Source organism: Hyperolius riggenbachi, chromosome 6 (genome assembly GCF_040937935.1).
Source record: "Hyperolius riggenbachi isolate aHypRig1 chromosome 6, aHypRig1.pri, whole genome shotgun sequence".
NCBI lineage: Eukaryota > Metazoa > Chordata > Amphibia > Anura > Hyperoliidae > Hyperolius > Hyperolius riggenbachi.
The window spans coordinates 202,238,588-202,360,483 of NC_090651.1; the positions used below are offsets into that span (position 1 = coordinate 202,238,588).

At 44.5% G+C, this 121,896-nt stretch overlaps 1 protein-coding gene across 3 annotated transcripts; it reads left to right on the forward strand.

Annotated features, from left to right (window-relative positions):
- Positions 1 to 74,640: 74,640 nt before the first annotated feature.
- On the forward strand, positions 74,641 to 111,375 carry SC5D (sterol-C5-desaturase). 3 transcript variants are annotated; one of them, XM_068240303.1, is made up of 6 exons: positions 74,641 to 74,770; positions 81,330 to 81,588; positions 83,015 to 83,232; positions 93,060 to 93,192; positions 107,460 to 107,560; positions 110,534 to 111,375. In XM_068240303.1, exons 3-6 carry the CDS (start codon positions 83,023 to 83,025, stop codon positions 110,942 to 110,944), a joined length of 855 nt encoding a protein of 284 aa, XP_068096404.1. In that variant the 5' UTR covers positions 74,641 to 74,770; positions 81,330 to 81,588; positions 83,015 to 83,022; the 3' UTR covers positions 110,945 to 111,375. The 3 variants fall into 3 exon arrangements, with proteins under 3 accessions (XP_068096404.1, XP_068096406.1, XP_068096405.1); XM_068240305.1 differs by lacking the exon at positions 74,641 to 74,770 and adding an exon at positions 77,779 to 77,875; XM_068240304.1 differs by lacking the exon at positions 74,641 to 74,770 and adding an exon at positions 77,872 to 77,956.
- Positions 111,376 to 121,896: the final 10,521 nt, after the last annotated feature.

The window sequence follows — 121,896 nt, forward strand, 5'->3', positions numbered from 1 at the left end:
TTTCAGGAAAGGTTACAGAAGAAGATGAGCCAGACAACTGGAAAAAAAGAAGAAGATGGTGCTAGAAGACAGCACAGGTGAGTCCAAGATAAATAAAGTGTGCATTTCAGTCTTTTGTTTCAGGAAAGGTGACAGAAGATGAGGTGGAAGACTGGAAAAAAGAAGAAGATGGTGATAGAAGGCAGCACAGGTGAGTCCAAGATAAATAAAGTGTGCATTTCAGTGTTTCGTTTTAGGAAAGGTGAGAGAAGAAGATGAGGCGGACGACTGGAGAAAAAATTAAAATGGTGCTAGAAGGCAGCACAGGTGAGTCCGAGATAAATAAAGTGTGCATTTCAGTGTTTCGTTTCAGGAAAGGTGACAGAAGAAGATGAGGCGGACGACTGGAAAAAAATAAGAAGATGGTGATAGAAGGCAGCACAGGTGAGTCCGAGATAAATAAAGTGTGCATTTCAGTGTTTCGTTTCAGGAAAGGTTACAGAAGAAGATGAGCCAGACAACTGGAAAAAAAGAAGAAGATGGTGCTAGAACACAGCACAGGTGAGTCCAAGATAAATAAAATATGCATTTCAGTGTTTCATTTCAGGAAAGGTGACAGAAGAAGATGAGGCGGGCGACTGAAAATGAAGAAGAAGATGGTGCTAGAAGACAGCACAGGTGAGTCTGAGATAAATAAAGTGTGCATTTCAGTCTTTTGTTTCAGGAAAGGTGACAGAAGATGATGAGGCGGACGGCTGAAAAAAAAAGAAGAAGATGGTGATAGAAGGCAGCACAGGTGAGTCTAAGATGAATAAAGTCTGCATTTCAGTGTTTCGTTTCAGGAAAGGTGACAGAGGAAGATGAGGTGGACAACTGGAAAGAAAGAAGATGGTGCTAGAAGACAGCACAGGTGAGTCCAAGATAAATAAAGTGTGCATTTCAGTGTTTCGTTTTAGGAAAGGTGAGAGAAGAAGATGAGGCGGACGACTGGAGAAAAAATGAAAATGGTGCTAGAAGGCAGCACAGGTGAGTCCGAGATAAATAAAGTGTGCATTTCAGTGTTTCGTTTCAGGAAAGGTGACAGAAGAAGATGAGGCGGACGACTGGAAAAAAAGAAGAAGATGGTGATAGAAGGCAGCACAGGTGAGTACGAGATAAATAAAGTGTGCATTTCAGTGTTTCGTTTCAGAAAAGGTGACAGACGTTGAGGTAGAAGATTAAAAAAAAGAAGAAGATGGTGCTAGAAGGCAGCACAGGTGAGTCAGAGATAAATAAAGTGTGCATTTCAGTGTTTCGTTTCAGGAAAAGTTACAGAAGAAAATGAGCCAGACAACTGGAAAAAAAGAAGAAGATGGTGCTAGAAGACAGCACAGGTGAGTCCAAGATAAATAAAGTGTGCATTTCAGTCTTTTGTTTCAGGAAAGGTGACAGAAGATGAGGTGGAAGACTGGAAAAAAGAAGAAGATGGTGATAGAAGGCAGCACAGGTGAGTCCAAGATAAATAAAGTGTGCATTTCAGTGTTTCGTTTCAGGAAAGGTGACAGAAGATGAGGTGGAAGACTGGAAAAAAGAAGATGGTGATAGAAGGCAGCACAGGTGAGTCCGAGATAAATAAAGTGTGCATTTTAGTGTTTTGTTTCAGGAAAGGTGACAGAAGAAGAAGAGGCTGACGACTGGAAAAAAAAGATGAAGATAGTGCTAGAAGGCAGCACAGGTGAGTCCAAAATAAATAAGGTGTGCATTCCAGTGTTTAGTTTCAGGAAAGGTGACAGACGTTGAGGTAGAAGATTGAAAAAAAGAAGAAGATGGTGCTAGAAAGCAGCACAGGTGAGTCAGAGATAAATAAAGTGTGCATTTTAGTGTTTCGTTTCAGGAAAGGTTACAGAAGAAGATGAGCCAGACAACTGGAAAAAAAAGAAGAAGATAGTGCTAGAAGGCAGCACAGGTGAGTCCAAGATAAATAAAGTGTGCATTTCAGTCTTTTGTTTCAGGAAAGGTGAACGAAGATGAGGTGGAAGACTAGAAAAAAATAAGAAGATGGTGATAAAAGGCAGCACAGGTGAGTCCGAGATAAATAAAGTGTGCATTTCAGTGTTTCGTTTCAGGAAAGGTGACAGAAGATGAGGTGGAAGACTGGAAAAAAATAAGAAGATGGTGATAGAAGGCAGCACAGGTGAGTCCGAGATAAATAAAGTGTGCATTTCAGTGTTTCGTTTTAGGAAAGGTGACAGAAGATGAGGTGGAAGACTGGAAAAAAGAAGAAGATGAAGCTAGAAGGCAGCACAGGTGAGTCTGATATAAATAAAGTGTGCATTTCAGTGTTTCGCTTCAGGAAAGGTGACAGAAGATGAGGTGGAAGACCGGAAAAAAGAAGAAGATGGTGCTAGAAAACAGCACAGGTGAGTCCTGAGATAAATAAAGTGTGCATTTCAGTGTTTCGTTTCAGGAAAGGTGACAGAAGATGAGGTGGAAGACTGGAAAAAAGACGAAGATGAAGCTAGAAGGCAGCACAGGTGAGTCCGATATAAATAAAGTGTGCATTCCAGTGTTTCGTTTCAGGAAAGGTGACAGAAGAAGAGGAGGCGGACGACTGGAAAAAAGAAGATTGTGTTAGAAGACAGCACAGGTGAGTCCGAGATAAATAAAGTGTGCATTTCAGTGTTTCGTTTCAGGAAAGTTGACAGAAGAAGATGAGGCGGACGACTGGCAAAAAAAAGAAGAAGATGGTGCTAGAAGACAGCACAGGTGAGTCCGAGATAAATAAAGTGTGCATTTCAGTGTTTCGTTTCAGGAAAGGTGACAGAGGAAGATGAGGCGTACGACTGAAAAAAAAAAGAAGAAGAAGATGGAGCTTGAAGACAGCACAGGTGAGTCCAAGATAAATAAAATATGCATTTCAGTGTTTCATTTCAGGAAAGGTGACAGAAGAAGATGAGGCGGACGACTGAAAAAAATAGAAGAAGATGGTGCTAGAAGACAGCACAGGTGAGTCCGAGATAAATAAAGTGTGCATTTCAGTGTTTCGTTTCAGGAAAGGTGACAGAAGATGCGGTGGAAGACTGGAAAAAAGAAGAAGATGGTGATAGAAGGTAGCACAGGTGAGTGACATAAATAAAAGTGTGCATTTCAATGTTTCGTTTCAGTAAAGGTGACAGAAGATGAGGTGGAAGACTGGAAAAAAGAAGAAGATGGTGCTAGAAGGCAGCACAGGTGAGTCAGAGATAAATAAAGTGTGCATTTTAGTGTTTCGTTTCAGGAAAGGTTACAGAAGAAGATGAGCCAGACAACTGGAAAAAAAAGAAGAAGATAGTGCTAGAAGGCAGCACAGGTGAGTCCAAGATAAATAAAGTGTGCATTTCAGTCTTTTGTTTCAGGAAAGGTGAATGAAGATGAGGTGGAAGACTAGAAAAAAATAAGAAGATGGTGATAGAAGGCAGCACAGGTGAGTCCGAGATAAATAAAGTGTGCATTTCAGTGTTTCGTTTTAGGAAAGGTGACAGAAGATGAGGTGGAAGACTGGAAAAATGAAGAAGATGAAGCTAGAAGGCAGCACAGGTGAGTCCGATATAAATAAAGTGTGCATTTCAGTGTTTCGCTTCAGGAAAGGTGACAGAAGATGAGGTGGAAGACCGGAAAAAAGAAGAAGATGGTGCTAGAAAACAGCACAGGTGAGTCCTGAGATAAATAAAGTGTGCATTTCAGTGTTTCGTTTCAGGAAAGGTGACAGAAGATGAGGTGGAAGACTGGAAAAAAGACGAAGATGAAGCTAGAAGGCAGCACAGATGAGTCCGATATAAATAAAGTGTGCATTCCAGTGTTTCGTTTCAGGAAAGGTGACAGAAGAAGAGGAGGCGGACGACTGGAAAAAAGAAGATTGTGTTAGAAGACAGCACAGGTGAGTCCGAGATAAATAAAGTGTGCATTTCAGTGTTTTGTTTCAGGAAAGTTGACAGAAGAAGATGAGGCGGACGACTGGCAAAAAAAAGAAGAAGATGGTGCTAGAAGACAGCACAGGTGAGTCCGAGATAAATAAAGTGTGCATTTCAGTGTTTCGTTTCAGGAAAGGTGACAGAGGAAGATGAGGCGTACGACTGAAAAAAAAGAAGAAGAAGAAGATGGAGCTTGAAGACAGCACAGGTGAGTCCAAGATAAATAAAATATGCATTTCAGTGTTTCATTTCAGGAAAGGTGACAGAAGAAGATGAGGCGGACGACTGAAAAAAATAGAAGAAGATGGTGCTAGAAGACAGCACAGGTGAGTCCGAGATAAATAAAGTGTGCATTTCAGTGTTTCGTTTCAGGAAAGGTGACAGAAGATGCGGTGGAAGACTGGAAAAAAGAAGAAGATGGTGATAGAAGGTAGCACAGGTGAGTGACATAAATAAAGTGTGCATTTCAATGTTTCGTTTCAGTAAAGGTGACAGAAGATGAGGTGGAAGACTGGAAAAAAGAAGAAGATAGTGCTAGAACACAGCACAGATGAGTCCGAAATAAATAAAGTGTGCATTCCAGTGTTTCGTTTCAGGAAAGGTGACAGACGTTGAGGTAGAAGATTGAAAAAAAGAAGAAGATGGTGCTAGAAGGCAGCACAGGTGAGTCAGAGATAAATAAAGTGTGCATTTCAGTGTTTCGTTTCAGGAAAGGTTACAGAAGAAGATGAGCCGGACAACTGGAAAAAAAAGAAGAAGATGGTGCTAGAAGATAGCACATGTGAGTCCAAGATAAATAAAGTGTGCATTCCAGGGTTTCGTTTCAGGAAAGGTGACAGACGTTGAGGTAGAAGATTGAAAAAAAGTAGAAGATGGTGCTAGAAGGCAGCACAGGTGAGTCCGAGATAAATAAAGTGTGCATTTCAGTGTTTCGTTTCAGGAAAGGTGACAGAAGAAGATGAAGCGGACGACTGGAAAAAAATAAGAAGATGGTGATTGAAGGCAGCACAGGTAAGCCCGAGATAAATAAAGTGTGCATTTCAGTGTTTCGTTTCAGGTAAGGTGACAGAAGATGAGGTGGAAGACCGGAAAAAAGAAGATGGTGATAGAAGGCAGCACAGGTGAGTCCGAGATAAATAAAGTGTGCATTTCAATGTTTCGTTTCAGGAAAGGTGACAGAAGAAGAGGTGGAAGACTGGAAAAAAGAAGAAAATGGTGATAGAAGGCAGCACAGGAGAGTCCAAGATAAATAAAGTGTGCATGTCAGTGTTCTTTCAGGAAAGGTGACAGAAGATGAGGCGGAAGACTAGAAAAAAAGAAGAAGATGGTGCTAGAAGGCAGCACAGGTGAGTCCGGGATAAATAAAGTGTGCATTTCAGGGTTTCGTTTCAGGAAAGGTGAGAGAATAAGACGAGGCAAACGACTGGAAAAAAAGAAGATGGACTAGAACACAGCACAGGTGAGTCCAAGATAAATAAAATATGCATTTAAGTGTTTCGATTCAGGAAAGGTGACAGAAGAAGATGAGGCGGGCGACTGAAAAAGAAGAAGAAGATGGTGCTAGAAGACAGCACAGGTGAGTCTGAGATAAATAAAGTGTGCATTTAAGTGTTTCAATTCAGGAAAGGTGACAAAAGAAGATGAGGCGGACGGCTGAAAAAAAAAGAAGAAGCTGGTGATAGAAGGCAGCACAGGTGAGTCTGAGATGAATAAAGTCTGCATTTCAGTGTTTCGTTTCAGGAAAGGTGACAGAGGAAGATGAGGTGGACAACTGGAAAGAAAGAAGATGGTGCTAGAAGACAGCACAGGTGAGTCCGAGATAAATAAAGTGTGCATTTCAGTGTTTCGTTTCAGGAAAGGTGACAGAAGATGAGGTGGAAGACCGGAAAGAAGAAGTTGGTGATAGAAGGCAGCACAGGTGAGTCCGAGATAAATAAACTGTGCATTTCAGTGTTTCGTTTCAGGAAAGGTGACAGAAGATGAGGTGGAAGACCGGAAAGAAGAAGTTGGTGATAGAAGGCAGCACAGGTGAGTCCGAGATAAATAAAGTGTGCATTTCAGGGTTTCGTTTCAGGAAAGGTGACAGAAGAAGATGAGGCGGCCGACTGAAAAAAAAGAAGATGGTGCTAGAAGACAGCACAGGTGAGTCTGAGATAAATAAAGTGTGCATTTAAGTGTTTCGATTCAGGAAAGGTGACAGAAGAAGATAAGGCGGACAACTGGAAAAAAAGAAGAAGATGGTGCTAGAAGACATCACAGGTGAGTCCGATATAAATAAAGTGTGCATTTCGAGGGTTTCGTTTCAGGAAAGGTGAGAGAATAAGACGAGGCGGACGACTAGAAAAAAAGAAGATGGTGCTAGAACACAGCACAGGTGAGTCTGAGATAAATAAAGTGTGCATTTAAGTGTTTCGATTCTGGAAAGGTGACAGAAGAAGATAAGGCGGACGGCTGGAAAAAAAAAGAAGAAGATGGTGATAGAAGGCAGCACAGGTGAGTCTGAGATGAATAAAGTCTGCATTTCAGTGTTTTGTTTCAGCAAAGGTGACAGAAGATGAGGTGGAAGACCGGAAGAAAGAAGAAGATGGTGCTAGAAGACAGCACAGGTGAGTCCGAGATAAATAAAGTGTGCATTTCAGTGTTTCGTTTCAGGAAAGGTTACAGAAGAAGATGAGCCGGACAACTGGAAAAAAAAGAAGAAGATGGTGCTAGAAGACAGCACAGGTGAGTCCAAGATAAATAAAGTGTGCATTTCAGTCTTTTGTTTCAGGAAAGGTGACAGAAGATGAGGTGAAGGACTGGAAAAAAGAAGACGATGCTGATAGAAGGCAGCACAGGTGAGTCCGAGATAAATAAAGTGTGCATTTCAGTCTTTCGTTTCAGGAAAGGTGACAGAAGATGAGGTGGAAGACCAGAATAAAGAAGAAGATGGTGATAGAAGGCAGCACAGGTGAGTCCGAGATAAATAAAGTGTGCATTTCAGTGTTTCGTTTCAGGAAAGGTGACAGAAGAGGAGGTGGAAGACCGGAAAAAAGAAGAAGATGGTGATAGAAGGTAGCACAGGTGAGTGACATAAATAAAGTGTGAATTTCAATGTTTTGTTTCAGTAAGGGTGACAGAAGAGAAGGTGGAAGACTGGAAAAAAAGAAGATGCTGATAGAAGGCAGCACAGGTGAGTACGAGATAAATAAAGTGTGCATTTCAGTGTTTCGTTTCAGGAAAGGTGACAGACGTTGAGGTAGAAGATTGAAAAAAAGAAGAAGATGGTGCTAGAAGGCAGCACAGGTGAGTCAGAGATAAATAAAGTGTGCATTTCAGTGTTTCGTTTCAGGAAAGGTTACAGAAGAAGATGAGCCAGACAACTGGAAAAAAAGAAGAAGATGGTGCTAGAAGACAGCACAGGTGAGTCCAAGATAAATAAAGTGTGCATTTCAGTCTTTTGTTTCAGGAAAGGTGACAGAAGATGAGGTGGAAGACTGGAAAAAAGAAGAAGATGGTGATAGAAGGCAGCACAGGTGAGTCCAAGATAAATAAAGTGTGCATTTCAGTGTTTCGTTTTAGGAAAGGTGAGAGAAGAAGATGAGGCGGACGACTGGAGAAAAAATTAAAATGGTGCTAGAAGGCAGCACAGGTGAGTCCGAGATAAATAAAGTGTGCATTTCAGTGTTTCGTTTCAGGAAAGGTGACAGAAGAAGATGAGGCGGACGACTGGAAAAAAATAAGAAGATGGTGATAGAAGGAAGCACAGGTGAGTCCGAGATAAATAAAGTGTGCATTTCAGTGTTTCGTTTCAGGAAAGGTTACAGAAGAAGATGAGCCAGACAACTGGAAAAAAAGAAGAAGATGGTGCTAGAACACAGCACAGGTGAGTCCAAGATAAATAAAATATGCATTTCAGTGTTTCATTTCAGGAAAGGTGACAGAAGAAGATGAGGCGGGCGACTGAAAATGAAGAAGAAGATGGTGCTAGAAGACAGCACAGGTGAGTCTGAGATAAATAAAGTGTGCATTTCAGTCTTTTGTTTCAGGAAAGGTGACAGAAGATGATGAGGCGGACGGCTGAAAAAAAAAGAAGAAGATGGTGATAGAAGGCAGCACAGGTGAGTCTGAGATGAATAAAGTCTGCATTTCAGTGTTTCGTTTCAGGAAAGGTGACAGAGGAAGATGAGGTGGACAACTGGAAAGAAAGAAGATGGTGCTAGAAGACAGCACAGGTGAGTCCAAGATAAATAAAGTGTGCATTTCAGTGTTTCGTTTTAGGAAAGGTGAGAGAAGAAGATGAGGCGGACGACTGGAGAAAAAATGAAAATGGTGCTAGAAGGCAGCACAGGTGAGTCCGAGATAAATAAAGTGTGCATTTCAGTGTTTCGTTTCAGGAAAGGTGACAGAAGAAGATGAGGCGGACGACTGGAAAAAAAGAAGAAGATGGTGATAGAAGGCAGCACAGGTGAGTACGAGATAAATAAAGTGTGCATTTCAGTGTTTCGTTTCAGGAAAGGTGACAGACGTTGAGGTAGAAGATTGAAAAAAAGAAGAAGATGGTGCTAGAAGGCAGCACAGGTGAGTCAGAGATAAATAAAGTGTGCATTTCAGTGTTTCGTTTCAGGAAAGGTTATAGAAGAAGATGAGCCAGACAACTGGAAAAAAAGAAGAAGATGGTGCTAGAAGACAGCACAGGTGAGTCCAAGATAAATAAAGTGTGCATTTCAGTCTTTTGTTTCAGGAAAGGTGATAGAAGATGAGGTGGAAGACTGGAAAAAAGAAGAAGATGGTGATAGAAGGCAGCACAGGTGAGTCCAAGATAAATAAAGTGTGCATTTCAGTGTTTCGTTTCAGGAAAGGTGACAGAAGAAGATGAGGCGGACGACTGGAAAAAAATAAGAAGATGGTGCTAGAAGGCAGCACAGGTGAGTCCGAGATAAATAAAGTGTGCATTTCAGTGTTTCGTTTCAGGAAAGGTTACAGAAGAAGATGAGCCAGACAACTGGAAAAAAAGAAGAAGATGGTGCTAGAAGACAGCACAGGTGAGTCCAAGATAAATAAAGTGCGCATTTCAGTGTTTCGTTTCAGGAAAGGTGACAGAAGAAGAAGAGGCTGACGACTGGAAAAAAAAGATGAAGATAGTGCTAGAAGGCAGCACAGGTGAGTCCAAAATAAATAAGGTGTGCATTCCAGTGTTTAGTTTCAGGAAAGGTGACAGACGTTGAGGTAGAAGATTGAAAAAAAGAAGAAGATGGTGCTAGAAAGCAGCACAGGTGAGTCAGAGATAAATAAAGTGTGCATTTTAGTGTTTCGTTTCAGGAAAGGTTACAGAAGAAGATGAGCCAGACAACTGGAAAAAAAAGAAGAAGATAGTGCTAGAAGGCAGCACAGGTGAGTCCAAGATAAATAAAGTGTGCATTTCAGTCTTTTGTTTCAGGAAAGGTGAACGAAGATGAGGTGGAAGACTAGAAAAAAATAAGAAGATGGTGATAAAAGGCAGCACAGGTGAGTCCGAGATAAATAAAGTGTGCATTTCAGTGTTTCGTTTCAGGAAAGGTGACAGAAGATGAGGTGGAAGACTGGAAAAAAATAAGAAGATGGTGATAGAAGGCAGCACAGGTGAGTCTGATATAAATAAAGTGTGCATTTCAGTGTTTCGCTTCAGGAAAGGTGACAGAAGATGAGGTGGAAGACTGGAAAAAAGAAGAAGATGGTGCTAGGAAACAGCACAGGTGAGTCCTGAGATAAATAAAGTGTGCATTTCAGTGTTTCGTTTCAGGAAAGGTGACAGAAGATGAGGTGGAAGACTGGAAAAAAGACGAAGATGAAGCTAGAAGGCAGCACAGGTGAGTCCGATATAAATAAAGTGTGCATTCCAGTGTTTCGTTTCAGGAAAGGTGACAGAAGAAGAGGAGGCGGACGACTGGAAAAAAGAAGATTGTGTTAGAAGACAGCACAGGTGAGTCCGAGATAAATAAAGTGTGCATTTCAGTGTCTCGTTTCAGGAAAGTTGACAGAAGAAGATGAGGCGGACGACTGGCAAAAAAAAGAAGAAGATGGTGCTAGAAGACAGCACAGGTGAGTCCGAGATAAATAAAGTGTGCATTTCAGTGTTTCGTTTCAGGAAAGGTGACAGAGGAAGATGAGGCGTACGACTGAAAAAAAAAAGAAGAAGAAGATGGAGCTTGAAGACAGCACAGGTGAGTCCAAGATAAATAAAATATGCATTTCAGTGTTTCATTTCAGGAAAGGTGACAGAAGAAGATGAGGCGGACGACTGAAAAAAATAGAAGAAGATGGTGCTAGAAGACAGCACAGGTGAGTCCGAGATAAATAAAGTGTGCATTTCAGTGTTTCGTTTCAGGAAAGGTGACAGAAGATGCGGTGGAAGACTGGAAAAAAGAAGAAGATGGTGATAGAAGGTAGCACAGGTGAGTGACATAAATAAAAGTGTGCATTTCAATGTTTCGTTTCAGTAAAGGTGACAGAAGATGAGGTGGAAGACTGGAAAAAAGAAGAAGATGGTGCTAGAAGGCAGCACAGGTGAGTCAGAGATAAATAAAGTGTGCATTTTAGTGTTTCGTTTCAGGAAAGGTTACAGAAGAAGATGAGCCAGACAACTGGAAAAAAAAGAAGAAGATAGTGCTAGAAGGCAGCACAGGTGAGTCCAAGATAAATAAAGTGTGCATTTCAGTCTTTTGTTTCAGGAAAGGTGAATGAAGATGAGGTGGAAGACTAGAAAAAAATAAGAAGATGGTGATAGAAGGCAGCACAGGTGAGTCCGAGATAAATAAAGTGTGCATTTCAGTGTTTCGTTTTAGGAAAGGTGACAGAAGATGAGGTGGAAGACTGGAAAAATGAAGAAGATGAAGCTAGAAGGCAGCACAGGTGAGTCCGATATAAATAAAGTGTGCATTTCAGTGTTTCGCTTCAGGAAAGGTGACAGAAGATGAGGTGGAAGACCGGAAAAAAGAAGAAGATGGTGCTAGAAAACAGCACAGGTGAGTCCTGAGATAAATAAAGTGTGCATTTCAGTGTTTCGTTTCAGGAAAGGTGACAGAAGATGAGGTGGAAGACTGGAAAAAAGACGAAGATGAAGCTGGAAGGCAGCACAGATGAGTCCGATATAAATAAAGTGTGCATTCCAGTGTTTCGTTTCAGGAAAGGTGACAGAAGAAGAGGAGGCGGACGACTGGAAAAAAGAAGATTGTGTTAGAAGACAGCACAGGTGAGTCCGAGATAAATAAAGTGTGCATTTCAGTGTTTCGTTTCAGGAAAGTTGACAGAAGAAGATGAGGCGGACGACTGGCAAAAAAAAGAAGAAGATGGTGCTAGAAGACAGCACAGGTGAGTCCGAGATAAATAAAGTGTGCATTTCAGTGTTTCGTTTCAGGAAAGGTGACAGAGGAAGATGAGGCGTACGACTGAAAAAAAAAAGAAGAAGAAGATGGAGCTTGAAGACAGCACAGGTGAGTCCAAGATAAATAAAATATGCATTTCAGTGTTTCATTTCAGGAAAGGTGACAGAAGAAGATGAGGCGGACGACTGAAAAAAATAGAAGAAGATGGTGCTAGAAGACAGCACAGGTGAGTCCGAGATAAATAAAGTGTGCATTTCAGTGTTTCGTTTCAGGAAAGGTGACAGAAGATGCGGTGGAAGACTGGAAAAAAGAAGAAGATGGTGATAGAAGGTAGCACAGGTGAGTGACATAAATAAAGTGTGCATTTCAATGTTTCGTTTCAGTAAAGGTGACAGAAGATGAGGTGGAAGACTGGAAAAAAGAAGAAGATAGTGCTAGAACACAGCACAGATGAGTCCGAAATAAATAAAGTGTGCATTCCAGTGTTTCGTTTCAGGAAAGGTGACAGACGTTGAGGTAGAAGATTGAAAAAAAGAAGAAGATGGTGCTAGAAGGCAGCACAGGTGAGTCAGAGATAAATAAAGTGTGCATTTCAGTGTTTCGTTTCAGGAAAGGTTACAGAAGAAGATGAGCCGGACAACTGGAAAAAAAAGAAGAAGATGGTGCTAGAAGATAGCACACGTGAGTCCAAGATAAATAAAGTGTGCATTCCAGGGTTTCGTTTCAGGAAAGGTGACAGACGTTGAGGTAGAAGATTGAAAAAAAGTAGAAGATGGTGCTAGAAGGCAGCACAGGTGAGTCCGAGATAAATAAAGTGTGCATTTCAGTGTTTCGTTTCAGGAAAGGTGACAGAAGAAGATGAAGCGGACGACTGGAAAAAAATAAGAAGATGGTGATTGAAGGCAGCACAGGTAAGTCCGAGATAAATAAAGTGTGCATTTCAGTGTTTCGTTTCAGGTAAGGTGACAGAAGATGAGGTGGAAGACCGGAAAAAAGAAGATGGTGATAGAAGGCAGCACAGGTGAGTCCGAGATAAATAAAGTGTGCATTTCAATGTTTCGTTTCAGGAAAGGTGACAGAAGAAGAGGTGGAAGACTGGAAAAAGAAGAAAATGGTGATAGAAGGCAGCACAGGAGAGTCCAAGATAAATAAAGTGTGCATGTCAGTGTTCTTTCAGGAAAGGTGACAGAAGATGAGGCGGAAGACTAGAAAAAAAGAAGAAGATGGTGCTAGAAGGCAGCACAGGTGAGTCCGGGATAAATAAAGTGTGCATTTCAGGGTTTCGTTTCAGGAAAGGTGAGAGAATAAGACGAGGCAAACGACTGGAAAAAAAGAAGATGGACTAGAACACAGCACAGGTGAGTCCAAGATAAATAAAATATGCATTTAAGTGTTTCGATTCAGGAAAGGTGACAGAAGAAGATGAGGCGGGCGACTGAAAAAGAAGAAGAAGATGGTGCTAGAAGACAGCACAGGTGAGTCTGAGATAAATAAAGTGTGCATTTAAGTGTTTCAATTCAGGAAAGGTGACAAAAGAAGATGAGGCGGACGGCTGAAAAAAAAAAGAAGAAGCTGGTGATAGAAGGCAGCACAGGTGAGTCTGAGATGAATAAAGTCTGCATTTCAGTGTTTCGTTTCAGGAAAGGTGACAGAGGAAGATGAGGTGGACAACTGGAAAGAAAGAAGATGGTGCTAGAAGACAGCACAGGTGAGTCCGAGATAAATAAAGTGTGCATTTCAGTGTTTCGTTTCAGGAAAGGTGACAGAAGATGAGGTGGAAGACCGGAAAGAAGAAGTTGGTGATAGAAGGCAGCACAGGTGAGTCCGAGATAAATAAAGTGTGCATTTCAGTGTTTCGTTTCAGGAAAGGTGACAGAAGATGAGGTGGAAGACCGGAAAGAAGAAGTTGGTGATAGAAGGCAGCACAGGTGAGTCCGAGATAAATAAAGTGTGCATTTCAGTGTTTCGTTTCAGGAAAGGTGACAGAAGAAGATGAGGCGGACGACTGGAAAAAAATAAGAAGATGGTGATAGAAGGCAGCACAGGTAAGTCCGAGATAAATAAAGTGTGCATTTCAATGTTTTGTTTCAGTAAAGGTGACAGAAGAGGAGGTGGAAGACTGGAAAAAAGACGATGCTGATAGAAGGCAGCACAGGTGAGTCAGAGATAAATAAAGTGTGCATTTCAGTGTTTCGTTTCAGGAAAGGTGACAGACGTTGAGGTAGAAGATTGAAAAAAAAGAAGAAGATGGTGCTAGAAGACAGCACAGGTGAGTCCAAGATAAATAAAGTGTGCATTTCAGTCTTTTGTTTCAGGAAAGGTGACAGAAGATGAGGTGGACGACTGGAAAAAAGAAGAAGATGGTGATAGAAGGCAGCACAGGTGAGTCCGAGATAAATAAAGTGTGCATTTCAGTGTTTCGTTTCAGGAAAGGTGACAGAAGATGAGGTGGACTACTGGAAAAAAGAAGAAGATGGTGATAGAAGACAGCACAGGTGAGTCTGAGATAAATAAAGTGTGCATTTAAGTGTTTCGATTCAGGAAAGGTGACAGAAGAAGATGAGGCGGACGGCTGGAAGAAAAAGAAGAAGATGGTGCTAGAACACAGAACAGGTGAGTCTGAGATGAAAAAAGTCTGCATTTCAGTGTTTCGTTACAGGAAAGGTGACAGAGGAAGATGAGGTGGACAACTGGAAAGAAAGAAGATGGTGCTAGAACACAGAACAGGTGAGTCCGAGATAAATAAAGTGTGCATTTCAGTGTTTCGTTTCAGGAAAGGTGACAGAAGATGAGGTGGACGTCTGGAAAAAAGAAGTAGATGGTGATAGAAGGCAGCACAGGTGAGTCCGAGATAAATAAAGTGCATTTCAGTGTTTCGTTTCTGGAAAGGTGACAGAAGAAGAAGAGGCTGACGACTGGAAAAAAAAGAAGAAGATAGTGCTAGAAGGCAGCACAGGTGAGTCCAAGATAAATAAAGTGTGCATTTCAGCCTTTTGTTTCAGGAAAGGTGACAGAAGAAGATGAAGTGGACGACTGGAAAAAAAATAAGAAGATGATGATAGAAAGCAGCACAGGTAAGTCCGGGATAAATAAAGTGTGCATTTCATTGTTTCGTTTCAGGAAAGGTGACAGAAGAAGAGGTGGAAGACTGGAAAAAAGAAGAAGAAGGTGATAGAAGGCAGCACAGGTGAGTCCGAGATAAATAAAGTGTGCATTTCAGTGTTCTTTCAGGAAAGGTGACAGAAGATGAGGCGGAAGACTAGAAAAAAAGAAGAAGATGGTGCTAGAAGGCAGCACAGGTGAGTCCGAGATAAATAAAGTGTGCATTTCAGGGTTTCGTTTCAGGAAAGGTAAGAGAATAAGACGAGGCGGACGACTGGAAAAAAAAGAAGATGGTGCTAGAACACAGCACAGGTGAGTCCAAGATAAATAAAATATGCATTTCAGTGTTTCATTTCAGGAAAGGTGACAGAAGAAGATGGGGCGGCCGACTGAAAAAAAAGAAGATGGTGCTAGAAGACAGCACAGGTGAGTCTGAGATAAATAAAGTGTGCATTTAAGTGTTTCGATTCAGGAAAGGTGACAGAAGAAGATAAGGCGGACAACTGGAAAAAAAGAAGAAGATGGTGCTAGAAGACATCACAGGTGAGTCCGATATAAATAAAGTGTGCATTTCGAGGGTTTCGTTTCAGGAAAGGTGAGAGAATAAGACGAGGCGGACGACTAGAAAAAAAGAAGATGGTGCTAGAACACAGCACAGGTGAGTCTGAGATAAATAAAGTGTGCATTTAAGTGTTTCGATTCTGGAAAGGTGACAGAAGAAGATAAGGCGGACGGCTGGAAAAAAAAAGAAGAAGATGGTGATAGAAGGCAGCACAGGTGAGTCTGAGATGAATAAAGTCTGCATTTCAGTGTTTTGTTTCAGGAAAGGTGACAGAAGATGAGGTGGAAGACCGGAAGAAAGAAGAAGATGGTGCTAGAAGACAGCACAGGTGAGTCCGAGATAAATAAAGTGTGCATTTCAGTGTTTCGTTTCAGGAAAGGTTACAGAAGAAGATGAGCCGGACAACTGGAAAAAAAAGAAGAAGATGGTGCTAGAAGACAGCACAGGTGAGTCCAAGATAAATAAAGTGTGCATTTCAGTCTTTTGTTTCAGGAAAGGTGACAGAAGATGAGGTGAAGGACTGGAAAAAAGAAGAAGATGCTGATAGAAGGCAGCACAGGTGAGTCCGAGATAAATAAAGTGTGCATTTCAGTCTTTCGTTTCAGGAAAGGTGACAGAAGATGAGGTGGAAGACCGGAAAAAAGAAGAAGATGGTGATAGAAGGCAGCACAGGTGAGTCCAAGATAAATAAAGTGTGCATTTCAGTGTTTCGTTTCAGGAAAGGTGACAGAAGAGGAGGTGGAAGACCGGAAAAAAGAAGAAGATGGTGATAGAAGGTAGCACAGGTGAGTGACATAAATAAAGTGTGAATTTCAATGTTTTGTTTCAGTAAGGGTGACAGAAGAGAAGGTGGAAGACTGGAAAAAAAGAAGATGCTGATAGAAGGCAGCACAGGTGAGTCTGAGATAAATAAAGTGTGCATTTCAGTGTTTCGTTTCAGGAAAGGTGACAGACGTTGTGGTAGAAGATTGAAAAAAAGAAGAAGATGGTGCTAGAAGGCAGCACAGGTGAGTCGGAGATAAATAAAGTGTGCATTTCAGTGTTTCGTTTCAGGAAAGGTGACAGAAGAAGATGAGGCGGACGACTGGAAAAACAAGAAGAAGATGGTGCTAGAAGACCGCACAGGTGAGTCCAAGATAAATGAAGTGTGCATTTCAGTCTTTTGTTTCAGGAAAGGTGACAGAAGATGAGGTGAAGGACTGGAAAAAAGAAGAAGATGCTGATAGAAGGCAGCACAGGTGAGTCCGAGATAAATAAAATGTGCATTTCAGTGTTTCGTTTCAGAAAAGGTGGCAGAAGATAAGGCGGAAGACTAGAAAAAAATAAGAAGATGGTGATAGTGTAACGGTTGTGGAACTTTCTCCGTGATCAGCGCACAACGCGTGCGCTGACACGGCGGAAATCCTCCACAAGCGTATATTTGCAGGCACCCAGCAAAAGGTGCTACGCACCTGTAGAGGGAAATTCCTGTCGGCAGATGGCGCTGGGGAGTGCAGAGGAACCAATCCTCTGTACCTCCACAAGTGCCAGACAGGAATTGTACGAAGCGCAGAACGCAATCGCAAGAGAGGCGATTGCGAATGAGATTGAGCAAAGGGATAGGTTGTATGTGTGTGCGCCAATCCAGTCGCCACCCCGAGACCGCGCACACACAACAGCAGATACGAAATAGGAACGCGATCGCGAGAGGTGCGATCGCCAGACGTGACACAAGGCAGATCAGAATAGAATACGAGGGTAGCAAAGGCACAGCAAATACAATAAGGAGATACGGAAAATAACAAACGCTAGCTAACCGCGAACACCGCACTCATTCGCAACAGTGCACGCGGTTATGCGCGATCTCCACGTGATAAGCACAATAGAGACAAGCACGCCTAACTAACCATTAACAGACAAACATGAAACAGAGGACGCGAGCGCTTGCTTAACGGTTACCTCACCGAGCCTGCAGCAAGCGTAGCGGACAAGACAGACACACGAAAACAGGGACAAACGAGAGATAGGATCCACAGCACTAGCGAAAAGTGGCTAGCGTGATCCAGGTACAGAGTAGCAGAACAGAAGGATCCCCAGCGCTAGCAAAAAGTAGCTAGCGCGATCCCAGAAGACAGAACAGAAGGATCCCCAGCGCTAGCGAAAAGTAGCTAGCGCGATCCCAGGAGACAGAACAGAAGGATCCCCAGCGCTAGCGAAAAGTAGCTAGCGCGATCCCAGGAAACAGAACAGAAGAGATAGCTGGTAGCAACCGCTGCACCAGCTATACTCTAAGAACAGAGATCAGAACCATTTCCTGTCGACCACCATAGGGGCAGGACAATGGCAACAGGCAAGACAAGACAGAACAGGCAATACAGATAATACAACCTGACTGGGCTAGAAGGGGAGCCTAAAGCAACCCCCAGGAATTAACTATACTAGATAGCAATGGCTGACACTCCAGCAGTGTCCATCAGGAACAGACCATGGAAAGGAAATGTCCAGCAAAGCCTTCTGGGAAACATAAAGCTCTTATAGTGCCAGTCATCAAAGAAGGCAGGTAGGGGATTTGCATAACGAATGTATGCAAATTCCCCAGCAAGAGAACAGACCAGAACTTGCAATGGAAAGACAGGTCTCTGTTCCAGAGTCCTGCAGCATGCAAACCTACACAAAGGTCAAAGGGCTGCCTGCACAGGCAGCTGAGCAAATCATCACAGTACCCCCCCCCCTCCAGGGTCGAATTCCAGACGACCCTCAAAACTCCTATTAGCAACAGACTCAAACTAAAGACTCATGAAGGTCGGGGCAGCCCGACAAGGTCCAATTCCAGAGTCAGTCCACCCGAAACCGACCTAATCGGAAACAGAAGCAACCGAAACATGCCCATCAGTACTACCAGTCTCAGTATAACACCCATCAGGACTGTGAATGCCAGAGAAGAAGCCATCGACACCCTCCAGACAATACCCACCACCTTCCAAGGAACGTCCGAAAATACCAAACCTGCCACAATACCTGTTCGAAGTGTCCCTTACAACACAAAAGCCACCGTTGATCTTATCCAGTGTACCAAGCAAAATTTCTCCCGGAATCTCCCAGAACCTTTTGAAGCTCCACAGAGATCCCAAGAGGACAGAACAATCACCAGGCTCACATGGAGAATTACCAAGAACCCCCATGGAACCAATGACAATTCCGGATTCAGAATTACGAGGACACCCATCAAGATCAAGACTTTCAGGGACCACTTCTGGGCATGCAAGCAGGCAGGCCATATCAGAGCATGTCTCCACCGAGGAAGCATCTGAGTACGCTGGTAACCAAGGCACACTTGGGCTTTCTGGGTCACAGAGCACACTGAGGTACACCAGCACAGGAGAAACCTCAGGACATGTCGGGGAACTGCCAACCTCAGAGTCCAGCACGACAAGACCAAAACCAGTACCGGACAGAGAATCATCATGAGTGGAGGTCACAGGCACTGGACTTTCAAAAGAAGACTCGGATACAAATTCAGAAATTTCTGTGACAATAATGTCATCATTGACTACATATGAGTGAAGCTCCATCAGAGCTGAAAAGGTAGCCAGCAAGGCAGCAATGCCTACGGAAGAGGGTAACACCTCAGAAGGACTTGGGGGGCAGGAGACATCTCCTACAAGTTCTGCACCCTTTGGGAGGAACCCTGAGACCTCCAGAACATCAAACAAGACCTCAGGAATATCATTTTTCAAGTTTTCTAAAAAGGATTCTGTACTATCCATGTTACAGGGCACACTGGAACTTTATTTAGAGAACAGGGCAGATGTCCCAGGGAAGGTTCCACCATAAACTGAGACTGAATTTCATCATCATGAGTGGAACATACAGGAATATTCACTGAACCACACACTGACTCCCTAACTTTAATCTCGCTGCACCCAGAATTCTGCGTAGCAGTCAAACTAGCTTGCAACTCCAAAACTGCAGAAAGACAGGTAAAAATAGCAGCAATACCTAGACGAGCCTCTAGGGGCAGGGCAGGAGATATTGTACAAGACAATATTGACTCATCCAGAGTACAGGGTAGAGAGTCAGAACTTTCTTCAAAGCAAGAAAGGGACTCCCAAATGTCAGTGTGATTGGACATCATTTTGTTATTCATGGTACAGGGCAGGCTCAGAGAAACCCTCTCTGGACCCAGCAAAGACGCTTCAGAGTCAGATTCGCAAAACGAAAGTGCTGTCTCACTCTTAGACTCGGCTAACGATGTCGAATCCGAGGAGACAGAGCGCAAAATTTGCGAATCCAGGATCGCTTTAGGTTGTGAAACTGACGCTTCCCTAGCGCACATCTCTGCGATCTGCGGAGCAGACTGCAAAACGTTTAGGACAGAAACACTGGAGCAACTGTCATCAGGCCACAGGTCCTCACAGGTCTGAACAGGGCGAGACAAAGGCGCATTTGCAGTAGAAATAGCGACAACATCAGGAAAAACTCTATTAGACATATTAATTTTACTTTTGACGCTGCACAGTCGAGAAACTTTCCCCATAGCAGGGTCACAGATGGAAGATCTCAAAGATCTGTTTCTAAATGACAAAGGATCCCACACATCCTTGAGGAAACCGGCAGACTCATGCCAATCGCAATCTGCAGGAACATCCGAGAAACAGGCACCAGATCGCACAGATTCAAACCGCACACTGTCAGGAGAGAATCCTCCAGGATTCGCACAGGAATCAACCACAGCGGCATACTCATTCATTTCGGATTGCACAAAGTCAAGACTCTCATGCTTTACCCCAGAAAGGCAGAAACAATCATCCGACAACGATGTCCCTTTATTGGAATCAATTGGTTGGTGTGTGTGCAACTCATCCAAAATCGTTTGCCATACATAGATCACCAGATTCACATCATCCTTGTCACATTCATCGGAATCAATCAGAAGGTACATAGAATCGAGACAAGCATTCAAGACATCTTCGCTTTTTGCGATGTAAAAATCGCAAAAGGCTTTCCAATCAAAATCGAATTCCTCCAATAAGGCCCCGACATCCCATGAGGCAAATGGAGGTTCAAACAGGCCAGTATCTAGATAATCTCCATATGGGTGGAGTTCAGGAACAAGAACAGATTTTTTAACTGCTTTAATATAGTGTGCGATCCTACCTATAGCAGGATCCACGTAAGCTCTGGATTGAGGCAAAAAAACAGGAAACAGATCAACATCATTGTTATACTGAATGGTTTTGCACATTTCAGACTTGACAGAAATAACCTCTTTATTTGTGGTTGCTATGGGCAACGGATCTTTCCGCTGGGAAGCCTTCCTAGATCTTTTACGTTTAGACTTAGAGGCTTTGGGATGGCTGCTTTTTAAAACCTGAAGTGGCAACTGACACATTGAACTGATTGTCATACTGAAAGATTTTGCATGGAAGGGAAAGATCAGCTGACTTATCAGCAGCTACACAATCAATCAGAGCAGGTGGTAAGCCAGGCAGTTTAAACCAGTGAGAGAATATCACTGCAAGAAACTGATACAGATTATCATTCCAGGAATTGATTTTTAACAGATCATACGCCCAGGTGAACAAATCGTCTTTTAAGAGCACATAGGCAAACAGAAGAGCCGACGTGGACGGATCAGAAATCTGAAAGGTGGGATTCAGGCAAAACCTCACACATTCAGAAAGAAATTCCGCCTTGGTCTCTGAATTTAGCCTTTTAAAGCTCTTAAAGACACAGGACCCAAACTCAACAAAATCGTACAAATCGGAAATTCCATCTACACTGGGGTTTTGGGTTGGGCTGTTCATACTGTAACGACTGTGGAACTTTCTCCGTGAGCAGCGCACAACGCGTGCGCTGACACGGCGGAAATCCTCCACAAGCGTATATTTGCAGGCACCCAGCAAAAGGTGCTACGCAACCGTAGAGGGAAATTCCTGCCGGCAGATGGCGCTGGGGAGTGCAGAGGAACCAATCCTCTGTACCTCCACAAATGCCAGACAGGAATTTTATGAAGCGCAGAACGCAATCGCAAGAGAAGCGATTGCAAATGAGAACGAGCAAAGGGACAGGTTGTATGTGTGTGCGCCAATCTAGTCGCCACCCCGCGACCGCGCACACACAACAGCAGATACGAAACAGAAACGCAACCGCAAGAAAGGCGATTGTCAGAAGTGACACAAGGCAGATCAGAACAGAATACGAGGATAGCAAAGGCACAGCAAATCATACAATGAGGAGATGCGGAAAATAACAAACGCTAGCTAACCGTGAACACCGCACTCATTCGCAACAGTGCACGCGGTTATGCGTGGTCTCCACGTGATAAGCACAATAGAGACAAGCACGCCTAACTAACCATCGACAGACAAACATGAAACAGAGGACGCGAGTGCTTGCTCAACGGTTACCTCACCGAGCCTCCAGCAAGCGCTCGGAGCAGACAAGACAGACACACGAAAACAGGAACAGGCGGGAGATAGGATCCACAGCACTAGCGAAAGTGACTAGCGTGATCCAGAGAGGCAGAACAGAAGGATCCACAGCACTAGTGCGAAGCGAGTGCGATCCAGGGACAGAGTAACAGAACAGAAGGATCCACAGCACTAGCGCAGGATGCTAGTGCGATCCAGAGAGGCAGAACAGAAGGATCCACAGCACTAGCGCGAAGCGAGTGCGATCCAGGGACAGAGTAACAGAACAGAAGGATCCACAGCACTAGCGCAGGATGCTAGTGCGATCCAGAGAGGCAGAACAGAAGGATCCACAGCACTAGCGCAAAACGAGTACGATCCAGGGACAGAGTAACAGAACAGAAGGATCCACAGCACTAGCGCAGGATGCTAGTGCGATCCAGAGAGGCAGAACAGAAGAGATAGCTGGTAGCAACCGCTGCACCAGCTATGCTCCAAGAACAGAGATCAGAATGACTTCCTGTCGACCACCGTTGGGACAGGACAATCGCAACAGACAAACAAAACAGATAAACAATCCTAACTGCACTAGGGAATCTGCCTAGCACAGTTTCCAAGAATTACTCTAAGCTGATCTTCAAACAAAGAGCATGGCTGACACTCTCCAGAGTGTTTCACAGGAAGGAATCCATATGAACAGCGAAGCATTGTGGGAAACACATAGTACTTATAGTACACGCCTCCAATGAATGTGGGCAGGCAATTTGCATGACAACGTATGCAAATTCCTCAGCAAGTACAAGCTGTAAAACTGACAGAAGCTCTTTTTTCCAGAGTCCTGCAGCATGCAAACCTACACAATGGTCAAAAAGCTGTCTGCCTGCACAGGCAGCTGAGCAAATCATCACACTTCCAATATGGTTTGCATGCAAAGTATATTATACTAGACACTTGCGCCACGGTGAGTCAAACCTCCGGGCAAGTGACCTAACCTAAATTTAAAACCTTGGGAGCAGCTAAGCAAAAAAAATGTGTAACTTACATTTGGTTGAACAGCGAGGAGAACGCCAGCGCATACCACTAAGGCTGCATCTGAAATGACGACCAGCTCAGTGTGCAGCACCTAAATAGATTTTCTGCACACTTCACATTCAGATGCAAATCATATGCAAATCTGCTACTACTTATCATGCAAACAGGAAACTCAAGGAGGAGGGGCTGGGAGCAGCTAACCTGACAGTTACATGGTTACAAAGTTAAGGAAAGGTGGGGGGAAAGGCTGCGCATCCCTAAACACATGTTGCAATTGAATGGTTAATCACACAGGCATACACCGCCTCAGCCAGACTGAAAAATGCATGCCCTGCATCCAAGACAAGTGCTAACATTTATTAAACTAGGGGGAACTTTAGCTTCCAATATGGTTTGCATGCAAAGTATATTATACTAGACACTTGTGCCACGGTGAGGCAAACCTCCGGGCAAGTGACCTAACCTAAATTTAAAACCTTGGGAGCAGCTAAGCGAAAAAATTTGTAACTTACATTTGGTTGAACATCGAGGAGAACGCCAGCGCATACCACTAAGGCTGCATCTGAAATGACGACCAGCTCAGTGTTCAGCACCTAAATAGATTTTCTGCACACTTCACATTCAACTCAGATGCAAATCATATGCAAATCTGCTACTACTTATCATGCAAACAGGAAACTCAGGAGGAGGGGCTGGGAGCAGCTAACCTGACAGTTACATGGTTACAAAGTTAAGGAAAGGTGGGGGGAAAGGCTGCGCATCCCTAAACACATGTTGCAATTGAATGGTTAATCGCACAGGCATACACGGCCTCTGCCAGACTGAAAAATGCATGCCCTGCATCCAAGACAAGTGCTAACATTTATTTAGGTGCTGCACACTGAGCTGGTCGTCATTTCAGATGCAGCCTTAGTGGTATGCGCTGCCATTTTTTATTATCTGTCTACTATGGAGTGGTACCTTGGCAGCTATCCATTTGGAAATCCATTTCAGATCCTGCTGTGGTTCATCTGGGAGCGCTTGTATAGAGATACTGCAATAGAGATATTGCAATGTCTTAGTATTGGGCAGCATGGTGGCGTAGTGGTTAGCTCTCTCGCCTTGCAGCGCTGGGTCCCTGGTTCGAATCCCAGCCAGGGCACTATCTGCAAAGAGTTTGTATGTTCTCTCCGTGTCTGCGTGGGTTTCCTCCGGGCACTCCGGTTTCCTCCCACATTCCAAAAACGTACGGATAAGTTAATTGGCTGCCCTTAAAATTGGCCCTAGACTACAGTACTTACACTACATAATATAGACATATGGCAATTGTAAGGATTAGATTGTGAGCTCCTTTGAGGGACAGTTAGTGACAAGATATATACAGTGGTGTGAAAAACAATTTGCCCCCTTCCTGATTTCTTATTCTTTTGCATGTTTGGCACACTTAAATGTTTCTGCTCATCAAAAACCGTTAACTATTAGTCAAAGATAACATGATTGAACACAAAATGCAGTTTTAAATGATGTTTTTTATTATTTAGTGAGAAAAAAACCTCAAAACCTACATGGCCCTGTGTGAAAAAGAAATTGCCCCCTGAACCTAATAACTGGTTAGGCCACCCTTAGCAGCAATAACTGCAATCAAGCTTTTGCGATAACTTGCAACAAGTCTTTTACAGCGCTCTGGAGGAATTTTGGCCCACTCATCTTTGCAGAATTGTTGTAATTCAGCTTTATTTGAGGGTTTTCTAGCATGAACTGCCTTTTTAAGGTCATGCCACAACATCTCAATCAGATTCAGGTCAGGACTTTGACTAGGCCACTCCAAAGTCTTCATTTTGTTTTTCTTCAGCCATTCAGAGGTGGATTTGCTGGTGTGTTTTGGGTCTTTGTCCTGCTGCAGCACCCAAGATCGCTTCAGCTTGAGTTGACGAACAGATGGACAGACATTCTCCTTCAGGATTTTTTGGTAGACAGTAGAATTCATGGTTCCATCTATCACAGCAAGCCTCCCAGGTCCTGAAGCAGCAAAACAACCCCAGACCATCACACTACCACCACCATATTTTACTGTTGGTACGATGTTCTTTTGCTGAAAAGCTGTGTTACTTCTACACCAGATGTAATGGGACACGCACCTTCCAAAAAGTTCAACTTTTGTCTCGTCGGTCCACAAGGTATTTTCCCAAAAGTCTTGCCAATCATTGAGATTTTTTTTAGCAAAATTGAGACGAGCCTTAATGTTCTTTTTGCTTAAAAGTGGTTTGCGCCTTGGATATCTGCCATGCAGGCCGTTTTTGCCCAGTCTCTTTCTTATGGTGGAGTCGTGAACACTGACCTTAATTGAGGCAAGTGAGGCCTGCAGTTCTTTAGATGTTGTCCTGGGGTCTTTTGTGGCCTCTCAGATGAGTTTTCTCTGCGCTCTTGGGGTAATTTTGGTCGGCCGGCCACTCCTGGGAAGGTTCATCACTGTTCCATGTTTTTGCCATTTGTGGATAATGGCTCTCACTGTGGTTCGCTGGAGTCCCAAAGTTTTAGAAATGGCTTTATAACCTTTACCAGACTGATAGATCTCAATTACAGTACTTTTGTTCTCATTTGTTTCTGAATTTCTTTGGATCTTGGCATGATGTCTAGCTTTTGAGGTGCTTTTGGTCTACTTCTCTGTGTCAGATAGCTCCTATTTAAGTGATTTCTTGATTGAAAGAGGTGTGGCAGTAATCAGGCCTGGGGGTGACTACAGAAATTGAACTCAGGTGTGATAAACCACAGTTAAGTTATTTTTTTTAACAAGAGGGGCAATCACTTGTTCACACAGGGCCATGTAGATTTGGAGTTCTTTTTCCTCACTAAATAATAAAAACCATCATTTAAAATTGCATTTTGTGTTCAATTATGTTATCTTTGACTAATAGTTAACGTTTTTTGATGAGCAGAAACATTTAAGTGTGACAAACATGCAAAAGAATAAGAAATCAGGAAGGAAAGCAAGTAGTTTTTACACCACTGTATATATACACTGTACAGCGCTGCGTAATATGTCGGCGCTATATAAATACTAAATAATAATAATAATTGTATACAAGATACAAGAAATCAACAGGGTTGATTGAGAGGACTAGATCAAAAAAGTGATTGTTGGTTGATTGTGTAAGATGCATGTTCTAAGGATGATTGAAGTATGTAAGTGGCAGGATGGATGTACATTTTATGCCCTGGAGCTTTTCCCCCAGTCTGCATCTCCTCTTACTCATCACTTTGCATTTTCCTCCTCCAGCCGAGGTCTATTGCTTTTTAAAATAAATAATGATGTGTGAATTAAAAATTCTTTCTATGAATGTAAAAGGAGCCAATTCAGGCTGCAAAAGAGGAAGGATTATTGATGTATTGTTAAAGAATAAAATTGATATTGCATTTATACAGGAGACACATTTTCAGTTAGGGAAGGCCCCAATAATTTTTGATAAAAGATATAAGGAGTGGATCAATAATCCTAACCACCTCAAAAAAACCTGTGGTGTAGCAATTATTATAAGAACAGGGCTTGATTTTTCTGTTGATAAAATATATAAGGATAACGATGCCAGGGAACTTATTGTATTGGGGAAGGTGAAGGGAGAACCTGTAACACTTGCAAATATATATGCACCAAATAGAGGTCAAGCGACTGCTGTAATTAACTTTATTAATAAAGTTAAAAATAAAGCAAAAGGGATTATAATTCTGGGGGGTGATTTTAACTTACCGTTAAACCCTGAGCAAGATACTTCAAAGGGTAGGTCATATCTGTCCAAAAAGGAAATAGATGAAGTTCAAAAAACTATTAATGATAATAGACTGGTTGACATTTGGAGGATTAAAAATCTTAACGAAAGAGACTATACTTATTTTTCGCATGTTCATCAAAACTACTCAAGAATTGATTATTTTTTAGTCCAGCAGGATACTATATTGTCAGTGTCAGACGTAAAAATAGGACAAATCACGTTTTCGGACCACGCACCGGTGATAGCAACTATATTATTAGGGAAAAGATCTAGTGGAAGTAATCCATGGAGATTAGATGTCTCCCTGTTAGACAGCACAGATCATATGCAACAGGTTGCGAATGCTATTAAAGACTTTATAGAGTTGAATGAAAAATCTGTCTCCTCGTATGGTATCCTGTGGGACACTTTAAAATGTGTTATTAGAGGAACCTTGATTAGTATTAAAAATAAAATGAACAAAGAAAAAAATAACAAGATTAATAATCTGTTAACACTGCTACAACAAGCAGAAGATGAACATAAAAAATGTGCAACTATTAAAACTTTAGCAATAGTGACCGAACTTAGAACAGAACTTAATGGCCTTTTGGATAGTAAATGTTCTTTAGAACACAAAAAATTAAAGAAGCAATATATGTTGGGGAAAAATAAATCGGGGAAAGTTTTGGCGGACATCCTGAAAGATAAAGGGAAATCTAGTTTTATCCACCACATAATTGATAAAAAAGGCACAATAATACATGACACTAAACAGATTTCAAGAGAATTTTTTAAGTTCTATAACGAACTATATAACATGGATGAGTCAAATTTGTTAAACCCCAAAGATTTTTTGGATAAAATAAAACTCCCAAAGATAAGTTTGAAAGATAAAATGGAACTAGAATCCCCGATTTCCCTGGCCGAATTCTGCAGGACTGTAAGGGAACTGCCTAAAAAAAAATGTCCGGGCCCTGACGGATTTAGTGTCGAGTTTTATCAATCATTTACGGACACTTTAGCGCCTCTTTTTTGTAAACTTGTGAATAATAACGAAAATTGTACAGTTTTTTCCAATGATTCAAACCGAGCAACTATTACGCTGATCCCGAAAGGGGATAAACAGAACCCAAGCTGTGCGCAATTTAGGCCAATTTCTCTCATAAATTGTGATGTAAAAATTTATGCTAAAATATTATCAAATAGATTAAATAAAATAATTGGTAATCTCCTGGGGAATCAACAATCAGGTTTTATTAAAAATAAACAAACTAAGGATAATATATATACCGCAATTAATTTGATCCATAAATGTAGAGTAAAAGGGATTGGGGCAGTGGTGATCGCAGTTGATGCCGAAAAGGCATTTGATCGCATTTCAAGAGGTTTTATCTTTGCAGTCCTGGAAGAGTTCGGACTGGGACCAATACTTATTGGGAATATAAGGAAGCTGTATAGTAATCAAAGAGCAGGTGTTAAGGTAAATAATCAGACTAGTGATACATTTTTTATCTCCAATGGGGTTAGACAGGGATGTCCCCTGTCCCCCATATTATTTAATCTTTGCATTGAAACAATAATTCAAACCATCCAACAAGACAATGAAATTAGAGGCATAAAAACGAAACAAGGCGAAATGAAGATATTGGCTTATGCCGATGATCTACTTTTGACCTTGACGGATCCACTCAGCTCGACTATAAAATGTCGAGATAAGTTTAATCTTTTTGCAAAATATTCAAATTTTAAACTGAATAAAGAGAAAACTGAGATATTAAATATAGGTTGCTCTATGAAACTCATAGAAGAGATAAAACAAACTAGTGAATTTAGATGTAATAATTACTCGATTAAATATTTAGGTATTAATCTTACCAGTAATTTGGATTTACTTTTTAAGAGCAATTTTTTAAAAATAATGGACGAATGTAAAAAAAAACTGAGATCCTGGGACCGCCCATGTTTCAATGTAATTGGTAGGATCAGCATCATTAAAATGCTGATCCTTCCCAAACTTATTTTTTTGTTGCAGAGTTTACCGATAGCCATCCCTACTGCATGGTTCCAGAAATGGCATAAGACATTCCAAAATTTTATTTGGAGCAACACTAAGCGTAGAATAAATTACAAACTGTGTATGAAAAGAAAAGATCAGGGCGGACTGGCTGCCCCAAATCTATATAATTACTACAAAAGCATACACCTGACAAGAATTCTAGATTGGAAAATAGAGATTACCTCCGATACAAATAATAGGATTTGGCCACGGCTGGAGGAGGAGGAATCAGATTTGGATCTTGTTTTTACCTGGATTCCTAAAAACATTAATAAGGTATATAACTTATCGTCCCATCCATTGATTAAACCAACTTTAAAGTCATTGCTCTGGATAATTAAAAAATGGCAGGAGAATACGGGGTTATCTCCCTTGACAACCTTACGAGATAATCCAGACTTTCCCCCAGGTCTTGATCCAGCCTGGTTTGGCAAACATAATATAAGTCGGGAAACACGCTTTATTGATATCAGGGGTAATCGTGCTCTGGGGATTAATTCGATTTTGGAAGATAATAATGAGGTTAGTTCATGGGGCTTTGTTCAGATCCATAGTTTTACTCGAAAATGGAATTCACTGTTTGTCCAAAGGGTGGAACTGAATAATTTTGAAAAACATCTTTATCTGGGGAAAAAAATGAATAAATCAATCTCTAGTCTGTATTCAGATATTTGTGCTACTGATTATGGCCAGGATCTCCCGGCATATTGTAAGAAATGGGAAAGAGAGCTGGGGTCTAGTCTGGAAAGGTCTTGGCCACAAATATGGGCAAATAATTTTAAAATTCAAGATCCAAGGCTACAATTGATACAATTTGAAACAATTGGTAGATGGTATATTACACCATTCCGTATTAGTAAATTTGTAAGACGCAGGGTGTTGTGCTGGAGATGTGGACAGGGGGATGGAGATACCCTACACATGTGGTGGTGGTGCCCGATAGTCAAAAAATTCTGGGATGATATTTGCCTCCTGGCTGAGAGGTTACTAAAAGACAAATTTGAGCTTACACTAGAAGAGGCAATCTTTAGTTATATAGATACAAAAAAAAAAAAAAAAGGAGGTCCCGGATGCTTATTGATCAAAGAATATGGCACAATAGTGGCCAAAAGTATTATTGCTAATAATTGGAAAAACCCGACCACTTTGGATACAAGGGAATGGTTTGTTGGGATGGAGGAATTGTGTAAGAATGTGGGGCTGGGATATGCAGCCAACCTTGAAGAAGTGTGGAGAAGCCTTACAACTAACCTTAGCTAGGTTACCTGAAAGAAAGTGACTGAGGAGAGGAGAGGGGCATGTGTAAGAGGGTGTGGTTGTATGTGTGTAGGATGTGTTTTTGTGTGAGGGATAGTTAAAATACCAGGCTCAGCAGCAGTCGTTTAGTGGTGAGGTAGGGTGTGAAACGAAAGATGAGGCCTGTATAGAGCGACTACCAAACTATGATGATCACACAATTCAGTTTAGGGGCATGACAAGAAAAGAATATTGTCAATGCCACATATAACTGATTACTCATGAATTTGGGTCTGTGTGCTGAGTTTAAAAGAAAAAAAAATAAAATAAATAAAAATAATAATAATTGTTTACTGGATATGTATGGTCTGAAAGTGTGGGACTCTATCAGGGAGGGAGCGATCTGCGACTCTCTTCAGGTGCTGCTTCCTGTAGGAACAATGCTGAGTGCACGCTCTCGTCTCCTTCTGTATTTCTACTAAGTATTATTTAATATCTTTGTACGTATTTTCCCACTTTTCATGTTAAAAATCTCAGCACTACTTTGTATAAGTTTAACCACTTAATGACAAGCTGACTTATAAAAACTTCCTGCTAGAGCCTCTTAATAGCTCCAGGACGTTTTTATAAGTCAGACAGTGCTGCTGCCACTGTGCGCGTGCACCTGCGCGCGTGCACCCCCGCGCGTACACGTGCATTCCCTAGTGAAAAAAAAAACATCATAGAAAAAAATACACCTTTATTTCCAAATAATATATTGTCACCATACTTTTGTACTAGGGACATAATTAAAATCTTGTGATAACTAGAACAGATAGGCAGATAAAATGTGTGGGTTTTATATACAGTAGCAGTGTTTATATTAAAACTATAGGGGTTGAAATTGGAGAAATAATGTATTTTTTCATTTTTTCCTTGTTTTTCCCTTTAAAATGCATATCAAATAAAGTAATTACTGAAAACAATTATCAACCCCAAAAAGCCCAATTTGTGGTGAAAAAAAACAAGATATAGATCATTTCATTGTGATTAGTAGTGATTAAGCTATTGGCAAATGAAAGTGATGAGCACTGAAAGGTGAAAATCGCTCTTGTCCGTTAGGGTAAAAACCCCTTTGGGGTGAATTGGTTAAAGAGAACCAGAGACAAATAAAACAATAGATGTATACATACCTGGTGCTTCCTCCAGCCCCATCAGCCTGGATCACTCCCACGACGCCTCTATCCGCCGGTACGGGGTCCCGTCATTCCGGCCAGTCAGGGCCAGTCGACGCAAGCGCAGTGTGCTCCCTCCATACTGCGCAAACGCATGCGTAAAGCAGGCGCCGGCGAGCCGGAGGGAGTCTCTGTGGATGCGTACAACTGCCCGCGTCCGGCGGAAGTGACGGGACCCGGTACCAGCAATAGAGGCAGCGGAGGACAGCGGCGTGGGAGCAGGGCCGGATTTAGGCCAAGGCCACCTAGGCAGGGCCGGGACAAGGTCCCACATCAACAGAGGCTGAACTGCCCAAATGCGCCCCCCCCCCTCCCCCGTAAGTTTAATGCACAGCTCTCTGGTGACTGAACTGCATGTTCAACCGCATAAGTAGGGGGGAGAACTCACACAGACAGGCTGACATCACATGAGAAGCATGCTGGCTGTCTCTCTGCACAACAGAGAGGCACTGGAGTGGGGGGGAGGGGGGGCGCATCGCACGGTGACCATGGCACAGGGCTGGATTTCAACTTTTCAGTGCCCACAGACCACTTTTATTAACTGCGCCCCCGAGTCGAAAAAGTATACACAGAAACCATAACTGTCTCTCGTAGGGACCAGAATCCAATTTTTAGGGTGACAAATTAGGCCACAATCTCATACAGACACAGTGCTATATAAATACATAATAATAATATGGTAGGACATTAGACTATGACTATGGTAGGATTAGATTGTAAGCTCCTCTGAGCACAGTCAGTGACATGACTATGTACTCTGTAATGTGCTGCAGGAGATGTCAGTGCTATATAAATACATAATAATACTATGGTAGGACATTAGACTATGACTATGGTAGGATTAGAGTGTGAGCTCCTCTGAGGACAGTCAGTGACATGACTATGTGCTCTGTACAGTGCTGCAGAGGATGTCAGTGCTATATAAATACATAATAATAATATGGCAGGACATTAGACTACAACTATGGTAGGATTAGAGTGTGAGCTCCTCTGAGGACAGTCAGTGACATGACTATGTACTCTGTAATGTGCTGCAGAAGATGTCAGTGCTATATAAATACATAATAATAATATGGTAGGACATTAGACTATGACTATGGTAGGATTAGAGTGTGAGCTCCTCTGAGGACAGTCAGTGACATGACTATGTACTCTGTAAAGTGCTGCAGAAGATGTCAGTGCTATATAAATACATAATATGAATATGGTAAGACATTAGACTATAACTGTGGTAGCATTAGATTGTAAGCTCCTCTGAGCACAGTCAGTGACATGACTATGTACTCTGTAAAGTGCTGCAGAAGAGGTCAGTGCTATATAAATACATAATAATAATATGGTAGGACATTAGACTATGACTATGGTAGGATTAGATTGTGAGCTCCTCTGAGGACAGTCAGTGACATGACTATGTACTCTGTAATGTGCTGCAGAAGATGGCAGTGCTATATAAGTACATAATAATAATATGGCAGGACATTAGACTATGACTATGGTAGGATTAGAGTGTAAGCTCCTCTGAGGACAGTCAGTGACATGACTATGTACTCTGTATAGTTCTGCAGAAGATGTCAGTGCTATATAAATATATAATAATACTATGGCAGGACATTACACTATGACTATGGTAGAATTAGATTGTGAGCTCCTCTGAGGACAATCAGTGACATGACTATGTACTCTGTAATGTGCTGCAGAAGATGTCAGTGCTATATAACTACATAATAATAATATGGTAGGACATTAGACTATGACTATGGTAGGATTAGACTGTGAGCTCCTCTGAGAACAGTCAGTGACATGACTATGTACTCTGTAAAGTGCTGCAGAAGATGTCAGTGCTATATAAATACATAATAATAAAATGGTAGGACATTAGACTATGACTATGGTAGAATTAGATTGTGAGCTCCTCTGAGGACAATCAGTGACATGACTATGTACTCTGTAATGTGCTGCAGAAGATGTCAGTGCTATATAACTACATAATAATAATATGGTAGGACATTAGACTATGACTATGGTAGGATTAGACTGTGAGCTCCTCTGAGAACAGTCAGTGACATGACTATGTACTCTGTAAAGTGCTGCAGAAGATGTCAGTGCTATATAAATACATAATAATAAAATGGTAGGACATTAGACTATGACTATGGTAGGATTAGATTGTGAGCTCCTCTGAGGACAGTCAGTGACATGACTATGTACTCTGTAATGTTCTGCAGGAGATGACAGTGCTATATAAATACATAATAATAATATGGTAGGACATTAGGCTATGACTATGGTATGATTAGATTGTGAGCTCCTCTGAGGACAGTCAGTGACATGACTATGTACTCTGTAATGTGCTGCAGGAGATGTCAGTGGTATATAAATACATAATAATAATATGGTAGGACATTAGACTATGACTATGTATGGTAGGATTAGATTGTGAGCTCCTCTGAGGACAGTCAGTGACATGACTATGTACTCTGTAATGTGCTGCAGAAGATGTCAGTGCTATATAAATATATAGTAATAATATGGTAGGACATTAGACTATGACTATGGTAGGATTAGATTGTAAGCTCTGAGGATAATCAGCAATATTGCTATGTACTTTCTAACATGCTATGGAGGGAATCAGCACTCTTGTCCAGAGAATCTTATTGGTAATGGCCACTTTAAAGCAGACCTGAACGTCCTGGCTGCTCTAAAAGATAGACAACATCATAAGAACCTTTAAAGAAAAACCTTTCTTTGCTGCAGCTGATCTAAGTTCTGCACTGTTTCCACTTCCTGCTTTCATGGAAGCAGACATACTGCAAACATCCTGTGCTTTCAAACGAGCTTATATGCCTTATATGCTGTGGCAATCAGGTGGCACAGGGGAGAGATCAAATCACAACTTTGTATTTGTCACAGATAATAGGGAATTAGACAGGCGTAGCTCTCTAAGTACCTACAGGGTGCACGTTTCTCTGTTTTCTTTTTAGACACAGAACACTTATATCGTGCTTTTCTCCTGGCGGACTCAAAGCGCCAGAGCTGTAGCCACTAGGGCACGCTGCACTATAGGCAGTAGCAGCTTTAAGGAGTGTTGCCCAAGGTCTCCTCACTGTATAGGTGCAAGTTTCTTGAACAGGCAGAGCTGAGGTTCAAACTCAGGTCTCTTGTGTCAGAAGCAGATCCCTTAACCCTAAGCCCTTACACTATCCAGCCACTGCATAGTGTTATGTGCAATAGTTCAGGTCCACTTTAAAAGTGAAACACTGAAGGGATGCTTCTGGAGAGGGAGATATTTGAGGGAAGGAAAGATAGTGTAGAGAGGCAGAGAGGAGTAGAACATTTAGAGAGGATGGGGGGGGGAGGGGGGGTAAGGGGAGATATAGCATTAGAAGGGATAGGGAGAGAAAAGGAGAGAGGTGTTAGTGACACAAAAGGCAGCAGCATCTCCACAGACCTGACACACAGCTCCTAGCTACTTCGCCCTGTGTGCTCTCCCTGCAGTTATTCCTGTTATCTAACAGCCCCCCACATAATCATGCAACAGCTTCAGGTGTCATGAGAGAGAGGGAGGGAGGGCTCCCAGCTGTGAGTGTCTCATGTACACTGGTGGCAGCAGCAGAAACAGATCCATTCAGCATCAGAAACAGGCAGTGTGGTGCATGTGAGCAGAATCATGCCTGCATGTTCTGCTCTGGACACTTATCCCCCTTCCTTACAGTGCCTCACTTTCCCTAGCACAGCTTCCTGTCTTCCGACTCCTTCATTTCATTCTTGAATTCCCCGGGTTCTACTGTTCTCAGCCCCGCCCCTCAGAGTCACAGAGGAGAGGAGGGGAGGGGCGCTCTCCTCCATGCAGTGCACGCATGAAAGACTGGAGGATAGCGAGCAGCAGACAACTGACTACAGATAAACAGTTGATCTGCTCAGCTCCTCTTCCCCCGCAACCAGCCAGCACTGCTAGCCAGTGAAGTGGTGAGCGATCCACAGCATGAACACAACTGGGGTGCTGATCGGCCAGCCAGGCACAATACAATACAGACCTGTGCCTTGCGCCCACCCACACTGCAGTTAGCTCCGCCCAGAGGCTCCAGCCTCGTGAGCCTATGTGTCGGCCCGGCCCTGCACCTAGGCCATGGCCTAGGACACCACAGGAGCAAGGGCACCAAAGCAGCAGGCTGAACTTATGCAGCATTTGCAAGCTTGCAAATGCTGCAATGCAGAGAGATCAGGCGAGCGCCTGACCATGGTACTCTGCTGCCAATGGCATGTGCAGCGGCCACCTTGCTCTCTGTGCACATTTGCATTGTGGCGGGTGGCTATGGACTTGGGCAGCATTGGAGACAGAGAGGAAGAGGAAGCTTCGGCACTGGAGACGAGCTGAGAATTAAGTGACACTGATGGCTGCTGCGGTGTGAAGGCAAGCTGGCTACTTATACTGTAAAGGGAAGTGGGAAAAGGAGGGATTAATGGAGTCATCTGGCTGTCTATACTGGAGGTGACCTATACTAGAGGGAAAGGGGGAGGAGTCATCTGGCGACCTATACTGAAGGTGGTGACAGCAGCCTTGGGCGGTAAAATGTAAAAATCCGGCCCTGCGTGGGAGCAATCCATGCGGATGGGGCTGGAGGAAGCCCCAGGTATGTATACAATCTTTTTCCATTTTTCATCCTCGTTCGTCTCTGGTTCCCTTTAAGCTTCATTGAAACAATCCATTAGTGAGTCTGTGTCTGTGTTTTGTCTGTGAAATGTGACATCAGCCAGTGCTGAATTCTATACTTCTCAGATGGGTGCAATGAGGGCTCATTCACACTTTTAATTGTAAATGACAATTTTTGCTCTTCAATTTTGCTACGTTTTCTGGTGCATGCACTTTGCGACTCTCATTTGGTGGAACAAGGATATGGAATGCAACAGAAATTGAGAGGGCACAGGTGGCTATAAGAGAATATCAGGCAAACTTATTCACAGACGATCTTCTCCTAAAGCTCACTACACTGCAGGACTCTATACCCAACCTCCTTTTGTCTGCCAATTTTGCGGACACGCAAAAAGGGCGTCGGGAAAAAAAGGCGCCGTTAATCTGAAATATGGTTTATAAAAAAATTATATTTTAATATTTTGTTTACAATAATGTTTTACAAATTCAAATCATTAAATAATGTATATGAAATGTTGTATTGGTAAAACGCTATTCTCTGTAATTATAGACGGAAACTTACAACAACGTTTGTAAATTCACAATGATGATTGTAATTATTATGGTTTAAAACTGATTTTACATAAACAATGTTTAAGTACTGTTTGTTAATTTTTTTATATCTTTTTTAATGATTTAACCAGATCAAGATCCAAAAACGTTACGTTTTATACTACTATAAAGTTTCTAAACAATATTTTGTAACAATTTTTATTATAAAATTGATAAACCTTTAAAAAGTCATTTAGTAAAGATTAAAACTTAATTCACATATCTATAAAAATCAAATCATTAAAAATATAAGTACGTTCGTAATAACTGTAGTAAAACATTAGTAAATATGTGTGAAAAACTATATATTATGATTTTGTTGTTGCGCCGTTTATTTAGTGGATAATAATGTTTTAAAGAGTGTTAACCCAAACACCACATTGGAATGTTATACTCTCTACTACTGGAGCACCGATCTGCCCCAGTGTTGGAGCGTTCCTTCAAAAAATGGACTCAGGCTGGAATTCAGGTAGATGAAGAGGAATGGGAGGATTGCCTACTAACCCCTAAATTGGTCTCCCCCTGCATCAGAGAGAGACTAACTCAACTTTATACTCTACATCAAAGCTACCTCACCCCAGCCCGAATCGCCAAATTCTCTACAACTAATCCCTCCAACTGTCCCAAATGCTCAAGTCTTAACCCCTCATTCCTCCATCTCATCTGGTCCTGCCCGCCAATTGCAGACTTCTGGAAACAAGTAATAGATTTCCTACACGATGTCATGGGCTCACCCGCTTCTCTAGACATTAAACTATGTATTCTCAACTTGGTGGACGAGGATGTTCCTAAATTTGATTAAGTTTTCCTGATAGAAACACTCTTTGTAGCAAAACAGTGCATTACATATAGATGGCTATCCCCCAATCTCCCAACTCTCGATATCTGGAAGACGAAAGTGAGAAACAGCCTCCCATACAAGAAACTCGTATATGCACATAGACGTTGCCCCACCAAGTTTAATAAAGTATGGGACAGATGGATTAATGCTCTTTAAAATGTATACGTAATCCCACCCGATAATAGATGACTTTGACGTATCTTTTCCGCTCAATAGTAACCTGAGGATTTATCACTAATTCCCACATATTTACTCTGTCTATACTGTTAATTTGCTTCATACCTACAACCTGATTTGTATATGCTGATCTTTCTGTACACATTACCAAAAGTACTTAACCTGTAAACATGTTTTTTTTTATGCGAAATAAAACTTTTGATTGATGAAAAAAAAAAAGAGTGTTAACCCATTCGCGTTCCGTCGTTTTCACTTGAGAAATGTTCACCTCCCATTCATTAGCCTATAACTTATCACAATGAACTGATCTATATCTTGTTTTTTCCGCCACCAATTAGGCATTCTTTGGGGGAGTACATTTTGCAAAGAGCCACTTTACTGTAAATGTATTTTAACAGTTGTAGTTTTACTTTTTTAGTTGTAGTTTTACTTTTTGGCCACAAGATGGCGGCCATGAGTTTCTTTACATGACGTCACTCTAAGCGTAACACACGCTTAGAGCGACGCATGGGGTACGTTACAGCCAGAAAAAGCGAAGCTTCCGAGAGAAGCTGTCGCTTTTTCAGCGGGGGAGAGGAATCAGTGATCGGGCACCATAGCCCGATTCACTGATTGCCTGGCTAACGAACCACGGGCCGGGAGCGCGCGTGCACGTCCAGGAACCAAAATAGGTTAATTAAAAAAAAATTATATTACGATTTATTTTTTGTCGGCTTTATATGTTGAAAATAATGATTTATGAAAAGTTATTATTATTGTGTAAACGTTACTGGTCGCCGGTGAAGTTGGGAAACATAAACTATCACGGATGAAGTTTGAAAATGTAAATTATCACGGGCGCCCTTTTTTCCTGTTCAGCGCCTGTCAAACGATATTTAATATGGGAGTCAATGGTGGCGCACTTTTGGTCCACCTGCCTCATGCGCCCAAATTTCCTGTCCCCGCCAATTTTGTCCCCTGTCTGATCTACAGTTGAATATCTGTAAAACAGAAGTGCTGTTTACTAAATATTCAAGGTGGGGACTAAGTCCTTGGCTGAATTGTTAAGGATAAAATTACGAACTAAATAAGTAACATATCTGGAAGTGAAAATTTCCCACAACCCATCTGAGCTCTTTCAGATTAATTATTGCCTTAACTATGGAATTTCCCCTCTATTTCCTAATTCTATTTTTTGGGTTGGGAAGGATCCAGTGGTGTGTATGACCATGCTGCCGCACATTTTATATATTTTCTGCAGACTGCCCATATTGGTCACTAGAGATGGCTAGAACCTCCGATTTTAAGTTCACGAACCTCGAAACGCGAACTTCCGCAAAAGTTCAGGTTCACGCAAATTTTGCGAACTGCAATAGACTTCAATGGGGAGGCGAACTTTGAAAATTACAAACATTTATGCTGGCCACAAAAGTGATGGAAAAGATGTTTCAAGGGGTCTAACACCTGGAGGGGGCCATGGCGGAGTGGGATACACGCCAAAAGTCCCAGGGAAAAATCCGGATTTTACGCACAGCAGGGTTTAAGGGCATACATCAAATTTTATTGCTAAATTGGAGGCCTAAAATGCTTTAAAACCTCTTGCATGTGTATACATCATTCAGGTAGTGTAATTAGTGTACTGCTTCACACTGACAGACCAAACTCACTGTGCAACGCACCGCAAACAGCTGTTTGTGTAGTGATGGCCGTGCTGGACTGGTGCACACCATGGCGAGATTGCTCTTCGTCAGTGATGTCAGGTAATGTATGACTGCCTTATCAACTTTCGATGGTTCTTTCTCTACCATTGTTAAAGCTTACATCTATTTTTTAAATTACTTTTTCTGCTGGCTGTTCAGTACCTTTAAAGGGATACTTAAGTAAAAAAAAAATGATTTTTACTCACCTGGGGCATCCCTCAGCCCCCTGAAGCTGTATGGTGCCTTCGCAGCCTCGCTCCGATCCTCCTGTCCCCGCCAGCGGCTACTTCAGGGTTCAGTGACAGTCGCCGACAGGCTGGGAACGCGAGTGATTCTCCGCGTTCCCAGCCGCTATATCACCCTCTATGCTGCTATAGCGTACCCTCTATGCTGCTATAGCGTATATGTTATAGAACGAGAATCTGTTATGGAGGACAAGTCTGCCATTCATTCACTGATAAACTTTCCACATTATTTTCTCACACAGTACCATGGTGACCACAGGTAATGGCCGGGGAATCAGGGTTCGATTCCGGTCCGGAGTGGGAGCCTGAGAAACGGCTACCACCACACATTCAAGGAAGGACCCAAATGTGCCGTATAAGTAATGTACCTGCCCTGACCGTGCTTTGCACACCAGGCATCCGTGGTCAGATGGAACCTTGACCAAACGCTGTGTGCCAGAGATGACACCACTTGCCTTTCAACATCATGGTACAGTTTGGGTATCGCCTTTTTAGAAAAATAATTGCAGCCTGGTATCTTCTACTGTGGTGTCCCAATCACCACAAATTTCTTGGAAAGCCTCAGAGTCCACCAGCTGGTATGGTAACAGCTGGCGAGCTAACAGTTCTGCCAAGCCAGCTGTCAGACGTCGGGGAAGGGGGTGACTGGCAGACATTGGCTTCTTATTTCCTTAACGGACAACTGGCTGCTGCTGTGAGCAAAGGAGCAGGAACGGCTACCACCACTCATCCAAGGAAGGCAGCAGGCACGGCACGCAAGTCCCGACTCAGGGAGGTAGTGACGAAAAATAGCAATACAGGAGGACTCTTTTGAAGCCCTGCTGTATTTGAGACAAATCAACTTTAAATCCTTTAACTACAATCTGTTATGGAGGGCAAGTCTGCCATCCATTCAAGTGAAAGGTATGCACTGACTGCCAGGTATAATACAATGTGCAGTCACAGATGCAGTGAAAGGTATGCAGTGACTACAAACAACTGTTTGAGTAGTGATGGCCGTGCTGGACTGGTGCACACGATGACTGGTGAGAGTGCAGGTAATGGCGGCTTTCCAGCCCATATGGTCGGGCTAAGGTAGCTCAATGACAGAACAACAGTGACTGTCCAGCTGATCGAATTTGGTCTGTCCACAATAAAGCAACAACCTTATTATCTATGGTGTGCCCCCCCCAAGACACTCATATAGCCGGCGGTCATTGCTTTATTGTGATACACAAGCCCCTTCACCACGGCAAGGTAAACGATCACGAAGGGGAATTGACACATGTACATGTCTTATGTTTTGTTGTTGCAGCCAGAAAAATTAGGCAGGCATGTACACACACCAGAAAAATTGTTATTGGTTTTGTTAGCGGCCGGCATTAAAAATTCAGGAATCCGCCTGGAGTCCTGGACCCTGCTAGTGGTGGTGGCAGAGAAGGCAGTCAAGCGGCCTGCAGGCAGAGATGCTGTGTGGGGACCGACTTAGTCTTGGGGCAGGCAGTCACATGGCATTCAGGCAGAGAGATGCTGTGTGCGGGGACTGACTTAGTCTTCGGCAGTAGCCCTCTGGGATCCATGATTCATTCATTTTGATAAAGGTGAGGTAATGAACACTTTTTTGACCTAGGCAGCTTCTCTTCTCAGTGACAATGCCTCCAGCTGCGCTGAAGGTCCTTTCTGACAGGACGCTTGAGACAGGGCAAGACAGAAGTTGGATGGCAAATTGGGACAGCTCTGGCCACAGGTCAAGCCTGCGTCCAGGTAGCCAGGTAGTCTAGGGGTTTATCGCTGCTCATAGTGTCTACATCCACACTTAAGGCCAGGTAGTCGGCTACCTGCCGGTCCAGGCGTCGGTGGAGGGTGGATCCAGAAATGCTAAGGCGAGGCGTTGGACTAAAGAATGTCCTCATGTCCGACATCACCATGAGATCGTTGGAGTGTCCTGTCCTTGCCTGCGTGGACATAGAAGGATTACTGGCAGTGGTACCTTTTTTGCGTTGTGCTGTGACATTACCCTTAAACGCACTGTAAAGCATAGTTGCCAGCTTGTTCTGCAAGTGCTGCATCCTTTCTGCCCTCAGGTGAGTTGGTAACATCTCTGCCACTTTGTACTTATACTGAGGGTCTAGTAGCGTGGCCACCCAGTATAGCTCATTCCCCTTGAGTTTTTTTTATACGGGGGTCCCTCAACAGGCTGGACAGCATGAAAGACGCCATCTGCACAAAGCTGGATGCAGACGTACTATCCATCTCCTCTTGCTCTTCCTCAGTGATGTCAGGTAAGTTCTCCTCTTCCCCCAGCCACGAACAATACCTTGGGAAAGGTGAGCAGCACAAGCCCCCTGTGATGCCTGCTGCGGTTGTTCTTCCGCCTCCTCCTCAAAAAACAAAAACACCTTTCTCATCATCTGACTCCTCTTTCCCACACGACTCTTCCTCCACCTCCTCCTCCCCCCTCTGTGCTGCCGCAGGTGTTGAGGAAACATCTGGTTCTGCTAAGAATTGATTCCACAACTCTTTCTCCTGTTCCTGTTCACGCTCCTCCACAGCTTAATCCACCACTCTACGCATGGCACGCTCCAGGAAGAAAGCATATGGGATCAAGTCGCTGATGGCGCCTTCACTGTGACGCACCATGTTTGTCACCTCCTCAAACGGCCGCATGAGCCTGCAGGCATTTTGCATAAGTGTTTAGTACTATGGCCAGAACATCCCCATCTCCCCAGAGCATGTCATTTTACTGTAGTTGTAGAGATACTTGTTGACGGCTTTCTCCTGTTGTAGCAGGCGGTTAAACATCAGGAGCGTTGAATTCTAAGTCAGGCTATCGCAAATCAAGTGCCTCACCGGCAAGTTGTTTCTCCGCTGAATATCGGCCAAGCGTGCCATGGCCGTGTACGACCACCTGAAATGCCCACACACCTTCCTGGACTGCTTCAGGACGTCCTGTAAGCCTGGGTACTTACACACAAATCTCTGAATTATTATATTCAGCACATGTGCCATGCAGGGTACATGTGTCAACTTTCCCAAATTCAAAGCCGAAATAAGATTGCTGCCGTCGTCACACACCACGTTGCCGATCTCCAGTTGGTGCGGGGTCAGCCACTGATCCACCTGTTTGTTAAGAGCAGCCAGGAGAGCTGCTCAAGTGTGAGTCTCCGCTTTGAGGCAAGACATGTCTAAGATGGCGTGACACCGTTGTACCTGGCATGCAGCATAGGCCCTGGGGAGCTGGGGCTGTGTAGCTGGAGAGGAGATCGCAGCACCAGTAGAGTAGCACTGCCACTCAGCCGAGGAGGAGGAGGAGGATGACAGCGAAGAGGATGTAACAGGAGGAGAAGGAGAGGAGGTGGCAGCAGGCCTGCCTGCAAGCCGTGGAGGTGTCACAACTAGGTCCGCTGCACAGGCACGTACTCCCTGCTTGCCAGTGGTCACCAGGTTGACCCAATGGGCTGTGTAAGTAATGTACCTGCCCTGACCGTGCTTTGCAGACCAGGCATCCGTGGTCAGATGGACCCTTGACCTAACACTGTATGCCAGAAATGACACCACTTGCCTTTCAACTTCATAGTACATTTTTTGAGAAATAATTGTGGCCTGGTATCTTCCACTGCGGAAGGCCTCAGAGTCCACCAGCTGGCGAGCTAACAGTTTTGCCAAGCCAGCTGTCAGACGCCGGGCAAGGGGGTGACTAGCAGACATTGGCTTCTTCCGCTCACAGATTTCCCTCACGGACACCTGGCTGCTGCTGTGGGCAGAGGAGCAGGAACGCTCAAGGTGAGAGGCAGAGTGGAGGAGGGTGGCTAAGAAGGTGCAAGGTAGAAAGCGGCTGAATATAATGCACCTGAAGGAGGAAGAGGAGAAGGAGGGTGGCTTTGCTTTTGTGTGCTGCTTTTCCTCAGGTGGTCTTCCCATTGCAGTTTGTGCTTTTTCTCCATGTGCTTTCGTAAGGCAGTTGTCCCTATGCGGGTGTTGGCCTTTCCATGGCTCCATTTTTGGTGGCAGAGAGAACAGATGGCTTTGCTCTCATCTGAGGCAGACACACACAAACATTTCCACACCGCTGAGCCCTGGGGTGATCGCACTATGGTGGCGTCAGCAGCTGACATTGAAGGGCATGTTGGCTGGCTGTCCATAGGTGGCGATACATGGCGCCTGACACTGCCACCAGCTGTTTCTGATGATGAGCTCCCCCTGCTTCTTTCAGCAACTCGTCTCCTCCTACTCCTCTCTGACTCCCCCTCTGAGCTGTCCCCTTGGTCATCTTGTCTATTAGGATCCCACGTGGCATCCATGGCAGTATCATCATTATCATCATCGTCATCATAATCATCCTCCCCAGCTTCGCTTGTATCAGACACCTCCAAAACTGAACCAACAGCAGGTACTTCATCATCCTCCTCCTCACACCTTACGTCCATAGTGTCGCCTAACTCAGACATATGAGGTGGTGTAACTTGCTTAGCGCCTTCATCTTAACTTGTAACAATAATGGCTGTGACTCAGTGAATTCCATACCAAATAACTCCTGCGAAGTGTCAAATGTAGCGGATGTGGTGCTTGTAGTAGCGCTGGTGGCTGCGGAAGATGAGGTGTTCTGTGTTAAATAGTCAACTACGTCCTGACAATCTTGGGAGTTTATGGCACGTGCCTTCTTCTGAGCACTGTACTTTGGTCCAGGGCCGCATGAAATCATGTCAGCATGACCTCGAACAGACCTGCCGGGTTGCCTTCCTCTGCGTGAAGTGAAAGGTGTGCACTGACTTGACTAATACAATGTGCAGTCACACAGGTGCAGTGAAAAGTATTCAGTGACTGGTTGTAACGATTGGTGTCAGCACACAGAGAGAATTTGATTATTGGCAATCTGCAGTATCACCAAGAATACAGATATATACCCGATTATTGATGATCTGCAGTATCACCGATAATCAGATATATCGCTAACCTCTGGACACCTGAAGCGTGTGAGTGTTTGGTGCAACAGTAGAAATTGGACCACTGGGGTAGCAAGTGGTCCAATAAGTAGAGACAGACTCTACTGCAGACAAAGACTCCAGGAAAAGGAGTCTTGGACTGGATAGCAGCAGTGCCCCCTCTGAGAGGCAGGGGGCCCATGCCGGGAGGCTGAGCACCCAAGGAGTAGGTGACAGCCAGAAAGGTCGGGCAGGCCGGGTCGGCAACACACTGACAGATAAAGTACAAAGACAGTAAGCTGATTCGGTATCCAAGACAAGCCGGGTAGGCAACAGGAAATCAGAGTGGCAAGGTACCAAATCAGTTATCAAAGGAGTGGTCAGGAAAGCAATACGTCATAACAGATATCAGAACAAGTTCTAGTCTGAGGTGTGAGGGCCTTGATCTCAACACCCTGGAACTATGCTAGAGAATACACAGATGATATACAGTATCCCTAGTCTGGGGTGTGAGGGCCGTGATCTCAGCACCCTGGAACTATGCTAGAGAATACACAGATGATATACAGTATTCCTAGTCTGGGGTGTGAGGGCCGTGATCTCAACACCCTGGAACTATACTAGAGAATAACACAGATAATATACAGTATTCCTAGTCTGGGGTGTGAGGGCCGTGATCTCAACACCCTAGAACTATACTAGAGAATAACACAGATAATATACAGTAACTGGCTAAGTGTGGATTCCCAGGTCCTCCTGGTTCCACCACACTGAACGATCTGACTAAGGTCTGAGTGCTAACACATAAGCATTCGCAACGCCAGACAACCAGCAACTGAACAGCAGGAGATATATATAGTAAAGCGCTCCCCAGCGCCGCCCAGCTCTCATCAACCAATCCCTGAGTGAGCCGGAATCAGCTGACCGCTCTGATCAGCTGATCTTCCTCCTATTGGTATAAAGAGCCTGTCTAGCAGCGCGCGCGCGCGTAGCTCTCCATCTGTGTGCACTACTAGGTCCAGACAACCCAGACACATGTTGCTGCGGGGTAACCGCCGCACTGGACGCGGAATCCGCCGCCTCACCGTCAGCACATGTGGCGGCCCCCACACCATTCTTCCCATGTGCACTATTAGTTCCAGATAACCTGGCCGCATGCTGACGCGGACAAACCGCCGCATCAGACGCGGAAACAGCCGCCTTACTGCCAGCACACGCGGCGGCTTTTCCGCTATTCATCACACTGGTATTCTAATACAATGTGCAGCTGTCACACAGGTGCAGTGAATAGGTATGCAGTGGTACTGCAAATGTGCAGCTGTCACACACACACACTGCAACAGTTATGCAGTGACTGGTATATAATATAACACTGAGTGCGGTGACATAGGTGCACTGAACAGGTATACAGTGACTGCACTGAACAGGTATGCAGCGACTAGTATTACAAATGTGCAGCTGTCACACACACACACAGGTGACGTGAACAGTTATGCAGTGACTGGTATATAACACTGAGTGCGGTGACGTAGGTGCACTGAACAGGTATGCAGTGACTGGTATCAATACAATGTGCAGCTGTTACACACACAGGTACCGTGAGCAGGTATGCAGTGACTAGTATTACAAATGTGCAGCTGTCACACACACAGGTACCGTGAAAAGGTATGCAGTGACTAGTATTACAAATGTGCAGCTGTCACACACACAGGTACCGTGAACAGGTATGCAGTGACTAGTATTACAAATGTGCAGCTGTTACACACACAGGTACCGTGAACAGGTATGCAGTGACTGGTATATAATATAACACTGAGTGCGGTCACGCAGGTGCACTAAACAGGTATGCAGTGACTAGTATCAATACAATGTGCAGGTGCCTGTCACACACAGGTACCCTGAACAGGTATGCAGTGACTGGTATATAATATAACACTGCATGCTGTCACGCAGGTGCACTGAACCGGTATGCAGTGACTAGTATTACAAATGTGCAGCTGTCACACACACACAGGTACCGTGAACAGGTATGCAGTGACTGGTATTACAAATGTGCAGCTGACACACACGTGCAGTGAAAAGGTAGGCACTGTGTAACGATTGTGGAATTATCTCCGTGGTCAGCACACAACATGTGCTCTGACACTGCGGAAACCCTCCACAAGCGTTTGGATAGGGGAACCCAGCTTTGGTGCAAATGCACCTGTAGAGAGGAATTCCAACCGGCAGATGGAGCTGTGGAGTACAGAGGAACTTGGTCTCTGTACAACCACAGATGCCAGATGGAGATTGTACGAACTGAAGCAAAACAGGGCAAGATAGCCACTCAAGAGAGAATGAGCACAGAGACAGAATGAATGTATGTCCACCAATCTAGTCGCCACCCAGCGACGGTTGACATACAACACCGAAGACCAAAATGAGAAAGCAATCGCAAGAATGGCGATTGCTAGCAGAGACACAAGACAGAGTAAAGACAGAACATAGAATGAGTAAAGACAGAGCCAATTAGCAAACTGCAATCCAACACGAAGAAACTGACAGGACTAGCTAAACGCGGTCACCACACGTTAAGCGCAATAGCGACAAAGCGCGTTCAAGGCACGGTCGCCACACGTTAAGCGCAACAGCGACAAAGCTTACCAACCCTAACTAACTATTGAACACAGAACAAAAAGACAAACACATGGCGAGAACGCTTTGCCAATCGGTTGCCTAACACCAGACAACAGCAAGTGTTCACACCAGACAAAAGCTCAGGCCCACACTCCAGGAACATAGGTCAGAAGGATCCACCGCCTCTACCGCTAAAGCGAATGTGATCCAAACAGACAGACAGATGGAGCAACCAGTAGCAACCACTGCTCTGGCTTACACTCCAAGACAGAGTACAGAAAGATCCACCTCCTCTACTGCTAGGGCGAATGCGATCCAAACAGACAAGACAAGACAGAACTAGGCCATACAGATAATAATCAATCTGACTGCACTAGAAGGAATGCTAGTGCATTCCCAAGGATAACTACTCTAAAATAATATTAGCAAACAGTTAGCAGAGGGGCTGAAACTGATGGTAAGTCCAGCAGAACCAAACCTTTATGACCAGCAGGCAATTCTGGGAGGAAATGGTATTTATACTGCAAGCCTTCAAAGGAAGCAGATAAGCAATTTGCATGACAAGTGGATGCAAATCCCTCACCAGAACAGCAAGTCTGAAACTTGCAGAATGAAAACAGGTCTCCTTTCCAGGGACCTGCAGCATGCAGACCTGAAAAATGGTCAAAAAGCTGCCTGCCTGCACAGACAGCAGCAGAGCAGATCATAACAGTACCCCCCCTTCTATGGACTGCTTCCAGCCGTCCCTCAAAACCGACATTTCCAACAAAACAGTCTGGCTGAACACTCATGAAGGTCGGGACAGCCCGACAAGGCCCAATTCCAGAATCAATCCTACCAAAACCGAACTCATCGGAGGCAGGACCCATCGAAACATGCCCATCAGTACTACAAGCCTCAGCGCATCACCCATCAGAACTGTGAGTGCCTGAGAAAAACCCATCGAAACTCTCCGAGCAATACCCACCACCTTCCAGGGACTGTCCAAAAATGCCAAACCTCCCACAATACCCATTTGAAGTGTCCCTATCAACACAGAAGACACTATTGATCCAAGCCAGGGTACTAAGAAAAATTTATCCCAGAATCTCCCAGAACACTTTGAAGCTCCGCAGAGATCCCAAGAGGCCAGAATGCTCTTTAGGTTCACATGGAGAACTATGAAGAACTCCTATGGAACCTATGACAATTCCGGATTCAGGATTACCAGGACAACCATCAAGATCAGGGCTTTCAGGAACCATTTCTGGGCATGCAGGCAGGCAGGCAATATCAGAACATGTCTCCAATAGAGATTTAGCGAACGATTCGCCGGCGAACGGTTCCAGGCGAACATTGGGGATTCGCGTTCGCCTGCGCCAGGCGAACTTTTCCAGAAGTTCGATTAGCCCCATAATGCACTATGAGGGTCAACTTTGACCCTCTGCATCACAGTCAGCAGGCACATTGTAGCCATTCAGGCTACAGTAAGCCCTGGAGCCCCACCCCCCCTTATATAAGGCAGGGTCCGGCAGCCATTACACTCACTCGCGTGCCTGCAAGTGAGAGGAAAGGGACAGCTGCTGCAGACTTGTTCTTCTAGGGACAGATTAGTTAGGTTCTTGGCTGCTTAGTTTGCTCCTGACTGATTGTTATTGCTTTTATAGCACCCTAGCTCTTGTCAGAGCTCATCCTGTACTTTTTTTTTTTAACTGTGTGTCAAACTGACACTTTTGTTGCATGCACAGCCTTGCTAATTGATAGTGTGTGTGTGCCACTGCCAGCAGCCCAGCACATTCAGTGACTGACTGCCTGTGTGTGTGACAGGGAGCTGCACATTGTACTACCCAGTACTGCATATACCCAGTACCTGTTGTGTTTACTTAACCCACCTCATCACTGCATATACCTAGCTTTGTGTTGAGTGAACCCAGCTCACTGCATATACCTTCTACCTGTTGTGTTTACTTAACCCACCTCATCACTGCACATAACTACCTGTAGTGTTGAGTGAACCCAGCTCACTGCATATACCTACTACCTGTTGTGTTGAGTGAACCCAGCTCACTGCATATACCTACTACCTGTTGTGTTTACTTAACCCACCTCATCACTGCATATACCTAGCTTTGTGTTGAGTGAACCCAGCTCACTGCATCCTACTACTACCTGTTGTGTTTACTTAACCCACCTCATCACTGCACATAACTACCTGTAGTGTTGAGTGAACCCAGCTCACTGCATATACCTACTACCTGTTGTGTTGAGTGAACCCAGCTCACTGCATATACCTACTACCTGTTGTGTTTAGAGAACCGAGCTCACTGCATATACCTACTACCTGTTGTGTTGAGTGAACCCAGCTCACTGCATATACCTACTACCTGTTGTGTTGAGTGAACCCAGCTCAATGCATATACCTACTACCTGTTGCGTTTACTTAACCCACCTCATCAGTGCACATAACTACCTGTTGTGTTGAGTAAACACAGCTCACTGCATATACCTAGCTTCCCCCCGAGATGGACAAAATGGACAAACCAGGCAGAGGAAGAGGTAGAGGCAGACCCAGAGGAAGGCCACCAGGCACCGGCAGGTCTGTGCGAGGTGGTGTTGCTGTGATTTCGTGCGGACCTGCCCCAAAATACAGTGCTCAGAAGAAGGCACGTGCCATCACTTCCCAAAATCGTGAGGAGGTGATTGAGTATTTAACACAGAACACCTCATCTCCCGCAGCCACCAGCGCTGCAACAAGCACCACATCCTCTGCATTTGACACTTCGCAGGAGTTATTTGGTGGTGGTGGTGGTGAAATCACCGACTCACAGCCACTACTGCAACAACAAGAAGAAGGCGCAGGTACACCACCTCCTACGTCTGAGTTAGGTGGCGATAGTATGGACGTAACGTGTGTGGATGTGGATGATGGACCACCTGAAGTTGGTGCAGTTGAGGAGGTTTCTGAGGAAAGCGCAGCTGGCCAGGAGGATTATGATGACAATTATACGGATACCACATATGTTCCCGGTAGAGGAGATGACCAGGGGGACAGTTCAGAGGAGGATTCAGAGAGGACTAGGAGGAGACGACTCCATGATAGAAGCAGAGGGAGCTCGTCCTCAGAGACAGCTGGGGGCAGTGTCCGGCGCCATGTATCGCCAGCTATGGCCAGACAGCCAACATGCCCTTCAACGTCAGCTGCTGATGCCACCGTAGCGCCATCAGCCCAGGGGGGCTCAGCGGTTTGGAAATTTTTTAACGTGTGTGTGTCTCAGATCGGAGCAAAGCCATCTGTTGTCTCTGCCAGCAAAAATTGAGCCGTGGAAAGGCCAACTCTCACGTAGGGACAAGTGCCTTACGAAGGCACCTGGAGAGAAGGCATAAACAGCTATGGCAAGAACACCGGAGGAAAAGCAGCACCCCTCAAAAGACAAGCCACCCTCCTTCTTCTCTTCCTCCTTCAGGTGCACCGTCTTCATCCACTTTCTCCCTTGCACCTTCACAGCCACCCTCCTCCACACCGCCTCTTCCCTTCAGCGGTTCCTTCTCCTCTGCCCACAGCAGTACCCAGCTGTCCGTGAAGGAAGTATTTGAGCGGAAGAAGCAAATGTCTGCCAGTCACCCTCTTGCCCGGCGTCTGACAGCTGGCGTGGCGGAACTATTAGCTCGCCAGCTATTACCATACAAGCTGGTGGAGTCGGAGGCTTTCCGTAAGTTTGTGGCCATTGGTACACCGCAGTGGAATATACCAGGCCGCAGTTATTTTTTACAAAAGGCCATACCCAAACTGTACCGTGCAGTTGAGAGGCAAGTGGTGTCATCTCTGGCACACAGCGTTGGGTCAAGGGTCCACCTGACCACTGATGCCTGGTCTGCCAAGCACGGGCAGGGTCACTACATTACATACACAGCCCATTGGGTCAACCTGGTGACCGATGGCAGCAAGCAGGGAGTACGTGGCAGAGGACCGACTTGTCACACCTCCACGGCTTGCAGGCAGGCCTCCAGCCACCTCCTCTCCACCTGCTATCACCGCTTCGCTGTCGTCATCCTCCTCCTCCTTGGCTGGTGCCGCCATCTCCTCTCCAGCTACACAGCCCCAGCACCCCAGGGCAAATGCTGCATGCCAGGTGCGACGGTGTCATGCAGTGTTAGACATGTCTTGCCTGAAAGCGGAGAGTCACACTGGAGCAGCTCTCCTGGCTGCTCTTAACAAACAGGTGGAGCAATGGCTGACCCCGCACAAGCTTGAGATCGGCAACGTGGTGTGTGACAACGGCAGCAATCTCATTGCTGCGTTGAATTTGGGAAAGATGACACACATACCCTGCATGGCACATGTGCTTAATCTGGTCGTGCAAAGATTTGTGTCCAAGTACCCAAGCTTAGAGGACGTCCTGAAGCAGGCCAGGAAGTTGTGTGGGCATTTCAGGTGCTCTTACAAGGCCATGGCACGCTTTGCGGAGATTCAGCGTCGAATCAACTTGCCGGTGAGACGCCTGATTTGCGATAGCCCGACTCGCTGGAATTCCACCCTGCTGATGTTCTCTCGCCTGCTAGACCAGGAGAAAGCCGTCACCCAGTACCTGTATCATTACAGTACAAGGACACAATATGGGAGGGTGGGGATGTTGTGGCCCAACAACTGGACACTGATGCGAAATGCATGCAGGGTCATGGAGCCCTTTGAGGAGGTGACCAAACTGGTGAGTCGCGATGAGGGCACCATCAGCGACTTGATCCCCTACGCCTACTTCCTGGAGCGTGTGGTGCGTAGAGTGGTGGATACAGCTGTGGAGGAGCGTGAACAAGAAGAGTTAGGGCAGCAGGAGTCGTGGGAGCCATTTACACACGAACCCGATGTTTCCACAACACCGGCGGCAGCACAGAGGGGGGAGGAGGAGAAAGAAGAGGAGTCGTGTGGGGAAGGAGAGGAGTCAGACTCTGATGATGGTGATGATGAGGAAGGTGTTTCTGTGGAGGAGGAAGAGGCGGTGGAAGGAGAACAACCGCGGCAGCCATCACAGGGGGTTTCTGCTGCTCCACGTTCCCGTGGTATTGTTCGTGGCTGGGGGGAGGAAGAGGAGTTGCGTCCCGTCACTGAGGAAGAGCAAGAGGAGATGGAGAGTACGTCTGCATCCAGCTTTGTGCAGATGTCCTCTTTCATGTTGTCCAGCCTGTTGAGGGACCCCCGTATCAAAAAACTCAAGACGAATGACCTGTACTGGGTGGCCACGCTACTAGACCCTCGGTACAGGCACAAAGTGGCGGACCTGTTAGCAACTCAACATAAGGCGGAAAGGATGCAGCACTTGCAGAACAAGCTGTCGATGATGTTTTACAATGCATTTAAGGGTGATGTGGCTGCAAAACGCAATCAAGGTACCACTGGCAGTAACCCTCCTCCTCCCAAGTCCACGCAGGCAAGGACAGGACGCTCCAGCGATCTCAGGGTGATGTCGGACATGCGGACGTTCTTTAGTCCAACTCCTCGCCATAATCCTTCCGGATCCACCCTCCAACAACGCCTGGAGCGGCAGGTAGCCGACTACCTGGCCTTGAGTGTGGATGTAGACTCTGCGAAAAAAGCGACGATGAACCCTTGGACTACTGGTTGCGCAGGCTTGACCTGTGGCCAGAGCTGTCCCAATTTGCCATACAACTCCTCTCTTGCCCTGCCGCAAGCGTCCTGTCAGAAAGGACCTTCAGTGCAGCTGGAGGCATAGTTACTGAGAAGAGAAGTCGCCTGTAACGATCGGTGAGCACAGAGAGAATCTGATTACCGGTGATCTGCAGAATCACTGGGAATACAGATATATACCAGATTATATGTGATCTGCAGTATCACCGATAATCCGATATACGAACTAACCTCTGTTCACCTGAGTAGAGTGTAGTGTTCGGTGTAACAGTAACACTTAGAGGACAAGGCCTCAGTGCAGCAGAGAGTACTGCACAGATTCCCTCCGCAGACCTGAGCTCTCCAAGACGGGAGGAGTCAGACTGACAGTAGGAAGGATTGTCTGAAAGTGACCCTCAGAAGGAAGGGTCGCTAACAGAGCGAGGAACCGCCTCTAACAGTAAGGTCGGTTCTCGAGGTCGGACAAGCCAGGTCGTACACACACGGACAGATACAGTACAAGATCAGAAGACAAAGGCGGAGTCAAAGTACAGGCAGGGTTCGGCAACGGGGTATCAGATATATCGAAGTACAGAATCAGGAGGCAGAAGCGGAGTCTAGGAACGAGCCGGGGTTCGGCAATAAAGTATCAGAAGTATCGAGGTACAAGATCAGTGTTCAGAGAAATAGTCAAGGCAGGCAAAAGGTCATAACAGATAATCACAATCAAACTAGTACTTTAGCTATCAACAGAATCTAGCTAAGTGTAGGATTACAGCTCCAGCTGGTCCCGGCACACTTGCAGATCTGACTACGGATCTGGGTGCTCCCACGTATGTGATCGCAACGCCAGACCAGGAACAAGTGAACAGCCAGCAGTATATATACCCAAGGACCTTTCCAGGACCTCCCTAATTGCTGGACCAATGAAAGTTGTGGAAAATGTCAGCTGACCAGCCTGGTCAGCTGACTCACTTCTGACTGTTATATAAGCTCTGTCTCTGCACGCGCGCGTGTCACCCTGAATCCGGGTGGACTATCAGTCCCAGCCATACTAAAACTGTCTTGCAATGTATCTTGAGAACCACGTGCGGGTGGGCGCCTGCAAAGCGGATTCCGCCATTCTCAATGCGGATTCCGCTGTTCCCAATGCGGATTCCGCCGTTCCCAATGCGGATTCCGCCGCTCTGCCTGAGCGGCTTGCGGCGGTAATTCCGCGTTGAGATGCGCTGCTGGACGCGGAACCAGCCGCCTCACCTCGAGAGACGGCGGCTTTTCCGCGATTCCTCACAGTACCCTCCCCGAGGAGTGGACTCCGGACAACTCCCACCAGGTTTCTCGGGATGTAAGGCATGAAATTCCCTCCTTAACTCATCCGCATGCATACGCTTCCCTGGTACCCATTGCCTCTCCTCAATGCCGTACCCTTTCCAATGTACGAGATACTGTACCGAGTTTTGTACAGTACGTGAATCTACAATCTTCTCCACCTCATATTCGGGTTGGGCATCTACCAATACAGGAGGAGGAGGAGTGGGACCCACCTGGACTGCTGGTTTGAGAAGAGATACGTGGAAGGACCTTACTCCCCGCATGCTGGTGGGAAGATCAACGGTATATGTAACCTTGTTGATTTTCCTCGCAACCGGGAACGGACCCACAAACCTGGGACCAAGTTTGTCAGAAGGTTGTCTCAGGGTCAAGTGACATGTGGATACCCAGACCAAGTCTCCTGGTCGGAACCTCCACTCCACTGAGCGTCTTTTGTCAGCTTGACCCTTCTGACTCAGAAATGCCTTTTCCAGGTTACTTCTTACCGTCCCCCAAAGGTCCCTAAATGACCTTTGCCAGAGCTCCAGGGCTGGGAACGGAGTGGAGACCACAGGTAATGGGGAAAATTTGGGTGATCTCCCTGTCACTACCTGAAAGGGAGAAAATCCGGAGGACGAGTTTTTTAAATTATTCTGAGCAAACTCCGCGAAGGGCAAGAATCTGACCCAATCGTCTTGCGCCTCTGCAACATAACACCTCAAAAACTGCTCTAAGGACTGGTTTATCCTCTCAGTCTGGCCATTTGTCTGAGGATGATAACCTGAAGAGAATGATAGCTTTATGCCCATGAGTTGGCAAAAAGCCTTCCAAAATCGGGAAACAAATTGCACTCCCCTATCTGAGACTATGTCTTCAGGAATGCCGTGCAATCGGAAGACATGAATGATAAATAACTCGGCCAATTCCTGAGCCGAGGGTAGTCCTTTCAATGGCACAAAGTGGGCCATTTTGCTAAAGCGGTCAACTATGACCCAAATGACCGCCATGCCTTCAGATCTGGGAAGCTCACCCACAAAATCCATGGATAGGTGGGTCCACGGCTCACTCGGGGTGGGCAAAGGCTGCAAGGTACCCACAGGTGCCAGCCGGGAGGGTTTTCTCCTGGCACATATCGTACACTCCCTCACGTATTCCTTGCAATCTGCTGCCAGTGAAGGCCACCAGGCGCATCTGGCCACCAGATCCTGTGTTCTAGATGCCCCTGGATGCCCAGCATTCTTGTGCGCATGGAACATCTCCAGTACCTGGAGACGAAATGGCAGAGGAATGAACAAAACCCCTGCGGGCTTCCCTTCCGGGATGTCCTGATGAAAGGGAATCAAAGTCTCCTTCCAGTCCTACCAAGTTCCAGTTGCTGCCAGTATCAACCTCTGGGGAATAATGGTCTCTGGAACGGAGGGCTGTGCTGCCTCTGACTCAAAACACCTGGATAACGCATCCGCCTTAACATTTTTGCTACCCGGAGTGTACGTAATAATGAAACTAAACCTAGAAAAAAATAACGACCATCGAGCTTGGCGAGGGCTCAACCTTTTAGCCCCCTGGATGTATTCTAGGTTTTTGTGATCGGTATAAACCGTAATGGTATGCTCAGCTCCCTCTAACCAATGTCGCCATTCCTCGAAAGCCAACTTAATGGCCAAGAGCTCCCTGTTGCCTATATCATAGTTCTTTTCTGCAGGGGAGAACCTCCGAGAAAAGTAAGCACACGGGTGCATTCTACCCTGCAAACCTGACCACTGAGACAGCACAGCCCCCACCCCAACCTCCGAAGCATCCACCTCAACAATGAACGGGAAGGATGTATCCACATGTCTGAGGATGGGTGCTGAACAGAATAGGCCCTTTAGGATGGCAAACGCCCGTAAAGCGTCCGGAGACCAGTGAGTGGTATCCGCCCCTTTTTTAGTAAGACTGGTAAGGGGGGAAATGACTGTGGAGTACCCCTTTATGAATCTCCTATAATAGTTAGCGAAACCAAGAAAACGTTGGAGGGACTTTAACCCAACCGGCTGAGGCCACTCCAGAACTGCGGAGACCTTGGCAGGATCCATAGACAGGCCCGTGGTGGAAATTATGTACCCCAGGAAAGCAACAGAAGTTACCTCAAAAATACATTTTTCAAGTTTTGCGTACAAGGAGTTCTGCCTTAACTGATTCAACACAAACCTCACATGGGTTCTATGTTCAGAGAGGTTGTTGGAGAAGATAAGGATATCGTCAAGGTAGACTAGAACAAATTTCCCCAACACCTCCCTGAAGACCTCATTGATAAGTTCCTGGAAAACGGCCGGGGCATTACATAGCCCGAAGGGCATTACCAGGTACTCATAATGCCCGTCTGGTGTATTAAAGGCCGTTTTCCACTCATCGCCCTTTCTTATACGTATGAGGTTGTACGCGCCCCGCAAATCCAGTTTGGAAAAGATCTTGGCATCGGTGATTTGAGTGAACAAATCGTCTATCAGAGGCAGCGGATAGCGATTCTTCACTGTAATCTTGTTAAGGCCGCGATAATCAATGCAGGGTCGCAGGCCTCCGTCTTTCTTTTTAACAAAAAAGAAACCTGCCCCAGCGGGTGACCGGGATGGGCGAATAAAGCCCTTGGCCAGATTTTCACGGATATAATCCTGCATGGCCAATTTTTCGGGTCCCGACAAATTGTACAAATGGCCCCGGGGGGGGGGGGGGTACACAACCTGAACGGAGATCAATGGGACAGTCGTGGGGGTAGTTTGTCAGCTGCTTTGGGACAGAAAACATCGGGATATTCAGAGTACTGGTCTGGCACACCTCCCACCTGAATTCTGGTTTGCCCCAAAGTCAACTTACCAAACACCGTCGAAAACAATGAGGTGACCAGGTAGTTAACTGACCCGTGACCCAGTCTATTTGAGGTGAAAGGCAGGGCCGGGCCGAGGCATAGGCTGGAGAGGCTCCAGCCTCAGGGCGCAGTGTAGGAGGGGGCGCACAATTCATTCAGCTGTCATTCCTAATTGTGTATGAAGCAGAAAGAAATAAGAAAAGGGGATATAGCGGTGACTGCAAGCCAGATAACTAGATATTAAGGTGTTGGGGAGGTTGTGGGCCCTGTGGCCCGCTTAGTCTAATAGCAATCAGTGTGTGGCGGCTGGGGTGGGAGGGATGGAGGGGCGCACTTTGGTGCCTCAGCCTTGGGTGCTGGAGGACCTTGTCCCTGCTCTGGTGAAAGGGTTTGCAGCCACGGCATGCCTAGGATAATAGTGGAGGTAGACATCTGTAACACAAAAAACTGTAACTGTTCCCCATGCAGTACCCCTATGGTGACCTTCACCTCCGGGGTCTGTGACAGTGGGCGATCCCGTTGCCGTGACCTGAATGGGGGGACTCACGGGAGTGAGGGGAATACCCAACTCCTGAGCAAATTCAAGGTTCATAAAATTAGCCGCTGAGCCGGAATCAATAAACGCTTCAGTGGCTACTGACTTATTCTCCCATGTGATCGTACAGGGGAGAAGCATTTTTTTCTCTTTTAAGGGGTGAAAATTGTGTGCCTAGGGTGTCACCCCCCCACTACTCCTAGGCAAACTCGTTTCCCGACTTGTTAGGGCAGTTTCGCACCCTATGCCCTGCTTCTGCACAATACAGGCATAGTTGTTCCGTCATTCTCCGCCTTCGCTCCACCTGGGTCAATTTCGATCGACCAATCTGCATTGGTTCGGGTGGAGGCAAGGCCGGAGGGGATGAGACAGAGGGAGATGGCGTTACTAAGGGTGCAGCAGAGGGTGCCGCATAGGATGTCACCCTTACACAGTGACTGCCCCGAATTTGCCTCTGATGGCGTAATCGACGGTCGACTCGGATGGCCGATGTGATGGCCTCATCGACTGTCCTGGGCTCGGGCAAAGTTAACATTAAATCGGAGACCTCCTCCGACAACCCAGACAAGAAGTAATCCATCAGGGCAAAATTATCAAATCTGGCGGTGACTGACCATCTGCGGTATTCTGCCGCGTAATCCTCGACTGAGTCTCTGCCTTGCTGCAAAAGTTTGAGCTTGCGTTCAGAGGTTGCCGCATAGTCAGGGTTGTCGTATATCACGGCCATGGCCTTAAAAAATTCCTCTACCGAAGTCAGAGCAGTATCAGTGGGAGGCAGATTGTATGCCCAGGTCTGGGAGTCACCGGTTAACAATGTTTTAATAAAAATGACCCGTTGGGTCTCAGTCCCCGAAGATCGGGGTCTCAGCTCGAAGTATGACAACACTCTACTCCTAAAATTCCGGAAGTCAGACTTGTGGCCGGAAAATTTATCAGGTACAGGCATACGTATGTCATCACTAGGAGAAGATCGCACCGAATCAACTGACGTCTGAAGGGTTTGCACAGAGCCTTTTAGGGCATCAATTAGGGCTTTGTGCTGGCCCAGTGCTTGATGGATAGTATCCACCGAAGTGGCAAGCACAGTCAGAGGGTCAGCGCGTGCGTCCATCAGTTTATTGGTCTGGCGTTCTGTAACGATCGGTGAGCACAGAGAGAATCTGATTACCGGTGATCTGCAGAATCACTGGGAATACAGATATATACCAGATTATATGTGATCTGCAGTATAACCGATAATCCGATATACGAACTAACCTCTGTTCACCTGAGTAGAGTGTAGTGTTTGGTGTAACAGTAACACTTAGAGGACAAGGCCTCAGTGCAGCAGAGAGTACTGCACAGATTCCCTCCGCAGACCTGAGCTCTCCAAGACGGGAGGAGTCAGACTAACAGTAGGAAGGATTGTCTGAAAGTGACCCTCAGAAGGAAGGGTCGCTAACAGAGCGAGGAACCGCCTCTAACAGTAAGGTCGGTTCTCGAGGTCGGACAAGCCAGGTCGTACACACACGGACAGATACAGTACAAGATCAGAAGACAAAGGCGGAGTCAAAGTACAGGCAGGGTTCGGCAACGGGGTATCAGATATATCGAGGTACAGAATCAGGAGGCAGAAGCGGAGTCTAGGAACGAGCCGGGGTTCGGCAATAAAGTATCAGAAGTTTCGAGGTACAAGATCAGTGTTCAGAGGAATAGTCAAGGCAGGCAAAGGGTCATAACAGATAATCACAATCAAACTAGTACTTTAGCTATCAACAGAATCTAGCTGAGTGTAGGATTACAGCTCCAGCTGGTCCCGGCACACTTGCGGATCTGACTACGGATCTGGGTGCTCCCACGTATGTGATCGCAATGCCAGACCAGGAATAAGTGAACAGCCAGCAGTATATATACCCAAGGACCTTTCCAGGACCTCCCTAATTGCTGGACCAATGAAAGTTGTGGAAAATGTCAGCTGACCAGCCTGGTCAGCTGACTCACTTCTGACTGTTATATAAGCTCTGTCTCTGCGCGCGCGCGCGTGTCACCCTGAATCCGGGTGGACTATCAGTCCCAGCCATACTAAAACTGTCTTGCAATGTATCTTGAGAACCGCGTGCGGGGGGCGCCTGCAAAGCGGATTCCGCCGTTCCCAATGCGGATTCCGCCGTTCCCAACGCGGATTCCGCCGTTCCCAATGCGGATTCCGCCGCTCTGCCTGAGCGGCTTGCGGCGGTACTTCCGCATTGAGATGCGCTGCTGGACGTGGAACCAGCCGCCTCACCTCGAGAGACGGCGGCTTTTCCGCGATTCCTCACATCGCCTAAGTCACGACAGTGTTCAGTACCTGACCTTTATCAAAATGAATGAGGAATGGATCACGGAGGGCTACTGCACGACCGAAGACTAAGTCAGTCCCCACACACAGCATCTCTGCCTGCAGGCCGCTTGACTGCCTTCTCCGCCACTACCAACAGGGTCCAGGACTCTAGGCGGATTCCTGAATTTTTAAGGCCGCTGCTAGCTACACTAATTTTTCTGGTGCGTGTAGATGTGCCCATCCCCCTTCGTGATCATTACCTTGCCGCGGTGAAGGGGCTTGCGCATCACAATGAAGCAATGACCGCCGGCTATTTGAGTGTCTCGGGTGGGGGTGGCACACAAAAGATAATAAGGTCGTTGATTCATTGTGGTCAGACCAAATTTGATCAGCTGGACAGTCACTGTTGTGTTATTCAGCTACATCAGCCGGGCGAGCATATGGGCTGAAAAGCCACCATCACCTGCACTCTCGTCATGGTGCGCACCAGTCCAGCACGGCCGTCACTACACAAACGGCTGTTTGCAGTCACTGCATACCTTTCACTGCATCTGTGACTGCACATTATACCTGGCAGTCAGTGCATAACTTGCAATTGAATGGATACACTTTTAAACAATTTAAAAATACAACCATCTAAACTTTCAATCAATTTAAAAATACAACCATCTATCATTTTCAAAAAATTTAAAAAAAAGGGCAAAAAAACTTGCCCTCCGTAAAACATTCTTGGCAAATGCTTTCGACTTGGTTTGTCTTACGCTGGCTCAAGGGTCCATCTGACCACAGATGCCTGGTCTGCAAAGCACGGTCAGGGCAGCTACAGCATGGGTCTCAGCAGGCTCCCACTTCGGGCCGGAATCCAACCTTCATTCCCCGCGGTGACAATGGCAGACTTGCCCTCCATAACGGATTCCTGTTAAAGGATTTAAAGTTAATTCATTTCAATTAGGGCCGCAAAAGGTCCTCCTGAGTCCTGTATTGTTATTTTTGGTCACTACCTCGGGGCGGGCATGCATGCCTGCCTGCCTCCCTCCTTGCCTGGATGTGTGGTGGTAGACGTTGATCAGGCTCCAACTCCGGAACGCAATACAAGAGGGAGCTCGTCCTCAGAAACAGTTGGGGGCAGTGTCCGGCGCCATGTATCGCCCGCTATGGCCAGACAGCCAACATGCCCTTCAACCTCAGCTGCTGATGCCACCGTAGCGCCATCAGCCCAGGGGGGCTCAGTGGTTTGGAAATTTTTTAACGTGTGTGTCTCAGATCGGAGCAAAGCCATCTGTTGTCTCTGCCAGCAAAAATTGAGCCGTGGAAAGGCCAACTGTCACGTAGGGACAAGTGCTTTACGAAGGCACCTGGAGAGAAGGCACAAACAGCTATGGCAAGAACACCTGAGGAAAAGCAGCACCCCTCAAAAGACAAGCCGCGGAGAACAACCGCGGCAGCCGTCACAGGGGGCTTCTGCTGCTCCACGTTCCCATGGTATTGTTCGTGGCTGGGGGGAGGAAGAATGGATACACTTTTCAATAATTTAAAAATACAACCATCTAAACTTTCAAACAATTTAAAAATACAACCATCTAAACTTTCAAACAATTCAAAAATACAACCATCTAAACTTTCAAACAATTTAAAAATACAACCATCTATCATTTTCAAAAAATTTAAAAAGAAAGGGCAAAAAAACTTGCCCTCCGTAAAACATTCTTGGCAAATGCTTTCGACTTGGTTTGTCTTCCGCTGGCTCAAGGGTCCATCTGACCACAGATGCCTGGTCTGCAAAGCACGGTCAGGGCAGCTACAGCATGGGTCTCAGCAGGCTCCCACTTCGGGCCGGAATCCAACCTTCATTCCCCGCGGTGACAATGGCAGACTTGCCCTCCATAACGGATTCCCGTTAAAGGATTTAAAGTTAATTCATTTCAAATACACAGCAGGGCCTCGAAAGTCCGCCTCCTGTATTGTTATTTTTGGTCACTACCTCAAGGCGGGCGTGCATGCCTGCCTGCTGCCCTCCTTGGATATGTAGTGGTAGCCGTTTCTCAGGCTCCACACTGCATTCCATCCCTCATTCCCCGGCCATTACCCGGGGTCACAAATGGCAGACTTGCCCACCTCCATATGATTCTCGTGAAAGGAATGTGGTGTCATCTTTTCCCGCCATAACTAGTTCTCGTTAAAGGATTTAAAGTACATTTATTTCAAATACACAGCAGGGCCTCGAAAGTCCGCCTCCTGTATTGTTATTTTTGGTCACTACCTCGGGGCGGGCGTGCATGCCTGCCTGCTGCCCTCCTTGGATGTGTAGTGGTAGCCGTTGCTCAGGCTCCACACCGGATTCAAACCCCTCATTCCCCGGCCATTACCCGGGGTCACAATGGCAGACTTGCCCGCCTCCACAGGATTCTCATTGTAGCGGTACTGGACAAGTACACAGCAAGTAGAAAATGTAATTTAAAAACAAAACGTAAGCTTTTTAACAAATGCCATGGAAAGTTGAGAAGGAAGTCACACATTACCTGACATCACTGAGTGAGGAAGAGCAATCTCGCCATGTTGCGCAGTAGTCCAGCATGGCCGTCACTACACAAACAGCTGTTTGCGGTGCGTTACACAGTGAGTTTGGTGTGTCAGTGTGAAGCAGTACTCTAATTACACTCCCTGATTGATGTATACACATGCAAGATGTTTGAAAGGATGTTAGGCCTGCAATTTAGCATTCAATGTGATTTCTGCCCTTAAAACGCTGCTTTGCGTCACATCCAGATTTTTCCCCGGGACTTTTGGCATGTATCCCACTCCGCCATGCCCCCCCTCCAGGTGTTAGACCCCTTGAAACATCTTTTCCATCACTTTTGTGGCCAGCATAATTTTTTCTATTTTTCAAAGTTCGCCTCCCCATTGAAGTCTATTGCGGTTCGCGAACTTTTCCGCGAACCGAACCTTCCGCGGAAGTTCGCGAACCAAAAATTGGAGGTTCGCGACATCTCTAGTCTCCACAGAGGAAGCATCTGAGTATGCTGGGAACCGAGACACACTTGGGCATTCTGGCTCACAGAGCACATCTGGGTACACTAGCACAAGAGAAACTTCTGGACATGTCGAGGAACTGAAAACCTCAGAGTCAGTCATGACAAGACCAAAACCAGGACCGGGCAGAAAATCATCACGAGTAGTGGTCACAAGTACTGGTCTTTCAAAAGAAGACTTGGACTCAGACTTAGAAGTCTCTGTGACTGTAATTGTATCTAACCAAAACTCATCATTGACTACGCATGACTGAAGCTCCACCAGAGCTGCAAAAGTAGCCAGGATAACAGCAATGCCTACTGAAGTGGACAATACCTCAGAAGGACCTGGGGGGCAGGAGGCATCTCCTAAGAGTTCTGCACCCTTTGGGAGGAACTCGGAGACCTCCAGAACATTAAACAAAACCACAGGAGCATCATTTCCCAAGTTTTCTGACAAAGTAATCAAGGATTCTGAACTATCCATGTTACAGGGCAAAACATCAAATACATTCCGCGGACAGGGCAGATGTCCCACAGATGGTTCTACCATACACTGAGACTGAATTTCATCTTCATGAACAGGATGCACAGGAATATCTACTGGAACAAACACTGACTCTAGTTTCACTGCACGCAGAATCCTGCATAGCAGTCAAACCAGACTGCAATTCCAAAATGGCAGAAGAACAGGTGAGAATAGTTGCAATACCTAGACGAGCCACTGGGCTCACTGCAGGAGACTTTATGCAAGGCAACATTGACTCATCCAGAGTACAGGGTGGAAAGTCAACACCCTTTTCAGAGCAAGAAAGGGACTCACAAATGTCCGTGCGAGTGGACATCACAGTTTCATTCATGGTACAGGGCAGGCTCACAGAAACATTCCCCGGACAAAGCAAAGATCCCTCAGTATCAGATTCGCAAAACCAAAGCACTGTCTCACCCTTAGACTCGGCTAACAATGTCAAATCCGAGGAATCAGAACGCAAAATTTGCAAATCCAAGATCGCTTTTGGTTGTGAAACTGAAGCTTCTAAAGCGCCAGCCTCCGAAATCTGTGGACCAAATTGTAAGATGTCCAGGACAGGAATATTGGAACAATTTTCATCTGGCAATGTGCTTTCACAGGTGTGAACAGAGTGAGGCATAGATTTATTTGCAGTAGAAATTGCGACAACAACATGGGGAACTTAATTAGTCACATTAACATTACTCTTGAGGTTGCATAGTTTAGTAATTTTCCCCATAGCAGGATCATAGATGGAGGATCTTAAAGAATTACTAGGAGAAAAAGATCTGTTTTTAATTGACAAGGGATCCCACATATCTTTGACAAAACTGACACATTCATGTTGATCATAATGTGCAAGAACACCTGAGAAAAAGGCATCAGATCGCACAGAGTTTAAACTCACTTGCTTTACCCCAGAAAGGCAGGAACAATCATCTGACAATGTTGTCTCTTTATTGGAGTCAATTGGTTGGTGTGTGTGCAATTCATACAAAATCGTCTGCCACACACAAATCACCGGATCCACAAAACACTCGTCACACTCACCAGATTCAATCAAAGTATACACAGAATTGATACAAGCATTAAGAATCTCTTCGCTTTTTGCGATGTAAAAATTGCAAAACGCCTTCCAATCAATCTCGAACTCCTCAATCAAAGCCACAATCACCCATGGAGAAAATGGAGGCTCAAACAACCCTGTATCAAGGTAACACTCATACGGGTTGGGATCAGGAACATGCATAGATTTTCTTACTCCTTTAATATACTGAATAATTCTGCCTATCATAGGATCCACATATGCTTTTGCTTGGGGTAATAAAACCTGATACTGAGAAGTTTCTCCGGATCTATCACATTCAAGTGTGTTCCAAATTTCAGACTTTACAGAAATAATTTCTTTATTTGAGGTTGCTATGGGCAACGGATCTTTCAGCTGGGAAGCCTTCCTAGACTTTCTCCTTTTAGACTTAGCTGCTTTAAGTGGCTGCTGTCTAGATGCAAGGGAGCTGTTACTGCATTCATTATCAAACTGAATGGTTTTGCATGGAATGGATAGAACAGCTGATTGATTAGCAGGTACACAGCCATCAAGAATAGGTGGTAAGGAAGGCAGTTGAAACCAGTGGGAAAAAAATTAATGTAAGAAACTGATAAGGATTATCATTCCAGGAATTGCTTTTCAAAATCTCATAAGCCCACTGAAACAGATCTCCTTGCAATAGAACATAAGCTATTTGGAGAGCCCACGTGGACGGATCAGTAATTTGAAATGCAGAGTTAAGAAAAAATCTTACACATTCCGAAAGAAAGTCATCTTTGGTTTCAGAGTCAAGTTTTTTAAACCTCTTAAAAAGGTACAAGAACCATATTCGACAAAATCGTACAAATCGGAAATTTCCTCTATACTGGGAATTTCGGTTTGGCTGGTCATACTGTAACGATTGTGGAATTATCTCCGTGGTCAGCGCACAACATGTGCGCTGACATTGCGGAAACCCTCCACAAGCGTTTGGATAGGGGAACCCAGCTTTGGTGCAAATGCACCTGTAGAGAGGAATTCCAACCGGCAGATGGAGCTGTGGAGTACAGAGGAAATTGGTCTATGTACAACCACAGATGCCAGATGGTGATTGTACGAAGTGAAGCAAAACAGGGCAAGATAGCCACTCGAGAGAGAGTGAGCGCAGAGACAGAATGTATGTATGTCCACCAATCTAGTCGCCACCCAGCGACGGTTGACTTACAACAGCGAAGACCAGGAGGTTTGCCTCACCGTGGCGCAAGTGTCTAGTATAATATACTTTGCATGCAAACCATATTGGAAGCTAAAGTTCCTCCTAGTTTAATAAATGTTAGCACTTGTCTTGGATGCAGGGCATGCATTTTTCAGTCTAGCAGAGGCGGTGTATGCCTGTGCGATTAACCATTCAATTGCAGCATGTGTTTAGGGACGCGCAGCCTTTCCCCCCACCTTTTCTTAACTTTGTAACTATGTAACTGTCAGGTTAGCTGCTCCCAGCCCCTCCTCTTTTCCTGTTTGCATAATAAGTAGTAGAAAATTTGCATATGATTTGCATCTGAATTGAATGCAAAGTGTGCAGAAAATCTATTTAGGTGCTGCACACTGAGCTGGTGGTCATTTCGGATGCAGCCTTAGTGGTATGCACTGGCGTTCTCCTCGCTGTTCAACCAAATGTAAGTTACACATTTTTTTGCTTAGCTGCTCCCAAGGTTTTAAATTTAGGTTAGGTCACTTTCCCGGAGGTTTGCCTCACCGTGGCGTGAGTGTCTAGTATAATATACTTTGCATGCAAACCATATTGGAAGCTAAAGTTCCTCCTAGTTTAATAAATGTTAGCACTTGTCTTGGATGCAGGGCATGCATTTTTCAGTCTAGCAGAGGTGGTGTATGCCTGTGCGATTAACCATTCAATTGCAGCATGTGTTTAGGGACGCGCAGCCTTTCCCCCCACCTTTTCTTAACTGAATGTGCTGGGCCTGGCAGTGGCTCAGTAGGAATTACCAAGGGCCAGCTGCGACTGACTGACAGGGCTATATATGCAAGTGTCAGTGGGCCACACACACAAAAAAACCAAAAAAACATTACAAGAACAACATTAGCTCTCAAAAGAGCTGTTGTGTGGTGCTTTTTAGCTATAAGAATCAGCAAGCAAGGAGCAAGCTAACAAGCATAACAAGAGCCTAACTAAGATTTCCCTATGTCTTCAGCAGGTTCCTCTCCTTTCTCTAATTACTCCAGCCACACCGAGTAAGGGAAATAGCCGACGCAGCTGCCTTATAAGGGGGGGGGGATCCATGAGGGAGTGTAGCCTGATTGGCTGCCCCGGGTCTGGTGACTGTGATGTAGAGTGTCAAAGTTGAGCCTAGTGATGTAGTAAAGGGGCCGGGTCGAAGTCGTATATAGTTCCCGGTTCACCGCGAATGTGAACCACCGATATTCGCGCGAATCGGCTGAGAAAAGGAAGCCCCGCCCCAGCCACAATAAGCTTCACCCACTGCATGCTGGGAGCCCCGCTCACCACCGCCGGGAAGCTACTCCCCATCTGGGACACTTTAGAGTAAAGAGGTCCCATACAAGAATCCTAGTGTAACCATCCCCACAGCTGTGTGGGAGCAGGTAAGATGGTGTCTCCCTGACAGCAGTGACCTCTCCCTCCCCTGACATTCACAGTGACCTCTCCCCCCCTTAGCCTTGCACCCACAGTGACGTCTCCCTCCACCTAGGACCCACACTGACCTCTCCCTCTCTAGCATTAGCAATGCAGTGATCCTGCATCCCCCAGCACCCACACTGACCTCTCCCACCCCAGCACCTACATTTACCTTTGCCTCCCCCAGCGGCACCCTTCCTGCCCCCAGCAGCACCCATAGTGACCTCCCCCAGCACCTAAACTGACCTCTCCCTCCCCCAGCACCCCAATAACTTCCCCTTCCAGCAGTACTCACACTGACCTCTACTTCTCCCAACATCCACCCACACCTCTTCCCCCATAGCTGGCACCCAGTACTCACACTCACATGACACCAAGTACCTGCACCCAGTCCTGACATTGCACCCAGTACTCACACCTGCACACAGCCTCCACATGGCACCCACTATCTGCACCAAGCACCCACTTAATTAGTACCCACAACCAAAGTACCTGCATTTAAAACCCATGTGACACCCAATGCACACCTATAGCCAGCACCCAGTACAGGCATGGTACACAGTATTCACACCCAGGAACTGCTCCCAGCATCCACATGACATGCAGTACATGCACCCAGGTCTCACATGGCACTAAGTACCTGCAATTAACACCCACATGACACTCGATACCCACCCATAGCCAAAACCCACATGACACCCAGCATTCGCATTTAGCACCCACATGACAACCAATAACCCCAGCCCGAAACGAGGAGGGGGGGGGGAGAGAAAGTGTGCCCACCGGTGACAGGTTTGACTGACTAAACCACTGAATGCAGCCAGCGCTTCTGTAAAAGAATGTATGTGTCAAGCAGAGGGGCTCAGGGGAATGGTTTGGGACAGTTGGAGAGCCGGGGAGGTGGGGGGGGGGGGGGTGAAGGTCACATGTCACTGAAGGGGATTGGGGGAAGGTTCCCCACCACTGTAGGTACTACTGTGCATTTCGGGAGGGGGGGCGCTTTTTTAAGTTTGAGCACCCCCCACTTAACGACCCTCTGCACGGCATTGGGTAGCAGTTATTATTTGCATTTTGAGACTAGCATTAAGGTGTTGCATCGCACCTACTACACTCTGACGTATTTACATAGAATCTACCCTATTAAATCAGGTGTATGTTTTAGAAGCTGCAGTAGAGCAGGTTCTATGGCAGTGGTGCATGTATGGTGGTATTGCCCAGTTGTGAGGGACTTCATGGTAGAGGTAGCCTCACTCATTAGTTCTGCCCTTAAATGGACCGTGTCTCCTGAACCCCTGATGTTATTATTGGGAGAAAAACTCTCTGGTTGGAAATTCCCCCACACAGATTAGCTCAGCATATAGCAAAGGCAGATAGGTTACATTTCACAAGGCAGTAACAGCAACCTACCCTATCTATTGAAGAAACGAAAGCCATAGTGAACGATATTCTTCTCTCTGAGTGACACATTCAAGGTGTTTACGAAGAACTGGCAACCTTGGGTTGCATATGCGGATAACACAGGGCTTCAATCATTAACCATCTTAGCGGTATGGACGAGCTCAGCTCGTCCATCACCGCCGATGGCTGCCGCTCAGGCCCTGCTGGGCCGATTTTGTTAAAATAAAGAGCAGCACACGCAGCCGGCACTTTGCCAGCCGCGTGTGCTGCCCGATCGCCGCCGCTCTGCGGCGATTCGCCGCGAGCAGCGGCGAAAGAGGGTCCCCCCAGCCGCCTGAGCCCAGCGTAGCCGGAACAAAAAGTTCCGGCCAGCGCTAAGGGCTGGATCGGAGGCGGCTGACGTCAGGACGTCGGCTGACGTCCATGACGTCACTCCGCTCGTCGCTATGGCGACGATCTAAACAAAACAAGGAAGGCCGCTCATTGCGGCCTTCCTTGTTTATTCTGGGCGCCGGAGGCGATCGGAAGAACGCCTCCGGAGCGCCCTCTAGTGGGCTTTCATGCAGCCAACTTTCAGTTGGCTGCATGAAATAGTTTTTTTTAAATTTAAAAAAAACCCTCCCGCAGCCGCCCTGGCGATCTTAATAGAACGCCAGGGTGGTTAAAGGACCACTATCGCGAAGAAATGTAAAATTTAAAATACATGTGAACACATACAGATAAGAAGTATGTTTCTTCCAGAGTAAAATGAGCCATACATTACTTTTCTCCTATGTTGCTGTCACTTTCAGTAGGTAGTAGAAATCTGACAGAACCAACAGGTTTTGGTCTGGTCCACCTCTTCATGGGGGAAATTTTATGATTTTCATGATAGTGTTCCTTTAACCCTTACGCTTTAAAAGTGCCTAGCACAACTGCAATGTGTGCCTTAATACCTGTGAGGGTCTGAACCCAATAATTTACTATACAAACTGTCATACACTATGCATATTCTTTCATTCTGATTCTGTGCTCCTGATTTTCCTTTATACTATGCTGTTTTATTGTAACATTACTTTTCTACCTAAGTTATTTACAGAGCCCCCAACATTCTGGGAAGGAGGGGCACTAGACACCAGGGAACTGTATAGGGGAGGAAGGGGAATGCACAACATGTAAAACTGGGACGTGGCTAGTTTATTAGGGGCGTGTCTTATTGTCCCTTTTTCCTGGCTCCAAAAGTTGGGAGGTATGTATTTAATCTGAAAAGTAGAGATCAGCAGCACCACAGAGAAGTATTAAAGCTCTTTATTGCATAAAAGAGATAAAGCCCAGGGACAGCGACAGACGCTGTTTCGGAGGTGAACTCCTTCCTCAAGCTGTATAGGCTCACTCCCTCACTTGGGTGCCTATCTACTACAGTTAACATGTATTTAATCTGATGCATTTAATTGCACTGACCCCATAATGTAGGGTGTCTGAAACGCTAGTTAACAATTGTTAAATTCACAGTAAAACTCTGAAATTAACACCACATAAAACAAAAACACATTTTAAAATAGTTGACGCTAACAACTACATACACTTTAACAGTTTCCACCGTAAGCCCTGGACTCAAAAAACGCACTATACAACCAATTCAAGTGAATCTTTAGAAATCGTATGGACTTAACAGACTTCGAAACACAATCACAAATCCTGGTACAAAAGTTCAAAGAAAAAAAAAATGTCCTAACAAACTGATTAAGGACACCCAATTTAGAGCAAAAAGCCTAAAATGACACATGACTACAACACTTGCAAAGAGGAAAATACAAATGTATTTTTTTTTATTTGGCACTACTTGCTTCTTCACCAGGTTTAGTACCTAACATAATGAAATAACGGACATTCTTAATAAGAGATGGGAGATCCTACATTGGGACCCTGTACCTTAGCTGACTCCTACCTTAGGCACCAACCCTGACCTTCAAAAGGACACAAAACCTTTTAGCACCCAGCTGACCAAAAGATAACACTGAAACTTACCTTATTTCATCCTACTAGGTGCATTTCCATGGTTATGCAATAGGTGCCAAGCGTTCATTTTACAATCCTGCTTGTTCAGAATAAGAATTGGTTTTAATTGCAAAATATGACAGGGTCGTACCTGGAATTAGCCTATGGCACAAACAGGGAACATACAAGACTTAAAGCAGGAGGCAAGACAATACTCAATAACAGCAAAGTAGCAGAAAGTAATGCATAAAAACCAGAAATCAGTGCATCAATAACGGGAACTGACAAGAAAAAAAAGTAGCAGCAGCCTAAGAGGTAAAGAAAGGGAGAATATTGGGGGGAGGGGGGGGGGGGGGTGTTTGTGGCGTGTAGGGATGATCGGAAAGTGCAAATTCTGTTCCGCCGGAATTCGCGGATTCCGCCAGCGCTGAATTCCGTCGCTATAAAAAATTCCGCCAGATTTTTGCGAAATTCTGTGGAATTCCGGCGGAAAAATTAAAATAATCGCAAATGGATCCTTGTTTATGCTATATGGTAGCCCATAGACCCTATTGACTGTTCCCTTAGTCCTTTTTCTCCCTCCTCCCTTCTCCCAAAGGGAGCAGGGTCTAGTCTTCCAGGGAATTGTAAGATTTTAAAAGCCAGCTTACATACCTTGGCTAGGAATTGAACCCAGGTCTAGTGCTCGGTAGGTAGCTCTCTTCACCACTATATCACCACCAACACTACATGCTGAAGCCAGCCTAGCATGTACCATTATGATATATCCAAGAGAAAAATGAGCTTGCTTAGGGATTTGTAGGATGTCAAAAGCCAACTCACATACATGGCCAGGCCCAGGAATTGAACCCAGGCCTACCGCTCTGTAGGCTGCTATCCTAACCATTATACCACCAACATGACACACTACAATGCTACATGCTGAAGTCAGTCTAGCATGTACCATTGTGATATATCCAAGAGAAAAATGAGCTTGCTTAGGGAATTGTAGGATTTCAAAAGCCAGCTTACATACATTGGCTGGGAATTGAACCCAGGTCTAGTGCTTGGTAGGCTGCTATCCTAACCATTATACCACCAACACAACACACTACAATGCTACATGCTGAAGCCAGCCTAGCATGTACCATTGTGATATATCCAAGAGAAAAATGAGCTTGCTTAGGGAATTGTAGGATTTCAAAAGCCAGCTTACATACATTGGCCAGGAATCGAACCCAGGTCTAGTGCTCGGTAGGCTGCTATCCTAACCATTATACCACCAACACAACACACTACAATGCTACATGCTGAAGCCAGTCTAGCATGTACCATTGTGATATATCCAAGAGAAAAATGAGCTTGCTTAGGGAATTGTAGGATTTCAAAAGCCAGCTTACATACAATGGCCGGCAATCAAACCCAGGCCTACCGCTTGGTAGGCTGCTATCTTAACCATTATACCACCAATGGGTAGATGTACAGAGGCGCCAGAAGAATAAAATATGCTAAAATGTTTAAAATATTCCAGTGGCGGTGGTAGACCAGCCACTCAGAAATAGACTCGATGCTGTCGCTTGTATTAAATACAATTTATTCACATACTCCACAAACAAATCTGCAACGCGTTTCACGGGCACAATCCCGCTTCATCAGGCATTCAACAAAAGGAGTATCACACGGCCGCAGGTCCAATACACTCTTGGCACCTCTGCCAAGCATGTATTGGACCTGCGGCGGTGTGATACTCCTTTTGTTGAATGCCTGATGAAGCGGGATTGTGCCCGTGAAACGCATTTCAGATTTGTTTGTGGAGTATGTGAATAAATTGTATTTAATACAAGCGACAGCATCGAGTCTATTTCTGAGTGGCTGGTCCACCACCGCCACTGGAATATTTTAAACATTTTAGCATATTTTATCCTTTTGGCGCCTCTGTACATCTACCCGTCAAGATATCCACCCTTGGTGGAAGGGTGATAAACCCTTTTTTCCTTCTTCAGAGAGCGACATCTTAATCCTGAGTGGGGACAGCTCTAATCTCCCCACCTGCCTATACAGTGGTTGCCTAAGCGGTAACCCATGTTTGTGAGTATATTACTTACTTGTCATGTTCCTCCTTGTTCCAATACATACTACACTATATTGGGCTCTCGGTTTCTCTGCTTTATCTATTATACCACCAACACTACATGCTGAAACTTTTTGGAGCAGACTTACTCCCTTCCTCCAAAAGACATACATACATCCATAGACTGACTTCAGCATGTAGCATTGCAGTGTGTTGTGTTGGTGGTATAATGGTTAGGATAGCAGTCTACAGAGCGGTAGGCCTGGGTTCAATTCCTGGGCCTGGCCAATGTATGTGAGTTGGCTTTTGACATCCTGCAAATCCCTAAGCAAGCTCATTTTCCTCTTGGATATATCATAATGGTACATGCTAGGCTGGCTTCAGCATGTAGTGTTGGTGGTGGTATAGTGGTGAAGAGAACTACCTACCGAGCACTAGACCTGGGTTCAATTCCTGGCCAAGGTATGTAAGCTGGCTTTTGAAATCCTACAATTCCCTGGAAGACGAGACCCTCCTCCCTCCGGGGGAAGGAAGGGAGGAGGGAGGAAGTCTATCGAGTAGAAATTCTTCCTGTTAGGCAGAAATCAGTTCGGTGGGGAAAAAAGAATTCAGTGGAATTTTATATTTTTGCGTGGAAATTCCACCTTAGCGCTATAGCAATTCCGTTCCGTCGCATCGGAACCGGAATCACCAAATTCCAGCCGAAATCGTGGAATTTATAATTCCGCGGAATCCAGCGACCATCCCTAGGAGTGAGTTCATGAGTTTGACAGCAGAGGGGAAGAATTTGTTCCTGTGCCTTGAGGTCCTGGTGGAGATGGCCCGGAACCTCTGATCTGATGGGAGCCGTCTGAAGAAACGGTTGCCTGGGTGGGAGGGATCGCTAGCTGTCTTCACTGCTCTGCAACCCAGTCTGGAGTTGTGGATGAGGTCAAGTGGAGGAAGAGGTTTTCCCAATGATCCTCTCCGCTGATCTGATGACCCTCTGGAGTTTGTATCTGTCACTAGCAGAAGAGCCAGCATACCAGACCAGGATGGATGAACAGAGAACAGATTCAATAGTGGCAGAGTTGAAGCACCTCAGAAGCTCTTGAGCCATACCAAACATCTTTAGTTGGCCAAGGAAGAATAACCTTTGCTGGGCTTTCTTTTGGATAGAGGCGGTGTTTACCTTTCAACTCAGGTCGTCGGAGATGGTTGTGCCCAGGAGGCGAACTCTGCATAATCTGTTGACTTCAGTGCTGTCAATGTAGATTGGAGGGGGTTTAAGGGAATGTTTCCTGAAGATCAACTAGACGATTTTGGCTATGTTAAGGACCAGCTTGTTCTCCTTGCACCAGTGGCATACTCTATCAACTTCCTGACGGCAGACCTGCTTGTGTTCTTGGTCACAAGGCCAATGATGGAGCTGTGTCAACTGCAGATTTTGCCGTGGAGGTGCAGTTGTTCATGTAAAGGCGTAAAGGATTTGTGCTTGCAAAGTAGAGCGGATACGATCAGGGTAGGCTTTTTCCGCCTTAGCCTGAACGAAGAGCAGCAACTGCGTCTGTGCTGAATCGCAATAGGTAAATATTTACCTTGCTGCTGTTCAGGGTGTCGCAGCACTGGATTGCCGGGATGGAGGAGGACAGGGGAAGCCTTTCTAGGATCCAAAGGCTTCCCCCTCCCGAGGTAAGTATCTCTCATAGGGTTTTGTTGGGCGTACGAGAGATAACGGCGCTGGAGACTTGGGCGCAGGATTCAGCCGGTATATGGCTGATCCTGCTGCCGCACAAGTCCCGGCCGTATTAAATACTATTCCCCCTCCAGGCCCCCATGGATAGTGGGGAATGAAATAATTTGGCCTACAGCTTTTTCTTTAAAAAGCTTAGATCTGTTCACCAAGTTGCTCCTCTAATTGTTTGAGCTCTCTTCAAACTAGCTTTTTGCTTTCTCTTTTTTTTTTTTATTAATATTGTCCTTATTCATAACTTATTTGGGGCTTCTAATGGTTCCCGCAGACATCCTGTGCCCATGCAGCCACTCACCGATGCTCCAGCCCCGCCTCCGGTTCACTTCTGGAACTTCAGACTTTAAAGTCTGAAAACTACTGCGCGTGTGCGTTGCCATGTCCTCGCTCCCGCTGATGTCACCAGGAGCGTACTGCGCAGGCACAGACCAGGGCAGTTTCTTGGGCAGTGCGGGCAGGGCGACCGCACTGGGCGCAGACCAGAAAGTAGATGAAGAGGGGCGCAGGCAGAAGGACATTACCGCTAGGGAGCTGGTGACAAGCAGTGCAGCCAAATGGAAGAAGAAAGAAGATTACCAGCGTGATCACCCTCCTTGACTCCTCCTAGGCTGCCTGCGTCAGACTTCAAGTCATCATCACGTCACCACCCTGTGATGACACCTGATGTCCTGTAGCGGTACTGCAGGCTGTCAGTACATGGAGGAGTTGGCTTTCTGGGCTCTCCTCGCCTGGGTGTTTTCTTGCTTCCTCCTGGATGAGCGTCTGGTCACTAGAAAGTAGACAGATCTACTTGTGACCTGTGGCTGTGTTTCTGTTCCTAAAGAGTAAGGGTTTCCGAGTCCACAGGGGTGGGGGGCGCAATTTTTACACCCTCGCCCTGGGTGCAATTTAGCCTAGAAACTGCCCTGGCACAGACCATACTGCGCAGGCACAGACCATAAGTTCAACTAATTTTCCCCCAACCCCCCTACAGTATCCCTTTAATTTGCTTCTTTTATTTATGCAATTCTCGTCATACAATTTTATAATACTGTAAGAATTACTGCAATTCCGCATCATTATGACTGTCAGGGGTTGTTTTCACTTCAGGCCACAAGATGGCAGCATGCTACCGAGTATAAGCAGGTTGTATGAGACTTGACATAAATATAGATTTTGCTTATCAACTCGATCCTACGAAAATAATGAACAGCTGGTTCACTGCGCTCCCCTCCGTTTCCCACAATTATTTCTCCTTTCTTTTTGCTCTATAGTCTGCTAACCAATTTACACTAGTGCATATAGTACCTGCCCGCAACCAAAATGGCACCGCATACTTCCTCCCTGATGGGTGAAATCACGCCCTATTCACTCCCTGATTGGCCCCGCGTCACATGGCCAAAACATCACGCTACACCGCTCCTCTCTGTGAGCCTGCTGGAACGCAGTATCTGCTTACTGATTGGTCTGACACTATCTCTCCACTAAATGGCACCATATCGTCCTGCACTTATTTATACAGTGTTCCTTGCTATGCATGTTAAAGGCGCTGAGCTTTATTCTACTCTGTCAAAGGTAATTCAACCTCCCTCTATTCACGCTACTGCTATTCCCTATTTGTGCTTCCCATATATAACGATTCCATGATCTAGTTGGATTACACCTTCCTTGTCTTGTCTACTTTCTGCATGCATAACGACCCCTCTCCCTGTCATCTCGGGCATATATGCACTAGAGCCGTATCCACTTTCAGCACCGTTTAGCACTTCATCGACCATTTTCCTGTGCATGCACTTTATACTTGCCATATTCAGTCAGCCAACTCAATTTAACACTATATTATTTATTTAATAATTATTTATTGATGTAGAAAACTATCCAATCACTTACTCGCACGCTATTTTGAACACCTGATATCCAAATATGCGTATAGGATTTCTCATTTGTTTTGCATGCATTTTTTTTTGTTTTTTTGCATTTAATTTTATTTGTGTCAAATTATTTTTTATGTAAAATTCAAACTTGTAAAATGATTTCTGCTATGTATATCCCTTATATGTGTATAATCATTATGCTTCTAGTATAGTAGAGTCCAGGGTATCTGGAACTCAACTAACCAGCATTCTCAACCAACCAGCACAAATCAGCGGAAATTCCTGTAAAACGTATTGAATTTTGGAGTTTTTATGTCTTAATAAATAGTGTTGTATTCCTGGCGTAGGCCCACCTCCTCCCATATTTTTTTTTTTTTTTTTTTTTTTTTTTTTTTTACTGGGTTTTAGTGTATCTAGTGTAATCAATCTGTTGGTGCCTCTGTTTACCATCACTTCAGCATTATACAGTAGAATCCCTTTATAATAAACTCCAAGGTGCCAGGAATATATATATATATTATACTCCTGAAATAGCAAGTTCTAATCTCCTCAGGCTTACTTAATGGAGTAGGGTGGCAGGGTGATCAATTGGACTGTATATGGTCTAGGGTAGGGGCCTCAAACTCGCGGGCCATTTGCGGCCCTCGATACAATATTTTGTGGCCATCGCCGGCAAAAGCTTCCTTATAGTTCGCTTCAGTGCTCCCAAGTAATCCGCCGCATCCCTGCCGCTAAACCAGGGCTGCAGAGCCCCCAAATCGCCCGGTGGGCAATCCGCCGCCATTTCCTGGAAGGGGCAGAGCTTTCAGCTTCAGCTCTGCCCCTCCTGACATCAATCGCCGCACGGATCGCCACCTCTCCCCGCCCCTCTCTGTGAAGGAAGAGTGAGAGGGGCGGGCAGAGGCGGCAATGCGCCGTGATTGGGAAATTCCTTATGCGGCCCAGCCTCATCCTGACTTTGCCTCCTGCGGCCCCCCAGGTAAATTCAGTTTGAGACCCCTGGTCTAGGGGAAGATGGTTTTAATACTCTGACCCCTTTAGGGCCCATTCACACTACAAAGTAACAAAACAGTAGTGCTTATCGCTACCGTATTGCGTGGGTGATTTTACCGAGATTAGCACAGTAAAATCACTGGACACCCTTGCGATTCCTGACAATCACAATCAACACTTTAAGCACTGTACCACGATTGCTCGAGAATCGTGGCAAAATGCTGCATGCAACAAGTTCGCGGCATGCCTGCAATTTGCGGCAGTTGCATAAGTGAGATCACTGCCATATAGTTACCAGTGCACTAGGGTTTTAAAAAGCGCTAGCAGGAATCGCCCTCTAATTGCCGTAGTGTGAGTGGGCCCTTAAAGTGTGCCTGAAGGGAAAGTGTTCAAATGGGTACTTACATAAAGGGAACCTAAACTGAGAAGGATATGATTTTTTTTTTTTCTTTTTAAAATAATACCAGTTGCCTGACTCTCCTGCTTATCCTGTGTCTCTAATACTTTCAGCCACAGCCTATGAACAAGCATGCAGATCAGGTGCTCTGACTGAAGTCAGACTGGATTAGCTGCATGCTTGTTTCAGGTATGTGATCCACTTAATACTGCAGCCAAAGAGATCAGCACGACTGCCAGGCAACTGGGATTGTTTAAAAGGAAACATCCACATCCCTCTCAGTTTAGGTTCCCTCTAAGTAGCGGAAAGACTCTCTGGATAATTTATGTACGTGTGCATTACAGCCACAGATAGTATCTAACCTCTCGTTATTCCGCGTAGCTGGCGCTGACAACACCAAGCCTTCAGGCTAACTCACGTGACCCGGTTGGAACCACGGATACCCGTCAAAGGGCAACGATTCTGGATGTCCCCTCACCAACGTTTAGTGCCGGGACCGCTGTTTCCCATCACACGCAGCAGCACGCTCACATACAGCAGGAGAGGGAGGAAGCGCACCGAGGCACGGGGAGGACAGGGACACCGCCCACTCGATCAGCGTCACCAGCTCACGTGACGCGTTTCATCCTATCGGATTTCCTCAGACATCTAGCCTTGGTAACTGAGCCTTCATTTTTATACACAAGGCGGAGAAGTATTGCATTCAAACTTGCGCATTAAAAACATGCCACTGAAACGTCCCAGTATATCTATAAGCACAGCAGGTCCACGCATATACTAAGGTATCACAGAAAGGCTTTTATATTTATGTCTTTATTTAGACCTTGCAGATAGAGACTTCCACGCTCATGAATCCAATAAGATTATTTTCTAAGCAATTGCTTAGTACTGAAACAGCGAGTTGGAGGGGGACAATGGAAGCCTCTAAATTTTAGAGGCTTCCATTGTCCCCCTCCAACTCGCTGTTTCAGTACTAAGCAATTGCTTAGAAAATAATCTTATTGGATTCATGAGCGTGGAAGTCTCTATCGGCAAGGTCTAAATAAAGACATAAATATAAAAGCCTTTCTGTGATACCTTAGTATATGCGTGGACCTGCTGTGCTTATAGATATACTGGGACGTTTCAGTGGCATGTTTTTAATGCGCAAGTTTGAATGCAATACTTCTCCGCCTTGTGTATAAAAATGAAGGCTCAGTTACCAAGGCTAGATGTCTGAGGAAATCCGATAGGATGAAACGCGTCACGTGAGCTGGTGACGCTGATCGAGTGGGCGATGTCCCTGTCCTCCCCGTGCCTCCGTGCGCTTCCTCCCTCTCCTGCTGTATGTGAGCGTGCTGCTGCGTGTGATGGGAAACAGCGGTCCCGGCACTAAACGTTGGTGAGGGGACATCCAGAATCGTTGCCCTTTGACAGGTATCCGTGGTTCCAACCGGGTCACGTGAGTTAGCCTGAAGGCTTGGTGTTGTCAGCGGCAGCTACGCGGAATAACGAGAGGTTAGATACTATCTGTGGCTGTAATGCACACGTACATATATCTATATAGAGGCGTGCAACTACAAAGCACACGGGTAGTAGGATGAGGATACAGTTTACACTCTATCAAGCTGTCACTTTTGCTGTGGACTACTAAATGGGCCCGAAGATAACTATATATATTTCTCAGCGCAAGTCTTTACAAGGAGTGCGCTCCAGGACTGTGGTTATTATTCATACATGGTATAGGTGCCCTGTCGGTCAGCCGTAGTGGTTTTAGGGGGGAATTTTTAAATGTCAGTGAATTGTTGTACGCAAATTTGAATAATAAATAGCATTGGAATTTAATTGAAGATATGCCATGTGCTCTCTTATCTTGTGTATGATGGTAAGCTATATTGGAGTTGAAACCCTAGAACACCAGGGAAGCCATAAGGGGGAGGTAGGGGGAAAGCGCTAAACACTAGAGAACTGTATAGGGGAGCGTGGGGGGCACTAGACACCAGGGAACTGTATAGGGGAGGGAGAAGAACCACTTGACACTGGAGAACTGTATAGGCATTTGAGGGGAGCCATTAGACACCAGGAAACTTTATAAAGGAAGGAAGGTGGCTACTAGTCATTGAGGTTGGCTTGCTCCCAGTGTTCAATTTCAGCCCACTTTGTATTTCAGTTTGTCCCCCCCCCTGACATAGACAGATAGACAAGCAGACAGCTTACCACTGGTATGGCAGCAGCATAAGGAGAGCAGGCAGGGCCAGGAAAGAAAGCAACAAATAACCATTTATTGGTGGGGTACACACACTTGCAGGTCTCCAGTCTGTGTCAACAGCAAGCAGAGGGAGAGTAAAGCTCAACACACACCATACAATCTTGGTTGTACAGATTTACCAAATCTATGTAGTATAAGAGCCAACAGATTGAAAATACCTTGAATGATTGATTGGATAAGCTCTAATCTTGGGTAAACACTATGAGATTTTCTGGCCGATTTACTGTCAGATCGATTATTTCCAACATGTCCGATTTGCTTTCCGATCGATTTCCGAGCATTTTCTGATCAATTTCCTATTAAAGTGCACGGCAATCGATCGGAAAGCAAATGCTACATTAAAGTGGTAAGATTGAACCATCAAGATTGTGTGGTGTGTGTTGAGCCTGAGTAAGATTTGCTCAATTAACTAGCGTAGAGCTCAACAGTCTGTGCATATGAGTCTCTGAAATTCACAGTCCCATGCAATTAGTCTTTTTATCCCAGCTCTGATATCCACAGTTTAACCATTTCAGCCCGCGGGTATTTTTCACCATATGGACGAGCGGAATTTTCACCTGTCAGCGCTCCTCCCATTCATTCCCCAATAACTTTATCACTACTCATCACAACAAAATTATCTATACCTTGTTTTTCCGCCACCAATTAGGCTTTCTTTGGGTGGTGAATTATGCTGAGAATTTTTATTCTAAATGCATTATGATGGGAATAATAAGAAAAAAATGGAAAAAATTCATTATTTTTCAGTTTTCGGCCAGTATAGTTTTAACTACTTTACGACCGGCTCACACCAATGGGCGTGGCTGTGGCAGCAGCCCCAGGACTGCCTAACGCCAATTGGCGTCAAGTCCTGGGGCTGCAGTTTCCCAGGGAACGAAGTTCCGTGATTAGCCTGCTAGCCGCCGAACGCGGCTACCAGGCTGCTTGTAAACGAAAGGGGAAAGAAATGCCCTTTGTTTACATGCGTACAGCGCTGCGGTCTCCAGCAGCGCTTTACAAGATCGGCGATCCCCAGCCTGTCATAGGCTGATGCCTATGAGAGCCGGAGAGCAGGACGGATCGCCGTCCTGCTCAATTCTTTAGGCAGGCAGAGGGGAGGAGGGAAGTAGAGGGGCAGCGGCAATGAGACCCTCTAAGAGGCTGAAGAAGAAAAAATAAATAAAAGTGACCTCGGCGATCGGACCCCTCCGGCAGCATGTCCCCTTAGGGACAAAAAGAGGTGAGTCCGCTCGCCATACTCCTTAGCTGGGCTGTGCAGGAGGCTGAAAAGCCTGCACAGCCCAGTAGAGGAAAAAAAAAGTGCCTGGTCTTTAGGGGGGTTTAACACTACAGTCATCAAGTGGTTAAAATAATTACTGCTACCATAATTAAAATCCACACATTTTATTTGGCCATTTGTCACGGTTATTGCAACGTTAACAATTTATCCCTAGTATAATGTACGGTGACAATATTTTATTTGGAAATAAAGGTGCATTTTTTCTGTTTTACATCCATCACTAATTTTTAGCCCAATATTTAATAATTATATGCCCTCTTGTCATAGAGATTTTTTTTCCCCCCTAAAGTCAGTAGGTGTATTTTACTATTTGGCTACAAGATGTCCTCGCTGAGCAAAAATCCTATTAGAGTACTTTGTACGCTAATAATAAGATACAATGTATCATTACATTGTAACTGGGGGGAGTGATGTAGGCTTCCATCGGAAGCCTCCGATCACAGTGGCGGCTGGGAGATTATGAATGGAAATATTGTTTCCATTCATAAATGTAACGATCGACGGCGGAAATCAGTGGTGGGAGATAGCGCCGCGGCTGTATGTAAAGAATAGACATTGTTTTTTTAACAAAAAAAAAAGTGTTTATTCTCGGCGAAACATGCTCGGATTGGCACAGGGGATTTTTGTCCCCTGCAGCCAATCCCCCCCCCCTGCTACCAGCAGCAGAGCCGGGACAAGGTCCTCCAGCACCCAAGGCTGAGACACCGAAGTGCGCCCCTTCCTCCCTGCCACCCCAGCCGTCACACACTGATTGCTATTAGACTAAGAGGCACCACAGGGCCCACAACCTCCACAACACCTTAATATCTAGTTATCTGGCTTGCAGTCACTGCTATGTATCCCCTTTTCTTATTTCTTTCTGCTTCAAACACAATTAGGAATGACAGCTGAATGAATTCTGCGCCCCCTCCTACACTGCGCCCTGAGGCTGGAGCCTCTTCAGCCTATGCCTCGGCCCGCCCCTGACCAGCAGCCGCACGATCGCGGGCATTTGCCAGCACGATCGCCTGCAGACCAACCAAACTGCAAGTTTCTCCAAGGTCATTATCATAACTTATCAATAAAATGCATTATAAGCCACCAGCAAGCAAGAGATGACTAAATAGTTTTGGGAATCCTTTTTTTACTTTTTGGTACTTTTTTATTTCAATTTGCAGGGTGCTGTAAAGTTATTTTAAGCAAGAGATGAAAAATTATCTTCAGAAGAAAACTAAGGAGAAAAAGTAAATTTACCATAGTCCCTTCAGGGTACAGAAGTTAGCCTGCTTTGGGTACACCACAGCTACTTATCACACCCTGTATCTTGCCCTGCCCTAAGCAACACTTTTCTTTATTCCCTTCAGTGATTGACTCTCTTCACCACGCCCATCTTACTGCTGCGACTTGGATAACAGGTGTGTTAAAGGACGACTGGAGATAGCAGACCATCCAATCAGGGCCTTCTTCGCAGTTTTATAGCCTGCACGGCGATTGTCTCACCAGTGCTGGAGAGAGTAACACATCAGTTAATTGCTTACACCCCTCTCGCTGTCACAGTAGAGCGCAAGCCTTCCCACTGAAACTTGTAGGTACTATAGCTTGGGCCCGGAACACAGAGACCAGGTAAGGAGATATCGCTGACCATTAGCAATTAATGCTGTGATATATACCCACATATTTTAATGTGCCAGTAAACAAAATAACTGCTTTCTGTTTATTTATGAATTTCAATGTGTAAAGTTATTGCTAATTTAAAAAGTAGGGGTAGAATTGCAAAGGCTCATGCACACATGGAAAAGTAATGGTGCTGGGCGAAGTTTTGGAGCTATGATCTAAAGGGAATGGGAAAAATGCATAAGTTAAATGGAGTCCAACTGTACTTCAATAAAGAGCAATATTTAAGGTTTAGAGGACTCGACCCTAAAACAAATAATTAAAACAAACATTCTACCAGCACTAATGAATATTAGCCCCACATACATTTGCATAAGTGAATATATTGCAAAGCATTGTAGCTCAAAAGTTCAGTTGCTTTAATGGTATACAGTTGATGACCAAAGCTATAGAAGCAAAGTGTGGTAGATTGAATGCATAAAGCAGCAGTAATAGTAAATGCTCCTTTTTCCAAGTCCTCACTTTATGGAAAAGGTAATGCACAGGCAGTGCATTTTTTTTTTTTTTTTTTTTGCATGCCGCACATGCAGGTTTCCGATAAGGCAATGAATTATATGAAGTGTAGCCAGCAAGTTGTGATCAGACAAAGCAGTCTATTTAGTGCAAAGTTATGCAGATGTAGCTTGGAGTGGAATACAGGATGGCAGCTAGTAAGACAGGCTAGCAAATATTGCAAAGCACATGGATGATAATTACTAGTGTTACATACCTACAGTTGCAGTATCCATACCAGTGTCCCATGTGTTCATGCTCTCTCGCTCCTCCAGTGCTGTGCCCCAAAAGCAAAGTGGGGAATAGATGCCTCCCCCCCCCCCCTCCCAAATGACATACTACGTCTACCACTCACGTATGTAAGGAGAAGACGGTATTCTCGGACACTTAGCTCTATATACTAAGGAGGGGGGAAAAAGTAACAGGATGTAATTAAATACCAAACAAATTCAGCTACAGCAAACACTGTACACCGAAATCAGAATTATCTCCGAAAGGGATGAGTGTTTGGAGTTTATATATCCAACTGCATTCTTTCTGTTTAAGATTTAGAGCTAGTCAAGGAGAGTTAGGGGACCCATTTTAACACTGGTGAACTGAAAAGCCTCAGTGTAATATTAACTAAAATAAATAATCACAAACTTCACATAAAATGAATGTATTTGTTGAAATTGCTCAGAACAGCAATTACAGATGATGTTTGCCTTAAATATAAACTGCATAAATATTGGTTTTATCATTTGCATTACTGCTGAAATGTTCTTATATTGGTAAAAATACTCATAGATATTTTACAGAAAAATATTTTTTTTGTAGTTGGATGTCATTATAAGTTGCTTTGGACAGCATCTTGATTGAAATATTTTTTTTTTTCATCTTTTAGGAATCGCCATGGATCTAGTGCTTAATGCTGCAGACTATTACTTCTTTACCCCCTATGTGTACCCAGTGTCCTGGCCTGAAGATGAGTTGATTCGTCAGCTCATTGGTCTGTTTGTTATCACCAATTTGGGTGGCTTTGTTATCTATTTTTTGTTTGGAACCCTCAGCTACTACTTTGTGTTCGACCATTCGTTAATGAAACATCCACAGTTCCTGAAGGTGAGGACTGACAAAATGTGTGAACATAATCATTAGGGGAGAGCATCATCCTGAAATGTTTAATTATATTACTGATATATGAATGATGGCCAAACTCCTCTGCTAATCTAAGTTAGGCCTCTTTTCACAAGAATAGCTAAACTCTGCACTTGGCGCAAAATTTGGACTCCCACTTCTACCAACCAATTACCATAGATGCAGCTGACAGGCAGTGTTTGTAATAACACGTGTGTCAGCAGTTGACACAGTGTAGTTACATGGCACCAGAAGATGGCTCCATAGCACATCTAGATGTGGCTGCTTCATGAATAGGTTGGTTGTCCTGTTTCCACCCATTTGAGAACGTGCTGCTGCTTGGCAAGCTTATGTGAGAAGATGACAGGCAGTGGAAGCGTTGTTTGGAAACAAAACTTTCATCATCGCCTTTTAGAAACCCTTAAAGAGTAACTGTCAGGCTGCAGAAGCTTATTTAAACCTCTATTCTCCTGTGTTAAACAGTTTAGACGGAAGCCAAAAGGGCAACAGTGAAGATAAAAATCTCTCTTTCATTTGATGTGTGCTTATCAGCAAAGCTGTTAGACCAAAGCTCTTAAGAGGACACAAGCTGCAAAGCATTCTGGGGCCCTCCCCTCGGCTGCTAAGGAGAAGTTACAGGATCAAGTTTCAGCAGCTTGTAACTCAGTCCAGCGCACAGCACTGAAAAATCTCCTGGCAGAGTACACTGCAGGAGTCCGCTATTGTTCCTAGCCACATGGCTAATTAATATTCACTGCACACTAGTGTTATTCAGTACGAGCTTTTCTGTGATCAGGAAGCAGGCAGGACATGATGACACATTTGGCTTCATAGGAGACAGACAAACATGGAACCTGCCATGAGCTGTCAGGAGCATCAATCTCTGCATATACTATATACAAATTCTGTGAAGTACAAACGTGGACAGTGAAATGCATATGTAATGTAAGTACAGCCAATCTTTAGCTACTGATATATGTGTTTATTTTCTCTGAGACCTTATACCTAACAGCTCCTCTTTAAAACTCTTTAATTCTGCAATGGACTTGTGTTGGCCATCAGGGCCGAGACAAAAATCTCTACCACCAGAGGCTCCTCCCTCTTCTCCCCCGAATTGTGCCCACTCCAGTATAGGTAAGGGATGTCTCCTCAGTACTAAGATCCCTCCCCTTCCTTTTCAGTATGGATAGTCAGATATATCCCCTGTATTAGCCCCCTCCCAGTATAGGTAGCCAGATTAGCCCCCAGTATTAGGTAGCCCCCTACCCTGTATAGATAGTAGATGTGCCCCCATTGGCACCTTTAGTCAGAGGCAGATATAGCTGAATTCTTTTGGACTTATAAAGACAGAACCTGGTCGCATACAATATGAAAGTGAGTTATAGAGACCCTCTCATGCAGAGGGAACATACAGTAAATAATTTTAGAGATACAATGATGTGGCCTGGTATGTAAGATTTACTGTTACTTTCTTTTTGTAGGGGGACATCAGGTATGCTTTGAATGGGAGCTTTAATAATTGTAGGTGTTATCAGAACTTTTTTGTATGTGTGTGTGTTATAAGTACTTTTATCATTTATACATTTATGCATCACAAGATATTGCCTTTTGAAAATCTTCACTGCCCCGAATGTAGCCACTAACCTATTCCTGTGACTATGAGTTTTGCCAGCTACACACATAGCAATCTGATGAATAGTTTTACAAAATTAACATGTATTTTGTACGAAGACAGTTCTAAGGAATCTGAAATTCGTTTCAATGTTCAGCATGTTTCAGCCTCATACAGTGCATTATTCACTATGTACTTCAGACAGGACTCTGCCATTTTAATCACAATCAGTCTGATTCCACGTCTTATAAACTATGTGATAGGAAGTTTAACTAGTAACTGCACAGCATGCAGTATATCTATGCCCTGCAGGACTTCATCTTAAAGAGAACCCAAGGTGGGTTCTAAGAACACTAATTACACACAGAGGCTGGGTCTGCATATACTGCCCTGCCTCTGTTGCTATAGTGATTCTCCCCCCCCCCCCCCCACAGGCCCCCCTGCGCTCTGCTTGCCCCCCATAAATCATACGCCGAGCTGTCGACGTGCAGCGTGTCGCAGCCGGCTATTAACCTTTGCGTCTGTCACTCTCGCCGCTCCCTGCCGCCTCCATAGCTTCGGTCCCCGCCCGCGTCCCTTCCCTCCAATCAGCGGTGATGGAGGGGACGCGGGCAGGGACTCAAGCTATGGAGCAGGCGGGGGAGCGGCGAGAGTGACAGATGAAAAGGTAAATAGCCGGCTGCGACACGCTGTGTGTCGCTAGCTCGGCGTATGATTTATGGGGGGAAAGCAGAGTGCGGGGGGGGGGGGGGGGGGGCTTTGGGAGGGATCAGTATAGCAACAGAGGCTGGGCAGTATATGCAGACACAGCCTCTGTGTGCAATTAGCGTTCTTAGAACCCACCTCGGGGGTTCTCTTTAAGTCCCAGGGATGTAGATATTCATCTGTCGCTGTGCACGCTCCCTGCTCACAATCGCACGCTTACACGTGTGTTCTCATCGCCACCTGTTAGTATGGAGATCAGAGAATGGGAACACCATTCACTGATGTAAGTGCCTGTGTCAATGATCACTAGCATCAATGAGATGCCTGTAGTCATTGACAAAAATGAAAGTGACCCACGCATTACTTCCTCCGTGTTCAGTACACAGAGGAATAAATAGGGGAGGGAATCTAGTGGCAAATAGTAAATTACACCTAGTAGTCCATTATACACTAATTAATACATTTACCATTAAAATAAACTCCTTACCTCCCCACTCTCCCATAGTTACCAAAATAAAACATTTGCATATATTTAAAAAAAAATATATACACAAATAGTTACCTTAGGGACTGAACTTTTTAATATGGATGTCGTGAGGGTATATTACTATTATTTTTGCAAATATGGTCTTGTAATTAGTGATGGACACAAAACGGAAAAATACACCTTTATTTCCAAATAAAATATTGCCGCCATATATTAACCACTTTAGGATCCTTGGTACGCATATCCACGCCCCTTTAAACTACACGTGCAGATCAGGGGGGTAGACATGCGTACTTCTGCCTTACCGTCGCGTTCACGATCCCCGCGCTGTTTACCGTCGATCCACCGTCGCAGCCCCCTCCATCTGTGATCAGGATGTGAGAATCTTCTGATTCTCAATCCCGATCACCGTTCCCGTGTCTTCGGAGAGCTTGCAAACGTCCCGCAAGCTCTCAGACCCGACACTTCCATGTTCAGCCGTGTTCTATTAATAGAAACACGGTCTCAGTAGCACCATCTTGTGGCCAAAAAGTAAAATACACCTATTTATGCCACTATACTGTTTTACATAGAAAGTGTATTATTATTTATTTTTTTATTTTATTACTTTTAACCCCTTCCAACCCTGCCCCACCGTTATAGAAATAAAACACTTGTCACATTTAATTTTTTTTTACATAAATAGTTACCTTAGGGACTTTTCTAATACGGATGTCATGAGAGTATATCACTGTTAATTTTGCAAAAAAAGTTCTTGTAATAAGTGAAAAAGTATTAAAAATCCCTAAATGGAAAAATGATCCTTTATTTCCAGATAAAATATTATCACCATACATTGTACTAGGGACACAATTTAAATGTTGTAATAAACCAGACAAATGGGCAAATAAAATGTGTGGGTTTTATGTACCAAAGCACATTTTATATTAAAACTATAATGGCTGAAAACTGAGAAATAATCATTTGTTTTCTTTTTTTCCTTATTATTCCTTTTACAATGCATATAAAATAAACGAATTCATAGCAAAAACTACCACCCAAAAAAAGCATAATTTGTGGCGAAAAAAACGATATATATATATAGATCATTTCAGTGTGATAAGTAACCATAAAGTTATCGCTGAATGAATGGGAGGAGCGCTGAAATGTGAAAGCTGTTTTGGTTTTTAAGGGAAAAAACCTGTGATCCTGAAGTGGTTAAACTAGGGAAATATTTTAAATGTTGTAATAACCAGGACAAATGGGCAAATAAAATGGGTGTGTTTTATCCAAAGCTATAATGGCTGAAAACTGAGAAATAATGACTTTTTCCATTTTTTTTTCTTATTATTGCCAATTAACACTAGATTTACCAGGGCTGCGCAGATCTGCGTAAATTCCCTTGACCTCACACCTCCTAGCACCCCTGCTGAGTTTTTTTAACATGCTATCAACTCCACTCATTTAGGCCTCTTGCACACTGCAAGTGATTCCGATTCAGATTCCGCTTTTTAATCAGTTTTTACATCCGATTCAGATTCCGATTTGCAGTGTGCAGGGAGCAAACTGCAAATCGGAATCTGAATCGGATGTAAAAACTGATTAAAAAGCGGAATCTGAATCTGAATCGCTTGCAGTGTGCAAGAGGCCTTACATTTGTTTACTTGAACTAAATCACCTTGGATCTGAGTTACTCTATTTGACCACCTCCCATCCCCCACAACCAGAGAATTCTGTTCTTTGTGTGAGCACTGAATGAGTACAAGGTAATGCATAGTCAGTCACTGGATGGGAGAATGGAGATAGGCAAGTTAGGTTCACTCAAGTGCATAGCTATGGATACACACGATGCGTTCCTGCACTCGATGCGCCGCTCGATTCCCGTCGATTCGTTTATTTCCCACATGGCCGATTCGCATTTTGATGGATCGTTAGGTCGATTTGCCATAATTTACATGGCAATCTACCTAAAAATCATCGAAATGCGCTCGGAAATGCTCGGAAATATTCGAATCGACGGGAATCGAGTGGCGCATTCGATGCGGAAACTCACCGTGTGTATCCAGCATAATGGGTGGAGGTAGGGAGTTCCATAGTGTTGGAGCGGCTCTTGAGAAGTCCTGGAGGCGTGCATGGAACTGGGTGATGCGGGGGATGGTCAGGTGAAGTTCATTGGAGGAGCGGAGTGAGCGGCTTGGTGTGTATCGATAACGTTTATAGATATTGGTTTCGCGTGAAAATTCTCGTTTGCGCTTGAAAATGTTATCGTTTCACGTGAAAATTCACGATTGCGCAAAACGCAAAAATTTTGTTTTATTTTTCAGTGTTTCAAACTTTACAGAGTTTACAGCATTTGCAGACCCAGTGTCCATCGTCCCTGCATTTGGCACAGGTGAATTTCTGACATGTTGCACAGGTAAACCTGCTGCGATTCCTGTTGCAGCTCTCTTGCACCTGGCACTGTGTTGTCTGTACAGTCCCTGGCACAGCAGCTGCAACAGCTTCAGCAGCCCGCCTTTGTGCCAATATTTCCTTGTGCTGCATGAATCGGCAACGGAGTTCCTTAGCTAGAAGACTAAGAAACAATCTTCTTTTGCCTGTCCACCCTGTACATGCCTTGTACAAAATGTAGGCATTCACCACCGCCAGGTCCAGCATATCGGGATATTGTCTCTTTGATTACTGGCACCAGAAAGTTTTCTGACCAGCAATCCACAATGGCACCAACAGGACACATGATTGCTCTTACAAACAGAATTGAAATGAATGCCATGGACAGCATCACACCTTTTGGCCACCTCTACAGCATTTATATGTTGTGAAAAGCAAGCCTTATTGCATTACAGTATCTGCCATACTACCATCAATGCCATGGCAATGGAATGCCTCAGTCTGTCATCATTTGTCATGTCAATGGAACACTGCCAAAAGTGCCAATTGCCCTCTGCTTGCATTTTGCTGCATGAATCGGCAACAGTTTTGTGTCTACGTGGGTTTCCTCTGGGCACTCCGGTTTCCTCCCACATCCCAAAAACATACAGATAAGTTCATTGGCTTCCCCATAAAATTGGCCCTATATGACAATACATACACTACATGATACATACATAGACATACTGTATGATTATGACAGGGACTAGATTGTGAGCCCCTCTGACGGACCGTTAGTGACGAGACAATATACTCTGTACAGTGCTGCGTAATATGTTGGCGCTATATAAATACTTAAATAAAATCTGCAAGTTTTCATTGTATTCATGTCATTGTATCAGCAACTTTTCATTCTATTTTCACACAATTCTTTATAAAAGACTTGTGTTTCCATATATTGTGAATTTGCAGGTCAGTGAATGTGGGGGATATTTTGTATAGATAGGGCAGGCACTTCTGAAGGTTTCCAAGTCTCACACAGTACTCTGTATACAAATTCAAATGTGCAAAGCCTACAGGTAATGGGTGGTTTGCACAACAATAGATTGAAGATAATCAACCCTGAAGACCTGTGAACATCTCAGCAGGGGTGAATAACACCTCTAGCCTTGCGACAGAAAATAGAAAACTTGGTAATTCTAGTGTTAAAATGCATTTAAAATAAAATAATTCTTATCAAAATGTACCACCCAAAGAAAGCCTAATTGGTGGCAAAAAACGAAAACAAAACCGGTGCATAGTAGAGAGGCGCCGGGCAGTTCTGTGCAGGGGGCGAGCCGAATGACGGCTCTCCCTGCTGCCGCTAAACTCCCCGGCGGCATTAAATACTATTCCCCCTCCAAGTTTTTGCAACTTGGAGGGAGATGGAATTCGGGGTCTGGCGATTACCAGAGCCCGGAATCACCCTTATGCAGGGCGTGCAGCATTGCATTGCTGCCATGATGGCGCCCAGCTTACCTGTTCAGCACTAGGTGTCAAAATGAACTGCTTTGAAAAAAACAAGATATAGACCATTTTGTTGTGATAAGTAGTGATTAAGTTATTGACTAATGAATGGGAGGAGCACTGAAAGGTGAAAATTGCTGTGGTCCTTAAAGGGAACCAGAGACTAAGCACCCTCATGTATTTTACCATATATATCAATGGGAACATTAGAGAAAATCCTTACCCTACTCTCTGTTTTATTCTTCACTACTCAGCCTGCTACTGATCAGCCCTGATAAAATCCCTGACTGAGCATTCAGTCTGGCTTTGCTCAGGAATCATTATAGCTGAGTTTGTCGTCTCTGATGCCTTTTTCAAGCCCAAGCCTGTCCCCTTCTGGCTCTGCTATAATGACTCCTCTATAATGATTCCTGAGCAAAGCCAGATTGAATGCTCAGTCAGGGATTTTATCAGGGCTGATCAGTAGCAGGCTGAGCAGTGAAGAATGAAACAGAGCGCAGGGTAGGTGTTTTCTCTAATGTTCCCACTGATATATATGGTAAAATACATGAGGGTGCTTTGTCTCTGGTTCACTTTAGGGTTAAAAAAACCCTTAGTGGTTAACTTGCTTAGGTTGCATGACATGAGAGTAATGACCAAACTGTACTTGGCTTATGTAGGGCAGCATGGAGATGCTGCTTATTCAGTAAAAGGCACATCCTGTGCAAGTACACTTCTTGCTTTCCTATTCTGGCTGAATGGCTCCGCCCAGTCTGTGGGAAGCAGTTCTTTGAATAGACCTCCTGCGGTGCGTTTCCTGACTATTCCTGTGTATGCTGTCATTCACAGGTAACTGTGATGAGGTTCAAGGTTCGTACACACACCGGACTGGAGGCAACGATGGGTCCGTCGTCACCTCCCGCTGGGTGGGCGTTCCAACGACAGTCCGGCGTGTGTACAGTCTGCCGGCGGACTGATACGGCTGCTTCTGAGCGATCCGCCCGGCGGCACCTACCACACCCTTTTTTTTTTTTTTTTTTTTTTTTTTTTTTTTTCCCTTTCAAGCAACAAGTGTACAAGGCAGTAAATGGGGATATCTGTGTAATGGAACTTCCTACTGTACCTTTTTTTATTTTTTTCTCTTTTAAAAAAAAATTACGAACCATAGTTTTTCTAAAGGACTTGAGGTGAGTAATTTTCGCATGTAATAAAGTGGAACTCCTGTATAAACTTTCAATTTTTTTCAAAGCTTTGGTCAGAGGAAAAATAGGGTTAGAAGTTCTGCTGAATTTTTATTTCTGTCAGAGAGCGGTTAGCTCACTTTACAGCTGTCTCTTGAAAACTGGCATTAAAGTATACCTTTCAATGTGTTTACAGCAATAACTATAATTAGAAGCACCTTTTAGTGGACAGTCTTAACAAAGGGTTAGAACTGATGTTTAACCTCCCTGGCGGTAAGCCCGTGCTGAGCACGGGCTTTGCCGCGCAGGAGGATTTCTCAGGCCCTGCTGGGCCGATTTACATTATTATTATTATTATATTTATTTATTTTTTGTACACGCAGCTAGCATACTTCCCGATCGCTGCCAATTCGCCGCTACCAATCATGTAGCTCCCGCTAGGCTAGCTACATGATTTAAAAAAAAAAAAGAAAAAAAAGTGCTGCGCTGCCTCCTGGTGGTTTTAATTGACCGCCAGGGAGGTTAAAAATTGGAAAAACTGAGAGCCCAATATAATGTAGTATGTTAGTTGAAGTAGGGTAAAATAAACAGTGAGAAGAGTAGACTCACAAACATGGGTTACCACGTAGGCAACCACTGTGTAGGCAGGTGAGGAAATTAGACCTGTCCTCACTCAGGGTTAAGAAGTCGCTCTCTAGATCGGAAAAAAAGGGGTTAGGTCACCCCTCCACCAGGGGTGGACATGATATGGCAGCAGGTAAACAGGGGCGCCAGCAGGTTAAAAATGAATAAAAACTTTCAAATTTGCCTGGAGGAAGTGGTGGACTTACCTCCAGAAAGCAGACACGAAAGACTGTCTAAATAGTAACAAACACATTTATTAGTACCCCAAAGATATCATCTTTGGGGTATTAAATAATGTTTGTTAGTTTTTAGACAGTCTTTCATGTCTGCTTTCTGGAGGTAAGTCCACCACTTCCTCCAAGCAAATTTGAATTTTTTTTTTTTTTTATTTCATTTTTACCCTGCTAGCGCCCCTGTTTACCTACTGCCTTAGAATTGATGTTTGTTTTTTATTGTTTGCCAGTATCTTCACTGTGAAGATTCTGTCATTACTTCTCCCAGATGCAGGTGTCACTAGCTCAGGAACTGAATGGATGTCTACCTAATAACTCTCAGCAGCAATAGAAAACCCTGAGATTGTCAAACCTTTCCATACACTAGCACAAAAAAATAAAAAAACCTAACTATAAAATTCTTGCTAGATTTCAACTTTTAAGGGCATTATTTATTTGGCATATAGAAGTCTTCTTCTCCTTTTTGTATTTGTTCTGAATCTGTCTTGATTTTTTATTATTATTATTATTATTTAGTATTATATAGCGCCGACATATTACGCAGCGCTGTACAGTGTGTGTATATCTATATCTATATATCTATATATATATATATATATATATATATATATATATATATATATATATATATATATATATATATATATATATATATATATATATATATATATATATATATATATATATATAATCTCTATCTCTTGTCACTAACTGTACCTCAAAGGAGCTCACAATCTAATCCCTACCATTGCCATATGTCTATATTATGTAGTGTACGTACTGTAGTCTAGGGCCAATTTTAGGGGGAGCCAATTAACTTATCCGTATGTTTTTGGAATGTGGGAGGAAACCGGAGTGCCCGGAGGAAACCCACGCAGACACGGAGAGAACATACAAACTCTTTGCAGATAGTGCCCTGGCTGGGAATCGAACCAGGGACCCAGCGCTGCAAGGCGAGAGAGCTAACCACTACGCCACCGTGCTGCCCAATGTGTTTTTTTTTTCTTTTCTTTTTTTTTTTTTTTTTTTGCCTGTCTATCCTCTGCAGCAAAGGCTGGGCGATATTCTGCAGCTCAAGGAATTGTACTTGTGTCTAACACTCTGTTCTCATTGACTTTTTTTTTTCTGACTTTTAGAACCAAGTCCGCCGAGAGATTACCTATTCCATAAAATCTATGCCTTGGATGAGCATTCCGACAATTGCCCTATTTCTTGCAGAAGTCCGCGGCTACAGCAAACTCTATGATGACATTGACAGCTCTCCCCTTGGTAAATCTCTTTTATCTGCACTCTTATCATATGTACTCTGTGCCTTCTGCTTCAGTGATGGCACTAGAGCAGGGGTCAGGAATCTTTGTCTGAGACGCCACATATTTTAAAATGTAATAACGCGAGAGCCATACAATATGTTTCAAACTGGGACAGTAGGGCTCATATCCCTGTTGCCATAGTGATGTGTATATACAGTTGATCCGCTGGGCAGCGGAAGTGTCAGACACGTCTTCAGCTTCTCTTGGGTTTCAGCAACATCAGCAATTTCCTCAAGAGCCAGACAGGAGAAATACCGACTAACAGCTTGTACCATTAGCTAGCTGACTTAGGGGTTGATTAAATTTGTAGTACGAGATCCCCACACTTCAAGTCAAGTAACAGGCAGCCTATTGGGCCAATCAAAGTAAGGGGAACTTGTTCTACAAAGTCACTGGACTTGACAGGGTCCGGAGTGGGACAATTGGAGCAGCTGTTAGTTTTGGGGGGAGCGTGAGTAAGTTAGTAGTGCATGCTACTGCAGTAGCGTGCACTACTTTGAACATTTTACTTGCGCTTCCACACTAAGCTGTGCTGCTTGAGCAGTGTAGCTTAGTGAATAAACCCCTACTGATTTGTATGTGAGCCAGATATAGCCATCAACAGAGCCACAGGTTCCCTACCCCTGCACTAGAGCATACTCCCAGTATAGACTTGTAATGTTTCTAGTGCAAGTACATGGGAGCACTGCAGAGGCAATTATGATTCTGATTTCTGTACATGTTTTTAATGCAATGCATTACAGCATACCATATCCATATGAATGAACAGAAACCTGTGTAGTGGCGTTTAAAAGCTTAAATATCCATTGTTTCTGCCAAACAAGCTCAAAGCTTCCAGCAGTTCAAATCTGGAATTCGATTTAGATTAGATTTAGCAGTGTAAAGGCTCGTACACACGTCGGATTTTTTTAAACGACCCGTCGTTTGGACGTCCGGTCGTTCAGTCGTCCGGACGTCAAATCGGGCATGTGTACAGTCCGTCGTTCAGCTGATAAGACTGGACTTGAACGATCGTTCAAGTCCAGTCTTATCAGCTGAACGACGGACTGTACACACACCCGATTTGACGTCCAGACGACTGAACTACCGGACATCCAATCGACGGGTCGTTTCAAAAAATCCGACGTGTGTGCGAGCATTTTGTGCTATTCAGACTGAAGGAAACAAAGCACAGATAGAATTATCTGACGATCACAGCCTGCAGTGCTGGTAGACTGTGTTATGCTGTGAATGCACGGTACGTTTTTTTATTATCAATTGAGCCGCTGATGGCGGATGAATATCCGACGTGTCCGATACCCCGCCGGATCGATTCCGTGCTCGATACCGGCGGGCAGGACAAAAGAATAAACAAAGCGGAAGATAAGGAAGTGCGTGCGGGGATGCACCGTAATCGAGCCAGCGGCTCGATACACGGTACAGAAACGTACCGTGTATTCACAGCATAACAAACACCACTAGTTATTGGGCTCATGACTATACACATGTACAGTGAATATTGGCTTCAGGGATCAGGACTTGGTTTACCGTTCTGCGGCTGCCACAAAGATTTAGTAAGGTTGTACAATCAATTTTGTTTCATTAATGGGTACCTTTAGGGCTCAGACACACTATAAGCGCTTTTCTGAGTGCTTTTTGGCCATCACACGATTTTATCACGATTTTACTGCAATTTTAATGTAAGTCAATGGGAGTGTTTTTTTAAAAAGCTCTCAGAAAGCTTTGATGGCCAAAAAGCGTTCAGAAAAGCGTTTATAGTGTGCCTTGAGCCCTTAGTCAGATTTGTGAATAAACACAATTTAAATACTATAGAAGTTTTGCTATTGATAATTTTCAAAGGACAAAATAAATTACTGGTGTATGTACAGTAAATTAGACATGTTGTTCCTATTTAATTCCCAATCCAGTGACGCTTAATAGAATTCTCCTATTTGTGCACCTTTCCTGAGAGAAATATAGAATTTGTCTTCGCTACATATTTTTTTTTTACTAATTACTTTTTGAACACTTCAGCCCACAGGTTGTTTTCACCTTAAGGATGCAAGCAATTTTCACATTTCTGCGCTTTTAACATTCATTCCCCAATAACTTTATCACTATTTATCATACTTAAATGATCTCTGTCTGATTTTTGCCGCAAATTAGGCTTTTTTTTGGTGTGGTGTTACTTTTTTTCAGTAATTTAACTTTATTTTCTACGTAAAGAAAAAAATACAGTATGTTTCCAATTCAATCCTTTATAATTTTAATTAGTTCCCGGCTGCTGTATCATGCATCTACGCCCCTGTGGGCTTCCCTTCAGCACCCGGGGCGTAAATACATGTATTTGTTTGTTTTCCTTGCCTTCACCAATTGCCACGCCACTCGCTCGTTTGCTCCGCTGTTCAGTGATCAGTGAAAGGGGACAGCTTGTTCCCAAACCCGATCGCAGTTCCTGTAATAAATGAAAGGCCTTTGTCAGCCAAACGCTGGCATTTAATTCGCAGAACAAAAGTAAACACTTACACTTAGTTGCCGAGTACTGTAAACAGTACCCGGACTTATTAAGTGTAGCACCATCTTGTGGCTAAAAAGTAAAAATGCACCCACACATACACTTTATATATTGAAATACATACATTTTATTAAATGTTTACCCCTTACATCCCTACCCTATAGTTACCAAAAAAAAATAATAAATAGTTACCTTATCGACTTTTTAACCGCTTGAGGACTGCAGTGCTAAACCCCCCTAAAGACCAGGTTATTTTTTACAATTCAGACCACTGCAGCTATAATGGTTTATTGCACGGTCATGCAACTTACCACCCAAACTAATTTTACCTTCTTTTCTTCTCACTAACACAATATACAAAATAGACACCGAGAGCCCAATATAGTGTAGTATGCGGAGGGTAAGTGGTACAATGAAAAAGTGAGACAATTCTACTCACAAACACGGGTCACCGCTAAGGCAACCACTGAAAAAGCAGGTGAGGAGATTAGGCCTGTCCTCACTCAGGGTTAAAATGTCGCTCTCTGTAGAAAGGAAGAAAGATAGGGGTGGGTCCCCCTTCCACCAAGGGTGGACGCTTATGAACTTGTGGGTAAACAGAGGCGCCAGCAGGATAAAAACATTTAAGATTTTTAAATTATGCTGGGAGGTAAGCGGGTGACTTACCTCCAAAGAGCAGACTAGACAACTGTCTGGCATAAAAATTACTTTACTGCCATCTATTGGGGTACCAATAAAGTAATTTTTATGCCAGACAGTTGTCTAGTCTGCTCTTTGGAGGTAAGTCCACCGCTACCTCTCAGCATAATTTAAAAATCTTAATTGTTTTTTATCCTGCTGGCGCCTCTGTTTAAACACAAGTTCTCACTAACACCGCTTTCTTTTGGTGCTATTTGATTGAAATTAAAAATCGCAGCAGCAATCAAATGGCACCAAAAGAAAGCTGTGTTAGTGAGAAGAAAAGGAGGTAAAATTTGTTTGGGTGGTAAGTTGTATGATCGTGCAATAAATCGTTATAGCTGCAGTGGTCTGAATTGTAAAAAATGGCCCGGTCTTTAGGGGGGTTTAGCACTGCAGTCCACAAGTGGTTAACTTGTGGCAAAAAATAAAATCTTCTATGAAGTCATGGAACACCCTTGGGTGTCTTCTTTCCAGAATGGGGTCACTTGTGGGGTTCCTATACTGCCCTGGCATTTTAGGGGCCCTAAACCGTAAGGAGTAGTCTGGAAAAAAAGAAAGTAAAATTGACCTGTGAAATCCTAAAGGCATGCATTGGGCTTTGGGCACCTTTGCACAGCTAGGCTGCAAAAAAGTCTCACACGTGGTATTGCCATACTCAGGAGAAGTAGTATAATGTGTTTTGGGTGTCTTTTTCACACATAACCATACTTGGTGGGAGAAATATCTCTGTAACAATTTTTTTTATTTTTTTTTACACTAAATTGTCCATTTACAAAGCTATTTCTCCCACCCAGCATAAATATGTGTAAAAATACACCCCAAAACACATTATGCTACTTCTCCTGAGTACGGGGCTACCACATGTGTGACACTTTTGCAAAGGGGCCCAAAGTCCAATGAGTACCTTTAGGATTTCACTATTTTAGTTATTTGGTTTCCAGACTACTCTTCACGGTGTAGGGCCCCCAAAATGCCAGGGCAGTATAGGAACCCCACAAGTGACCCCATTTTGGAAAGAAGACACCCCAGGGTATTCTGTGAGGGGTATGGTGAGTTCATAGAAGATTTTTTCCAAGCTAGTGGAAATAGATTTTTTTGTTTTTTCTCAGAAAGTGTCATTTTTCCACTAACTTGTGACAAAAAAAATCTTCTATGAACTCGCCATACCCCTCACGGAATACCTTTGGGTGTCTTCTTTCCAAAATGGGGTCACTTGTGGGGTTCCTATACTTCTCTGGCATTTTAGGGGCCCTAAACCGTGAGGAGTAGTCTGGAAACCAAATAACATTGACCTGTGAAATCCTAAATGTACTCATTGGACATACTCAGGAAAAGTAGTATAATGTTTTGGGGTGTCTTTCACATTCCTGTGTGAGAAATATCTCTGTAAATGACATTTTTTTTTCAATTTTATTTATTTTCTTACAAAAAAATTGTCATTTACAGAGATTTCTCCCACCCAGCATGGGTATGTGTGGAAAGACACCCCAAAACACATTATACTACTACTCCTGAAAACGGCAATGCCACATATGTGACACTTTTTTGCAGGCTAGCTGCAAAAAGTTGCCCAAAGTCCAATGAGCAAATTTAGGCTTTACAGGGGTGCTCACAATTTATCCCCCCAAACAATGCCAGGACAGTAAAAACTCCCCAGAAATGACCCTATTTTGGCAAGAAGAGACCCCAAGGTATTCCACGAGGGGCATAGTGAGTTCATATAAAATGTTATTGTTTGTCAAGTTAGCTGAAAATTACACTTTGTGAAGAAAAAAATTAAAAAAAATCAATTTCTGCTAACTTGTGACAAAAAATAAAATCTTCTATGAACTCACCATGCCCCTCAGTGAATACCTTGGGGTGTCTTCTTTCCAAAATGGGGTCATTCGTGTGGTCTGTCCTGGCATTTTAGTGTCTCCGCAATCATTACATGTATGGCCAGTATTAGGAGTTTCTGCTATACTCCTTATATTGGGCATACGGGTGATGCACTTTTTTTTTTTTTCCATAAAAGAAAAAATGAACGGCAAAGATTCTTGCATTCACATTGATCAATGTGGATGAAAAAATATCTGCCGAAATATGTGAAAAAAAGAGGGGCATGGTGTTTGCCAGGGCATAGGAGCACCCCCCACAGATTGTTCCAAACCCACTCTGCTCCTATGCCCTGCCAAACCCGATTAATCCATGCACATCGATCGATGTGGATGAAAAAAACGCTGCCAATTTTGATACAAAGTGCTTGCCAAAGCATAGGAACTCCACACCGCCCCTCAGCTCATATGCCTCTGCAAACGTCTCTTACTGCGGAGGAGAAATCTCATCCTGCAGCGCTGCATGCACTCACTTGTGTGTAACCTGACAGACGCGCAATGCTTCTGTCAGGATGCACCATCAGTGTTGCAGCTGGTTTGCCGAACCGTTCGCTCGGTCCACCTGGAAGGGTAAAGGATGGAAAAAGAGAGAGAGAAAAAAACAAACAAGCAAGCAGCAATGCAATAAATTAACTTTGATAAACTTTATTGAACATTTTTAACCAAACATTAACTTTTAACTTTTTTGCTTACCTGTTTTGTTTTTTTGTGTTTTTTACTTACCTTCTGAGGACAAACTTCTCCTTCCCCCATGGGACAGTGTGCAAAGCGCAAATTGCACAGAGATGTGGCGAAGTACACTATGCACTTTGTCCCAAGTGAAAGGAGAGGTTTCTGGCAGCCCTGTGTATTTGGGTCTCTTGAAAGCTGATGTCTGGTTTCACACTGCATATTGGCGTATGCGGTGGGTCGCGCCTGCCGCACCACATGCCAAAAACAGACCTTCAGGGAATACCGCGTTAGTACATGGTATTCCCTGTCCGGCATTTCGGCCAAGTAATCTTTGCGTCGCCATCCGGCCGACGCAAATAGCCGCATGAGCCGCGTGGTAGTGTAGGTATGCACTATCATTAAGTCACACTTTCGACGTAGTAGGGACCGCAAAGTGGGACTTTCGCTAGGCAATTTGTCGCAACGCATCGCGCCAGTGTGAAAGAGCCTTGAGACCTTTGTGTGCCTAGTACTGTGTCTCGCATTCCCTACTCTAATAGTGCACCTGCTCGTGGTACCTCTCGAAACACTCCCCTATGCATAGGGCAGGCTGGTCAGGACAGAAGGGACAATAAAAACGACGACAACGTTTTCTTGGGGAACGGTGAGATGAGGTACCTGGTAGTGTCTTTCATGTAGCTGGCTTACTACATTTTGGGGTTGGGCCACGGCTCCTCCTGGATACAGGAGTTCCGAAACGATCTCTTCCTGAAATTGAAGGAAGGATCCTTTAGTTCTCTCAGCCTTAGTGTAGAGAACAAAACTGTTGTAAATTGCCAACTGAATCAAATAAACAGATGCTTATACCAGCGTCTGGTTCTGCAAGAAACCAAATAGGGAGCCAACATCTGGTCGTTGAAGTCCACCGCTTCCATGTTAAAGTTATACTCGTGGACGGCGAGGGGTTTTTCAACAACCCCAGTTGCTCATTGAATTTGGACTGTCGTGTCTGCGTGAATGGTGGACAGAAGGTAAACGTCCCTCTTGTCCTTCCATTTCACCGCTAGCAGGTTTTCATTACCCAAGGAAGCCTTCTCCCCCCTGTGCAAGTCAGGTACTAGTGAGGCATTGGGGGAAGCCCCGGCAACTAGGCCGCACGGTGCCACAGCAGCGAATTCCGAGTAGCTGTAAATGCTGATAGAGGGCCACGCTTGTGTAGTAATTGTCCACGTAAAGATGGTACCCCTTCTGGAACAAGGATGACACCAAGTCCCAAACAGTCTTGCCACTGCTCCCCAGTTAGTCAGTCCATCCGACCGGCTCCAATTTTGAGTCTTTTCCCTCATAGACCCTAAAACAATATGTATAGCCTGTGGCCCTGTCACAGAGCTTATACAGCTTGACCCCATACCAGGCGCGCTTGCTTGGGATGTTCTGCTTAATGCCAAGGTGCCCGGTAAAATGTATCAGGGACTCGTCTATGCAGATGTTCTGTTCAGGGGTGTAATCATCTGCAAATTTGGATGACAGGTGATCTATGAGGGGCCGAATTTTGTGGAGCCGGTAATAGCCAGGGTGGCCTCTTTCATGACAGGTTGTATTGTCATTGAAGTGCAGGAAGCACAGGATGTCCTCAAAACGCGTGCTGGACATGGCAGCAGAGTACCAAGGCATGTGATGTATTGGGTGTGTAGACCAATAGGACCGCTATTTATTTATTTTATTTTTTTTTTAGACCCATGTTGAGGAGAAGACCCAAAAAGATTTTAAATTTGGAAACTGTGACCTGTTTCCACCAAAAAGGCTGGGCATGGGAGCTGTTCGGATTGGCGGTAATAAATTGTGTGGCGTTACGGCTGGTCTCTGCCATGACTAAGTCGTAGAGATCCTCGGTGAAGATCAGATGAAAAGCATCTAGGGCCCATCCTAGATGATCTGTCTCCACCTGGACTCTAGACTGGGTGGTGAAAGGGGGCACTATGGGTGCGGCGGAACCAGGGGGTTGCCAATCGGGATTTGCCAGCACCTCTGGGAGGCTAGGGATACTATGGGCCCGTCATTGTAGTGGCTACGACCGGGGTCTTACTGCACGTGCCACCGAACCAGTTTCAACTGCCATGCTGGTGCTCGCCACTTCACCAGGGTCTACGGCAGTACTGGTTCCAAGTCCAGGATGTGCTGCGCTGCTGGTGCATGCCTCACCATGAAAACCTGGATCAGCGCTAACACCACTCTGCTGCCCTTGAGGTTGATCCTGCGCCACCTGCAGTTCACTCACATGGGGTCGGGTACGCCTGGCGCTAGCAGGGACCCCAACCTCGTCATCCTCGCTATCGGTCAGAGAGCCACTGCTATCTACAGGATTGTATTCTGAGTCGGATGAGAAGTCCCAATCACTCTCAACCGACTCTTGCAGGGAATACCCCTTTCTTGCCATTTTGGGCTGCTAAATTTAGGGGGTATTCCTCTGAGACTACCCAGGAAAGAGAGCACACCTACTTAGCAAAAAGGAGTGCTTGTGAAGTAAAAAGCTGCAGTCGCTCAGTTTTGAGAATTAAAAAAATAAAAAAAATCAAAGCGGATCTTTAGAGCGCCGCAGCTATTGTGTTGTCTTTGTGCAGTGATCAGAAAAAAACAATTTCTGTCACTGCAGTGGGGCGGGCTGAACGCAAGTGCGGCCGAACAATCAGGCCTGATCAGGCAAGCACTGCGTTTTTAGCGGAGCCTACTCTAAGGTGACCCTAACAGTACTGATCACTTACAGATACTACATAGTGACAATGCTGATTAGTGACAGTGATGACACTAATCAGTGACTAGTTAGTGACTGCGGTGTAGTGGGCTGGACGCTAACTGCCACTAACTACCTAGTGGCAGTTAGATCACTAGGATAGTGGCAGACCAGATGTCAATCACAGTGCAGCTGTCAGATGCCAAAGGATGTAAACGGATATCAATCACAGGGCAATCAGAGATGATCAAAGGCCAATCAGAGCTGGTGACAGGCAATCAGATATCAATCAACAGTGCACAGATAATAAGATGTCACTCAGACCTCAATCAGAGCTGGGGACAGGTGACCAGATATCAACCAGACCTCAGTCAGACGCCTGTCAGGGCCAGTGAGGGTGGTAGTGAGGGGTGATCAGCGGCGATGAGGGGGGGGGGGGTTAGGGAGCAGGATCAGTTTGCAGGCTTACATGCAGGGCTGCCTTCCTCTCTGATGGTCGATCTGGGAGTGCTGTGACCACCAGAGGAGGCAGCCAGTATAATACAGGTTGTCTACTAAACAACCTGTATTATGTTTTCCATAGGCCAGATCGTAGATCCACAGTCCGCCGTCGCTGCTAATTGGCCAGCGGGCTGATGACTGAGAGGGGCCGCAAAGCATGCCAGGCGATATGCGCGCACGTGATCACCGGCAAAACAGCACTCCAGGACCTGACGCCAATTGGCGTTAGGCGGTCCTGGGGCTGCCGCCACGCCCATGGGCGTGGAGCGGTCGTAATGTAGTTAATATGTATGTCAAGAGGGTATATTACTGTCACTCAGACAATACAAGTGGATGGGACTGTTTTCACTTGTCAGGATTTCTGAGCGTTTTTCTGTGCAGAAAAAATCTGCACGGCAGAGCCATCAAAATTTGCATACCGCTGTGCGATTCGCATACAATATATTTAATAGGAAATTCTCATACGGTTTTGGTATGCGAATTTTCATGCAAATTCGCATACGATTTCGCATAGAAACAATGGAAAAGCACACAGGCACTGCCATGGTTAAATTCGCATACATAGTCATCCATGCGAATTCGCATGATAATTTGCATACAACCGCATGCGAAATTCGCATCCGCATGCAAATTCCGCGGTGATTCCCACTGCACAAGTGGAAACGGGCCCTTATAGATGAGTTCTGTGTGATGAGTAAAAGTTATTGGCACTATACACTATTATGGTTACCAGGAATTAATTGATTGATTAATACTCATGACTGGATACATACACAAAAATTCACAGTTGCACAATAATGCACAAAACCACTCCTGCCTCAATAGGCATATACAGTGAGATGAAAAGTTTTGGGCAACGTTGTTCATCGTCATGATTTTCCTGCATAAATCGTTGGTTGTTACGATAAAAAAATGTCAATTAAATATATCATATAGGAGAAACACAGTGATATTTCAGAAGTGAAATTAAGTTTATTGCATTTACAGAAAGTGTGCAATAATTGTTTGAATAAAATCAGGCAGATGCGTACACTTGTGCACTGTTGTCATTTTATTGATTCCAAAACCTTTAGAACTAATTATTGGAACTCAAATTGGCTTGGTAAGCTCAGTGACCCCTGACCTACTTACACAGGTGAATCCAATTATAAGAAAGTGTATATAAGGGGGTCACTTGTAAGTTTCCCTCATCTCAGAGCCGGATTAAGGCCAAATAGGGCCCTAAGCAAAGTAGCCAATTTGCGCCCTCTCCCTCAACAACCCTTTAAAAATTGTACTAAAAATGTATTTTGTTTAAAAAAGAGCGAGGTGAATTGGAGAAGAACGAAGGATGGCACCAGGGCACAGGAAGTGCCAAGGAGTCCAAGGGGAAGCCGGAATGGATTACCATGCTAGTGGGGCAGTGGCATATCTAAGGAAAAGGGCGCCTATGGCAAGCACTAAAGTTTTGCCCCTTTTTGGGAATGGAGGGTGAGTTGGTACGTGTCTACCTAATTTCAAATTTTTGCTGAACAAAAAGTAAGAAAAAAAAGCAAAAAAAAAAGCACACCAATCTCTTTATAGACAGACACACCACTACAAGTGACAAACACGCCACAGCACTACAAGTCACAGTGACAGACACACCACACACACAGCTCTACAAGTCACAGACTCCCCCACACACCACAGCACTACAAGTGACAGACACACACCACACACAGCACTACAAATCACAGACTCCCCCACACACAGCACTGCAAGTCACACACACACCACTGCAAGTCACAGACACAAACCACACACAGCACTGCAAGTGACAGATACACACCAAACACAGCACTGCAAGTCACAGATTCCCCCCCACACACACAGCACTACAAGTCACACACACAGCACTACAAGTCACACACACACCACACACACAGCTCTACAAGTCACAGATTCCCCCCCCCCCCCCACAGCACTGCAAGTCACAGACACGCACAGCACTGCAGGTCACACACACACACCACAGCACTACAAGTCCCAGACACACCACACACACAGCACTACAAGTCTCACACACCACACAAAAAGCACTGCAAGTCACACACACACCACACACACAGCACTGCAAGTCACAGACACCACACACACAGCACTATAAGTCACACACACCACACACACAGCACTACAAGTCACAGACACACAGCACTACAAGTCACAGACTCCCCCACACAAGCTATGTAAACCTAAGCTTGTGTGGAGGAGTCTGTGAATAGTAATGCTGGGTGCCTGCATGCTCTCTGCCTACACTTCTCCATTGTCATACACAAGTTTGAAATCTCACCTAGCCCAGGATCTGTGTCCTCGTGTGCTGTGCAGTGGGCGAGATCAGGGAGGTGGCTGCAGCTGGGGGCAGCGACGAGACACAGGCTTTGCACAGCTCACTGGGGAAGAGAAGGAGGATTCTGGGCGGGGCTGCTGCAGGCTGACTCTGCTTGACTCGTCTGAGTTGTTCTTGGTGCCGATGGAGTCTGAGAGGGGGCAGAACTCGAGTGCCGATAACTTTCTGGTGACAGGCTCCTGTGATAGCCAAAAGTATGGACAAGTGGCACCCTAATAGCAGTGTGGAGAGTGAGGTGCCCAGGGCCCTTTAGACTGTAACTCGGGCCCCAAGCTAATGCTTGCAGTGCCTGGTTGAAAATCCGGCCCTGCCTCATCTTCTAAATTTCTTTGAAGAGTAGCCACATGGGGGTCTCAAAACAACTCTCAAATGACCTGAAGACAAAGATTGTTCCCCATCATGGTTTAGGGGAAGGATACAGAAAGTTTTCTCAGAGATTTCAGCTGTCTGTTTCCACAGTTAGGAACATATTGAGGAAATGGAAGACCACGGGCTTAGTTCAAGTCAAGGCTCAAAGTGGCAGACCAAGAAAAATCTAGGATAAACAGAACGACGAATGGTGAGAACAGTCAAAGTCAACCCACAGACCAGCACCAAAGATATACAACATCATATTGCTGCAGATACGGTCACTGTGCACCCTTCAACCATTTGGCGCACTTTACACAAGGAGATGCTGTATGCAGAGAAAGCCTTTTCTCCACCCACAGCACAAACCGAGCCGCCTGAGATATGCTAAAGCACATTTGGACAAACCAGCTTCATTTTGGAATAAGGTGCTGTGGACTGCTGAAACTAAAATTTTGTTATTTGGGCATGACAAGGAGGAAAAAAGAACACAACATTCCAAGAAAAACACCTGCTACCTACAGTAAAATATGGTGGTGGTTCCAGCATGCTGTGGGGCTGTGTGGCCAGTGCCGGGACTGGGAATCTTGTCAAAGTTGATGGACACATGGATTCCACTCAGTATCAGCAGATTCTGGAGTCCAATGTCCAGGAATCCGTGACAAAGCTGAAGCTGGGCCCGGGGCTGGATCTTTCATCAAGACTGTGACCCTAAACTGCTCAAAATCCACTAAGGCATTCATGCAGAGGAACAAGTACAATGTTCTGGAATGGCCATCTCTGTCCCCAGACCTGAATATAATTGAAAATCTGTGGTGTGAGTTAAAGAGAGCTGTCCATGCTCAGAAGCCATCAAACCTGAATGAACTAGAGCTGTTTTGTAAAGAGGAATGGTCCAAAATACCTTCAACCAGAATCCAGACTCTCATTGGAACCTACAGGAAGTGTTTAGGAGCTGTAATTTCTGCAAAAGGAGGATCTACTAAATATTGATTTCATTTCTTTTTTGTGGTGCTTACATTTACGCACCTGCCTAATTTTTGTTTAAACAATTATTGCACACTTTCTGTAAATAGAATAAACTTCATTTCACTTCTGAAATATTGCTGTGTGTCTCCTATATGATATATTTAACTGACATTTTTTATTGTAACAACCAATGAATTATACAGAAAAAAACATGATGATTAACAACATTGCCTAAACTTTCGCATCCCACTGTACAATAGTGCAACAGCAAAACAGCTCTTGGCAGACTATGTGAGTAAATAAGATCTGTTAAATACAGCAATGTCCCTTTAAGCCTTGCCAAGTCAGCATGTAAAGGTAGTGAAGGAAAGGATATTACCTGTGAGCGAGTAGTGAGGTGCCTCGAATCCCCCTCGTTGTTTTTATTTGGCTTTTTTCTCTTAAGTGAAACTTTATCTGCACTGGCCACAAGTATTGGGTATTTTTATTACATGTTCTGATATGGATGCCTTTCCTCTTTTGCATGTTAAGTTGTGGTACATCCATTTAGGCACTTATCGGGGTGCAAATAATTTTTATTTGAATTGGCTCATTCTTTGCTTTGCGATTTATTAAGTAGGAGAACTTTTACTTTAATTTTTATGAATGAACTTGGCTCCTGATTGGAGTCATGTTCATTCATTCTCAGGTACTTTAATTAGCTCAGGGAACACGTTTCCATTCACTAATTACCAACATTTAAATCCCACCGTGAATGCACTTGTTGCTGATTGACGGGACACGTATATGTTCTGATTGATTTAAAGAGATTTAAACTGGCATCACCTGGCGCTGACACTGGTCCAAATGTATTATTTAGACTATAAGACGCCCAATCCAATTCACTTTTTCTCCTTGGTGAATTTTCACATCTTATCAATAAAATGCCTTTTAAGCCACAGGCAAGCAAGAAAATACTCAATTTTGACAATAATTTTTCACCTACTCTATGGTACTTTTTCAGTTGCAGAGTGCTGAAGCTATTTAAACAGGCGCTGAATTTCTCTCCTTGGAAAAAATTTAATTGGATCAGGACCCCATTTTTGGGGAAGAAAAAGTGAATCTTATGGTCTGAAAAATACAATACACAGTCCAGTGACACTTTATAGAATTTTAAGGGTATTTGCTTACCTACTTACAAAAAATTCAAGAGTCCTTTTCATAATGCCGATTCTCTTGCTGCATTACTTTCAAAATCATTCACATAAAGCAAGTTTACTTAGATGTTCTATCACTAGACATTTGTGCACTTGTTTCAATGTATTTCGTGGAGGTGTGCAGAACGATAAAAAGGGTAGAATGTACACTAGTATAAAATGTGTAGGTGAGGAGCATTCATCTACTTTGTCCCAGTATTGACACCATAGACAGTATTCTTAGTTGGCGAATGGTTTCCACAGAAAAGCATCCCCAAAAGTAGATGGTTTTGGCAAAAGGTATTATTAAAAATGACATGGCTAATGTGTAACAAATTACTGGATAAGATTTCACTTATGACAGATACTTTTATTAGCTCAGTTTGATGGAGACTTGGCACATATTGATTTGGTATGCTATGTTTAACCTTTAGGCTGGTCTGGAGTGATCTTCAGTATGTTCTCCTTCCTTTTCTTCACTGATATGTGCATTTATTGGATCCATCGCTTCCTGCATCACAAACTCATCTATAAGGTACGTGCAAAAAGCAAGAAATATGTGGCACTCAAATATTGTAAAAGTGATAAAGATACGATCTCGGCACGCTCCGCCGTCTGTAGCTGTGTCATGACCTGGAAAAGCTTAATGCCTATCGGTGTAGGAAAAAAGCGTGAATGACTGTATTTGCAGAGGAGGAGGAGGAGACAGGCACCCCCTCCATTGCAGTGATTTCTTCACCATCCATATGTCACAGATGTGGGGTACAACATTCACTGTGTTACCACACAGACCACAGCATGACCAAGCTTCTACAGAGATGTTAAACAGCCGTCACTGGTTCTTTTTGTGTCCTTGCACCCACCTCCTCTTACATTGCCCATTCAAGCTGGATGGTAACACAGTGGATGCTGTACCTGTGCATGGTGGATTAAAGTGTTCACTGCAGTGGGTAGTGCCTGTCGCTTGTTCCTTTGCATATGCAGTCATCTATAACATAACTAATCTGAAAGCACAGAAAAGGGTAAATGGTGGGGAGAGGCACACCTTTCCGTAGTATTCGGGTGCATAACCACGGATGTCAAGCCACATCCAATAGACAGTCCAATAGTAGAAGAAATTGATTAGCACTCCAGCTTCTCAGTGAGCAAAAGTTTTATTCTCCAATTACATGTCAACACTTAAGTTAACAATTGTTTCGGGGCCATCAAGGGTCCCCTTCTTCAGCACAGTGAGACAAAATGTTTTCCAGAACATTTTGTCTGCACTGTTCTGAAGAAGGGGACCCTTGATGGCCCCGAAACAATTGTTAACTTAAGTGTTGACATGTAATTGGAGAATAAAACTTTTGCTCACTGAGAAGCTGCAGTGCTAACCAATTTCTTCTACTATTGATAGCACAGAGAAAGACGGGTGGAAGCACCAACCTAGTTAGTCTAATATACAAATATTTTATACATCTGGGCCTTGCTGCGTGTGCTCATATAGTTTCAGTTACCATGGAGAAGCAGAAAGGTGGACATCTGTAAAATGTAATTTAAGCCATTGAAATTGGAGGGTACCGTTTTCACTGTGGCTAGAATCAGAACAGTCTGTGTTTATTTATTTGTTTTTTTGTTCTTTTTTTCTTACTAATTGCGCTTTGTACATGTTATCCATAAGCAGTTTCTCCTGTTCTGACCCTCAGTGCTGCACATAAAATGTCTGCTAGGAGCAAGTCAGAGGAAAACCTATAATGCTTTATTTGAGCTCTTATCTGACTGTGATCACATGTAAAGAAGCTTCACTGAAAACTCCACCCAGTGTAATTCAGCATTGTGAGTGGAGGCGAGTTTGGGTATGCTCGCCATACTTATCCGACCAGATGCCAGCATTAAATTTGCAGTGTGGTAATTGTGGTGTTGTGGACTGGCAGCTATTAAGCACTTTTTGCAACTCCCAGTTTTTGGCTTCCTTCAAATCTAAATAGTCCGACTACAGACTCCTCTTGTTGGTTTTGTATCCCTAGCATACCTACAGTTGCCTCCACTCAAGCTGCCAAATCTGGGGTGATGCACTTTCCCCGGCCTTCCCATGAATGCCCACATAAGTGGAATGACAGTAGTATTAAGGGGTGTGAAAAAAACCCAAAACATTAAGCACCTCCCCACAGTTCAGACCTATAGGACCCTGCTGTTGTAAGTCTAGCCTGAAATGACTAGCTCCGTCACAGAACATTGTATGGACATAGTATCAACCTCCAGAATTATTGCAACCTCCAGAATTATGGCTACAATAAGAGATTCGGGGTGTTTCCCCATACTACCTGTTGTGTTGGCTCCACTCAGTCTGGAAAATGTTTCTACTGCTGCACATTTTATTAACCTGTGAGGAGCTTGTTTTGAAACAACGCCCTTTCAGGCAACCATTTTCTGGCTGATTGCATTGAACTTTAAAGGGATTTTCTGTTGGGCTACATTCAGTGGTGGGGTGCTTTGTGTCGGAAAATATAATCTCGTTGCTGATGCAATCCAATTATATTGTGATGGTACATTCACATCGGCCCGTTAGCAGTGCAGAGAAATCCATTGGCATAATTTAGTATATGTACATATAGTACCTAACATGCATGTTAACAGGTGCAGAGAAGCATAATTTATATATACTTCACTGCTTGCAAGGCTCGTAAAATGCAAAATGGGACTTTTCCCCTCCTGCTACGATCCTGCTTTTGCAGGATGTGCAACGTATGCTTTATGTTGACAGGGTTCTATTGACAAGTCAAGCTTTCACTGCTACTGTACTTTGTTTGCATCTGTGTGTGTTTAAATTAACCTCCCCGGCGTTCTATTGAGATCGCCAGGGCGGCTGCGGGAGGGTTTTTTTCTTTATAAAAAAAATCTATTTATTTCATGCAGCCAACTGAAAGTTGGCTGCATGAAAGCCCACTAGAGGGCTCTCCTGTTGCATATTTCTGATCGCCTCCGGCGATCAGAAGTAACAAGAAGGGCCACGATAAGCGGCCCTCCTTGTTTTGCTTTTCTCGTCGCCATGGCGACCAGCAGAGTGACGTCATGGACGTCAGCCGCCTCCGATCCAGCCCTTAGCGCTGGCCGGAACTGATTGGTCCGGCTGCGCAGGGCTCGGGCGGCTGGGGGGATCCTCTTTCGCCGCTGCTTGCGGCGGATCGCCGCAGAGCGGCGGCGATCAGGCAGCACACGCGGCTGGCAAAGTGCCGGGTGCGTGTGCTGCTTTTTTATTTGATAAAAATCGGCCCAGCAGGGCCTGAGCGGCACCCTCCGGCGGTAATGGACGAGCTGAGCTCGTCCATACCGCTCAGGAGGTTAAGGAGAACTCTAACATGCATGTTATAAGGTGATGGGAAGCTCTAGCATTTTCGGTGTCAGAAAAGCTAGCAAGTCGGTGGCAGAAAAGCCAGAATTGAGATGGTAGTCCTAGAGATCACACATTTAAATGTAATGTTAAATACAAGATTACCCTTTATCTCTAAAAATGACTTTTCTGTTTCAGACTATCCACAAACCTCACCACAAATGGAAAGTGACCACACCATTTGCTAGCCATGCCTTCCACCCCATAGATGGCTTTCTACAGAGTCTTCCATATCACATCTACCCTTTTCTCTTTCCCTTACACAAGATCACTTACCTAGGCCTCTACATCTTTGTCAATGTCTGGACTGTTTCCATCCATGACGGTGATTACCGTGTGCCAAAAGCTCTGGAAAGCATAATTAATGGTGCTGCACATCACACTGACCACCACTTGTACTTCGACTATAACTTCGGGCAATACTTCACCCTCTGGGACAAAATAGGGGGCTCTTACAAGAACCCCTCGGCCTTGGAAGGAAATGGACCCCATGATATTTGCCGGAAGCTAAAAACGGACAAAAACCTTGATGGAAACAAAATTGATTAAAAGAGCGACTAAGAGACAAAGTGATAAGGAGGGAGAGGTGATCAAAAAGAATGTACACACATCTACTAGTAAGGACCAAATTACAGTTAATTACCAGCTTAACAAAGACAACATTTGTATACAGTATGTTGAAACTGAATTGACAGTACTGCAAAGACATCTCTAATCTAGTAAAAGCTTTGCAGTGAAAATTCAAAAAGCATGTGACTGCAAGTTTTTTGCTTTCATGAAACACTTGCAAAGTGTTACAGATCTGAAGAATCACATGAAGCAGCCAGAAAGTAATTTGAGGAGATTTAGGGGCAGAGTACATAACTCAGAACAAGGTAATTATTTTCAGAAATGTCATGACCTACAGATCACAAATGTTCTGGTATTAGAGCATTGGTTGCTGATATAATAAAGATGTATTTCATATTTTAATAAGATAACTATATAGTGCAGACCTTTCTTTATGATTGCACCTTCTAATATTAAAATAACCATACCTACATCCTTTATATTCTACTCTACATAGCCCTTTCTTTATTTTGGTGAAGGGAGTAGCAAATGTTCATTAATGGGAAAGTGTAGAGATGTAGCTTAATTGAAATAATTTTACCTGAAAAAACATTTGCATTATAAAACGCATACTGCTTATTTGCCAGCCTGCTCTGTAATGCGGAATAGCTGTACAGAAGGAAAGTGGTAATCCTTTTCACTGACAACAGTCTTGCTAACTCCATAGCTTCCTATCCGCTCCTAAAATCATAAGTGACCATGATGATTTTGCCTGTCCACCTTCTGTAAGCCCAATTGCGTGTTCCTCTACCTCACACTTATCAGTTTACACTGCTGACTTTTCCACTACAGGCTTGCTTTTTAGTTTTCTAATTGTGTTTTATTTCTCAATTATAAGACAGCTATAAGGTTAGATTGCAAATAGAGTTGTTTGAGTGTAACTTCATTGAACCCAGTAGATTTGACAGTTGAGAATAGCAGTAAAGGACAACTTTCACAAACCTTTGTGAAATTTCAAGTGCATTTTGTATTAGCTGTACATTTGTCCCAGAAAATAAGTAAAAGGCACTATAAATGCACACAACATGTTCATTGTTTTTCTTTCTTCTTTTCAAAAGAACTCCCAGAAAAGAACCTTTACAATGGTACTGTGCTGGAAAATCAGTGTTGTCCTTTGCACACTATTCTGACAGTTGAAGTGTGCCTCTGCCATCCAGGGAGTGGTCTTAAAAATAAAAAAAATTCCTGAGAACGGCCCATGAGATGTCAGTTCAAAATCTGTCAGATCTGTCACATTTCGACTGCCTACTATATGTGAACGAACATAGGAGAGAAGTTATTTATATTGCATTTTGCACTGGGACAAATGTACAACTAATTTACATTTTAAATTTTAGAAATTCGTGTGATAGTGCTCCTTTAACCACCCTGGCGTTCTATTAAGATCGCCAGGGCAGCTGCATGAGGGTTTTTTTTAAATAAAAAAAAAAATATTTCATGCAGCCAACTGAAAGTTGGCTGCATGAAAGCCCACTAGATGGCGCTCCGGAGGCGTTCTTCTGATCGCCTCCGGCGCCCGGAATAAACAAGGAAGGCCGCAATGAGCGGCCTTCCTTGTTTTGCTTAGATCGTCGCCATAGCGACGAGCGGAGTGACGTCATGGACGTCAGCCGCCTCCGATCCAGCCCTTAGCGCTGGCCGGAACTATTTGTTCCGGCTGCGCAGGGCTCAGGCGGCTGGGGGGACCCTCTTTCGCCGCTGCTCGCGGCGGATCGCCGCAGAGCGGCGGCGATCGGGCAGCACACGCGGCTGGCAAAGTGCCGGCTGCGTGTGCTGCTCTTTATTTCATGTAAATCGGCCCAGCAGGGCCTGAGCGGCACCCTCTGGCGGTAATGGACGAGCTGAGCTCGTCCATACCGCTAAGGTGGTTAATAATTGGTATTTGGTCAAGTGCTGGTCATAAGCAGCTAGCTTGGTGTCCCACTGTGAACATTTAAAAGCATCACCCTCGACAACTGAGTTCACTGAAGTAACCAGATCTCAAGCACATTTGTGTATTTTTTTTTCTCTTTATTTGTAAATTTGTTTTTTAAAAAAATGTCTTCACCAATGCTCACTGCAATATCCCTTTTAGATTTGGATCTGCACCACCCTGCATATTGTAACTTTATGTATGATCATTTTAAACTGTAACTGCTCTGGTCTGAAAAACCTTGACATTCCACTTTTCAGGAACTACATATTTTTGATTGCCCTCTCCGCAAGTTCAGCTACTCTGGTTTCTCCCAAGTGCAATAAGACACCTCTCTTGCCTACTGAGATATTTTTGATAGTGAGAGGTTCTAGTTATTGCATTGATTAATACAGTTGTTGGCCTGCCTGAGAGCCCCAGCATAAAGCAAAGAACAGTATTTGTTCCTGGGACTAGCCTATGTAGGGGGGGTAAGTTTTACATGTACAGAAAACTGGTAGATACAGTTTGTTTATTTTCCTTGAAATTCAAGCTTAAATTGAGCATAAAATAAGTTCACAACACTTATTTGATTAACTAATGGCTTTCTTGTGAAACAGGTGAAACTACTATCTGGTTTTCAGTCAGAACCTCATCTGTGAAACGTTTTTGTTCTTTGTGACTACAACAACCTGTTTCAATCCAGGACCAAAAATATGATTGGCGTTTCAGGACAAACATTTTAGTTAATACCAACAGCTATTCTCACATACAGTGACAAACTTTAATACAAGGCACAAACTTACGCAAACGTCAAACTTCAAACAAAAGCTAAATATCCCACAAATCACAAAAAGGCATTGGGAAACTTGTATTATTACTCACTATATTGATACATGATCTTTATAATTACATTTTTTTGTATTCATGTTAATTTCAAAGCGGCTGTGCCTTCAGTGCTTTATAAACTTAAATTGCATTTCAATTGCTGGTAGCTCAAGCGATTTTGTCCATTCCAGAACCATTTAAAGAGAATATGAAGCAAATATAAAAACAAAAACCAGATACTCGCCTAAGGAGAGGGAAAGCTCTGGGTCCTATAGAGTCTTCCCGTTCCTCCTACGGTGGCTGCGTTCCAGCGCTGGATCCCCCTTTGGCAGTCTCTCCAACCGATGGGTCAGAGACCGCTCACTTTAGCTATTGCTGGAGACTTCTGCAGTTTTCGGGAGTCCAACTGTTCTCGAAGCAGGACGATTTGTACTGCACGCATACTCACTCATGAGCAGTACAGAGCGGCTGTCTTTAAGAGTACTCGGTCTCCTAAAGATTGCCACTTTTTGGCTACAAACCAGTAGCGGAGGTTGGGGTGTAGTTTTTTTCTGTGGGCTCAAGATTGTGGATCTCTCCATATGCAAGGCCACCTGCTGCAAATTGATTTTTCTGTTAAGTTCCCAGTAGATTTGATCAATCAGCCAGGAATGTATTGCACAACATGTCAGAAAAATTGTAATTTTGTTAAATTCTTTAAAGTGAACCTTAAGCCAGGATCGTTTTTCAAAATGAAGATATTACCTTAATCTTCTTTCCCAGCCCTGCAATTTCGCTTGTGTAGCGCCGCTCTGGAGCCTTTAGTTACGTTGTTACCGGCAGGGTGATTAATTATAATTTATTCAAAATGGCGCTGCTGGCCGGAACTATTTCCGGGTCAGCCAGCGCTTGTTAGCTTCCTGCGTCTCCTGCCTCCTAGCTACGCTCGCTCATGCACTGCTTCTATGCAACGCAAATTGCGCCGTGCGCGCGCACGCTTCCAATGTTCCGGCACTCGCACGCTTCCAATGTTCAGGCACTCGCACAGCTCAGTACAGGCAGCGGCGCCGGCGGCAGAAGGACCCAGCGAGGAAGGAATGATTTATGTGTTTACTATCCTGGGTCATTCGCCGTCAGGCGCCGACAGGACTGGCTGTCAGGGCGGATTTATGGGAAACAGAAGACCAGATAAGAAAACAAACACTGCGTTGAGACTCTTATCTGGCTCCTCTACTGTGCACACTGTCAGGTTTAAAAAAAAAAAAAGGTTGGCTTAAGTGCCTCTTTAAAATGTATCGATTAGGCAGGATACAAAATAAAATCTGTCAGTTGGAGGTGTTGCAGCAGGGCTACCAGGCAACTGGTATTGTTTAAAAGGAAATAAGTATGGCAGCCTCCATATTCTTCTCACTACAGTTGTCCTTCTGTTCAAGGAAAAAAGAAGGGAATACAGAGAGCCCAATATAGTGTAGTATGTACAATAATGGGCAATGAGAGGTACAGTGGAGGAAATAATTATTTGACCCCTCATTGATTTTGTAAGTTTGTCCAATGACAAAGAAATGAAAAGTCTCAGAACAGTATCATTGCAATGGTAGGTTTATTTTAACAGTGACAGATAGCACATCAAAAGGAAAATCGAAAAAATAACCTTAAATAAAAGATAGCAACTGATTTGCATTTCATTGAGTGAAATAAGTTTTTGAACCCCTACCAACCATTAAGAGTTCTGGCTCCCACAGAGTGGTTAGACACTTCTACTCAATTAGTCACCCTCATTAAGGACACTTGTCTTAACTAGTCACCTGTATAAAAGACACCTGTCCACAGAATCAATCAAGCAGACTCCAAACTCTCCAACATGGGAAAGACCAAAGAGCTGTCCAAGGATGTGCGATTGTTCGAAAATGGAAGGAGCACAAAATGACCATCAATCGACCTCGCTCTGGGGCTCCACGCAAGATCTCACCTTGTGGGGTGTCAATGGTTTTGAGAAAGGTGAAAAAGCATCCTAGAACTACACGGGAGGAGTTAGTGAATGAACTCAAATTAGCAGGGACCACAGTCACCAAGAAAACCATTGGAAACACATTACACCGCAATGGATTAAAATCCTGCAGGGCTCGCAAGGTCCCCCTGCTCAAGAAGGCACATGTGCAGGCCCGTCTGAAGTTTGCCAATGAACACCTGAATGATTCTGTGAGTGACTGGGAGAAGGTGCTGTGGTCTGATGAGACCAAAATAGAGCTCTTTGGCATTAACTCAACTCGCTGTGTTTGGAGGAAGAAAATGCTGCCTATCACCCCCAAAACGCCGTCCCCACGGTCAAGCATGGGGGTGGAAACATTTTGCTTTGGGGGTGTTTTTCTGCTAAGGGCACAGGACAACTTAATCGCATTAACGGGAAAATGGACGGAGCCATGTATCGTGAAATCCTGAACGACAACCTCCTTCCCTCTGCCAGGAAACTGAAAATGGGTCGTGGATGGGTGTTCCAGCACGACAATGACCCAAAACATACAGCAAAGGCAACAAAGGAGTGGCTCAAGAAGAAGCACATTAAGGTCATGGAGTGGCCTAGTCAGTCTCCGGACCTTAATCCAATAGAAAACCTATGGAGGGAGCTCAAGCTCAGAGTTGCACAGAGACAGCCTCGAAACCTTAGGGATTTAGAGATGATCTGCAAAGAGGAGTGGACCAACATTCCTCCTAAAATGTGTGCAAACTTCGTCATCAATTACAAGAAACGTTTGACCTCTGTGCTTGCAAACAAGGGTTTTTCCACTAAGTATTAAGTCTTTTATTGTTAGAGGGTTCAAAAACTTATTTCACTCAATGAAATGCAAATCAGTTGCTATCTTCTATTTAAGGTTATTTTTTCGATTTTCCTTTTGATGTGCTATCTGCCACTGTTAAAATAAACCTACCATTGAAATGATACTGTTCTGAGACTTTTCATTTCTTTGTCATTGGACAAACTTAAAAAATCAGTGAGGGGTCAAATAATTATTTCCTCCACTGTATATGCTGATCAACTGCCAAAAGTGTTATGCTGTATGGAGCATTGCAACATTGCTGTTTGATATTCAATAGATTTCTTGCTGAAATCTATTAAAAATGGATTTTCTGTGTGTGATAGGAATTGATCCTTCTCTGATGGAGATTTAGATCAGAAAGGGATTGATTGTTTTTCCACATTGAATTGCAATCTATGTGTGTACAAACATACTGCACACTAGCCAATTATTTTACAGAGTTTTTTTCCAACGGATTTGACCTTCACTTTTTATAATATCTCTGAAGACCATGACCTTCAGATTTCAGTTGTAAACGCCACTAAGCATCTTCTCTCTTGTAGGATTAATTATTACTCTGGATCTGCTTTGTGGAATTTCTCATTTCAGTCTGATGGAGGTTATCTATTCACATTCTGCAGATGCAAACAATCTCTCGACAACCATAGTGTTTGTGCAGTGGTCATCTCTGCATCCTACTTTTTTATTTGATTAGTGACCCTTTTAAAAATTATAAATCACAGTACAGGTGGTCATACACTTAAGACTACCAGATTTAACCATCACGTACATACCTGTCAGATTAAATTTGATCTAAGAGGGATCTAATACTGTCACACTCTTGGCATATATGAATTGCTCTGGCTACAAAACTGGTCAAGAACTGAAACCAAAAGTCTGAGTAAGTACTGTATAAAGGTTGTGGGATGTTAATGTATAATGAAGTTGCATGAAGCGGTTAAATCAACTTCTTAATTCTCATTATTGTGAGGAAGAATTATCTTACTACAGTTCCTACAATATGCCTTCAGGTGTGTATTGCTACATTACAAACCATTTCCTTTTCCATACACAAAATAAATAGAGGTCTAAACTTCTCTAAGTCTGAGTTACTAGGTTTTTCCAAAACTGAAGCTGTCCTGCAAACTTGTCCTGGATTTTAGAAAATTATTGACTTTTATAGGGTTGTTAGCCCTCAACTGGGTTCTGCCAAACCATGGAGAGAGATTCAGGAATCATAGCTTAGTAGCAGTTGTGTGACTGGAGTCAGACAGTGCACCTCAGACAGTGCACCTACAGTGAGAATGTCTTTTTCGTAAATAAATCTAGGACAGTCTGTACTTTCATATTTACGTTTTCATTGTGAGTGCAAGTTAAACAGAAGCCTAGGACAGAAGGACATTGTAAGGAGAATAGAGGCGCCTCTGAGGCGCTTATCGTGACCTTGAGACTGTACTGTGTGTACTCCTATATGTTATTGCCTAAAGAAGCGGGAATATACCTGCGAAACGTGTTGCACTGTTTATTGGAGTATATATATATACACTTGTTTGTATTAAAATTGACGGTATTATGTCTACTTCGGGGAGATGACTCCACCAGCGCCTCCCGAGGAATTTTAAAGCTTTTAATACATTTTATTCTTTTGGCGCCTCTGTTCTCCTTACAATATCAGAATCCACCCCTGGTGGAGGGGTTGAATCCTCCTTTTCTTCTCCCTATCTACAGAGAGCGACATCTTAATCCTGAGTGAGGACAGGTCCAATCTCCTCACCTGCCTATACAATGGTTACCTATATGGTAACCCTGACGTGTGAGTATATTCATTTATATACCTCTCATTACCCATTATTGTACATACTACACTATGTTGGGCTCTCTGTGTTCCCTTCTTTTTTCCTTGAACAGAAGGACAACTGTAGTGAGAAGAATATGGAGGCTACTTATTTCCTTTTAAACAATACCAGTTGCCTGGCAGCCCTGCTGATCTATTTGGCTGCAGCAGTGTCTGAATCACACTAGAAATAAGCATGCAGCTACACCTGGTCTATTGCATGCTTGTTCAGGGACTATAGCTATAAGTATTAGAGGAGGATGAGCAGCAGGATAGCCAAGCAACTGGTATTCCTTCTTGCTGCAAGGAACCCATTTTAATCGGTCAGACATTAGATTTAAGAAAAACCTTAAAATCCTCTGAAAAGCTGTTTAACCACTTGAAGACCACAATGGTAAACCCCCCTAAAGACCAGGCACTTTTTAACTAAAATGGCCACTGCAGCTTTGAGGCCAAGCTGCAGGGCCGCACAACACAGCACACAAGTGATTCCCCCCCTTTTTCCCCCACCAACAGAGCTCTCTGTTGGTGGGGTCTGATCGCCCCCCTTGTGTTTATTTATTTTTTAATAAACATTTGTTTCTTTTTTTTATGTTTTTAACTAATTCTTCATTTTTTTTTTCTTTCTAAGAAATCCCCTCCATCCCCCCAGCCGGCCAATCACGCGATCGGCTGTCATAGGCTTCAGCCTATAAGAGCCGATCGCTCTCTTGTCCCCCAGCGGGACAGCCGTGTCACACAGCTGTCCCCAGCACAGCGCTGCTGCTTATCGCAGTACTGTACAAGCCGTTTAACAACCTCCCGCTCGGAGACTGAAGAGGGGGCGGAGCTCCGCCCTCCGAGCATGAGATGCACGCGATCTCATGCAAATTAGAGCCCCAAGACTTGAGCCAATTGGCGTTAGGCGGCCCTGGGGCTGCCGCCGCGGCCACGCCCATTGGCGTTAGTCAGTCGGCAAGTAGTTAATATATGGAAAAGTTGATCAATGTTCAGAGGCACAGACACTAGTGGTATTTAATGTTTCTGTAGCTTTGTACTGCTTTGCATGGTACTAAAACAGCAGCATGCCTAGCTTACTCCACAGCAGTCACATACCACTTTATAAGTGTTGTGTCAGTAAGAGTTTTCTACAGTACTTGTTTTTCAACAGTTTATTTAGTAAATAATTGTAAAGAAAATGGAAGGTAATAATGCATCTAAATCATCTGTCTAGAATTCATTGAGGTCCATATCATATTAAAGTACATTATATAAAGTAAAGGAGAAGGTGACTATGTAATTTCCTGCTGCCCTGGGTTGAAATATCAGTTGATTGAAAACATCCTTATCTTGTTTGCAGCTCATATTACACTGTGTGGATTTTGCCCTATCTAGATAAAGAGAACTGTGTTCCTTTGTATTTTGGTTGGCCTGGAAGCTGTGCAGAAACTAAGAACATGATTATACTGTACTGTAGCACAATGGATGGTGCCCATATAAGAGTTCAGTTTGCTTTCCTTTTTTAAAGCAAACCTGAAGCAAAAATAAACTTTTGATATAATGAATTGTATGTGTAGTACAGATAAGAAATGGCTATAAAGCCGCATCTACACGCGTAGATGCGGCCGCGGTGTTCCTTATCAATCGAGCCGCTGATGCGGCTCGATTGATAAGATCCGACAGGACGGATCTTGCTTCCGCCGATTCCCTGCTCGCTCCCACCGCGAGGGGACAATGGCTGGGAATCGAGTGGAAGATAAGTGGCGTCGGCAGGGACGAGCGGGGAATCGAATGGGGACGCGGCAGGCACGTGCGGGGACGCGGAAGAGGCGATCCGGCGGCTAATCCAGCCGCCGGATCGCTACAACATCTCCCCGTGTAGACGGGGCTTAAAGCAAAGAAAATTGTCTCGTATTGTTTTCCAGTACAGGAAGAGTTAAAAAAAAAAAAACTTCAGCTGTTATCTATGCAAAACGGCTTCTCTGAGGGGAGAACCAGAGACCAAGCATCCTCATGTATTTTATTACATTTATCAGTGGGAACATGACAAACACTTCCCCTGCTTTTAGTTTCATTCTTCTCTGCTAAATCTGCCTGTTATCAACTGATAAGAATCCCGGACTGAGCATTCAGTCTAGGTTTGACCTAGAATCATTATAGCTAAATCAGTCTTCTGTGAAGTCTTTTCAAGCCCAAGCCTGCCCCCTCCTGGCTCAGCTTTCCTGCTTTGCGTACTCAGAGCCCTGATGACTGGGAGGAGCTGCTGCTGTCGAGAAAGACGCTCTCAAACAACAGACAAGTGTGTGATCTGTGTGCACTGACTGTACATTCATCATGCAGCTTCTTTTTACTGAGACACTTCCTGCAGGCAGCTGCACAGCATACCAGAATAATGAATGCACACAGATGAAAGGCAGTAGCAGCAGCCCTGCGTGTTTATAGTCTCATAGAGCCTAGACAGCACATCAAGAACAGCTCATAACCTGGAAGCAAAATGGCTATGAGCCGGCGGCCATATTGTTTTTTTTCTTGGAGCAATAATGGATAAAAAAAAAACTCAAAAAGGCACACCAGAGCTGCGAAATTATCAGGTAAAGCATTTATTCTTTTCAAGCTATCGACTGATATGTTTGTTTTGTGTGAAACGTTCATTTCTGGTTCCCTTTAACCCACTGGCTCGAATACAGTCCTGTTTTCTGAAGCACTTAAACAGCAAATACACATTGGGAGATCGCTTGAGATGAGATTTTACTGCAGAAAAGTTCAAAGGGTCATTATTTCTGGTTTGTTTTATAGTTTAAAAGACTGTGTGCTTTTAAAACTGCAACTTTGACAGAATGCTGCAGTATTTTTTTTTTTTTTTTTTTTTTTTTTTTTTTTTTTTTTTTTAGCTACATAACTGAAAATGAATCGTGTGAATGAAATATGAGTCTATTTTCTTTGATACTAATGTTCTATCCCTTATCCGTATTACACATACAATTCATTATATCATAAGGTGTTTTTTATTTTTGTTTTTGCTTCAGGTTTGCTTTTAATGAGAACCTGAGGCGGACTTTTTAAATCTTAATAGGACACAGAGGTATGTTCTGTGCACAATGACATGCCTCTGTGTCCTTCTATTGCCGCTGCTAGCCCCCCCCCCCCCCCTCCCATGGCTCTTCTGTCCCCCCTGAAAATAGCGCCAGGCTAGCGACAATCTGCTTGTCGCTAGCCCTCCATATACCTGCAGCTTGTCGATCATTGTCCTCCGCATTGCCTCCTCCATTACAGGCTACCCTCGCCGCTCCCCGCCTCCGCTACCTTTCTCCAATCGGAAACTAAGCCACTATCCAGGAAGTACTCCTGAGTTACAGCTTCCGATTGGAGGAAGCTAGTAGGGGGCGGCGGAGGGAGCCTGTAATGGAGGAAGCAATGTGGAGGACGATGATTGACAAACCTCAGGTGAATAGATGGCTAGCGACAAGCAGATTGTTGCTAGCCTGGCGCTATTTTCAGGGGGGACAGCAGAGCCATGGGAAGACTAGCAGTGGCAATAGAGGGACACAGGCATGTCATTGTGCACAGAACATGCTTCTGTGACCTA

What these genes read in the sequence shown, in the direction of transcription:
- SC5D (XM_068240303.1), top strand. Translation starts at nt 83,023, where the DNA reads ATGGATCTAGTGCTTAATGCTGCAGACTATTACTTCTTTACCCCCTAT. An exon ending in AACATCCACAGTTCCTGAAG is followed by an intron (nt 83,233 to 93,059) that starts GTGAGGACTGAC and finishes TCTGACTTTTAG; the next exon opens with AACCAAGTCCGCCGAGAGAT. An exon ending in ATCACAAACTCATCTATAAG is followed by an intron (nt 107,561 to 110,533) that starts GTACGTGCAAAA and finishes TTTCTGTTTCAG; the next exon opens with ACTATCCACAAACCTCACCA.